The 135,053-nt window shown below is 55.5% G+C and overlaps 8 protein-coding genes across 20 annotated transcripts in view; 5 read left to right on the top strand and 3 right to left on the bottom strand.

The window, feature by feature from the left end:
* Window positions 1-3,838, top strand: part of SDK2 (sidekick cell adhesion molecule 2) — a 43,666-nt gene extending 39,828 nt beyond the window's left edge. Inside the window, exons 41-45 of one of the 2 annotated variants that reach the window (XM_065693543.1) lie at window positions 41-205; window positions 289-429; window positions 1,107-1,245; window positions 1,570-1,681; window positions 2,673-3,838. In XM_065693543.1, the coding sequence (XP_065549615.1) occupies window positions 41-205; window positions 289-429; window positions 1,107-1,245; window positions 1,570-1,681; window positions 2,673-3,026 (911 nt within the window). In that variant the 3' untranslated portion in view covers window positions 3,027-3,838. Of the gene's footprint in view, window positions 1-40; window positions 206-288; window positions 430-1,106; window positions 1,246-1,569; window positions 1,697-2,672 lie in introns of both variants that reach the window. The other variant, XM_065693542.1, reaches the window with a different exon arrangement.
* A 4,481-nt stretch (window positions 3,839-8,319) lies between these two features.
* Window positions 8,320-14,882, top strand: CDC42EP4 (CDC42 effector protein 4). The gene is made up of 2 exons (XM_065693845.1): window positions 8,320-8,388; window positions 13,017-14,882. Exon 2 carries the CDS (start codon window positions 13,124-13,126, stop codon window positions 14,048-14,050), a length of 927 nt encoding a protein of 308 aa, XP_065549917.1. The 5' UTR covers window positions 8,320-8,388; window positions 13,017-13,123; the 3' UTR covers window positions 14,051-14,882.
* A 2,096-nt stretch (window positions 14,883-16,978) lies between these two features.
* Window positions 16,979-20,208, top strand: LOC136021506 (cleavage and polyadenylation specificity factor subunit 4-like). 4 transcript variants are annotated; one of them, XM_065693817.1, is made up of 6 exons: window positions 16,979-17,239; window positions 18,664-18,753; window positions 18,832-18,925; window positions 19,209-19,251; window positions 19,375-19,569; window positions 19,711-20,208. In XM_065693817.1, the coding sequence occupies exons 1-6, from the start codon at window positions 17,140-17,142 to the stop codon at window positions 19,777-19,779; spliced, it is 591 nt and encodes a 196-aa protein (XP_065549889.1). In that variant the 5' UTR covers window positions 16,979-17,139; the 3' UTR covers window positions 19,780-20,208. The 4 variants fall into 4 exon arrangements, with proteins under 4 accessions (XP_065549889.1, XP_065549887.1, XP_065549888.1 ...); XM_065693815.1 differs by having other exon boundaries at window positions 16,979-17,230; window positions 19,209-19,569; XM_065693816.1 differs by having other exon boundaries at window positions 19,209-19,569; window positions 19,716-20,208.
* MTNAP1 (mitochondrial nucleoid associated protein 1) lies at window positions 20,087-23,256 on the bottom strand. 2 transcript variants are annotated; one of them, XM_065693809.1, is made up of 4 exons: window positions 22,152-23,256; window positions 21,759-21,866; window positions 21,451-21,567; window positions 20,087-21,013 (listed from the first exon to the last, which is right to left on the bottom strand). In XM_065693809.1, the coding sequence occupies exons 1-4, from the start codon at window positions 23,236-23,238 to the stop codon at window positions 20,985-20,987; spliced, it is 1,341 nt and encodes a 446-aa protein (XP_065549881.1). In that variant the 5' UTR covers window positions 23,239-23,256; the 3' UTR covers window positions 20,087-20,984. The 2 variants fall into 2 exon arrangements, with proteins under 2 accessions (XP_065549881.1, XP_065549882.1); XM_065693810.1 differs by having other exon boundaries at window positions 22,308-23,256.
* Window positions 23,257-23,398: 142 nt separating this feature from the next.
* On the top strand, window positions 23,399-31,430 carry VCF1 (VCP nuclear cofactor family member 1). 4 transcript variants are annotated; one of them, XM_065693821.1, is made up of 5 exons: window positions 23,399-23,601; window positions 25,037-25,133; window positions 28,785-28,826; window positions 29,099-29,161; window positions 30,775-31,430. In XM_065693821.1, exons 1-5 carry the CDS (start codon window positions 23,561-23,563, stop codon window positions 31,015-31,017), a joined length of 486 nt encoding a protein of 161 aa, XP_065549893.1. In that variant the 5' UTR covers window positions 23,399-23,560; the 3' UTR covers window positions 31,018-31,430. The 4 variants fall into 4 exon arrangements, with proteins under 4 accessions (XP_065549893.1, XP_065549890.1, XP_065549891.1 ...); XM_065693818.1 differs by lacking the exon at window positions 28,785-28,826; XM_065693819.1 differs by lacking the exon at window positions 29,099-29,161.
* Window positions 31,431-32,005: 575 nt separating this feature from the next.
* COG1 (component of oligomeric golgi complex 1) lies at window positions 32,006-39,586 on the bottom strand. 4 transcript variants are annotated; one of them, XM_065693807.1, is made up of 15 exons: window positions 39,236-39,586; window positions 38,918-39,162; window positions 38,457-38,638; window positions 37,976-38,146; window positions 37,744-37,897; window positions 36,799-37,009; window positions 35,888-36,673; window positions 35,461-35,607; window positions 34,963-35,124; window positions 34,603-34,730; window positions 34,073-34,181; window positions 33,575-33,684; window positions 33,406-33,481; window positions 32,991-33,044; window positions 32,006-32,167 (listed from the first exon to the last, which is right to left on the bottom strand). In XM_065693807.1, the coding sequence occupies exons 1-14, from the start codon at window positions 39,569-39,571 to the stop codon at window positions 33,027-33,029; spliced, it is 2,835 nt and encodes a 944-aa protein (XP_065549879.1). In that variant the 5' UTR covers window positions 39,572-39,586; the 3' UTR covers window positions 32,006-32,167; window positions 32,991-33,026. The 4 variants fall into 4 exon arrangements, with proteins under 4 accessions (XP_065549879.1, XP_065549880.1, XP_065549878.1 ...); XM_065693808.1 differs by having other exon boundaries at window positions 33,005-33,044; XM_065693806.1 differs by having other exon boundaries at window positions 32,006-33,044.
* Window positions 39,587-45,672: 6,086 nt separating this feature from the next.
* Window positions 45,673-46,869, bottom strand: SSTR2 (somatostatin receptor 2). Its single transcript, XM_065693811.1, has one exon. It carries the CDS (start codon window positions 46,867-46,869, stop codon window positions 45,754-45,756), a length of 1,116 nt encoding a protein of 371 aa, XP_065549883.1. The 3' UTR covers window positions 45,673-45,753.
* Window positions 46,870-52,434: 5,565 nt separating this feature from the next.
* Window positions 52,435-129,570, top strand: SLC39A11 (solute carrier family 39 member 11). Of its 2 annotated transcripts, none has more exons than XM_065693813.1 (10): window positions 52,435-52,512; window positions 53,896-54,009; window positions 54,895-54,933; window positions 59,342-59,500; window positions 75,040-75,163; window positions 96,587-96,757; window positions 112,327-112,396; window positions 126,351-126,449; window positions 127,499-127,657; window positions 127,942-129,570. In XM_065693813.1, exons 2-10 carry the CDS (start codon window positions 53,902-53,904, stop codon window positions 128,018-128,020), a joined length of 1,008 nt encoding a protein of 335 aa, XP_065549885.1. In that variant the 5' UTR covers window positions 52,435-52,512; window positions 53,896-53,901; the 3' UTR covers window positions 128,021-129,570. The 2 variants fall into 2 exon arrangements, with proteins under 2 accessions (XP_065549885.1, XP_065549884.1); XM_065693812.1 differs by having other exon boundaries at window positions 75,040-75,184.
* The last annotated feature ends 5,483 nt before the right edge of the window (window positions 129,571-135,053 follow it).

Here is a 135,053-nt window from a genome sequence, read left to right as displayed (position 1 = left end):
CCCCCAGCCCCACCTCTCCGAAGGTCCCTCTCTCTTCCAGACGAGGGGCTCTGGGACATCCTCATCAAAGACATCCCCAAGGAGGTGACCTCCTACACCTTCAGCATGGACATCCTCAAGCAGGGGGTCAGCTACGACTTCCGTGTCATCGCTGTGAACGACTATGGCTACGGGACCCCCAGCACGCCTTCCCCCTCCGTGTCAGGTAGCCAGTGGCCAGCATGAGGGTGTCCTCATCCATTGCCCTCCCATGCTCATCCCCCTCTGATCCTCCCTGCTGTGCCCCAGCCCAGAAAGCCAACCCGTTCTACGAGGAGTGGTGGTTCCTGGTGGTCATCGCCCTCGTGGGGCTCATCTTCATCCTCCTGCTTGTCTTTGTGCTCATCATCCGCGGGCAAAGCAAGAAGTACTCCAAGAAGTCAGACTCAGGTGAGCACTGGTGGGTGGTGAATGGGACCCTCCGGGATGCAGAGCCCTGACCCAAGGCCAGGTTGGACACAGGGGCTTGGAGCAAGCTGCTCCAGTGGAAGGGGTCCCTGCCCGTGGCAGGGGTTGGAGCTGGAGGAGCTTTAAGATCCCTTCCAACCCAAACCAGGCTGGGATTCTGTGACCCCATCGAAGCCTCCCTGCCTGCCTTTGGGGCGAGTGGGATGGTGGGATCCTGCCTCAGGGCTCAGCTCCTCCTGTGACATCTGATAAAGATACTTCAGGCTTCCTGGAGGGCGCTGGGAGCTCAGGATGAAATAGTGGCTTGTCCTGCTGCGGCTCCGGAGGCAGGGCAGCCTCCAGTGAGGGCTCGGCAGAGGTCACTGGGATTACTCAAACACGGCTCTGTTTTCTTAGCTGTGTCAAGGCTCAAATTGTGGGGAAAATCCAGACCTCCCATTAAGCAAACAGAGCCGGGAGCTGGAGGCAATGGGGCCGGTCGGGTGAGAGCCAAAGCAGGCTCAGCACGGCCGCAGCGCTGGCACGAGGCTGATGCTTGGCTGTGGTCTGTGCACACCGGAGCTGGCACAACCCTACCAGGGCCATTCCAGGTCCCCCCCCGTCCCCCCCCACTTTGGGGAGGGTTCTGGGGGGGGGAGCCTGAGCATCCCTTTCCCCAGGGAACAGCTCCAAGGCGACGGCCCTGAACCACGGCGAGATGGTGAGCCTGGATGAGGGCAGCTTCCCAGCCCTGGAGCTCAACAACCGGCGCCTCTCCATCAAGAATTCCTTCTGCCGCAAGAACGGCATCTACACCCGGTAGGAACCCGCTGGGCAGGGGGGACCTTTCATCCCTGGTCCATTGTGCGATGGGAATGGGGCTGGGGAGGCTGGCATCCCACAGGAGTGACCCCATTCTGCCCAATGCCATGCGCTGAAGCCGCTGCACCAGCCTGCTGTGCAAGGATGCGGAGCAGCCTGAAAAGCTGGGAATCCCTAAGAGCCCATGGACAGGCTCTTTGGGAGGGCCTGGATGTGGCTTAGGGATGCTCCCTGAGCCTGTCCCATGGATTGGCTGGGCTCATCCCTGTGTGGCAGAGCCCCAGTGGGGGGACTTGCACTGAGCATCCCTCTGTTCCCAAGGTCCCCACCACGGCCCAGCCCCGGCAGCCTCCACTACTCGGATGAGGATGTGACCAAGTACAATGACCTGATCCCTGCCGAGAGCAGCAGCCTGACCGAGAAACCCTCTGAGGTCTCCGACTCTCAGGTGTCCACCCAGGAGATGGGGATGTGGGACACAGGGACACAAGGAAAGGATGGACAATGCTGGGAGCCCTCCCCGAGCACCAAGACCGCTCTCCGCCCACCACCGCACACATCCTGCTGTGCACTTGGGAAAGGCAATGCCGGTCCTGCTCTCCTGCTTTTTAGGGAGCAGCATCCCCCGTGGCATCGTGACACGGAGCCAAAGCAAAGCTGGCACAGCCCCTGGCCTGTGTGCTGGGGATGTGGCACCGTGGGGTGCACCCAGGGCTGCTGGGGACAGGGGATGGGAGGGCAGTGGGGTTGGGGCCTGTCCTGCTGCCCGGTTACTGGTGGCAACCCTGGAAAATGGCACTTTTGTCTCATGCTGGGGCAAGGGGCATCTGTGGCCATGGGCAGCTTCCATGGGCACCACGGGAGCATCACCTGGCATGGATGCTGGGTGCTGAGTGAAAAGACAAGGCTGAACCCAAGGACCAATCCTTGGGGTCCCCAGCGCTGTCCCCAAGCATGGGGGTGCCCAGCCCCAGGGGTCCCCCCTCGCTGCCTGCCCTGGCTGTGGCTTTGCAGATGCCGGCCCCGCTGCCGGCTCCGGGGCTCGAGTGGCTCTTTGAGGAGCTGTGAAGAGCGGCGGGAGCTGGCGCTGGCGCGGGGCAGCTTCCCCATGGCCCTCAATGGGCCCTTTGTGCGCATGGAGGAGGCTGAATCCAATTACAGCCAGCGGGAAGGCAGCGCCTCCCAAAAACACCCCCTGCCTGCCGGGGGGGGGGGGGAGCGCGGCCCCAGGGACCCCCCGAGGGGCCCCATTGCCCTTTTGTGTGCGTTCTGTTCAGCTTTGGAAAGCAGCACAAACCCCAGCGGTGCCGCAGCCCCGCGAGGCTTTTGGGATGCGCTCCCCAGCATCCCTCAACGAGCCGGTTTGGGGCCGGGGGGGGTGATGCCCCTCACTCTGTGCTCATTCTCTTCTCCCCTTCTTTTAGGGCAGTGACAGCGAGTACGAGGTGGACCCCGGCCACCAGAAAGCGCATTCCTTTGTGAACCACTACATCAGCGACCCCACGTACTACAACTCGTGGCGGCGGCAGCAGAAGGGCATCTCCCGGGCGCAGGCTTACAGCTACACCGAGAGCGACTCCGGCGAGCCCGACCCCGCCGCCCTGCCCAACAGCACCTCCACGCAGCAGGGCAGCCTCTTCCGGCCCAAAGCCAGCAGGACTCCCACCCCCCAGACCCCCGGCAACCCCCCCAGCCAGCCCGGGACCCTGTACCGCCCGCCCAGCAGCCTGGCCCCCGGCTCCAGAGCTCCCATCGCCGGGTTTTCTTCTTTCGTTTGATGTTTAAACAGAAGCAGAACACGGGAGAGAGGAAAATATATCTAAAAAAGGGAAAAAATAAAGGAAAAAAACCCAAAATTAAGGAATAAAGCAGCGAGGAGGAGGAAGAGGCCGAAGGGCCCCAGGGCTCGGTGCCATGGGGGGTGTTTGCCTCCCTGCGGAGCAAAACCCAGCTCTTTGCCTGTGTTATGGATTGCTCAGCCGAGGAAGGTTGGGAATGGTTCGCCATGCTGGCAGGATTGCACCGGACTCTGCCCTCGGGACCTGCAGTGCTGGGGTCCCTATGGGGTGCTGGGGATCTCACCGTGCCAAACCCCAGCCCTTCTGCTTGTGGTCCCCCCAGGACGTGGGGACAAGTGGTGGTGACACAGAGACCCCAACTGAAAGCCTCTGGATATGGAACCCCACCCCAGGACCCCCAAGCCTTTGGGAAAAGGGGCACCCACATGCGAGGAACCCAGGGGACAACTGATTCCTCCTTCCCTTGGTGCCCAGGACTTGAACCCCAGGAGCGCCCTGCCGGGGTGCACATGGTGCTGATGACCCCCCCTGATTTTGCACCCCAGATGAGGCTCAGATGGGGTGATGCAGCAGCCAGACACACAACCCCACACACCCCCCCTGCATTGCTGGTGATTTGGGGTCTCTTTTAATGGGGTTTTGTTCGATGGAGCACAAGGGACATGTGATGGGTGGTGATGCCCAGGGGGGTCAGGGCTGTTTTGGTGGTCTCTGCATAGCAAAACCCCCGCAGTGCCTACTGCTGAGCCAGGCTGAGCCGAGGGAGATGCCAATAAACAGCCTGAGGATCAGCGGCTCTCACTTCTCTGTCACCCTGCTGGGATGTGTCAGTCTGTCCTGCTCTCCTACCTGGGCTCGCGGCAGCCCTACGGCACCATGGAAGGAGCCAGGCAGAGGTGCGGGGCCAGGATGTGGCTCAGGATGGCACGGGGAGCAGTGATGGATGTAGCCCTGCAGGTTTCCATCCCACTGGGGTCTGTAGCTGGAGGGGCAAGGGTGACCCAGTGGTGGGACGGGGAAGGAGGGAGGTGGATGGATGCACCGTGCGCTTTTGGCATCACCAGCGCTGGAGGCTTCTCCTGGGGTGGTTTCCACTCTCGCTGCCTGCTTCTGCCCTTCAGGTCTGGCAGGAAAATCCAGGTGATGTGGTTGGGTTCCATCACCCATCACCCCTCCGGCAGCAAACAGTGTGGGGATGGAGGTGAGGGGGATGTGGAGCTAAGGGGGGTGGCTCAGCCTGGTGCCAGCTCTGGCTTCTTTGGCTGGGCACTACGAGTACCAGGGGCTTGAGCCCCTTGTAGGCACATGCCTGGACCCTCGCCCCGGTGTGAGCAAGGGTCTGGGCAGAAATGGGGGATGCTGGTGCCATCACTGCCAACAATCTACTGTCCCCATGGCACATGGTGGTGGCCCTGGAGCCACATCTGGTGGGTGAAGCATCTGACCCACTTGGAAGCTGGTGCTAAAGGGTGCACAGCACCCAGGGGTGCCCGTCCACAATCTGGGCAGCAAAAGGAGCCCCAGCACCCCAGTTGGGTGGAGGCATTTGCATGGGAGCAGAGCATGGACAAATCCTGCCCCTTGTTTGCAGTCTGGCTCCAGCCCCAGGCATCCTGGTCTGTGCAATAGAGACCTTCCTCCTGCTGGGGCTGGGGCATGGAGCTGCCAGAGACATGGGGCAGAGCAGGTCTGGGGAGCTGAGTGGCGCAGGCGAGTTCCCCATGTGAGGGATGCTCCCTGTGCATGGGATAATCCCCATGCAAGGGATGCTCCCTGTGTAAGGGATGCTTGAGGTGCCTGCGTGGGGTCTGCATGTGGTCCCCAGCACAGTGAGATGCTGCAGAGCCCAAGCCCTGCTGCCTGCCCCAGTCCAGTTCATCTCCAGCTATGAGTAGGAGAAGCCGGAGGGTGCAGCAGCATCCGTGGCAGGTTTGGAGCTGGCGCTGGGCCGGGCGGTGAAGCCACCAGTGTGGCTGTGGCCGGAGCACCGGGGCCCTGTGGCAGCGGTGGTGGCAAACCCAGAACGAGCACTTTCTATTGTGGTTTCCCACAGTGCATGGATGCAGCACCCAAGGAAGTGGCAGATCCCACATCCCACCGTGGCTCTGCTCCGCGAGGAACCTCCCTGGCTTGGTCCAGGAGCCACCCAGGGCACAAAGCCCAGTGTGGGCACAGCAGAGATGGGCTGAGTGCCACTGGCACCACTGGGAGCTCTTGCTCACTTGCGCTGCCTCAGTTTCCCCGCGGCACAGATACAACCGGCCTGGCTGGGCTCGCGGGGGAGGATGCTGTGCTCCCTGCCAAGCACAGCCACCTCTTTCCCCACGCTGCTGCCACAACCAGCTCTTCCCTGAAGTCCCTCCAGGCAGAGCTGTGCTGCCTGCACCCTGCCTGCACTGCCAGCTCTCTGTGCAGGGCAAGCTGTCGCCAGCAATCAGCCCCTGGGGACCGAATTGGCCTTGACACATCCCCTGACTGCTGCTCGGTGGAGCCTTGTAGTTCAGCCAAGGGCAGAGCCCCCCTTGCTTATCAGGACTGGGCGAGCCAAGCGGGACAGAAGCTGCATCCCCAACCTTGCCCTGTGGATGGGCAGCTCTGGAGCGGTACCCGCTCGCTGTGATGGGGAGATGCTTGTGTGCCCAGAATGAGGGTGGTGACCAGGCTGAATCCTGTGAGTTATCGTTATTTGTGTATCTGAGCTGCAGCCTGCTGGCGTTGGAGGAGCCAGGTACTAACAGTTTGTTCGCCAGGTTGAGACTGGATCAAGCGAGGAGTGATGAGGGCGAAGAGAAACGCTTGGTGTGGGCAGTGGAGGAGCAGCAGCCCTGCAGCCTGGGCTCTCCTTTTCCTCCAGTTCCCCTCGGGCACAGCCGAGTGTCCCCACCTTTCCCTTGCCATGGGGACAGGAACAGCCCCTCCTGCCATCACTGGGACTCAGTGCATCCTCAGAGCCCCACATGCCCCAGGCCTTTCCACCTCCCACGCCATGCCTGGCTGCAGGGCTCCTGGAGGCAGGATGAGTCCTCCCAGGACAGCAGGAAGAGGAGAGCGATGGAGAAGGTGGATCCAGGTCTCTGCACCCTTTCCTGCACACGTGGGTGCCTGCTATGGCCAAAGGGGTCCCTGTGCCAAAGCTGTGCCAGGGCAGGTGCTTTCCATGGGTGCTGCTGATCCCCCAGCACAAGCCAGGGTGGCTGCAGCACGGCCAGGTGATGGGTCCCCAGGCAGATAATGGGTTGTGTGAGCCTGTTCCTGGCCAGGGGAGCATCCCTGCTGGAAATTGCAGCCATCTGCGCCACAAGCCTGCCCACAGCGGGCCCCAACCTGCACACAGCTTGTCCTGGCACCCGTGGGCGCTGAGCGGGTGATGCCCCTCAGTAAGCCGGACAACTGCTCATCCCTGGGAGAACAGCGTGGAAAGGGGGCTCCGGGAAAGCATCAAGCTCCCTCTGCAGCATCTCCTGCGTGGCCAAGGCGGTGTTGGCAGACAAAGCTGGCAGCGCTGAGGCAGGAGGAGGGGATGGGGCTGCCGGGAAACTCGGGCGCTTCTCCCTGCTCTGCCTTTCAAAGCGCTTTTCAAGCCTGTTCTTTCTTCTCTGCTTTCAAAAGCCGCTGAGAAGCAGTAAAAGGAACCGGTGACTGGTTCAGGGAGGGGGGGGGGGGAACGATGCAAACCCCCGCTCCCGAGCCCCCCAGCACCCAAACCCCGCTGCTGGATCCAGCCCTGGGGCTCTGCACGGCCTGAGGTGCTGCAGAGGAGAGGAGAGGGAAGGGGCCTGTCCCTCTGAGGCGGTTTCTGAAGCTGAGTGGGTGCCTGCTCTTCCCAGCCGGAGTCAGGGCAGCCCATGGGAGCCTTCCCCCACCTCCCGCTGATGCTAATCCCTCCTGACCGCGCTGTCTCAGCCAGCGCCGTGCTCCCATGACAGCATCAGGTGAGGCGAGCAATGCTGTGATTCACATGGGTGAGCAGAGCTGCTCCTGGGGGCTCAGGCAAACCCTCCTCCTCCTCACCTACCAACAAACCCCTATTGCATCCAGTGGTGGCTCCCAGGGGACCCTGCTCAACTGTGAGCGCGGGGCTCTGCCTCTTGCCTCGGTTTCCCCATATGGAAAACAAGGAAGCTCAAATTTGCCAAACAAACCAGCTATGGAAATGGTGTGAGACAAGGAAGCAGCAGGGCCTGCAAAGGAGACTGCAGGCACTGGTGTGGTGGTGCTGGACACGGGGCTGTGGGCAGAGGTTGTGCCCTGGGTGGTTTGGCCACGGTGCCAACAACAGCTCCTCCACGGTGCCAGGAGCAGCAGCTCCATGGTTATGCCGTGAGCAGCCTCCTGCCCTTCCCCTGCAGGGAAGCGTCTGCTCTGGACGAGCCATCAGAGCACCCGGCTGCTGCTAAAACCACAGCCCCTGAGCTGGTGCTGGGGAATGGAGCTCCTTGCGCCACTGACATGGGACATCTTTGGTCCCTGCAGCATCGTGTCCCAGCCTCCGAACCCGCAGGGTGGCACGGCCGGGGGACCCCAGGACCCCACTCGCCACCCCCCTGCCCCAGCCTGGCTCTCTCGAAGAGCCGCCAGACGCTCCGGAATACGCAAGAAACGCCGCATTAGGCAGATTCGGGATAATCTGGTCTCTCCCGCCCCTTTTCTCCCACAAAGGTCTCCATTTAATCCCCGAGAGCTGCTCCGAAGCCCTGCACTCTCCCTTTCAGCACATCGCAGGGGACGGGGGGAGCACAGGGCACCCCACCATCACCTCCCGGTCACCCATCACCCAACGGAGCCTCGGCCTGGGGGAGATCTCCCGGCTCCCCGACGGGGTTGGAGCAGCAGGGCTGGGTGGGGACAGAGCTGGGGGGCTGAGGAGTGTGCGGTCACGGTCACGACTGGAACAGGGACATCGGTGCTGCCCTGGGGCTGCACCCGCCACCTCCCGCAGCTCAGGTCGGCTCTTAATTCCCCTTAATTAAACAGAACCGCTCACCCCCCGCTTCTGCCCATCCTCCCTCCTCCCGGGGTGCTGCCAGCCCCTTGCTCTGCCCCCGGGGACCCCACTCCGGACCCTCCCAAAGGGGATGCACCAGGGACCCCCCATCCCTGGCCCAGGAGGGGCTGCAGACCCCACTCGGGGGCTCCATTCATGACACGGGCTGGGACAAGAAACACCCCCCCACCACCCCACTCGGGTTTGAATGGAGGGTATGGGACTGCCTAGTGACGTAGCGCCGCGCCATTGGCCCGGGCGGGGCGATGACATCATGCCCGCCGCCGCGGTTTGGGGGGGGCAGTTTCGTTCCGGCTCGGCTCGGCCATGGACCGGCGGCGGGCCCCGGGCGCGCAGGTACGGGGGGGGGCGCGGGTCAGCCCGGTGCGGCTCGGCTCGGTACGGTACCGTACGATGCGGTACAATGCGGTCCGGTCCGGCTCGGTACGGGAGGAGGCAGCCGGGCCCCGTCTCGGCTATTGTCCAGCGGCGGGCGGGGTCCCCGGGGCTGCCCCAAGCCCCGCTCCGGTACCGTCCTGAGGGCGGCGGTGCTCCCCTTACCCCCTTCCCCGGCCGTCCGTGGGGCCGGTCCGTCGGGCGAAGGAGTTAACCGGATGCGGCTCCGTGTTTGCCCAGCGTGGGGCACGGGGCGGCTCACCCCGCCCCGGCGGCAGCGATCGCCCCGTGCTCCGTCCGGTCCCACCGGCGGTGGTTGCGGTACCCGGAGCCGGCGGTGGTCGCGGCCGGGGCGGTGGCTGCCCGCGGCCCTTCTCGGAAGGGCTGATCCGCCCCGCGCTGGAGCGGGTCCAGCGGCACCCCGGGGCTGGGCACCGCGGGTGCTGAGTCAGGGCCGCCCGAAATCCCCTCCCCGGTTCATCATCCCGCTGGCCGGGAGCGGGGCTGCCGGCCCTGCGCTCCATCCCTGCTGTTCCTGTGGCTGCTCCCGCAGTAGGCGCTGGCTCCCAAACCCGCCCCGGTGCTGGGGGAGCTGATGGGGAGCGGGACTCGCCCTGGGTTGACCCCGGCCGTGGCTGCGGTCAGTATGGATGTTTCCGAGTGCCGAATCTATGGATCGGGAAGGGAGCTGGGATCGTTAATGGTGTGGGAGAGGAAACTGAGGCATGGAGCGATGGGAACACGAGACTCCGCGCCTCGGGACAGGGCTCGCTGCCTAGCTGGGCACCCAGTAAACAAGTCTGTTTAGCACACAGCTCCCCCAGATACCATGGAGCGAATCCAGCTGAGACTTAACACCGGGGAGCTTCAGTGGCTTCGGGTCCAGGGAGCTGGGAGAGCAACGCTGGCCTCAATCCCCATCACCCAACGCCATCCCATGGGCTAACCCAGCCGTGGGGCTCCATCCCCACCGGGCAGCCCCGCGCCAAGGCCGGCCCCGTTGTGCTGACCGCGGCGGACTCTGCCTTTGTTCCTGGGTTTTGTGGTGAGTGCAGCAGAGCCGCCGCGGTTGTGGCCCCCCCCGAGCTGGATGCTGCGGGGTGCCGGGCCCTGCCCGCAGGCCGGGTGCGTGGCCGGGCTGTGGGACATGTGCCTGTTTACTTCCCGTCCAGCCCAGCAAAAACCGCAGGAATCTGGAGCCCGCGGAGGTCGGGAGGTTCTGTTTAGCCCCGGTATCCTGCCGGAGCCCGGCCAGCCCCTGTTGTTGTGAGAGACGGAGCCAGGGCCAGCGAGGAGATAACCTTTCCCCCCGGGAAGGGTCCCCTCCTCGTCCTGCAGAGCCGCCGGCTGGTTCGTGGCCCCGTAGCAGGAGGATTTATGGTCCTGTGCGTGTTCTGGCGTGTCCTGCCAAGAGTTCTGTGCTGAACTCTGGCTAGCTCCTCGTTGTTGGCAGCTCCTTGGGGAGCGCTGCTCTCCTTTTGGCACCGGTGCTGGGGTGCTGAGTTCCCAGCTTGGCGGTGAGCGGTGTGCCGGCAGCTCTGGCCAGAGCCGAGCTTCTCCTCCCACCCTGGTGAGCCGTCTGCTGGCCCTGGCTTTGAGGCTTGCTGCCGGCTCACTTTCCACTTCCAGAGGTGCTGCCGGGGCTGTTCCGTGCATCCCAGGGCTGAACTTCAGCAGCGTCCCAATGAAAGGGACAGGACCAGGCCTGTCACCGCGCCGGGAGGAGGCTGTCACCGGGGCGCCTGGGCTGCCCGCACCACCAGCACCGCCTGCCCCCGGGTCCCGGGAAGAGTCGCTGGGGAGCTCCATGTGAGGGTGTGACAAAGGGCTGGTCCCCTCCCGGGGCCGGCGGTGGCGGGGTGTGATCCGTGCCCTGTCTGCCAGGCAGCAACATCAAAGGGCCACATGAGCCGGATCCGGATCCTCGACCGGTCCAGCGCAGCCCCTGCCCCAGCGCCCAGCAGGGTGGGGAGAGCATCCTCTGATCTCTGGGCTGGAGGGTGCTGCCTGGGGTGCTGTGCACGGCAGAGCTCGTTTGGAGCCGGCCGGGCTGGCTGGGATGCTTTCCCTCTCCCAGCCTGTGAGCGGGATGAGCCGGGGGCAGGATGTGTGGGAGCGCAGCTGGACCCAGCATCCCCCCTGTGTGCACCCATTCATGGGGGTCTCTCTTTAAGCCACTTGTGCCTCTGTGGGTGCCTGGTGCTGAGCAGGGGGAGAGGGGGAGGATGAAGGGGTCTTGTGGGAAGCCTGAACCATCAGGGCCCACAGTCCCAGGGCTGTCCCAGCCTCCACACTGGCTGCAGGATCCACTGTCCTGCAAGCAGGATGAAATCATGTCCATGGGGACCTGAAGCTCTCGCTCCTTGGAGCCTGTGGTTCCAAAGGGCTGAAATGTGGGAAGAAGCGCATGTTCTGTCAGTACGCTTCATCCCTCTTGTCCTCAAGCCAGACTTGCAGGTCTCATTCCTCCCCTTTCCCGAAGTCCTGCAGGGACTTGGCTGTGCTCTGGGCTCACTCCAGGATGGCAGCGCTGCCAGCCTGCCTGCCTGCACAGTCTCTCGGGTTACAGAGCTGCTTTCCCTGGTAGGTAGCTTGAGAGGCAGCAGCAGCGAGGCTGCCCTGGCCTGGTTTCCTTTGTGAAAGCACCACAGTGGGAATGTCACAGGATCTGCTCTCCCTGAGGAAGAGGAGGAGAACAGAGCTCTGTGTCCCGCTCCCCTGGGCAGGACGGGGCTGGCAGCCAGGCAGCAGCATCCCATTGCTCTGCCATCCCCTCCTGGGGAGCAGAGCGTTGAGGGACGGGGGAGACTTTGCCCACTACAAAAAGGCTTCGTGGGCAGGAGCATCAAGGGGGGACGTGGTGGCTGGTTCGGAGCTGTGAGGGTCATGGAGAGCTCCTGGCCGGGGAGGCTGCTGCAGCGCGCTGGGGGATGCTCCAACCTCCCGCTGGCCCCCAAGCCAAGGCTTGCGAAGTATCTCGCAAATGCTGGAGTTGGCCTCGAAATCTAAATAGGAGGGCAGGACAGTCCCCAGATGGCCTAAATCAGCAGCACGGTTGCCTGGCCCAGCCGGGGAGCTCGCCGGGAGTGTTTGTTTTATGTAAAACCAAAGGCTGCAGGAATGCCGGCCTGGAAGCAGATCGGCAAGGGGAGAGCGGCGGGGCTGTGCACACGGATGCGATCCTGGCTCCTGCTTTGAGGGAGTGGAGAAGGCAGAGTGGTTGTGTTTGGTCCCACAACTGCTAAGGATGAACTGGATGCTCCCCACGTTCCGCAGGCCCACGCTGGCCGGCTCCGTGCGGAAGCGCTGCATGGAAGGGCTGGGCACTGGGACTTTGCCCCCACATATGGGGTTAGAGTCCCTCCTTCTGCAGCCTGCATGAGGTCCTGCTGCCTTAGCGGGGGACAGATGGGTGTCCCAGGGTGGGTTTGGGGTGGGATGTGGGGCAGAAACCCTCCCATAGCTGTGCCAGGAGCTCGGGGCTGATGCTGTGGTCCCCTGCAGTGTCCAGTGAGCGGGTGGTGCTGGGGTTGTGCTGTGAGCGCTGCCCTGCAAAGCCACTCAGCTGCACCGTGGGGCTGGGGGGGGGCAATGCTGGGGCTGGGGTCCCCACCGCAAGGCTCACACCGAGCACTGCCATCAGCCCCTTCCCCGTGCGTGTCACGGGGCCGCGGTGTCGCCGGCTGTGCCCGAAGGGAGGAAGCGTGTGGCTGAGCCCTTCCTCCCCCTCAGCCTCCCCCGGCACCACCTGGGGCTGCCCGGCGCCAGGGATGCGGTGCCGTGGTCTCTGTCCCTGTCCCCTCCTGCGTGGGCAGGACCATTGGTGGCACTGAGGTGGCCGTGGGAAGGAGGAACAGGGCTCTTCCCCCATCCCGCTCCGCCGCAGTCATCCCTGCTGCCGCCCCTGAGTCACAGCGCGGACGACAGTGAGGTGGCCGCGGCATGGAGGGGTTTGGGGTGCTCAGAGGCAGCAGCAAGGCTGTGTCCCCGTGTCCCCATCCTGCCCGGTGTGAATGGTACCCGTGGGGTGCCTGCCCGTCCCCATCCCGGCTCCCCCCAGCACGCTGCTTGCCTGGCGGTGCCTCCCAGGGGCTCTACGCCCTCCTCACACACTTCCTGCCGTCTGTTTCCAATTCCTCCTGGCGTCTGCTCCTCCCTGCTTGCTTCCAATTAAAAAAGGGGGAAAAAATATCCCAGGCATCTTCTTGGCGCGCGGCTCTCGGAGGCTCCGGTGAGCTGGGGCTGTGCGGGAGGGGATGGTGGGTGCCTGCGGTGCCCCACATCCCTTTTGGTGCCCATTTATGTGGGGCACGGGGTTGGGGATCATCCTGCAACATCCCTGCTCCCAGGCCTTTCTCTTGTGACCCTTTCTGTCTGCTCCACTGGTAGGGTTTGGGACCCACTCGATCAGAGGGTGTGGGGAGCTCGGGGTGTCTGAGGACACGTCCCCATGAATGATTCCGCATATGGATGCTATTCCCAGGGGAGCAGAGCGGATGTCGTGCACGGGGTCATGGGACCGGTGCCGGCAGGGCTGTGCCCATTCATGTCCTCAAAGCCTGACCTTGTCCCTCTCTGCTGTCCCTTAGGAGTGACCCCTTGTGACGCCGGCGGGATCCCAAGCGCAGCGCATCGGTGTGAGCACCGCCCGGCTCCGTCTCGGCCGCCCCGGCGCAGCCCCCGTCCCCCCGCCGCCATGCCGATCCTCAAGCAGCTCGTGTCCAACTCTGCCCACTCCAAGCGGCGCTCCCGGGCGGACCTGACGGCCGAGATGATCAGCGCGCCGCTGGGCGACTTCCGCCACACCATGCACGTGGGGAGGGCAGGGGATGCCTTTGGGGACACCTCCTTCCTCACCAGCAAGGCCGGGGAGCCGGGGATGGAGATGGGCGAGGAGCCGGGAGCCTCCAAGCCCAGCCTCCTGTCCCGTCGCTTCCGCAGCAGCAAGCGCTCGCAGTCGGTGACGCGCGGTGACCGCCGGGACATGCTGGGCTCGCTGCGGGACTCGGCGCTCTTCGTGAAGAACGCGGTGTCCCTGCCCCAGCTCAACGAGAAGGACGTGGACCGGAGCGCGGGGCAGCTGCCCAAGAGCCTCTCCTCCAGCCCCGTCAAGAACCTGCCCGAGGAGGGGAGTCCTGAAGAGCAGCAGCGCCCAAACGGGGCGGCCGCGGGGCCGCTGAGCCCCGGCTTGGACGAGCGCGACTTCGGGGACATCACGGAGCTGCCCGTGGTGGTGGCCAGGAGCGGGGCGGGCATGAAGCACGCCGAGTCCATCATGTCCTTCCACATCGACCTGGGGCCCTCCATGCTCGGCGACGTCCTGAGCATCATGGATAAGGAGCAGTGGGAGCAGGATGAAGACCCTGAGGTGGAGGAGAGCCGCGAGGAGGAGGAGGAGGAGGAGGAGGAGGAGGATGCCGCCACCCTGCCTGGCTCCCCGGCAGCACTCCCAATGAGCCAGAGCCCGTCCCGCGGCGTTCGCTGCCCCCCCAGGGACAGCAGTTCGGGGCCAGAGGAGCGCAGCCCCGTCCCTGTGCCCCTGAGCCAGCGGGGGGGCCCCCCAAAACACCCCGACAAGGAGTTCTCGTTCGCTGATGAAGATGATGATGAGATCAGAGTATAAGAGGCGGGCGCTGAAGGCTCTGGTTCTCATCTGCGGTGGTTGGACATGGGGCTGAATGTCCCGGTGCTGCACCAGGTGGCACCGGGGGGACTGGACTCATGCCTCCTTCCCTCTCGCCATCCCAGCAGGACAGTGCTCAGCTCCTGGGAATGGGGGCACTGACACCCCCGGAGGGCTCCGGCACATCCCGGGGGCAGAAAGCAGACTCTGTTTCAGTTCCTTCTGTTGGACTTTGGATATTAGCTTTTCTTCTGCCCCCTCTTGCCCATGTAAAGCAATATAGGGCTGGCAAAGACGAGGCTTCTGAGTTTTAGCCCCTTTAGTAATATATCTATTTTTTTCCACCGTACCGTTTTTACTGCTCTCTGATTTGTACTTAACTTTCCTTACTCTCGCTTTTGGTTTTAACGGAGGGGAGGTTTCCCATGAGGAAGGACTTGGCTCGGGAGCTCAGACAAGGCTCTGACTCCCTGGGCTTCCTGGGGACTTTTGACAGACCAAGAGCCTCCAGCCCTGTGCTGTGATGGGGGCTCGCTCCCCATCCCTCCGATGGATGGATGGATGGATCCATTCCGGATACTCGACACTACAAATGGGGGGATGCCCCTGGCCATCCCTGCCGCAGGCTGCTCCCAGGGATGCTGATGGGAGCGTGGGTCTGGCCCCCCCCTCACCGTGAGCCAGGCTGAGCCCTGGTGTGTCCGTGCTGGGCAGCCACTGTTGTGGCATTGCTCTGCCCGGGCAGTGCTGACACTGGCCTGGCGCAGGCGGTTCAAGAGCAGGTTTTATACCGTGTATGTACAAATGAAAGAATAAAAGGAACCGGTAGTGACCGCAGTGCCCTGAGTTCCTGGGGCTGGGGGGGATGTGTAGGACCCTGCTGCATGCGGGCACCCGGCTTTGTGCTGTCACCATCCCCATACCCTGTCCTGCTGCTCCCACCATCCCTGGCTGGATCCTGCCTGGCAGATTGCCCCTGGCCGGTGCCGTGGCCCCTGCGGAGGCCATGCTTTATCTGCCCTGTGGTGGGAGGAAGCGGGCGAGCTCCCACTGACCGGATCTGGCTCCGGGCTGGGACCCTCCGGCCAGGCTGGATCCTGCCCAGGGATGGCTCTGCCAAGATGCTGCTCTGCTCCTGCAGCCCCATTCCCTGCCAGCCACGGAGCGATGGCTGAGCAGGACTGCCTGTCCCGGCTGCTCCCATCCCATGGCTCTGCCCCTGCGGCAAGCAGGGTTCCCTGGATGGGAGGATGGATCTTGCCCTGGATGCCCCAGTGCTCCCGGTGGGCTCTCCCCTGGTGAGGCCGGTGGGAGCGGGTGAGCGCTGTGCCGCAGTGGGGACACAATGGGGTCCTGTGCGTGTGCCAGGGCCGATGCAATGCCCCGTGGCGTGGGACATTGGGCTATTGTCCGGGATGGGAGAACAACAGCAGCTGCTCTGAGCTCACCGGGCTGCCTCTGCCCCGGTCACTGCAGCACAGCCCCAGTGTCCGGTGCCAGCATCGCCTGCCCTGAGCTGATGGTGCTGGTCCCTGCATCTGCGAGGCCACCAGGCTGCTGGTGGGGGGGGGGGGGTGGACCTGGCTCTGGTCCTGTATGGATGCTCTCATGCAAAGCAATGGGGCAGGGTAGGTCACTGGGGTTTGAACCCCGTGCTCCCTGGTGGTGTAGGGAGGGGAGAGGCCCTTGGGTGACCCAGCACTGGCTGCCTGTGACTGTCACTTGGCAATGGTGATCTCTGTGACGCCTGTCAGCTCCAGCCTCCCGCTCGGCAGCACCGCGCTGCCGCGAGCTGACGGGGCAGAAAGAGCCCTCTGTGAGATTGAGGTTACACCAGGAATGGGTTCCTCCCTGTGAGGGTGCTGAGGCGCTAGCACAGGGTGCCCAGAGAAGCTGTGGCTGCCCCATCCCTGGCAGTGCTCAAGGCCAGGTTGGACACAGGGGCTTGGAGCAAGCTGCTCCAGCGGAAGGGGTCCCTGTCTGTGACAGGGGCTGGAGCTGGAGGAGCTTTAAGGTCCCTTCCAACCCAAACCACTCTGATTCTATGCCATAGCCCCGCTCAATGGGGCCAGTGCCATGGGTCCTGGTTACAGTGCCAGCAGTACCTGCTGCAGGGGAGCACTGAGCCGCACCCGCAGCCTCCCCAACCCCTCCATCCGCACAGCACAGGGTGGACATCTCAGTGTGGGACCCGGGGCATGCGTGAGCCGTGGCTGCTCGGTGCGGGTCGGTGCACAGCCCCCCTGGCAGCCCTGCTCCAGTGCATTTATAGCTACTGACAGAATGGGAGCAGGTCTCCATCCCCGCTGTGTCAGGTCATGGCACTCCCGGCGTGTGTCGGGATGCTCATGGCTGCGGGATGGAGAAGGGACGGAGCATTAGGTTAAACCCGGGGGCTGCGGGGTCCTTTCTGGATGGCACCACGAAGCGGTGCAGCACCACGGTCATGCCCAGCACGTGCTTCTGCGGCCTGGTGTGGGGCAGCCTGGCAGTGGGGACCGAAGGTGACCTGTTTGTCCCCATGGTACAGATGGTGATGTGGGGCTGCCCTGCAGGCACCAGGCACTGGAGGGTGGCCCTGGGGACGGTGCTGCTGTGCACCCAGCGATGCTCAGACACAGGATCCAGCTCGCATTGTCTCACAGCACTCGGGCCGTGTCTGGCTCTGCTGGATGCCGAGCAGCATTCCCGGTGGGAGGGGGTTAACCCAGCCCCTGGTGCTCCTGGGGCGATGCGGAGCAGCTGCTCTGCCCCGGCGCTGGGGCTGGAGGAGAAGCAGATGTCGGTGCAGAGGCAATTACAGGGATGCGCTGGGGCCGGGGCTGAGCTCCCTGCACCACCAATCCCGGTGCAAATTGACATCAGATGTGGGCAGCTTCTCCCTCTAAAGCAGTGCCCGGAGCTGCTGCAGGGGTTGGGTTTGCTCTGGCTTGGGGTGGAGGAGGGGGTCTCGGTGCTGCTGGGGCCCAGGCTGGCTGCAGTGACCTGCGGAGTGCGGTGATAGCCCTGCGATATCGATCCTTTCCTTGGGTACCTCCACTCCCAGCTCCTCTGCAGGCCTGGAGGTGCCCCTTGCCAGAGCAGGGGTGATGCAGGAGCTGGTGGCTGGTGTGGAGATCGGGCTTGACTTGGAGGCTGGTGTGGAGCAGCAGCGAGGAGCTCAGCCCCTGCCCTTCCTGGGTATGCACGGTAAGTCTGGGACAGGGTCCTGCAGCATCCTTGGAGGGTGTTGGGGTTCTCCTCCTTGCTGCTTGGGCTCCTGCCGAGGCCAGGCTGGCTCTGGGCATTGCTTCCTTAGGGATGCATCCAGCACAGCGCTCTGGGGGGCTGTTGAGGAGGGGTCTGAGATGCTCCTGCCCTCGATGGCACTGACACTGGGGCTGGTGGGTGAAGCTCTCCCTGCTCTGCTTTCCCTACAGAGCTGGGTGCAGTCGTCTGCACCTTCTCCCACCAAGGGCTGTGCACCAAGGGTGAGTGCTGAGAAGGGATGGAATGGGACCAGCATCACCCTGCAAGACCCTGGGGACACCAGGATGGGCCCCTTTTCCATCCAGCCCATGCCCATGGCAGGTTCCTCCATGGCCTTACACACAGTGCATTGGCAGGTTTGTCCCAAATGCTAACGTTGCTCGGAGCCCATCGTTCTCCCAGCCCTTGGGATGGGTGCTCCCACCCCTTTGGCACTGAGGAGGCCTCGAGCCCCTCCAGGGCAACCAGACCTTGTCAGCTCCTTGTGGAGCAAGCCCTGTGCACCCACTGGGTGCTGCACATCCTCTCCCCATGGGAAAGCCCCTCCTGGGATCCTTTGAAGGCTGCGTGGAGGCCTCAGAGCAGCCTTCCAGTACCTGAAGGGGGCCCATAGGGATGCTGGGGAGGGACTCTTCGTCAGGGACTGTAGTGACAGGACAAGGGGTAACGGGTTAAAACTTAAACAGGGGAAGTTTAGATTGGATCTAAGGAGGAAATTCTTTCCTGTTAGGGTGGTGAGGCACTGGAATGGGTTGCCCAGGGAGGTTGTGAGTGCTCCATCCCTGGCAGTGTTCAAGGCCAGGTTGGATGAAGCCTTGGGCGGGATGGTTTAGTGTGAGGTGTCCCTGCCCATGGCAGGGGGGTTGGAACTGGATGATCTTGAGGTCCTTTCCAACCCGAACTATTCTATGATGCAATGCCCCAAGCCTGGAGGCTCAGGATGGGTGATCCTGGATACAGGCAGGGCTGCAGCAATGGGTGCTGTGGGGCACAGGGACGTGTGACAGCGGGTGTATGGGGTGGCCTGGTGTGTGCTGCCCCTTCCAGCCCCTCCGGCAGGGTGAGGACCCTGGTGTGAGGGCTCTGCACCAAGGGCAGCGGCTTCCTGCCCGAGTGCAACCAGAGCAGGATGCCCCAGTGCTGTTTCTGCTCCACGTTCAGTAGGTGCAGGAGCCTCTCCCTCCCCAGCACCCGAGTCCCGCAGGCCTGGCCTCCAGCAAGCGCTTGATGCCACCTCCTGTCTGTGGGGAGAAATGCCCCAGAGCCTGGGTGCTCCCGGGGCATCCCGGTTCCTCCACCCAGCCCATCCCGGAGTGACTTCCATTGCGTTTGACTGAGCGTTGTCCCACTCTTTGCTCCTGCAGGTGAGTGCAGCAACAAGGACTGCTCCTTCCTGCACGTTGATGCCAGCACCGTGGGCTGCCCCTGGTATGACCGCGGCTTCTGCAGGCAGGGTGAGCTGCTGGGATGGGTGCTGGGGGCTGCCTATGTCCCCTAGCCACCTAAATCGGAACCTCTGCTTTGCGTGGCAGGTCCCCTGTGCAAGTACAAGCACAGGCGGAGGGTGATGTGTGCCAACTACCTCGTGGGCTTCTGCCCAGAAGGACCCAACTGCACATTCATGCAGTAAGTACTGGGCAGGCTGGGGGGAAAACCCCACCCCTGTGGGGCTGGAGAGGTGTGGCCATGGCCCCCGCAGTGTCTGGGTCAAGGACAATGGTGTTTTGGGTCTTTATTTGAACTAACAGAGCCCCTATGGTCTCTCCCCGTGTCCATCCTGAGCTGGTGACTGCACGGTTTGCAGCGGGTGGGCAGAGGATGCTCCAGTCCCTAAGGGAAGCCACAGAGGAATCTGGAGGTAGCACTTACTATGTCCCAAGGAGTAACCGCCTGCTCTATCCCTCCGCAGTCTCAAGGCCGGGTTGAGGATGAACAGCACAGACCCATCCAAGGTGATGCAGAGATGCCTTTTCTCCTGTATCTCTACCCATCAGGGTGATGCAGAGCTGCCTCTGCCCCACACCTCTTGGCAGCTGCTGTCCCCCAAGCTCCTACAACTGCCCCATTCCCTCCAGGGAGCTGGCTGTCCTTGGGGGCTGGTACAGCTGGACCTGGCTGCCAGCAAGGAGACTGGATGCAAGGATGTGCTGCCCATGGAGCCCCCTCTACCAGTCACTGGTGCTACCCAGCACCCGGCAGTGCAGCCATGGGACACCAATAGCTGCTCCCCGGGCACACAGACCCTGCCTGAACAAGGCACTGGCTTAAAGGTGAGCGGTGTTGGGACTGGGAGCAATGGTTACCACCCTGGAGGGAGGGTGAAGGGAAACGATGTGAGAATGAACACGTGGTAACGGGGCACTGGGCTGACCCAGCACAAACCCGGCATCTGCGTCTCCCTGTCATCCCAGCGCAGGCAGAAAGGCCACGGCTCCAGTAACTGTGGTAAGACTCAGCTGGAAATCCTGCTGGGGAAGTGACTCGAGTGCTTCAGCACAGACATGGAAGGAGGACACAGCAGAGCGGGATGGAGCCAGCGAGGCAGCTGCTGGACTAGAAAAGCCAGTTGGGCTTGGTTTTGCCCAGCACCAGCTCCCACAAGCAGCAGAGAAATCACAGCTTCCTTAATGCAACTAAACCTGGGCTCTTCACAGCTGCCCTGTGCCCTCCTGCACAGGCAGCCACAGGTTTGATGGCTGTGGGGCCCTGGCAGATGGGGGTGTGGGGATGCCAACCCCTGGGAAGGGGGCAAAAGCACCATGTTTGAGAACACACAGGACCGAGGAGGAAAGGCAAAGCCACAGAAACTTTTATTGCTGCTGAGAGGGAGGGAGTTAGTGGTGACCCCCCTGACACAGCTGACACAATACAACTGCCCCACTCTGAATAAAGAGGTTGGCTCTTTCTAACTTGGCTTTTGTTTTATGCCCTTCATGCCTGTAGCATGAGCAACCCTTTCCCAGACATGTCTGGCAACGGTAGGCTACAACCAGCACTCTGCTAACTGTCCTCAGCGGTCTGATGCAGACACGGGTTTGCCCTTTGGGCACAACAGCTCACCCAATGGATTTTTAACTTCCCTTCCTCCAGAAATAGGGCGCTGTGGTCCGAGTGCTGCTGCTCTCATGGCTTCACCTCAAGAGCCTGGCAGTCGCACCAGTGCTGTGCTGACAGTGAAGCAAGGCTGGGGGGGGTCTTTGTGGAAGGAAAGAACCCCCTTTCTCCTGTTAAACCCCATCAGGGTAAGTAAAAGACGGGCTCTGACTTGCGGGGAACAGTTACTCTGGCCACAGCCCATCGCAAACCTTACATCACTCAGACTACAACATACAGGTCCATTAATCTATAGCAACAGCCCAGGTCCAGGGGTTGTCTTGTGCCTGGTGTCCCAAAGCAAGATTTAGGCTTCTGCAGACTGCAGGAGCTCTGCTGCACCCTGCCCACCCAGGGTGGCTCTGATGCTTTCTTCTTTCAGTCCTAAAGGCTGCCTGAGCCGTGACTGCAGGCACTGTCAGCGTCCTCCCTCTGCCTACAAGGACGTAACTGAAAAGCAGCCCCTCTGCAATGAAAGAACCCAACTCTGACCTCTGCTGATTTGAGTCCCTGCTGGGACATTGGTTCTGAGCTCTTCTGCTGGCTCCCAGCAGAGATTCCTGACTGTTCCTTAGGTGCTGTTCCAGCTGCTTCAGTGGTATTTACGCCAGCGATAACGCTCTGGAAACACAAGAAAGGGGGAACACAAGAGGACAGTGTTAGCACAGTGCTCTGGGACTGCACGAGTGCAAGTCCCACAGAGGAAACTACGAACAAAGCCCAGTGAATCCCTCCTCAGTTACGAGTAAAAGCCAGGGAATGGGTGTTTAAGTGCTGGAGCATCCCTTCTGCTACGCGCAGGGTTTAAAAGTGCTCCTGATGGTTCCTGGAACTGTCCAGGGAGAAGCTGTGAATCAGGAACTGGTTTCACCACCTTTATTAGCTAATTCCTCTGCCCACCTAAGCCAGCTCAGGATATGCTCTCTGAGCTCTGATATTAATCTTAACTGTGAAGTAATTATTTCAGAGCCTGAATTAACACGAACAGCAAATACTTTTCTGCTGCTGCAAAAGTGAGAAGTCCTGAAACAAGACTGGTACCAAGAAAGGAATCTTACTGATGTGCTGATAGTTCCAGGCATAGCTGAGGAGGCAGTACCCAGCCAGCAGCATGGAGACCCCGGCTGGTCCACCCTTCTTCACGTTGATGTATTTGTTGTAGTAGCTGTTCCAGGCTGTTGGAACAGAAATGTGAGGGTCAGATCACATGCAGGTCTTATGAGTTCACTGGTTTCCACGTCACTTCCCAAAGCCAAATGGTTGGGTCTGGTTATTTACTTCTATAAGGATCTAGGCTGGCCATTTGGACCAGGCTGTTGTGGGTAAATGGGATACCTCTGCCCCAGGGGCAGGAATTCAGCCTCACCTCTCTGTGCTCCTCCAAGCAGCGCCTGTGGGGAGAAGTCTCTGGTGGTCACCCACAGGGGCAGCTCCCCCAGCCTCACGTCCATCAGCTGCCTGTCCAGGAGAGGACCTGTGCAAGGAGAGTGGTCGGAGGCAGGGAATGAGGGATCATCTCTCCCACAAAGGGAGTCAGCTTCACCAGCCCAAACACACTAAAGCCTGACTCAAACCTGAATAACAGTGGAACCCTTTGGGTTTGCAGGCTGCAGGGTTGGACACCTGAACCTCCATGGACCATTCCTGGATCCCTTTCCAGATAAGCCCAGAGTTTCCCCCCCCTCCTCTCCCAATCACGAGAAAGTTGAGCCTGGCAGTGCAGGGAATCAGCAGCAGGCACTTGTGTTTCCCGCATTACCTTGCTGCCCCTTGGAGAAATTGCCCATTGGTGTCCTCATTGTGATTCCCACATCCTCATGGAAAGGCTTCCCTGGAAAAATCCTCAGCCTATCATAATTAGGATACAAGTCTGGAAACCACTCCAAGCCCAGAGTCCCTGCCTGCGTGCTCCTACCAGGAGCCTGGGGCAAGCAGATGGGATGGCTCTGGGAAGCGTGGAGCACGGGCTGGTGCAGCGCCAGCTCAGCATCCCTCCTTGCGCTCAGGATGGGCTCCGACACCATCTGCTGCTTGCTCTCGCTAAGCTCGTGTGTGCTGGTTAGGTAAGTTTTGGATGTCCCTTCGCTGTGCTCTCCGGGAGCCTCCGTCGCGGGCAGATGGAGGTTCTCGCTGTGCGGAGCAGGGGCTTTCTGCCCCACACCGGCCTCTGGGTGCCCCCGCTTCTCTTCCACCGCGGTTTTGCCCGTTCCCCCCTGCAGCACGAGGTCACCGGCGCCGCTGCTGCCGCTGGCCCCGGGGGCAGCCCCACGTACGGGCGGTTTCGTTGCCTTTAAGCTGCCTTTCCCCCGCTCTGAGCCCGCAGGCGCCTTCCCCGCAGCTCCAGGGCCGCGCGTCTCCGCCTGCGTCCTCCTGGCCCCGGTCACTGCCTCCTGCGGGCCGGGCCCCGGCGCCGCTGCCCCGGCCGAGGCTCCCCCGGCGCCGGCGCCGCTCTTGGCCCGCACCACGCGGGCGCGGTGCTTCTCGATCACGATTTCCGCGCCGCTCCCCAGCGTTCCGGGCACGTCCTTCACCTCCGCGGGGGGCAAACCCAGCGACCTGGCCCCCTCCCGCACCGCGGCCTCCGCCGCCCGCTCCGCGCCGGGGACGGGGCCTCCGCCCTGCCCTGCCGCCGCCTTCCCTCCGCCGGGCAGCCCCTTCCCCTCGCTGGGGCTCGGCGGGCTCCCGCCGCTCTTAGCGGCCGCCCCGGGGCCGGCCCGGTCCGTGCTCCCCGCGGGGCCGGGGGCCCTGCTCGGCGCGGCCTTGCAGTGCGGGAGGTGTGAGCGGAGCCGCTTGAAGGGCCTGCGGCAGTGCGGGCACTGCTCCTGCCCCGGCGGCGCCGCGGGCATGGCGCCGGTGCCCCCCCCCTCAGCCCCGTTACCGAGGTCCCCTTCCCCGTTCAGGCGCCGCCACCGCCACCCCCGCCGGGGGCCTGGTCCGCGCTCCGCGCGCAAGCTGTGACGCCACAGTGGGGCGTGCCCGCGCCTCAGGGAGGGGGCTGCGCATGCGCAACGGGCGGAGGACGCCGGAAGCGGCGGTTGGAGCCGGGCGGGGGACGCCTCGCCTCAACGGTGGGCGGCGGGCAGGGGCCGGGCCGTACCGAGCCGGGACCGAGCCGCGCTCCGACCTCTCCGTCCCATCCCAGCGCAGCCCAGCGCAGCCTGGCCCGCCATGAGCTGCCGGCAGCCGAGCGAGCGGGGAGCCCGACAGAGGTGAGGCGGGGGAGCGCGGCCTGCGGGGGGATGTGGCCTGTGCTGCCCCTGCGGGGCGTTGAGCAAGGGGGGAGCTGCGAAGGGGATGGGGGGAGAGGAGGGGAGCGGCGTCCTGAGCTGCAGAAGGGGTTAAACGGGAGCTGGGATGTGGTGGTGAACGGTAAACGGGGAGCCCCGGGTCGGGGTTGGCTGCGCCTGGGAGAGCAGAGAGAATGCGGAGGGTGTGGGGGGCCTCGAGGTGTGCGCTTGGTGGGGAACGGGAGGAGGTCGGCCCTGTCTGGGTAGGGGACAAGCAGGGATTGTGGAGCGCGTAGGAGCTGGGCCCCCTGTGGCACTGCTGGCTGAGGGGGCTGGAGGTGTGAAGAGAAGGAAGGACCTGGAGGCGATGCAAGGGGGGAAGGTCCCTTCCTAGGAGAGGGAGAGGCCGATGGGTGGGCAGCGGCTGAGGGGGCTGTGGGCACCCAGGGCTGGGGAGTGAGGAGGCAGCTACTGCTCTGTAGGCGTGGAGCAAACACTGGCAGCTGAGTCTGCTGCGGGAGCTTGTCTGTAAGGGAAGATGCGGTTATAAATACCTCACTTGAGGCTGGTTTGACTCATTTGAGTGTGTATTCAATTTTAGGCACTGAAACTGCTCTATCTTATATTTTGGATAATGCCCAGCGTGCCGAGGTCCTGGTTGACTTGTGATGCTTGTAGAGTGGGAAGCATCATCTGATATTAGTATTGAAATACTGTAGGCACTGAGGGACGTTGCTCTGCAGGATTCTGGGTCGCTGTTTTCAATCGGCTGCCGTGAAGCAGCAATGATGTTATGGGAGGATGGCAAATCTATGGGATGCGGGCAAGGATTTGTCTTCTGTGAGGTGTTTTCTGACAAAGCTTCCTTTCCACATGGAAAATACTGTCGCAACTTGACTTCAGATGCTATTAGAACAGGGAGACTAAACTCACCCCAGGCACTAACTGCAGGCTCACGCAAGCAAGGTGAACGTAACTGGGTGTTCATTGGCAGCGTGGTCACTGCTGCTCTTCCAGGTGCTGTTCTCAGCCTGTCGGATGTCATTCAGAGTCTCAGGCTTATTTTTAGACATGACTGAGTATTGAGAGCAGTTGCAAGGCTGAGAATTGTTAAATGGGTTTATTTAGGAAGCTGCTCAGCACTGGGTTTAGTGGCAGGTGTGAGTCCTTGTCCCTTGAACTGAGAGAAACATCAGCTTGGCTGCTTTGAGAGAAGCATGATCATTTCCTCTCTGTTCTGTAGACAGCAGCTAAGAAGAGACTGTGAAAGTCCACAGCACGTCAGAGGTTTAGATACAGCATTAATTTGTCAAGTTTTACCCTTAGTTTTGAGTTGCCTTTAGAGAACAAAGCAGAAGGTTTATAAATAAGCTGCTAATGCTTTTTCTTTTCTCCTTTCCCCCTGCACGTTCTTCAGGAAGAGGAGGCGGAATGGCAGTGAAGATGATGGTCACATTCCTCAGACAAAGCGTAGTACCAGGAATACTGTCCTTCAGGACTCTTGGGACACTGAGGTGAGAGCCTTCTCGGGAAAAGTCAGTTCCCTTTGATGCTGAAGTTAAATAACAGGTAGTATAGTCTGTGAAATTGTATTAATGGAGAACGAAAACACTTTGTGTATGTGAGCTCAAGAGGCTCAACTCTGTTACTGACTTCAGAGGCTGAAATCTGTGAAGCGTGGTTTGGAAATCAGCGTTTTCCAGGCAACCTGGTTACCCAGGGCCTGAATATCACTGTTACTGTGTTTCAAACACTGATTCATAGCACCCAAGTGAAGATACAGGAGAAGCGTTTGCTGCCACTTCTGGTTTTGCTCTGTGAACTTGAGGTGTGATGTATCCAGCACCGAGGAGGTGGCTGGGGTGGATGACTGTGTGTGGTCACTTGGCCTGGCCTTCTACTCTTACAACTATGCAGTTACGCACAGTAACGTGATTATTTGTGGTACAAGGTCAAAAAGCATCCAAGTTGTGCTGGTTGCAGTAGTTCTTATCTGGTGGTTAAAAAATGCTCTGCTGGAGCTCAGCAGTTCAAGCAGGACTTGACTGTTCACAGCTATACCATTCAAACTATTGGGTTTCTGCTTGTGTTTGCTGTGATCCTTTGCAGGAGGGGGGATAAATTGTCTCTTTTTCTCCTGCTGCTCTCATGTCAGGTGTTCTGGGATGGTGCATTTGCTATTTATGAGATTTCTTTTTATATAAAATGTTGATTTCCAAACTGCTGCCAGATTTCCTGAGTTGGTGTGTGTATTAATCATCTGAAACTTCACTGTGTACATGTCTCATTAGCAATGTGGTTCTGTTGCAGAATGCTTATGAAGGAGAGTGTGGGGCAGAGGCTGCCTCCTGCTTTGTGTTAACAAAATTGATTTCTTGCAAGGTTTTTAAACATCCTTGTAGATTTTTGTACAGCCTTTTCACTGCAGGTTGCCTGTAACGAGTCATTATGAACTGTTGCACTTACATTGAGCTATTAACCATACTATGCACAAAGTAGTGTATGTATAATGGAAATAGCTATATGCCTTTGAGCAACATATCTTTTATCATAGAAAAATGGTTTCAAATGTATATTCACGTTTAAAATGACAAGAGCTCTGTAGCCCACCATTCCTTTTTTTTTGAGGGAGACTTTTAACCCATACACCTTTACAAGTAGCTGATGGGACAGTCACTGGCACTGTATGGAAAACGCTCCAAGAGCTGAGATATTCATCAGGAAGGAATTTGTTGTGCTGAAAACTGTTCCTGGTTCCTGTGTTGCTGTTTAGGCAGCGGTAGAACTTGCTGGGATGAGGTTGTTTTTGCTTCTCGGGTATAACGGGTAGAACCATCCGTAGCTGCTTTGCCATCTGACACTGACTCACTTGTCCAACAGGTTAAACACCTCTCCGTGTGTAGAGTAGTTAATGGCTTTGTGGCGGGAGGAGGAAGAATTTAGTGTGGAACAAGGGATTGGAGTAGGAGTAATGAAATTAAGACTATCAGGAAAAGCCTTTCATGGTGAGTGGCAGAAGCACCTTTCCTTGTCATATAAACACTTGGCGTTTGACTGGGCAAAGCCATTGAAATGCAGAACTGTCAATAAATAGCCTTGTAGTAGCCCCGCAGGAATGGGTGACCTTAACTGTGTCCTGAACGGCTGTTTTGTTTGGGTGTCTGCAGCAAACAGCATGGGCATGGCCCGCCTGCCCCACTACCCCAAGGTCAGTGCCCAGGCTAACACCAGGCTCTTGCTTCCTGCATGTACTTGCCTTGTGGAAGTCTGTTTTTAACACATTAAACCCCCATGCGCAGGCAAAGAGAAGCTCTAACTATTGACACTGAACACAGGTTTCAGTGTGCCCTTTCTCCAGGGAGCAAAACTCACAATGTTGCTGCTGATGAATAGAGCTTGTTTTATTTTGGCTTGTTTTCTGGTGCTGTAGGATCAGCACATTGAGCATGCCCAGACATTCAAGCCAGGAGATTAAATCAGGTTTAGTTGAATGTCTCTTAAAGGACTTCCTGTGCCAAATGGAGGCATTCATGTGCTTACAGCGCACAAGTGCTTCCGATTGATGGCACTTTGGAATTCTAGGCCATTTGTAATACTTTTATTCAGTTGCCTGATGCTTTGCCATTAGGAAAGACAGCTCTTTGTGATTAAAAATCATCACAGGCTTTGGGATATTGAGCTAGGAGGGAAAGTGTGTGTGCAGGAGCAGTTTGTAACTTCAAAGGGAAGAGCAGATAAGTGCTTTTCATCTGAGGGCATACCCACACCTGCTATTGAGAAACATGAGCTGAAGTACTGATTCCTTTTGCCTCCTTTTGGTTGGAAGTCCACTGGTTTACAGTGTGGTTTACTGAGAACATAAAGCTCAGTATAAAATGAGGCAATGTGATACTGGAACCACACTTGGATTTTGTCAGGATCTCTTCCCATTTTATTTTTACTGACAGCAGTATGTATAGGATTGAAGGGAGGTATTTTTCTTCATGGCAGTTCAAATGGGCTGTTGTGTGGTGTTATCCCTCGGTCCCTCTCGTTGAGCCCTGGGTCTCACATGAGCTGGATTCAATGCAAAAGGACATGGCTGGTTTCTCCCACTAGGCTGTCACCCAGGGGAGATGGGATCCTTCACTCTGCCTTTTACAGGAGGGAAATTGAGGTTCTCTTCCATCTCGATCAATATTGCTCTTGGCACATTGCTGTAATGAAGTGCATCTCCTGGAACAAACCACCCCTGAGGGACAGCCACCCTGAGGATGATAGCAAACCTCTGCTCTGCAGCTCAGTCTGTGAGCTGGCACACGATGAAACACTGCACTAGAACTAGAGCAGATGTTAAACATTAGCGAGGCAGAGCCTTTGCCACCGCAGTTTGCTTCCTGCTCAGCCTGTCCCTTTTACCAGGAGGTCAGCTCTGCTGTGGTCCCTGCTGCTTCGGTATACATTCAACAAAAGCCCTTCCTTGCTGGGTGTAAGTCAGGTCAGGCAGTCGTAGTGGATCCTCTGAGGGGCTGCCACGGGAGAATCCACAAGCCAGGGAATCACCACTGCAAAGCCCTTTGCTCTGATTTTCCCTAGGAAGGAAGGGAGTCTGCAGTGTTCTGGGTAACTCCCTTCCTGCGTAACTTCTGTAAAACCTGGTTTCTTGTGGTTCCTCTTTGTTGTGCTGCCCCATGATGGGATTCCCCAGTGCTCAGCACCACCGCTGTGTTACGGGTGGAGATCGCTGACGTACAGCAGCACCGCTGCTCCCACGTCACAGGATTTGTCTCCGCCACTTCACAGTGTGACACGATTGAGGTCTTGAATTCAAACTGAAGCCAGATAACGCCTCTGTTAAACTCATCTTGAAAGATCTGGAGAGCAGTAAGGTCTGAATGACTGTTACTTAAGTTCCTGTCACAGTGAGATGCTGCGTCACACATCACGTTAATAGATTTAACAGGACTTTTGTTTGGAAGTGATTTAAAACTTCTGTTAGCTCCTCAGTGTGATGTTAAGAGGGGCTCATGAGTCAGGTAAACCTCAAAGATGCCCTTTTGATACTTAAAGTACTTATAAACCTTCCCTGGGCTCCTTTCCTTTGCCCTTTTGCTTTGTTTCATTGTGTAGATGCCTGTCATTGCTGACATGATGACTATAAGGATTCTTTTTTTGTCTAATTGTAGTCCAAATGCGTTACAGAATGTGCACCACAGCCTGGGGAAATGGTAGGTCCCTGACATGGTTTGGGCAATAAATGGGCTTCACTGTGCTAGTGAACTTTTGCATTAGAGAAATGGAAATAAAGAGGGTCTGACAAAGCAGATCTGTCAACAGCCTTAGGTGCAGGAAGCACGTCCCAGGACACAATTTCGGCTTTAAAAAGATGAAAGATGCATAAAATAATCATCGCTAACTGCTCTAAAATGTTTGTTGAGATGTGAAACTTCAGCAGTCAGTAATACCAGGTTCTCATTTCGATTTTTACCTTGATTTGCAGAAGGTGGCTGTAACGAAAAACAGTAAGGAACAGAGGCTAAAAGGCAACAAAGTGTCCTGTGCGGTGGGTTTCTCTCCAAGGCTGCTGTGACTTGTCCAGCGTAACAGCATTGCATTCAGTACCTGTGCTTCTATGCAGAATGGGATGGTCTAGCAAGCACCATGTCCTGCCTCCTCTCTGTCCTTCTGGGGTTCTCTCCCTCTCTAGTGTTAGCAGCGTTAGGAAGAGGAGCTGCTGCTTCCTCAAGGATGTGACTTCACCCGTGTGTTGCTGTCATCTCCTTGCTGGAGCAAGCCTGGGTGCCGTTGTCTTGCTTGCTGCACTGCCACAGAACTGAAGCATTTTTGGTGCTTAACAAAACAAGGACACTTAGAAGGTTGGATTGTCATGATGTGGAATCAGTGCCCTGGGGTTTCCAGTGGCACTGTGATGCGGTCCATCCCAAATCCTCATTCAATGCCTTCCTAGGCCGTTATCACTGCTCATTGACAGACACGGTGGGTGCTGTTTGCACCATCCTTCACATACATCCGCAGTGAGGCCTCCTGGATGTGGTGCTGACTCTTAAATGACTGTAGACTTCTTCAGATTGGTCTTCCTCTGCTGTGGCCACCGAGCTTTGACTTCTGTGGTTTTAGTTTGATAATTAAAATATGGGGGGGGGGGGGGGGGCATTATTTAGCTGCTATCTCTTCTGCTGCCTGCTTTTATTTACTTCTCCTGGGATGGTGGTGTAGCCATTCTCTCCTTCTTAAGCACCTAAATATTTCCAGTGTTGTCTTGAACAGCCTATCGCACAGTAATGAAACATTTCAGCTGTAACTAATGGAACCTTTCATTAGCAGCCCTTAAAAACAGCGTAAGCCAAAGAGTTTTATGTCTTTGAAACGCTGAAAGTGATGGTTAGGGCTCTTCCAGTCATTACCATGAAGTATAATGCTGGCAAATGAGCCCTGTCCTCTCTGTGAGCTAAATCATGACTTCTCTTTTCTGCATGTGGAAGTTTTTGATGCTCTTCTGCTGTCCTGTCAAGTAAATCATTATGGAAGACTACTGGGACTACACTGCTGTCCCAGTGCTTAACTGGGAAAAGTTACATACAATGTCAAGGTGTTCAAAGACTTAAAATGGGAATTGCGCTGCTTTTAACAACCTCTTGCTTTGGATGCTTCAGATCTCATTTTAGAAAGATTGACTTGTAGGAAACTGCTTTGCATGGTGCTTACCTAAAGTGTCTGCTAGAAGAGAAGAGCACAGCTCTCCCTTGCCCTGTCTGCCTTCACTGCCACCTGCAGCTCAGCAGGAATGTGCTTTATTTCCCAGTTCTCGGATGAACTCGGCAAACTTCACTAGTGCTAACGTGGGTTGTGGGGGCAGAGCTGGTGGGTCTAACACTGAAAGATGAAATCCAATGCGCCAGAGGTCAGTGAACCTCCAGGTGAAAGTTTGCTCATCCCTTCAGCTCTGCAGAGCTTTCCGTGGCTTGGCAGTATCGGAAGCGATGAATGCCAAGAAAGCACTTGGTGGATTTATGTCACTCCATCAGGCTGAATGTGAGCCTGAAATATGAAAGGGAGGGACTTACTGTAAAGATGATTTGCTTATCCAAGGTGTCTCCTGTTATGGACGGGAGAGAAAACAGTGTGATTTTGCCATTAACCTTCTCTTTGTCTCAGTCTTCCAGCAGCGATAGCGGCAGCAGCAGCAGCAGCTGTAGTAGCAGTAGCATCAACAGCCCTGACAGAGCGTGCGGTGCAGAAACCAGCCTAAACCCCGTCATTGCGGGATCCAGCCCTGTCTCCTCTCAGTCCTTCCATGAGCAGTCTGCACTAAGCCAAGGTCCTTACTTCCACATCAACCAGATCCTGAAGGAGGCACACTTTCACAGCCTACAGAGCCGGGGACGCCTTCCCACATGATGAACCAGCAGCTCCCTGCCTTCTGTGAAGGGACAGCACTGTGTGGATTTGATATTTCAACTCAAAAAGTTTGTTAAAAATGGAATTGCACAAAATGCCTGTTGCCTTTTCAGTCTATATTTGAAATAACAGGTTAACAGGGAATTGTTTACTTGTGGTTTGCTGCACTATTGCAATGCAAAAGGGGCTTTTAAGCAATTTTTATAGGATTCATTTTTGGGGTGGTTTTAAAGTACTTGTCAAGAGGAGACTGGAGGAATCCACATTTGTGTTATAGGATTGCAACATGTCCAATTCCAATCGACTGCCTAATCTGTTTGTTAGCAGTTTATTGCTTTCTGTAAAGTTCTTTCCAGCGTTCATCTTCAGTTTTATAAGTCTTTTTTAATTTCAATAAACTAGTAAAAAATTTATTTGGCAACATAATTCCTTTGAGCATTGAGAGTCACCGAGACAGAAAGAATAGGTGCTACCACTGGAATTCCTTAGGACTGCTCCAGTGGCAAACCTCCCACCTAGCTCAGTGCAGGGTGAGCTTTATCTGGATAGAGCTTTCCTGCTGCAGTACTGAGATGTGAAACTAGAAGCAGGGTTTAGAAGCAGGAAGGTTCAGGCAGCTGGAGCTGAAGTGCCAGGCGCCTGCTGGGTTCATACTGGAGCAGACTGGTGGTCCCTGATGGCAAGAGGAGTCTGATGTTGCTCCAGTGCCCGTTTCTAGCTGTGAAATGTTTTTTCTGTTAGTGTGTAGGTTGTTTGGGGTTTTTCTTTCTTTAATTTGAGTTTAAGGCTAGCAACTTCTAAGGAATAGGAGGTGAAAGAGTAGCTGCAGCCAGAGGGCACAGACATCCCTGACCCGCGCCTGGTTCACGTGGCGCACTGTGACCTGGTTAAGGACAGACAATACTCCTCTTCTGACAGCACCGGCAGAGGCGGCCCCGGTCCCTGCCAAGGGGGAAGAACGACCTCAGTGAAGACAGACACACAGCCAGATGTTTCAGTTTTTACTGGGTCACTTGGTCATGCCAGAAAGCCAGCCCAGCTTGAAGAGAGAAGGTGCCGCTGTGTCTTCCTCCTCGGTTACAAGCTGCCTGAACAAAGAGCCAGGGCGCGACGCCTCGTCTTCTGCTCTTGTGAGTACAGGAGGTGGAACCTGTTAGTTCATATAACAAAAGCATCTGTAACTATTAGAGCATACCTCTGAATTCTCCCTACCCTCAACTACAGCCACTGCAAGGAGGTGTAGGCTACAGAACAGCTCTTCCCAGGCAACGGGAGCTTGAACCGCAACCGAAGCGGTGCCACTCCAGGCGGTGAGTGACAGACTGTTCTGAGCAGCAGAAGCACAGCATCTGGCTGTTGTTAGCAACAGGTGACTCTTTTGATGTCATTCAAAGCAGACTTTAACCTCTCCAGAACCATTTGAGCATAAAAGAAGGAGCAAGCATCTGTCAGGTGTCGACAGAAGTGTGGCTAGCACTGAATACACATGTGCCACCACAGCAGGTGAGAGGAGTGGTAGGAGGGAGCCACACACCACTGCACACTTCTACTCCAGCTGAGGTGTAAGAGGTAAAGAATACCTTTGGTGTGAAGCTCTGGGCTTTCAAACAACCCTTGTACTATGTCTGATCTGGTCTCCGTTATTCATGGTCTGAATAATGGAGAACAAGAGTTGCAGAGTAAACTGCATCGGCATCTCAGGTAACACTCAGCTCTGATAAAACCAGACCTTTTCTGTCCCCATTGAAGGGACACAACCACAGATGGATTATTGTGTTAATAATAGCTAAAGGAAAGAGATTACTAATTACTGCTTCCTGTAGCAGTGAGGCATTCCTTGGCTCTCAAGCCTCAGCACAGAGAACTCCATCTAAGTGGATGTTTTAAATGTAGCAACGTAAGTTGTCTACTTCTAAAACTCAGAAACAGGACAACACAAAGCCTTTGCAAGAGAAGCACACCACTCTGCTCACACAGGCTTCGATACCCAAGCCAGGCTTCGTCAGGAGTTAGAGGTCCACATCCCACTGGAAAGGAGTTCAGATAATTAGCTTGTATCCTTCAAGAGTTCTTGCAGCCATCTTTAAATGAATTGTCTTCTATGCAATAACCTCAAAATGCCTCATCCCTGCATTTTTATGGTGGTTGTTGCTTATGTTTTACCACAGAGCAGAGGGCCCCCAAAATACAGGGGCCATCAGTTGGTTTGTTGAGGGTCAAGGGGAAACCCATCTTGTGCTGTGTTGCTGCAATGGTTCTCTGGTTTTACCGAAAATAAAGATGAGGTTAAACATAAACTGCTTGGCTACTTTGTTCTTTCCCTGCAAGCCCTAGTGTTGGTGGCAGAATGAGTACTGCCAGAAAGTTAGTCCAGCCCCATTCACTGACCTGAACTGTGTCTGTGCTCCTAGAAGCAGACTTGGTCTTCCGTGAGCTCGACATACTCAGCGGCAGAAGTCCAAATCTTGTAAGAGATGGAAGAAAGAAATGTGGCCAGTCTGAGGGAGGCAGCAATTCCAGACATTCTGCTTCCCCAAAGGACACAGGAATGCCTTACCTGATCTGGCTGGATGCTAATGGCAAGATGTTGTGTTGCTCCTGGGAGCTGAGCGTGCCGCTCCTGCTCGTGTACTGGTTCTCCGTCCCGGTCAGCAAGCCGAAGAGAACCTAGGAGGCACGAAGGGGCTGTCTGCATTTGGGAGCAGCTGAGTGCACCGTACACTGGTGAGCACGCTGCTTGGATTGGGTTTAAGTTTGAACACAGCGTCTCCCTTCCCCCTCTAACTCTTGCTTTTAATTGGCACTGCTTTTTATCACGGTCGGTTAGTTCTAGGCCTGTTTCAGCACTACTTAACCCGATTAGAGCTGCACAGGCTCCAGTGAATCCCATTAGACAAAGTTCAGCCAACTCCTCTTATCTTCAGCTGGCATTAAATACTCTTCCCATTTCTGCCTAAGTGCCTGCGGTTATCTTTAGGCATTAAGCAGGTTATGAAGCTGCCCTTCAGAACATGTTTTGCTTCCTGCTCCCTCCCTCCCTGTGCCTTGAACTCACGGAGGTTCGCTGAACCAGGCGATTCAGGTTGCTGTTCAAGTGTGGAGTGAAAACGTCCAAGTCAAACGGATCTATGTGTCCCTCCAGGAAGTCTATCACCTTCTCCATCCTACGAGCAGAGCAGAGGAGCCCTATCAGGGGTTACATCCCAGCACCAGTTGCCAAGGCCAACAGAGCGGTTTCACAATGAGGTGACAGAGCAAAACCGGGAATTACTCAGCAGAACAGCTGAAGTTTCCAGCTATTCCACAACCTACAATGTCTGCTGTTGCAGAGGAACCTCCTCCCTGTGGTATGTCCTGGAGAGAGATGCCTCAGTTCTCAAGACTGGAGCATACACAAGATTTTAACTCTATAGACACGCTGTGTATGGGAGGCCACCATATCCGAGCGCTTGGCTGCAGAATTCCACCCCACCTCCTATATTTTGAGGATGAGCATCCTCCTGGGACTGATAAAGCTGCTGGTTTAAACCATTTTAGGGCCCCAGAAGCTCCTGCTGGTATCTGAACCCCAGAACGGCATCGCACCTGGAGTCGTGCTTGATCCTGCTGGGTTTTGTTTCCTCACTCTTCGCTGTCAAGATGATGCTCAGGTACCGCAGGTCATAGAGTAGCTGCAGAGCTCTGTTCTGGGTCATGGGGAAGGTGCCTGCTTTCTGCAAACAGGACAGTCAGGAACAAGGTTCTTCACTCACACAGAAGGTGTCAAAGGAAACGCTTAGAAACACCAGCATCAAGCACCATCCAACCTAACAACCGTTCTGAGCAGTCTGGTGTCTGATCCCTTTCTGCCTCATTTCTGGGGCAGGCAGGGGAAGACTGTTCTCACCCTTTCCAACGCTCGCAGGCAGACACTTTCCATCCTGAGGGACCATCCTACTCACGTACCTTCTCTTGCTTCTCCTCCATAAGCTTTTCATAGGCAGCAAGCACTTGTGCCATGCAGCTCCTCAGCAACTCCTGCAAGGTGACTTTGGGAAGAGTGTGGCCACCAACCCGGTTCACCTCTTGGCACAGGCTGAAGAGGAAGCACTGCACGCACCAGGAGGGCTGTGGAAGAAAACGCTGTTAGTTTAACATGGTCTGTAAGCTCCGTTCACTTTACTTTAGCAGCTTCCTACTTCTGTGTATAAACCAGGCCTAAGTCCTTCAGCTCAGTTTTACAGGATCTGGGCCAACGTTCTTCATTTGAACCTACAGCAGTGACTCTAATTTCCTTCCTCTGTCCCTAGGAAGTATCTCAAAGAGCAAGTAAAAGCACTGGGGAGCATTTTGCTGTGCTCCTAATACCAAGCAAACTCCACAGCAGGCCAAAGCGTTGGCTCTGGAGACTTCTCCTCCCAGCAGGCTGTTTCTGTGTGTTTACCACGAGGATGCACCTTGTACCTGCATGGGCAGCCGGATCTTGGATGTTACGGTGGTTCCAGACTCGGTCTCCTCCTGAATTTCAATTTCATCCCAGCTGGTGGCTGTGGCCAGGACAGAGCCAGCTGTGTCCAGCAGCAACGTGCGGGTAAAGCACTCGACCAGCCCCTAACAGCACAAAACACAAAGCACACAGTCAGGGGACAGGCAGCCTGTTCCTGCCTGCAGCGAGGCTGATCTCCCACAGCCCCCCCTGCCTCCCAAAGTCAGTCTTACAGAGACCATCCCACTAGATGCCACCTCCTCTCCCCATGAGTTGACTGAGCAGCATGGAAGCAGCACAGCGAGCTCTCAGCAGCCAGCTGAGGAGCAGCAGCGCCGACCACAGGGAGCTGAGCGAGCACAACCCATGCAGGAAGCAGCGGTGAGGGGAGAAACAGCTCCTTACTTTGGTGACAGCCGAGCTCCAGATCTGGTAAGCAAAGAGGCTCTGCTGCAGGAGCTCTGCCTTCACCCCCTGCCACTTGGCCTGCACGGGGCTCACTTCCTGGGCTTTCCCCTTCCCCAGCTTCTTGGTGGAGCGGGTTTCCTTCAGCACCACCTCCGAGCCGCCCGACCGGCCCAGGACACACTGCTTCAGGTGAGGGCAGAGCTCGGTCAGGGACTGGCAGAGTCTGGCCATGAAGAGGACAGCGTTGAGTCTGGCATCACTGGGAGCATCCACCTGCCCCTCCAGCAGGCTCTGCGTGCTCTGGAGCTCTTCACGCACACAGCCCAGTACATGGTGGATGCAGGCGACGCAGCGGTCACGGAGCAGCCCCTCCACTGTGCCGGCATCAGCGTAGCGGTCAAAGGCAGAGCGCGGCTGCACGGCGGGAGCAGCCTCCTTGGCCGCGGGGTCCACGGGGAGGTAGGAGAGGAGATCATCCAGCCTGGCCTTCAGCTTGGAGTCCAGAGCCGAGCAGAAGCTCTGCACGCACGGCGTCAGCGCCTGCGCCTTCATGGCCAGGCCGCTCTTGGCGAAGGGGCCGCGGTTTGCCACGCTGACCCAAGCGGCGTCGCAGGGCAGGTCGCTGGAGCTCTCTGACCACAGGAACAGGGCCACGTTGTGTTCAAACTGGATGTGCTTGTTTGGGGCAGAGGTGCTGGGGTGGACTTCAAGTTCCTGCAAGGCGGCGGTGAGAAGCTGTCCAGAGCTGCCTGAGATGGAGTCAAACGCTTCTGTGGTCAGTGTCTGGAACAGAAACCCAAAAGCACTTTTACAAGTGCCTCCTGCCGCTTAGCACTTAAACCACACTAACACCAGCAGCGGGCAACAAGGGGGAGCGCAGAGCAAGGCTCCCCTGAACGGCCACCCACCTCCAGCCTGTCCAGGAAGAGCTGCTGCAGCAGATCCTCCCAGAGGGAAGCAGGCTTGTCCAGGAGGCGATGGCACAGCGCATCCCAGTTGTGGCTCACGGACTCGCTCGTGAGCAGCTCCCACACGGCATCGCGAATCCCTGCGAGGCCTTTCATGCTCTTCACATACACCAGCAGGTTGCTGACCCCCGCCCTGATGTCCTCACTGCACCTGAAGGACACGTTTGGCTTCACTGACTTGCTCTGGCACAGCCCCGGGGAAGGCAGGAGAGAACGTGGGCTCCTTAACCTGAAGAGGCTTTGCCTGTGGAATCACTTATGGGGCTGAGGGTGCCTCCGGGGGAGGCAGCTGCACCCCAGATCCCAGGAACACACTGAAACTGGGAGCAGGGAGGGCTGGTCGGGCTCTGGGAAGGGTTGCAGGGACCACATCCCATGGCCAGCAAACACACGGGGTGAGGGGCTGCAGCTGGGGCAGGGACCAGCTGGCTCCATCAGATAATGACACAGGACTAATGAGGCTGTTAATGAGGCTGTAAGGGGCAGGCAGGGCTGTAGGTGGAGGGCAAGGCATGCTGGGGTGGAGCTGGCAGCCCTATAAAGGGTGGCTGGTTCCCTCCTCCGGTCTAGGGAAGGGCAGTGAGAAGAAAGGAGGTGTTGGATCAGGAGCCAAGTGAGCCAGGTAAGAGATTTCCTTCTCATTTACTCTGTGCTTGTTTGCTGATGGCTATAGCAGAATAAAGCAGCTCTGTTATGTCACTGCTACAGCCTGGCTGTCAGGATGGGGCTGTGCTGCCTTTGGCTGTTGAACTGCAGGGAAAAAAAGGAATGGTGGGCAAGGAGCCTGCCTGGAATGAAGGAGGATGTGAATGAGCTTGGGTTTGCTTTGTGCTGTGCTGTGTGGTGCCGGGGACAGCCCTGCAAGGCAGGTGCTGCCGCACTCACATGGTGATCCACTTCTGCAGCGTCTCTCTGAGGTGCTCCTGGCTGATGGGATGTGCCAGGGTCCGCAGGGCCGGCTGGAATTCCACCACGGACTCCGGGAGGTACCGGAACCAGCTGCTCAGCTTCAGGTCCTCCTCCAGAACGCCCCCTTTCCCTGCAAGCAGACAGGGAGGGCATCAGCCCAGCATGGGGGTAAGCTCCTGCCTGCAAACAGAGCCGCCTGTGCCCTCACCTGCTGGGTGCTGGCCTGTGGCGTTCTCCAGGGTGGAGAAGAGCAAACCACAGGGCAGGGCTGGATCCGGCAGCATCCCTTCGGGCACGGTGTAGAAGAGAGCATGGGCCTGGTACAGGGTCGTGGTTAACAGCTCCATCAGCGAGCACACCTGAGCTTTTATACCTGCACCTGCAGAGCAATGCCTTTCAGTTGAGGCAGTCCCTCCAACTGAGCCCTGTGCTTACAGCGAGCCCTTCGGGGTAGGGCTGGAGGGCAAAAGACTCATCCCTTTACAGATGAGCTTCGCTTGAGGCCCTCAGCACTGTTAATTTTCATAGCATGTAGGTGCTGGGCCAAGTGCTGTCAGCCCCATCCCCACGGTGCCACGGCTGCGGCCCCACCGCAGTGAGCTTCACAGGACCAACCCACCCGCTCCTGTTGGGGCAAGGGGGAGAGGAGGTGAAGGGGTTTAGGAAGGAGGCAGCGCAGGGGTACTGACCGTGGTGGGGCTGGTTGAGGAGCTGCTGGATGGCCAGCTTCCTGGCCAGGAGGAAGTCGGCGAGGGCCTGGCGCGGCGAGCTGTCCTCCAGCAGCATGATGGCACACAGGGCCTCCGCCACCGCCTGGTCCGACACCGTCCGGCTCTTCAGCAGGGCCTTGCTCTCCTGCAGGATGGTGGACCTGGACGGGAATGAGGCGCGCAGTGAGAGCCCGGGTGCTGGAGCGAGAGGTTCAGGGGTGGTTACGGGGCTGGGAGAGGTCTGAGAGCCCCAGCTTCTGGGGTCATGGACTGGTTTGGGTTGGGAGGGACCTTGAAGCGCACCCAGCTCCAACCCCTTCCCCTGGAGCAGCTTGCTCCAAGCCCCTGTGTCCAACCCGGCCCTGAGCACGGCCAGGGATGGGGCAGCCCTCGGGTGATCCCTCCCGCATCCCCCCGCCCTCCTCCGCCCCGCAGCCCACCTGAGGTGGCTGGCGGCAGCCACCTGCCGCAGCAGGATGGGGAAGCGGGCAAGGACCGGGCTGCTGCGGGCCCGGGGCGCATCGAGCTGCAGCTGGCGGCGGAGGTGGGCCCCGAGCAGATGGAGCCGGGCCGCGGGCAGGTACCGGCCGCCCTCCACCGCCCCCCACACCCTCTCGGGCACGTCCAGCAGCAGCTTCAGCTGCGCCGCCGCCCGGTAGAAGCCGTCCTGAGCCGGCGGCCGAGCCTGCGGGAGGAGGAAGAGGAGGTCAAGGGGGAGCTCCGCGCTCGCCCCCCTCCCCTCGCCCCCATCCCCTCACCGGGGCCGCGGGGCCGGGCCGGGCCGCGCCGCCGCGCTGCAGGCCCCGCACGGCGCCCAGGAGGCGCTCGGCGCTGAGGCGCATCTCGGCGATGGTGTCGGCCGCCTCGATGAGGTCGCGGTACCGCTCGCCCACCATCTGCCGCAGCTCCTCCCGCTTCTGCTCGATGTCGGCGCGGAGCCGCCGCTCCACCGCCCGCAGCTCGGCCGCAGAGTGCGCCTCGAACAGCGCCTCGGCCTCCGCGCCCCGCGCCGCCATGGCCGGCGCCGCCGCTGACGTGGGCGCCGCCATCTTGGGGCCGGGCAAGGGGAGGGCGGTGGGGCGGGGCGCCGCCATCTTGGGGCCGGGCAGGGCCGCGCCGTTGCCGGGGCGACGCGGGGATGGCGGAGGCGAGGGTCCCGCCGCGGCCCCGCAGCGCTAGGGGCGGACAGCGGCGCTGGAGCCGGGGCCCGGTCGGTGTCGGTGCCCGCAGAGCGGGTGGGGGTGAAGGGAGCTCGGAGCGCACCCAGCCCCTGCCCGGGCAGGGACCCCTTCCACTGGAGCAGCTTGCTCCAAGCCCGTGTCCAACCTGGCCTTGAGCACTGCCAGGGATGGGGCAGCCACAGCTTCTCTGGGCACCCTGTGCCAGCGCCTCAGCACCCTCACAGGGAAGAGCTTCTGCCCAAGAGCTCAGCTCAGTCTCCCCTCGGGCAGGTTCAAGCCATTCCCCTTGGCCTGTCCCTACAGGCCCTTGTCCCAAGCCCCTCTTCAGGTTCCCTGCAGCCCCTTTAGGCACTGGAGCTGCTCTCAGGTCTCTCAGAGCCGCCCCCCCCGCATCACCTCGTGTGTTTCAGCCCGTGGAGGCAGAGGGAACCCCAGCGCTCCGCGTTTTCTCTGCTAACTCTCCCCTGGGCGGTTGCTGCCTTCCTCGCATCCACGTTGCTGTTTCCTGACAGAAACCCAGACCCCCCCCCCCCCCTCCATGTGCAGGTCCCGGAGGGATCCCGTACAGAGACCCAGACGCAGCGCAGGCACCGGCTCAGCACCTCCGGCTGCCCCAGCCGCAGCGCAGGGATGCTTTCCCTACCTCGGTCCTGCGGGAAGCCCTGGCCCCGTTATCTCTGCTGCCCTGGCGAGGCGGATGTGATGCCGGGCAGCATCCTGCGGGCTGCGGTGTGAGCAGGTTGGGAGGGGTTGTATTCACATCCCATAACCCCCTGTTGACTGTGGTGTAAATTTTGGGGGGGGGGGGAACAGGAAAATGATGGCTTGGAATGAGGGGTTTATGGCGTGGAAGCTGTTGATGGCAAAGCCTGTCAGAGCCAAGCTTCAGTTCCCAGCAGAGCTGGTTTCTTCCCATCAGTGTTCCCCTCCTGTAAGCATCCCCGTACGTGCACATCCCTCCCGCTGCTGATTTCACCAGCAGGTTAAACCTGCAGCACTTTACGTGCCCTTGGTCTATTCACAACCAGCCCCAAGAGGAGGAGAAGCTTCTCCCATCCGGTTGTTCAGCGCTGCTGCAACCCTTTGCCTCAAAGAGCTGTTTGTGGTCATGCTTCAGCTGGGCCAGTCTGGGTTAGGGCGGATGCTGGCACAGTTGTGCCTGTAGCTCAATGCCCTGAGTTTATGCTGCCCAGAGAATGATCCTGTGGGGGTTTGGCGGTAATCACAGCTCTTCTGCTGCAGGGACCCCGCAAAGCAGAGCCCACCCCATGGGTGCTGCTCACCAGCAGTGCATGGAGAGATGGATGTGGGGAAGAACTGGTCCTTCCCTTGTTGTCCCTTAGTGGGGCTCCAGGTTTGGTGCCTCTTCCTCCCCCAGGGCAGTGCCCAAGCCTGGGTTCTACCCCACTGCTCCCACCGGCCCTCGCACACACACACAGAGCAGAAGCTGGAGGAAAACCGGTTTATTTCCCTCCCAGCCCATCGCCAGCTCCTTCCCTGTGGCACAAACCGTGGCTTGGTTCCACACCGGGACACAGCCGCTGCGGAGGGAAGCAAGACGGGAAGCAGAGACCGCTCGGTGCGTACAGCAGACCCACACACACACCACGGAGCACGGCGACAGGCACGGCGGGGGGGGGCCATGTACAGGGGTTGGCAGCACAGAGCTGCGGCTGAGCTGGCTCGGCAGGGTAGGGCTCCTGTGCTTAGGACAGGGTAAACCTCACTTCCCTTGCCCTGCACAAGTCGCCTGTTGAGGCGAAAGGACCGGGGAACAGGGGCAGCCGAGTGTCTGTACAACGTGAGGGTAACAAACCCCTGCGCTGGCACGGCCGGTATATACAGATATGTACAAGAGCCATCCCCTCCTCTCCTCCTGGCCGTGCAGTGTGGGGTGGGGTGGCTGCAGTGCCCACGCTTCGCATCCCTCCTTGTCTCCTCCTGGTCGGGATGTGACTTGAAGCAGGTTCCCCCAAATCGCAGCCCTCCTGTCCCGGCTTTTTGCATGGAGCAAGCAGGGAGAGGGCTGAACTCCAGCAGGATACATGGGAATGAGGCTGGGCGGGGGCAGAAGCTGGCAGGGAAAGGCAGAGGTATCCTTGCGTTGGGAAGCAGCAGCTCCGGTTTCAGACTTGGAAGCAGGAAGGTTGATCTGTGGATCTGTGCCCTTTGTTTGTGCCTTGTTGGTGACTGATTCCCTCTTTGAGCAGCCCTGGGCAGGGCGTGCAGCCCCAGCGCAGAGGATGGAGGCTCCCTGAGCAGCTTGGGGTTAGCTTGTTCACAGCAAGGGCTGAAAGAACCCCTCGAGATGGGGGAGTCAATCCCTGCTCTAAAGCAGCGTCACGGATCCAGAGCTCTCGTTGCAGGGGATGGAGCTGGCAGGGGCTGCACCGCTGCCTGTTCAGTGCAGTCAGTGCAGGTCTGGGAGGGAAGAAACCTCCCCATGGAGTCTCCATCAAAGAGAAAGCTCTTCCCGTCAGGACAAAGGCTTGGGACCCCCTCCAGAGACACGGCAGCGCGGTTCATTAGGAGGTCATTCGCGTAAAGAAGTCCGGGGTGGCTTTAGTGCTGATGTGAGGAGCTGAGAGATGCAACAGGGAGGCTCCGGGTCCAAACCCTGCCCAGCAGAGCGGGGTTTGGCTATTGAGCACCGGCAGGGCGGGCACGGCTGGAAGCTTTGCCTGGGGTGATGCTCAGCCCAGCCACAGCACCAGGCTTCACATCTCTGAGGGCTGAGGAAGAGGAGACAGCGAGGATGGCTCCATGCAGGGTAATCCAGGGGGGCTTGTAGAGCCCCTTGGCTTTGCTGGGGCTCTTTGCCTGTCCAGTACTGGGGCTAGGAAGGGGAATTGGCTCCTCATGAGCTATGGGGGGACCACGCAGGTGCCGGGTCTGGCAGACCCACAGCAAACCCCCCCCGGTGACAGCCCCATCGCACCCCCAGCCCCGCGGCAAAGCGGCGGCCTCGGGTCCGTGCTCCCTGCGCGCAGCGGTGCTGCGCTGCCCAGCGCCTCCGGGCCGTGCTCAGTCCGCTCCCGTGGCCCCAGCGGGGTGGGCGGGCGCTGGAACGAGCCTGCCCTGCCCGGGGCCGGTGCGTGCGTGTGTGCGGGGCGGCAGCGGAGCCGCTCCGGCCGCCGCCGGCTCAGCGCGGTCACCGCAATCACCCCGCCGAGCAGATCCCATTCGAGGTCAAGTTCGCTCTGAAATCAAGCGGCTGGGGAGGCAAACTCCGTTACCCGCAGCGGGGCTGCTCTTTATTAGTCAGCAAGGAACCAGCAGCGCGGTTGATTCGCCTGGGTTCACTGCGAGCGCTGCGCTCCCGCTGCTCGCTCCTTCTCCTGTCCTTCCCCTGCGGTGAGCTGGGGCAGGGTGGCCGTGGGGGGCTCCGGCAGCCCCCCAAAGCCACATCAGGCTCCTTCCCTGCAGCATCCCACCTCGGCGGCCTTTGGGATGTCGGTGGCAGCCCCTGTGCTCCTTGCTCCTCACCTGCACCCCTTTATCCCCAGCACAAGACATCCCCTGGGTGCAAAGTGGGGGAATGGGGTATTTCCAATCTCAGGCCCCTTGCAGAGCTCTGAGCTGCCAGAAATGTCATTGTCTGCGGGTTCTGCCAGGACAGAGCTGATCCAGGCACACGCTGTGCTGGGAAGCCAGGCTTTCCGTATTCTCCTCGTTAAAGCAGCACAGAGAGGAGATGCTCCTGCTGGAGACTCTGCCATCAGTTGGGACAGTGGTGACGGAGCTCGCAGAGGGCAAAGCTGGCCATTGCAGGTGAGTGCTGGGGGTGGGAGCATCAGCTCCCATGAGGGGCACGGGGCTCAGTGACCCCTTCCCATCACCTCCCTGTTTTCCACGCAGATCCCTCCTTCCCCACCCACCAAACATGAAATACCCACAGCCCGGCTGACGCATTGCTGCAGCTCCAACACGAAAACCTCATCCTAGCAGAGGGCTCTGGCTGCACCAGGCCTGTCCGTCACCACCCAGTACCTCGCTGTAGTGCAATGTGCTGCTCGTGGTTTAATCCTGCAGCACCAGCAGGGCAGCTCCTGCTGCCTCAGAGCCCGGCTTTGGCTTTCGCTCCCTTAGCACAGGCAGCGAGCAACAGTGGGTGCCCGCTCAATGCTGAGCCCAAGCGGTGCCTCTGGGTGCTCAGATGCAGACACCCTGTTCCTCAGAGGAGCAGTAAAGAGTTAAAAGCTAATCAATGCTGACAACGCTCTGCTTTGCCCTGCAGAAAGTCCCTGAGCCGTATCCCTGGTGTCCCTTTTGCCGGGGAGCAGGCACCGAGCCTAGCACTGAGCTCTTTTAGGGGGCACAGCAGGATGAGCGATGCCCTGGGCAGGGACTCACTGCAGGAGCCAGGTAGAGCCATGGAAAATCATCTCCCAGAGCTGATGCTCTCAGAGCATCGCCAGGGGGTGGTGCAAGGTGGCACCCCAAAGTGGGCAGCACCTCGTGGGCAATGCTCATCCTTGTAGTGTGCGGTGAAGGCTCCTTGCCTGCTGGCCATGGGGCTGCTGTGGGGGCTCCAGGGTGGGATAGGAAGCGATGGGGGTGAGTGAGAGCCGGCTGCTTCCTCCACCGAAACCCTGCATTCCCACGGCTCGGCTCTGGAGCCTGTGAACAGAGCCTGGCCTCTGGCACGGGACCTGCTCCGGGTGCTCCGGCAGGAAGACGGCTCTTGTCCTGCTCCCCTGGGCTTTCCCTCTGCTCCCGCTGCGCTGGACAAGGAGGGTGGCTTTGTCAGAGCAGGAGCCCTGGGTTTGCACTGAGCTGCGTGGGAGGGCAGGGACAGAGCCGAGTGCTCCAGGATGGTCCCGAGAAGCTGAATGCAGTGGGAGCTCAGCCAGACCCCTTACCCCTCATGCTGTGCCCTGCACCCTGTGTCCCCCCTTTCCCACACTGTGATACAGGAGAGGGATGGGGGTCTGGACACATGCTGCTCTGCTCGTGTCATGCCTCAGTGCTGGAAGCCTTGTCCCCTTCTCCGCCCAGTCTCTTCTGCTCAGACAAGGGTCAGGACCAAGTCCCCAGCACCCCCCACCTCCTGTCCCCATCCTCTCCATCTCCCCTTCCTCCAGCGTGACTTGCCTGGCAGGAGCTGGGCAGCCGCTCACCACATTCCAAGTGTCCGGCAGCCCCAGGGATCCTCAGAGCCGTGGCCGGGGCAGGACAAGCCCAGATCTCACCCACAGCCCGTGCCAGGGTGCTCCAAACCCCTGGTGTGTCGCTCCCAAGGATTCCCCAGCAGGGACCGGTGCAGGTGATGGTGCCATTGTGCTCATCCAGTGGGAAGAGCAGATCTTGGCTGCCGGTGTGGGGCTGATGCTGCTGCGGAGGGAGAAGGGGGAATTCCTCCATCCGAGGAGAAAACCTGCGGGCAGGTGACGTCAGGGCAGGAGAGGGAAGGGACTCTCCCGCAGCAGGGATGGAGGATGCAGGGTAGGAGCGTGGTGGGACCAGAGGTGCTCCTGGGGTGGCAGAGCTGCTTCTCACAGGGCAGCCCCCTCCGTCCTGGTCTGTCACCGCTGGGCAGGGCGGCTCTTGCGGACGATGCAGTCAAACAGCAGCAGGGACCTGCAGGGGAGGCCACGGAGGAACTTAGAAGCCGGGTAAAACACAACCGCAAATATCCTTGTCTGCCGGAGGAGGGTGGCTCCCCGGGGAGCTCCCATCAGGTCTTTGCTATAAGATGCTGTCTGCACGCATCCGTGGCCTCGGCTGCTCCTGAGGTCACCCCGCTGCGTGCGTGTGTGTCCACACGGGAGCACCCGGTCTGGGGCAGAGCACCCAGAGCCAGCCAGCCCCGAGGGTACCACCGGGGGAGCCAGCGGAGCCCCCATGGTGGCACTTTGGTGTTGAAACGCCGCAGCGCTACAAGGGGTCTTTGTTTCCCTGGTGAGGCAGCTCCTCTCCAACCGTTTCCTTCCCCAACCAGCAGCAGCCCAGGAGGAGCCCCGGTGGGGAGCCCCGATGGCCATCGGTGCGTGCTGCCATCCCTAAGCCGGCGCTGCTGCCCTGACTCCGTACGTGCCACCACCCTGCTGCAGCGGGCGAGAGCAGAGCAAAGGAAGGACCACGCCGCTGTCCCCTCAGATGCTCGTCTGCAGGTCACCGTTGAGCAGGGTCCTCTGGGTTTCCGTGGTCTCGTTGAGCCTGGATTTGTCCTGCTTGCTGTCGCTCCGGTCCGCCTCGTCCATGCCGCTGACCTTCACCAGGCAGAGGACGTTCTGGAAGCTCTTCTTGAAGTTGTCGGACAAGAAAGCGTAAAGGATGGGGTTGGCGCAGCTGTTGGCATAACTGAGGACCACCACGAAGTCAAACATGCCCTTGAGGACAGGCGTGGGCACGATCAGCACGGAGACGGAGGAGACGTTGAAGATATAGAATGGGAGCCAGCAGAAGATGAAGACAGCGACCACGATGGACACCATCCTGGTCACCTTCTTCTCAGACTTTTTCCTCTTGGAGGAGCCCACTCTGATGCCCGAGGACTTGACTTTGATAATGATGAACAAGTAGCAAAGGCAGATAATGGTGAGAGGCACCAGGAAGCCCAGGATGAAGGCGTAGATGATGAAGCCTGTGTACCAGGCCCCCGACTCCCCTGGCCAGATGATGGTGCAGCTACTCCTGCCGTGGTTATGCTGCACCCCAGCATAAATCATGATGGGCATGATCACCAAGAGGGAGATGCCCCAAACGGCCATATTGATCATTTTGGCTGTCCTGGGCCGCCTCCACTTGGCAGATTTAATGGGATGGACGACAGCCAGGTACCGGTCAATGCTCATAACCGTCAAGCAGAAGATACTGGTGAACTGGTTGATCCCATCCACTGTCATGACAATTCTGCAGAGGGCTTTGCCAAAGGGCCAGTGCACCAGGGCCACCTGCATGGCCAGGAAGGGCAGCCCGAGCATGAAGAGCTCATCTGCGATGGCCAGGTTGAGGATGTAGATGTTGGTGATGGTCTTCATCTTGGCATAACGAAGGATGACGTATATCACCAGCGTGTTGCCGCACAGCCCGACGATGCAGACCACGAAGTAGATGAAGGTGAGGATGGCGTTGCTGGTCAGGTCGAAGTGGTGGCCTGTGGCGTTCTGCGACGCGTTGGTGGGTGCCTCCACCGAGAAGTTGTCAAAGGGGGAAGATGGGGAGAACCAGAACGCGGTGGCATTGGGCATCTCGTACTCCAGCTCCATGGCTCTGCTGCTCCCTGGGTGCTGCCCGTTCAGAGGAGCCGGGGTGTCAGAGGAGCCGGGATGTCATCGTCCCTCGCTCTGGGGACAGATGAGAAGATTCTAGAAATGGGAGAATAAAGCGAAATGAAGGGATTCCTGGGGGGGATTTGCCCGTCCTGCTGCGAGCTCCGTGGTGGCAGAGCTGCTCCCTGCAGGGGCTCCCCCGCACCGCCTCCCCCGAGCCCGGGACCGCCGCGCTCTGCCCCGGACACACCGCAGCTCCTCCTGGCTCCGGTGATAGCGGAGTCCCCGGCACTCCCCACATCCAACCGGTGAGTCCCTGCCGGGTGCTACCGACGCCCGCAGCGCCGGGTGCTGGGGGAAACCTCGCCCCGTGCCTCGCCCTTCAGCGGGGCGCCGGCCCCGACGGGGTTCCCCGGGCGGCTCCGCGCCCCCCGCCCCATCCCGCTGCTCCCCGAGGGGCACCGGCGGTGCTGCCCCCGCCGCTCACCTGCGCCCGCCGCCGCGCCCCGGCACAGCCCGGCGGGGACCGGCACCGGCACCGGGACCGGCACCGGGACCGGCACCGGCAGCGCCCGCAGCTCCGCTCCGAACCGCTCCGCTCCGCTCGGCTCCGCCGCTGGACCCAGCACCGGCTGCTGCGCTCCGCCCCGCACGGGGCGGCTCTGCGGGGCCGGGGCGGGGACAGCCCTGCCCGCACTGCCTGCACTGCCCGCACTGCCAGCACTGCCAGCCCGGCTTGCCCTGCCTGTGCTGCCCACCCTCCTCTGCCCGCCTTGCTCTGCCCTCCATGCACCGCCCGCCCTGCTCTGCCCTTTTCTGCCCACTCTGGCTGTAGGGATCCTGATGCCCCCAAAGCGTGGCAGGACCTGCCTGGTTCCGTGGGGCTTCCAGCAGAAAACGCATCCCTCAGCTCTCTCCTCCTCCTCGCACGACCTTGCCTTTGTCACCTGGCTCCTGCTGCAGAAGCAACATCTTGGTCCCAGTGATGGTGCAAAGGGCTCGCATCAGGCTTCTCCTGATGTCCCCAGGGCCACCCCAAGGGAGGGACGGGGCAGGGTGATGGCAGCGTGATGGCCACGCTGTGACCGTGGAGCCGGAGAACCCCAAGAGGTGTCTGAGAGTCCCAAAGCCTCGCAGGAAGCTGGGAGCTCCTTGGCCCCAGGATTTTGCGCCCTGCCACCAAATCAAGGCAGAGCAGGTCCTTGCTGGCTTGGCCCAGCCCTGGAGAGGTGGGAAAGTGATGCTGTGCCTGCTACAGCTTTGGGGTCTCTGGGGACTTGCACAATAAGGGTGGCTTCTGCCCCAGCCTCTGCAGTTAGCCAGTGACGATGACTGGAGGAGGAAGACCAAACCCCAGAGGTTCGGGGGAGATAACCCCTGCTCTGGTTTGTTTGAGAGCTTGAAAGCAATTAAATAATAGCTGTTCCTCCCCTCCCTTTTCCATCACTTATCAAAGAGACAATAGAAAGCAGGAAATTAAGTGACTTGGAACAAAGAGCCCAGAGCGAAGCGACCGATTGCGGTGAGAGGGGCTGAGAGGTTCTCACTTGCGCTTGGCCATCCACTTCCTAAGGTGGACCTGAAGACACCAGCTCCTGGAGCGCGCGGATGGGTCATTGCGAGCCTCATAAATAGGCAGGAGGCTGCAGAAAGCAGCTTCTGGTAATCAATATCCCGGTAAAGGTGTGTGAGGAGGGAGGATGGGGAGGGAGGTGGTTTGGGAGGAGGAGGTGCAGCGCGCTCACAGCCCCTCTGAGCTTTTCACTGTTGTTTTATCCTCTCCCCGTGCTTCCTGTGCCCAGCGGGGATGTCCTGACTGTGCCCTGCCCTCAAAGCCACACTGGCAGTGGGAAGGGGAGTGCGAATCCTCCTTGTGCCATTTCCAGTGCTGCCTCCTTGATTTTCTCCCCTGAACAGATGATGCTGCCACATCCCTGTGGGTCGGGATGCTGCGGTCCTCCTCATCCCTGCACCTTGAGCAGCCCCAGTTCATACTGGTTTCTCCCAGTGTGGTGCTGAGCACCACATCTTCAGTCACCCTCTGCCCTTCACCTCCATGGGAAGCCGGTGTTGGATGCAGGAGCTGGGACCTGTGTGAGCTTTAGCTCCTTGGTTAAACCCAGACCTAAGCTTCGCTATAAACCCGCACACCTGGTGAACCGATGTGCTGAGGGCTGATCCTCGCTGATATCCACCCAGCGAGGAGCGCAGCCGTGCTGCGGAATGGGGGAGCCTGAGCCTTCCATTCTGCTTCGATTTGGGGTTGAATTCAAGCCTGATCCCTATCTCTGGGTGGTCCCTGCTTCGCAGAGACGTTGAACCCCAGCAGCTGGTTTGGTGCTGGCAGATAAACTCCTCTTTGTCCTTTAGCCTGGGAAGCATCCACTGCTGAAAAGCCATTTACTGGCAGGGCTGGATAGAGGAGAAGTGCACAGCCTCTTCCCACACGGCTTCGGCGGCCGACAGAGCCCATGGGAGAGGGGCATGGGGATTACGTGACCACAGAGCCCTTTTTAAAGCCCTTCCAAGTTTGCTGCCATCCATTCCCAGCTGTTCTGCAAGATTCCCTATGGAAAAGAGTGCTTTCGACCCCTGTCCTGGAAATGAGTGTTGGAAGGAGCCGGGGCTTCGGTTGCCAACAGAGGGGTAGGGTGAGCCGGCCTTTCTCCCCGATACATGGATGGGAGGCAGCGAGAGCTCTGGAATAGTGCAGGAATAAGGCTCTGTTGGATTGATGGGGCTCCCCTGTCTGCTGAAGGGGAGCTGTGAAGCACTTACAGGTTCCAAGTGGATGCCAGTACAGGCAGAGATGACCACGGTGTTTCCTGGGTGTGTTTTAGGTGGCATTGCCCTTTCCCTGTCCTTTCCTTTGTCCTTTCCCTGCCCTTTCCCTGCCCATCTCCATCCCAGCAGCCAGGAGCAGGGCTGGTGGCTCTGCTGACGCCCTGGCTCCGTGTCAGGGCTGCCTGGGATTCGGGAGGCTTTGCTTTGCTTTCTGCTGATTATCCAGACAAACAGGCTTGGACCAGCTCCCCGCGCCCCCAGGCAGGGCACAACCAAGCTGGTTGCTGCCAGATCTAATCTGGCAGCGTCTGCAGCAGTGATGGATGAGGAGGGAGAGGAGGATGGATGGGGAGGGAGAGGTGAGGGTGACCGGTGGCATCCTGCATGCCCCGCAGCATCCAGACCCCACGGGGTGCAGCGCAGCAGTGGGTTGGAGGCATTCCCAGAGGAGCATCGCACCATCCACATACAGCTCCTTGCTGAGGGCTGCCTCCTGCTCCCACCAGACCTCCCTGCAGATGCTTCTTGCTCCTATTCCCGTCTCTCCCATCCATTCCCTGCACTGTTTCCCTCTGTAATCAGTTACTGATCTCCCTGAGGGCACCAGGACCAGGCTGTGGTGGGAGCCGCATGTTCCCCATGGATCACATCACTGAAGCCCTGGTGCTAATGAGCCTTTGGCAACCATGGGCTGAAATCTCCGCTCCTGCCGGTCCTTTCCCTGCTGTGTCCAGCTTGTTGGAGGGTCATGAGCAGTCAATGGGGACTCAGCAGCACCCTGCTCTTGGCAGCCGGGCTCTGCACCAGCTTGGGCTGTCAGGGTCAGTTACAACGCACGCCAATCGCCCGTGCTCGTGTCCCTGTGCCCTCCTGTTGGAAGCAGCCCGGTGCTGGCAGGACTCTGCACTCCCCCAGCCCTGTGCCGGGTCCATCCTGTCCCTCTTGGGGAGCCCGAAGCCAGTGGAGGAGCACAAAGCTGTCACTGGGCTCTAAGAAGTGACATTAGCCTGGCATGGAGCTGCTCCCGCGCGCTGTCCTCTGGCACGTCTCTGGATGTCCGCGTTCCCTCTGCACTGCAGCCGCCTTGGTGCACAGCCAGGCTGGTTCCATCCACTGCTTCGGCCTGGCACGGATGGGTTTGGGTTGGGATAGAGCCTGGCTGTGAGCCCAACCTGTGCAAAGGGGATGCAGAGATACCCCATTTGCAATGCCTGGTGAGAAGCAAGTCTGGGGCATCTCCAAACCGGCCTCAGCCTGTGGTGCCCTCGTGCTGGGTTGTGCCTCTCTGCCACAGCTTCCCCAGACATCGCTAAGGAGTTTTTACTGCAAAAATCCAAAGGGATTTGGGTCCTGGCTGCCTGTGACTATGGTGCTGCCCCTTGCAGCATCTCACACACATCAGTGAGAGAGATTGCACGAGAACTTGTGCCCCTTTTGTGGTTTAAAATGCAGTTTAGGACTCCAGGTAATGCATGGCTGCTACCGTGGGTCTCATCCTTCCTGGTGCTGCTCCGGGCAGGGGTCCCACAGGAGCTGCCAGCCCTCCCTGGTCCTGCCTTTGCCTGTATGCACTGGGGTGCAGTGGGATGGGAAGCTGCACAGCGTGGGGCTGGGGCTGGACTGACCCTGTCCTTGTTGGGTCTGAGCTGCAGAGGCCAGGCAGGACCGTGCAGCCCTGTTGTCCTGAGGAAGGCGATCCAGGGCTGTCCCTGCGCACAGGGATGATGCTGGGAAAGGGGAACATGAGTTCATTCTGCTGATGCTGCTGCACAGAGCCATGTGCTGCCACACTGGCCCCATTGCCTGGAGCTGCCCACACATCCCTAGGCAGGAACATCCCCATCAGCCTCCCCCAGACCATGGCAGGCTCCTGTTTCAGCAGTGTCCCCATGCTCCATCACAGCTACCCAGGGAACCCCGGAGCTCTGTTTGCTCTGTCCCTGCATCCCTCCCAGCTGGTACCTCACGCTGCATCTGCTCCTTGTGGGAGCTAATGAAGGATGAGGCAATTACAGGGGGAGATTGATTAAATCCTAAATCAAGGAGGTTTCAAATGGCCTTGACCTTTCCCAGCTGTGGCAGGGGAGCCTGATCAAAGGCTCTTAGAAGATAAACACCCTAATAAAGACGGGTTATGTTGCAGAAGAGCTGGATGTGTCCTTCTGCCACCCCCTGTGCCTTCTGCTGTCGCACAAGCTGGAGGCACCAGTGAGCCCGGCCTGGCTCCTGCTGTTCAGGCTGAGCTAATGGGGAGGAATCAGTGCTGGAGCTTCCCCAGCTCCATGTGGTGCCGGGGCTCGGCCACCGTGTCCCTTGTGATGATGCTTTGGGGGACCTCAATGGGTGGGAGAGGACGGGGGTGCTGCATGCACCCTCCAAAGGCCGTGACGGGGCTGGCTGCCAGCGCTGATGGGTATGGGAGGTGTTTGCTCCTGCTGGGTGTTGCAGGCTGCTCATTAAGGTGCAGCCGCCGGGCGCTAATGAGCGCTGCTGATTGCGCTGCACGGGTACAGCCCCCCGCGGGACCGTGCTAACAAACTGCCCGGAGATGCCAGCCTACCCCAACCCGGAGACCGGGATTTGAGCTGCCCAGCCCGGGGGTCACTGGGCAGCGGGGGGGGCTGAGCCGTGACCAGCGGGGACAGCGACAACAGCGACAACGACAACTCCGTGCCGCGCCCGCCCGCGCCGCCGCCCGCCCGCCCGCCTCACTTTCCCGGGGCCTCGCCCTCCCGAAACATAAGAACCGCGGGCGGCCCGCCCTCGCCGCGCTCCCATTGGCCGAGGCCGCGGTGGTGGGCGGGGCGGCGGCGGCGACACGTGTGCGGCACCAGGAAGCGGTGGCGGCGGCGGCCGGTGAGCGGGGCCGGGGGCTCCGGGGGGGGTCCTGGGCCCGGCTTTGGTAACCGGAGGGTCCTTGGGGCGCTGGGTGCTGGCACCGGGAGCCCCGCGGCGGGGCCCGGTCGGGTGCTGCGGTCCCGGCTCCGGGAGCCCGGGGGTGCGGGGGCTCGGGGTCTGACCGGGGTTGCTGGGGGGGTCCTGACCCAGGCGCCCACCACAAAGGGCTTAGCAGCAGCTCTGGGGTAAGGCCGGGGCCTGGGAGGGCCTTAGGAGGGGGAAGGAAGCACCTCTATAGGGGTATGAACCTCTATAGGGGTATGAACCTCTATAGGGGTATGAGCCTCTATAGGGGTATGAGCCTCTATAGGTGTATGAACCTCTATAGGGGTATGAACCTCTATAGGTGTATGAGCCTCTATAGGTGTATGAACCTCTATAGGTGTATGAACCTCTATAGGTGTATGTGCCTCTATAGGTGTATGTGCCTCTATAGGTGTATGTGCCTCTATAGGTGTATGTGCCTCTATAGGTGTATGTGCCTCTATAGGTGTATGTGCCTCTATAGGTGTATGTGCCTCTATAGGTGTATGTGCCTCTATAGGTGTATGTGCCTCTATAGGTGTATGTGCCTCTATAGGTGTATGTGCCTCTATAGGTGTATGTGCCTCTATAGGTGTATGTGCCTCTATAGGTGTATGTGCCTCTATAGGTGTATGTGCCTCTATAGGTGTGTATGTGCCTCTATAGGTGTATGAATGCGGGTGTGTTTTGGTTTGCTGGCGTGTAAATACGTGTGGCTCTAGGTATTGATGTGCCTGTTTCTGCACATGTGTGTGGTTCCGCAGCAGCGCAGCTCCCGGAGCACGATGTGCCCAATGGCCCCCCTGAGCTGGGATTCTGAGGGCTCATTCCCATTTTTCCTTGGTCCTGGGGCTCAGCAGTGTTGGGAGCGGGGTCCCGCAGGGGTATTTGCCTTCAGTGCCAGCAAAACTGGTTTTGGGCACAAATAAGTGCTACCCTGCGGTGGGGTGAATGGCCTGGGGATATGGGATGCAGCATCCCCTTGCTCTGTGAGGTTTGAGCACTGTTTCTTTGTGCTTTTCTTTGTGCTCTGATGCTGCTCAGGGAGCTGAGCCCAAAGTCAGCCTGGGGTTCTGCACTAGATGGGATGTGGCGCATCCCAGCCATCCCTCCTTGGGCCCTCCTGCTCCTCTGAGCTCAGATTAAGCCTTACTTAAGGGGAAAAGAGAAGCTCAGAGGGGCATTGGGGATGGTTACGCACACTCTGTCCCCTTTGCTGAGGAGGGGTTTGGGGCTCCCACATTAACCAGGGGTGGATATGGGGGTTATTCTCTCTTTACGCGCCAAGTGCTTCTCCTGACCGTGTTGTCCCCCCAGGTCAGCATGATCCCGGGGCACGGGCCGGTGCTGCAGGCGGTGCTGGGCACGTTCCTCACGTGGGGGCTGACGGCGGCCGGGTCCGCGCTGGTGTTCGTGTTCTCCAGCGGGCAGGTGGGTGCTGGGCGCATCCGTGGGGTCCAGGCGAGGGCCGCACCGTGGCCATGGGTGGCTTTGGCTGCCCGGTCCCAAGTGCGAGGTGCTCAGCATTGGTGCTGGGGGCAGGAGCGGAAGAATCCAGCTCATTTCCATCCTGTTTATCCACACAGAAGAGAAGGCAATCAAATTCCTGACCCCGGGCAGTGGTGTGTGCTGTACCACAGCTCCCAGCGCCGGGCAGAGCCGCAGGCAGGGCTCCGTGTTTGGAATAGCAGGTTTTCCTTCTGTAACCTGCTTTTTCCTGCCGCATCCCCAGCCCGGGATTCGGGTCAGAGCAAGCAAAGCGCTGATCTTTAACTCGTGCTGTGTTCCAAAATTAGAGGCCCCTCTTGCTCCTGTGTTCAAAGTTGCCCGCATGGATTTATTATTTATGCCATTCTCTTGTGATGATTTATTCAGGAGCCTGTGCACAGTGAGGCTCCCTTTGCAGGCACACGTTGGTTTCCTTTCTAGGGGAGGTGATGGGCTAAAGAGGGAAAGCTGCCCTGGGAGGGGAGCGGAGCGGGCAGGATAGGTGCTGGGTTACTGGGAGAGTAATGGCTTTGTTTGTAGCAGCCTCTTGTCAGAGGCCTTAAAGTCTTCAAGAAGGGGGAAATGCAGTGGGAGAGTTCCTGGTTTACCTTTAGAACGGTTACGGGATGAGCCGAGGGAGCTGGGATGCGCTGTGGGCTCTTGGTGCTAGTGGGGTTCCGTCACCCCAGCACAGTGGGCTCCTTTGCATGGGGAGCGTGTTTTTTGCCTCAAAGCACGGGAATCACTTGGGCTGCAGGACTGGGGAGAAGGACGTTATCCCACTGCTTCTGCTGGGAGTCAATGGTGTGTTTTGTGCTTGGTTTCCAGAGGCGGATCCTCGATGGGAGCTTAGGCTTCGCTGCGGGGGTAAGTACAGCATCCTTCTGCTGCTTGTCTCTGTTCTCCTGAGGACACCTCCACAGCCCAGCCATGCTCCATTTGGTTGCCTGCTCATGTTAGTGTCTCATGGATAATGGCCTGAGGTGCAGGTGGGGCAGGAGGAGCGCGGTGCAGCTCTGGTTGCCTCGTGTCTCAGGGCCTCCTTTGTGAGCACGGAGGTGGCACGAGGAGGGGCATGAGGATGCTGAGCTGCCCACCCTGCATTTGGTGCTCTGGAGTCAAACTCTTCTCATTGCCTTGGGGGTCTGAAGTGCCATGGGGGGTGACAGGAAACACCACAAAGCTCAGTCTGCTCCCTGCCGAGCTTCCCTGGAATGTGCCTGCGACTGCTGCTGGTGTGAATAATTGAACTCATCTGTTGTAACGCTGGGGCCATCATTTATAAATGAATCTCTGGCGCTGGAGCTTTCCTCTGTGGTCGCTTCCGGAGCTGTTTTGCTGTGGAAGGCGCAACCTTGTCCCTGCCAAGCCAACTCGGAGCCACTTCTGTGGGGACAGCGTGGGGCTGGCTCGGTGCTGGCAGGGCACAGCGCGATGCTGGCCTTGCCGTGGCTGCTGGGTTGCCCTGCCAGGAGCTCTGTCAGTGCTGCGTGGCAGAGGTGTGGCTCAGCCGGGGAAGCGGAGCTCCTGCAAACATCGGCTTCTCCCTCAGCTCCTTCCAACGTGCTGGGCTCGGAGCAGGAAAGGGGAATTGTTGTCCAGGGATGCTGCGGGGGCTGGAGGGGACCCTCGGCGCTGGCAGGTCCTGTTCAAGAAGGTGCTGCCACCCACGAGCTGCCGTTTGTGAGGGTTTCTGTGTGGTGGTTATGGGCCGGAGCTGCGGCAGCTGGTGCTGGATGGGGCGAGGTGTTTGTGCCACACAGGGTCACTGCAGCCCGGCCAGGACCAGCTTTTCTGGAGGAAGGTATCGGAGATCCACGGTGTCCAAGGCCAGGTTGGACGCAGGGGCTTGGAGCAAGCTGCTCCAGTGGAAGGGGTCCCTGCCCGGGGCAGGGGTTGGAGCTGGAGGAGCTTTAAGGTCCCTTCCAACCCAAACCATTCCATGTGTGTGTTTGCAGTTGTACAGAGTCCATGGAGAAGCTGGAGGAGGACCCACCTCCTGACCCAGCCCTTTGGCAGGAAGGACTGTGGCTGACTCTTCGGTTTAGGTGGGATGTGATGCTGGAATCAAGCTGGTTGCGTGTCTGAGGCTGGCTGTGCCTGGAGAGGGCACCCAGGCAGGCTGTGGAGTCCTGCCTGGCTGCGATAAGGGGCTTTTCCGGCCTCATCCAGGCTCGTGCTGCAGACCCAGTGTTGGGAGCTCTCTGCTGGCTCCGTGAAGGACAAAAAGCAGGATGTGGGGCAGCCAGCTTTGAAACCTGTTTGTGGGGTTTTCTTTCTCCTCTTTAAGAGCATCTCTTCAGGCAGCAGCGCCGCTCTGCTCATGGGCTGCTGCCCTTGCTGTAAGGGATTTGTGTTTAAGACACGGCGGCTTTGATGCAGATCTCTTGCAGATACAGATGGGCGGTTTCTCAGGGCGCTGGGGCAGAGACAGGAAGCGCTGAGCTTCCTCTTTATCTCTGCTCTCCAACCTGGGCTGCTGGGTTTAATTCAGCTTCCCTTGCTCTCTGTCAGAGCAGCGAACCTGCAGGTCTGTGCGTTCAGAGGCAGGTATTGCTGCTGCCTTCGCTGTTTGGTGCTTAGCTCGGGATCCCTGATGCTCATCTGGGCTCCAGGGGGCATGTACGGTGCTCTCCGGGCCCAGGAGCACTGCTGAAACACAGTCCTCCTGTTGATGTCTGACGTGTCATATGTTGTGTCTGATGTGTCAAAGGGGACCTGTGTGGTTGGACCCCGTGCTACGGAGGAGCTCAGCTTCCTCCAGCCCAGTACCAGTGCTTGGGTCTCTGAGCATTTAGCTCCTCTCTGCCTCAGTTCCCCCTCTGGAAATCAGGGATAATAGAGGCCTTTGTATGTGAAAGCCTCCGAGGTGATGTGTTTCCATAGAGACAAGGCTTTGCTTGCTTGGGCATCTGATGTGGAATCCTGGCTTTTCTCTTAAATCTTGATATTCTTAACTAAGACCTTTATGTTGTAGATGCTCTTTGTTATCTCGGTGTTATCCCGGCCGTGCTGTGCTCTCAGACATCATAAATGCTTGCAGTGCTCCCTCCCTGCAGCCTCTCCAGCCTGTTCCTGTTTGTCTCTTAGCTTCATGTCTCCTGTCCCACGTGAAGCAGCGAATGGTGAGGACGTGCTCTTTAAACCGCACCGGGCACGTCTCCTATTGAATATTCCCTTTCAGGGCTGCTTTAAACAGCATCAGTAATTTACACGGCTCTGCTGAGGCTGCTCCCTGTTGTCGGGGCCTTACAATCATTTAGGTTAGAGCAGACCTTTAAGATCATTGAATCCAACCGTAATGAAGTCAGGCTAAAAAGCTTGGCAGGGAAAACGTCCTGCCAGGCTCTCACCTTCCTATTTTCCTCCCCCCCTCCCAAGGGAATCCCTTTCCCTTGTAAGCACCTGGGGTTGTCTGACTTGCACGCTGTTAATGTGGCTGCTCCCCTTGGAGCCGCTGTTCTCATCTGGGTGGCCACGCAGGAGTGTGATGAGATGTGGCTGCCTGCAGCTTTAACTCGGTGGTGTGATGCCAGGCTTGGATCAGTGCAGGGACCCCCCCCCATTTGCCCTTGGGTCCAGCAGGACCCGTGGTGGTTGCAGATGAGGATCATTGCCCTCTTCCTCCTGTGTTTGCAGAGAGAAAGCTCCTGTGCAGCTCTGAAGCTGTGGGGCTCGAGGCAGTTGGGGTTTGAGCCTCTGCTTGTGCTGATGTATCCCAGGGAAGGACTTGGGCTCTGCACAGCCCGGGGATGCTGTAGATCCGTGCCTGCCTTCTGCGTGCTTCCTCCTCCCCCGTCAGCCACAGCTTCGTCAGGAGCGGGTGGGTTTATGGCATTGTCGCTTCTTGGCTCGGGAGCGTGAAGTCTCCTTCTAGAGATGCCTAAATCCAGGCTGGCAGGAGCTGTGTGTCCCGGAGCTGGTGGGATGTGGGTCCCCCGCTCCCTGCCTTACAGGGGCTGCTGTGAGGGGAAGGCTTTGTGCAGAAAGTGGCTGCGTGTTTCATTGATCTGAGGCATCCCAGGCAGGATTTTCCCCTGCCGTTGTCACCACTTTGCTCAGGGACCTCGGTGGGGTTTGGGTTCCTCTCCCTGGCTGGGGACTTCATACAGGTTTCAAATAGATGGTGATTTCTCTGTTACTTAAATCAGATCGCTGGCAGAAATCCTCACCCTGTTGTTAGTTCAGGAGCATCTCCCACTATAAGGGATGCTGCTGAACCAGAGGGGCAAGCACCAGCTCCAGTGGTGGGCAGGAGCACCCTTGGGCAGGACTTTGGCTGCTCCCGGGCAGGTTCATGTCCCTAAACCCACACGGGGACGTCATCACTTCTGCCTGCTTCCAGCTCCCCCACTGAGTGGGGACAGGGGGTTTCTCTGCATGAAAGGCTGTAGGAATCATTGTCTTCCCCCACCACCAAGCAATTGAAGGTGGTTGTGAAGCCCCTCTGGTTCATTCCCTCAGCTGCTGAGGTTGGGGTGACTTCAAGCTCTGTCATCACCTTCCCCCAGGGCCTGTGCACAGCAGAGCTGGTGGGAGCTCTGCTGCTGCCTTCGGGGGTGATGGGATCTGGGGGCTGAGCCGTGTCATGCCTCTGTTTTCCGTAGGGAATTGATATCTTCAGGAAGATGACAACATAATTCTGCAAAGCCTTTCCCTGTTGCTTGTGTTTCCATGTTGGGGTGTGTGGTTGTTTTTTAAAGGAGGTGGCATTTGAAATATGAAGTTTGACAGCCGTGGTTAGGGCTGACGTGACAGCCTGCTTTCTTCTTACTCACTGAGAGCTGAGATTTACACAGTCCCTCAGGGACTGGTGTCTCCAGCAATAGGCATCTCGCTCCTTCATTAGAGGCGAGTTAAAGTGTAATGGTTTATTACGTACTTCTGTGGGTGAGCACTCGTGCTGTGGGAGCAGGTGGAGCAGCATCTCTCCTGAGCATCCTGCAAGCGGGGCTTTGGGGTCGCTGCTTGGAGAGGTGGGGTCATGATGAAGGGCTGCTGTGGTTGTGCCACTTCCATACAAAAGCACCCTAGAGAGCTCGTGTCAGTTGTTTGCTGCCTTGCACTCCTGAGCCAAGGAAAACACTCATGGTGAAAATGGGAAACACTCCCTTCTCCATCCTGCGGCGATTTGTTCCGTCGGGAAGCAGGTGCCGATGGCTCTGCAGTGGGTGGGTAGGTGCGAAGTGCAGGGGTTTCCCTGCCTGGAGGGTGGGCATCTGGGGTCAGACCCTTGTGGCACTCCATGGTTCTCAATGGTCCCCTTGTCTCCCAGGTCATGCTGGCCGCTTCCTACTGGTCCCTCCTGGCCCCAGCTATCGACATGGCCGAGGAGTCCGGCAGCTTCGGAGCCTTCGCCTTCTTCCCGGTGGCCCTGGGCTTTGCTCTGGGAGCAGCTTTTGTGTACTTGGCCGACCTGCTCATCCCGGCGCTGGTAAGTGGAGTCATGGAATCCCAGCCTGGTTTGGGATGGAGGGACCTCAAAGCTCCTCCAGCTCCAACCCCTGCCACGGGCAGGGACCCCTTCCACTGGAGCAGCTTGCTCCAAGCCCCTGTGTCCAACCTGGCCTTGAGCACTGCCAGGGATGGGGCAGCCACAGCTTCTCTGGGCACCCTGTGCCAGCGCCTCAGCACCCTCATAGCAAGGATGCTCCTGGGCTCTTCCTTCAGCTCTGCCGCGGCAGAAGCAGGATACACCCTGGTTTCTATCACAGCTTTAATAAACCCGTGTGTTCCGGGTGGCTCTGCCGGTGCTGCTGCAGCTTCAGGCTCTCTGCACTCTTTTTTTTCTCCCCTTCATGCTGCTGCTTTTGTTCTCTTCACTGGCAGCCCTTTGCAAACAGCTCAGGTGTGACCTTCTGTTTCAGCCCAGGGGTTTAATTTGCGGAGCTGCCAGCCCTTTAAGCACTTCAGAATGGAATGAACCATCCTGGTGCTGGAGAGTGTTATTGCAAAAACAAATAAATCAGGAGCTCTTGGGCTTTTACAGCTGGAAACACAAGCGTGGCTTCGTCAGGGTGTTTCCAACAACTTCCAAAGAGCTTTTTAAACTGTATTTATTTGAGTGGAAGGGGAGATTACTTGTGGCTGTGAGTAAGGAATGCGAGGCTTCCCGCTTACCCAGTATCCAGAGGAGCCTGTGGCATCAGCTTTCCCTGCTCCTTTGCTTTTTGAGCCTCTTGGAACAGGTCCTGAATCCTTTGCAGGATGCGGTGAGGGGCCAGGAGCTGCTCTCTGGCTGCCAGAGCCCTTGGAAGCTGTTTGCCATCAAATCCTGCTTTTCCTATTGCTCTCGGTTGCCTGTCTCTTGCCTGCATTGGCCATCGCAGTGATTGCCCGTGTTAGAAGGAGCTGGACGGGGCTCAAGATGTATTTGATCAGCTGCCTGAAGCTGCTGTTTCCCAACAGGGTAAACAGTTGTACCACAAAACCCACTTCTTCCTGATGGCTGCTGTTCTCTGCTGTGTTTTGAAATGGGAGCTTGTGGAGGGGAATTCTTGCACTGCACAGAGCAGGACGGGGTGGTGACAAGGGTGGAATGGAAAAGGGGGTGTCCCCGTGCTGGGCTATGGGCAGGACCCACCGTGTCAGAGCTTGTGCAAATGCAAAATGCCACTTGGGTAACTCAGGCTTCCTGCACTCCCTGCCCAGAGGCAGCGGTGACAGCTCCTGGGCTGGTCAGATGCTCTGCAGTGGGCAGGGGATGGGACTTCTGGGATGCTTTTGGGTACCCAGAGACTTGGTGAAGTTATGAAGGATGTTGTGGGAGGAGCGTGGGTAGAGGTTAAAGCGGAATGTGTTGAAATGAAGAATCAGCGTCTGGTCAGTCTGGAGCCATCCTTGGGGCTGTGCTGGCAGGGAAATTTGGCTCAAGATGCATCTCCCTTCTCTTGGAGCCCAGACATCTCCCTCGGGAGCTGTTCAGACAAAGGTTAAACCATTGCACTTCACTTCCAACAAGTGTCACTTCCTTCTAAATCAGTTAAAATCTCAGAGTTGGCTGGTTTGGGTATTTTTTTCCCTGCACTTTGTCAGGCAGAGAAGGGATGCTGGTGAGAGCATGGAGCTCGCTGTCCCTGCAGGGCAGGATGAGGGATCCCTTTTTAGCCTGTTGCTCTTTATGCAGAGGGCTCTCTCTGTACCTGGCGCTCCTCCGTAATCGCTTTGCTGGATAACCGCAGGTAGTAAAAGCTTTTAATGAGTCCTTATCACTCCAGCCCTGCTCCCTGGGGAGGGAGAAGATTTTGCTCCTGCTGCAGCCCCAACAGGAGCTGGGCAGCTCCGGTGGTACCCAAGTGTTTGCTCAATGGCAGAGCTGGGGCCAGCAGGAGGGTTAAACCTCCGAGAGAAACTGGTTTAATGATGCCCAACAGCCGTAGTCACGGAATTCCTTGGGAAAGTCAAATCCAGTCTATTACATCTTTATCTTTTGCCGTTTCCATGCGCGAAGCCTTGGGTGTGTTATCCTTTACCTGAGCTTATGGAGGAGGAGATGCTGGTGGTGGAGGACAACAGACTACAGTGGGAGGGCTTGGAGGGTGAGACCATTGCAGGAACAGACCTCAGGGGCTCTAAATAAGAGGCTCACCCTTATTTTGGCAACAGTCTCTTTGTATGTGTTGAGCCAAAGTGTGTGTTCACCAGCAGGACCGGGTTCGGAGCTGGGGAGGTGTCAGCAGAGCTGGTTCTGCAGCAGGATGTTGGAGTTTCTGGCATATCTTAAACCACTGAAGAACAGCCCATTTGCCTCTTCCCAGCCTGGCCCTGGTGATGCCACAGCAGGTTTCTCTCTTGCTTTGCTCTCATTTAACCTTACTGCTATACTTTAAACAAGAGCCTGGCTTTCAACTGGTATTGAGGCAGTTGCTGCATGGAGAGGGGCAGGTGATGGGGCAGGTGAAGGAGATGCCTTTACTAAAGAGAGTTAGGGCTGGGGGTCTCTGATGCCAAGACCCAAAGCCTCGGAGGGAGAATTTACTTGACAGTACTGCTCAGCACAGTAGGTCCCTGCTCACTGAGTAGCTATTTTGGGTCTACTGGAACGCATAAGAATGCTGAGATTAAGTATTATTATTCTCATCCTTCAAATCTGTCTTGCAGCTCTGCTGACTTGGCTGGGGTTTGCTCAGTCTCAGTTTTTAGTGGGTTTCCAGGATGGGTTTTCTGCTCTCATCTCCTTCTTCCCAGAGGAATCCCACCGGAGTCCAGAGGATGCATCCAGCCCTGACTCTGGCTTTCAGGCAGTCCCTGGCTGCTTTTGCTCCTCAATTTCCACATGGGTCAGGGTTGCTTTTGCCTTTGAACCGCTGGATCCCAGCAGTGCTGCTGCTGGAGCTCCCATGAGTGTTCCAGTGGAGCCTGGGGTGGGATGCTGGGTCTGGGCACTGGGCCTTGCTTGTGTTGAAGCTGTGCTTCCAGGAGCTCCCCCCTCCTGCCTTTTCCACATCAGTGCCCTTAAGTTCTCCTCTGGGCAAGCAGGAACTCACAGACGTGATGCGGGTGGATTGGAGATGAGGCATAGGCAAGGGAGAGGGGAAAACAAGCTGGCCATGGCACGAGATGATAAACCCCTTGTGGGCTGCACATCAGCTCGGCTGTACCTGCCATAACATAGGCGGTTATTAACCATGTTATTCCTTCCACTGCCAGCTGCATGATGTCCCCTCAGCTCTGATCATTACACTAAATAGGATAATGAGGTTTAATCAGCTCCATCTCCTCTACCTCCAGGCTCCATTTTGCTCAGAAACATCTGTCCATGTACAGACAGCAGCTCTGTCGCTCCCAGTGTGATGGGTGCAGGTCTGCACCCAGAGCCAAGCTCAGTCCAGGACCTGGATGGATGCTGTGGGGCATGGAGCAGCCTCGGGGTCTCCCCTGAAGAGCTGATGGGTGGTCAAGGGGAAGGGAGAGGAGGGAGGGTGCTGCAGGAGCACCAGGAGTTAATGTATAATCCAGGGAGAGAGGCGATGGGCCATTACTCAGCTCTAACGAGGAGCCTGCCAATACTTCTCGTGTAAAAGATGGTCAGGGATGTGTAAAAGATGGTTGGGGATGGAAGGATGGGGAGGCAGGGCTGTAATTCCGCCCTGGGAATACCATCTCAATTGGATGTGGTTTTTCCCCTTGTCACTTAGACACAGGATCTGTTGGGTTTTTTTCCCCTGAGTACAGGGTAAATCAATAAAGCTGCATGTGCTGGGTGAGCCATTCCTTAGATTTAAAACAAACAGCAACTAAAGTGCCCTTTAAAAGCCTTTTGCCTGGGTTGCTGTGTGCTCCGTGGGGCCCCTTGTGCTGCAGGAAGGACCAGCATGGCCAAACCCCCTGCCTGGGCTCTGGGGCTTGCGTTTCACACCCGTTTTGAGACACTTTGGGGCTGTTTGTAGCTGTTTGATGGTTTTCAGGAGCAGGCTGTGGATCTTCACGTGGGATGGAGGAGTGGGGTGGGTGTGGATGCTCGTAGTAGGAGGCTGGATCCCATTAACCCTCTCTAAACGTGACCGTCTTGTGCTCCTGCCCTTTCCTCTTTTTGCTATTTGAGGTTTTTGGAATATCCTCTGGGACAGGGCGCTTCGTCCAGCGAATTTGAGGCTATTTTTGGTGGGTCCCCTTGGGAAGACTTTGAGAACTTGGTAAACAGACATCCGAGGGTTCCTCTCAGCTCATAATGCTGGTGTTCAGTTCACCATGTGCCTCGAGGATGTCTAGTTTGCCTTCTAAATCCATGCAAGTCACTTACTGGGGGAAAGCTGAGGCTGGTGCTGGGGTGAGGGGATGCTGCATGAGGGGCAGCAGGGACCATCGCAAAGCTGCAGGCGTGGATGCAGATTTAAAACTGCAGTTTCATTCTTGGGACTAAACCACAGCTGTGTTTAGACCACAGGAAGCATCCTTTATGTCGTGGGTTCGCTAGGCAGTGATTCCTGGCGTGTTCTGGGTGCACTGGTGTGATGAGGCAGCGCAGCCACCAGTGCCGTGGGTGCAGTTTGAGGATGCTGGTGATGCTCCCGCTGCGTGCTTCCACTCGGGGAAGATGGAAAGCTTTTAATACTTCCCTCCCTCCTGATTTGCATGGAGCTGGATGTGACGGGTTAATTATTTCACGAGGCAGTAAGAATGTGCAGGGTCTTGTCGCTGGTGTTAATTTATAATCGGAATAAAGGTTCCTCTTATGCAATTTGCTAATCCCTCCGGGACGCGCCCATCACGAGTTCCCATTCTTAATGTGCTTTTTCCTGTTCATCTGTGACTCCTAGGAAGTTAATTAGCTGCACATCCTCCTTGCCGTCCTACATAGAGGCTTTGTGGGTTCCAGTGTTAACCAAGGGACTTGCCTGTGTGTGGGGCTGGTGCCGTTCCTGGTGTAATGCATTTGTGTGTGGGACTGAAGCAGTGTCCAGAGCAGCCCAGGGACCAGCTGTGTCTTGAGCTACATCATCTTGGTGAAAGGACCAAATAAAGGAGTTCCGCTGGGGTGGGTTTGGTGGTTTGGGGCATGCGAAGTGACTCTGCCCTTTTATGTGCCTTTGCCTCGTGGGGAGGGATGAGGATGGACGGACCCTCTGCATGGACCAGAGGGATTTGGCTGATCCGGGCTTGCGTGAGCTGCAGCTCGACTCGTGCATTCCTGGTTTGCTCGGATTTCCTTTCCTTAGGGGGAAAATAGCCCTTCTGTTTGTTTTCTTTCGTGGCATTCTGGCCTGTTCCCACTGGCTCTGGAAGGAAGCAAGGATCCGGCTTGACTTGGGAAGGGAAACGTTTGTGGGAGCCTCATAAGGCAACGTAGCAAAGGCTGCTATTGGGAAAGGCCCTTCCCTTCCAGCTCTACAGAAATAGGAGTACCTGGGCATGGGTTTGTTCATTTATCAGATGGATCCAACCCAGCTCTGGATCCACGCAGGACTGATGCCTGGGACCAGCTCCCCTCTGTCCTGTCCCAGGGCAGGTTTCCCAACATGATCCCTGGTGCTGGCCCCAAAACCCACCCATGGGATCCTCTGGAAGTCTCTTGTTAGGGTCCTAGTTCTTCAGGTCAGCACCCAGCAACCCCTAAAGGTTGCGTTATGATCTGTTTGCCCAAACCCCTTCCCTTCCCTGCCCCATGCAGTGGTTCCAGTGACTGAAATCCAGTTGTTGCTACACAGGGTGAAATGATTTGCAAAAACCAAGGCACAAAGTTGTAATTATACTAATTTGGAGAGCAGCATTTTGTTGTATTAATGGAGGTAAAGGATTATTTACTTCCAGAGTGTAATTTGTCAGCTGCTCTTCATTATCATTTGCTCTCATTATGCATTAAGCGTTTCAAAAAGCATTTGAAGCCCCAAAGCCAGAGCTGAAGAGCAGAGATGCCCTGAATCCAGGTAGGGGTTAAACTCCCTTCCCACCCTCGTTAGGTGTATGGGGACAGTCACCAACAGCAGATGAGATCCGGGGTGTTTGTGGCTCTGCAGGGTTGTGCTGGGAACAAGGAGGTGGAAAGCTCCCTTTGTGAAGCAGCAGGGACAGATAAAACGTGGCCATATTCCTCATTCAGGGAGCTCCTGCGCTGGATAAGTGTTTCTCCACGGTTCCATTCTCTGTTACATACCCGTGTCCACCGTAAAGCACCTTGCTCCTTCCTGCTCACCTCGAGTGGGTATTACGGCTGATGAGGCTGGTAATGTAACATGGGGCTGCTCTTGCCTCCGTGGCTCAGCCTTTGCTGATGGAATTTCAATTACTCTGAGGCCTGGCTCAGAATTGTTAAAGAGGGCGAATTTCCCAAAAGGAAGAACCTGCTGGAATGCCAAAGCTCCCTGTACCTGCTCAAAGAGTCTGGCTGGCACCATGGGGAGGGATGCAGCGTGTTTGGGGTTCTGCTGCGTCCTGGACAGTGTCTGACCCTTTTGCTGAGCACCCTTTCTGTTAGGTTAAGCTTTAGTCCTGGAATAAGCAGGACTCTAAAGAGCAAGCCCCAGGGGAGAGCAGGGTGTGGGTGCTGCTGACCCACTGCCCATAGCTGAGCATCAGTGAGTACCAGGGCTGGTTCGGTGCCTGTGCTTGGATCTCAAAAGCTGCCTTTGAATTCTCTCACAGCATAACCCCAAATTAATGCCTCCGCTGTGGAAAGTAAACCTGCCATTAAAGTGACAGAGAAGCAGCGAGTGAAGTGGCAGTTGGAAGAGGAAGGCTGCTTTCATGGAGATCATGGGAAGATGCATATGCAGAGCTCTATAACTGCCGCACAAAGCCAGCTTGCTCTCAGGGTAAACTCTGACTCACCCAGACTGACTTGACACTGCTGTCTGCTGAGAGGATGTGCTGTAAAGAGTCGGGTCTGTGCCTCTTGTGTGTGTCTGTCCCCAGAGAGGACACCAGTGGTTGCAGGAGGATGCGTAGGTCGCTCCTTGTGATGCTCGGTGGTCGCCTTTCCATGCAAACAGCTCTCGGAGGTGCTGTGGATGGTGTCAAACAGACCATTGCTCTTAATCCAATGGGACATTGTGCCTCTGACAACCTACAGGAGAGGAGCATGGGACTGGGGGAAAACCAGGCTCGTTCGGTCCTTGCTGAGGATGGATGTTCGATCCTTCCTTGATGAGGCTCCTCTGCTGCGGTTTGGACCCAGTGGGTGTCTCTGTTGGCACTCAGTGCTATGGGGTGGTTTGTCTGTGTCCTCCAGCCGGTTAAAGCCATTCCCCTTGGCCTGTCCCTACAAGCCCTTGTCCCAAGCCCCTCTCCAGCTTTCCTGCAGCCCCTTCAGGCACTGGAGCTGCTCTCAGGTCTCCCCTTCAGGAGCCTTCTCTTGTCCAGGCTGCCCCAGCCCAGCTCTCTCAGCCTGGCTCCAGAGCAGAGCTGCTCCAGCCCTCGCAGCATCTCCATGGCCTCCCCTGGCCTCGCTCCAAACCCGTGGTGCTTTCCTGTCTCCCCCCATCATGCTCCAGTTATCAGCGAGGTGCTGAAAGTGATGTGTCTGTAATCCGCTGTCTGCAGGCTTTGCAGCTAATGCAAACTGAGCAAGTGGCTGGGTGAGTTTCCTCTCTCTGTGTTTTGGGGTGTTTGCAGGCTTGGGAAGGCAGCTTGCTCTTGGCTTACGCCTTGCACGTATTGGTTTTAGGGCTCTCAAGGCCTTAAAAACAAAGTACACATAGAAATGAATGCTATGAGGGCCGATTTTTGGAGCTTGTTTTCTGGGTTTTAGGTTGTCTCGGTTGGAGTTCAGTGCCCAAAGGAGCTGCCTGTGAAAGCCAAGGACGAGCCCTGCCTTAGGGCCGCTTGGAGCAGAACCAGCCCAAAATACAGCAGTGCCCATGGGGCAGCCCCGAGCTTCTTGTTAGCGGTGATCAGGAAGTGCCTTGTCCCTTCTTGCTCCCCTCTTCAGTAAGGAATTAACAAATTAATTGCGGTAGCTCAAGAGAATCAATGGCTCCTCCTGTGCATTTATTGGGCTGAGCTTTGGGAAGGTGGTTGGTGCTCTGCCACGGCTCCTGCAGACAAGCAGAGGAGTCAGTGCTTTTCTTGGTGCTACTTTGGTCATTATGGGTTGGGCAAGATGTGAGGAAAAGGAGCAGAAAGCAAGGAAGCATCCTTGGGAATGAGTTGGCTGTGGCTGCGTCCCTGGCTGTGATGCTTCGGGGATGCAGGGAGAAGGGGCTGCACCCCAGCACTGCTGCTTCTCCATCCCTTTACCTGGGGCTTGTGCACGTCCGCGTTGCTAATTGTGGGTCTGAAGGAAGTTGTGTGTTACCATAATGCCATTAGGCAGCGCTGGCGTGGTGGGGCTCTTCATTTGAGGGGTGATGGATCACTAGCTGGGCCTTCTGCATCCCACCAGGGCTCCCAACATCCCACCCGGCCGCAGCAGCCACCCGCTTTGCTCTCCCTTTTGCCGTTAATTCAATCTGCACTGATAGCAGATCATTACTGAGGGGTATATTGTGTAAAAATGAGCTGTTAATTGAGGTTTTGTTTGCTTTTTCTCTTACCCTTGCAAAAAGCCTTGCATAATAAAAGGGCTGTAAAAATACATGTTGCCACGCTACAAATATACAAGGTGGGAAGGGGGCAGGGAGAGAGAAAAGAAGCAAAGCTGGTCTCCATTAGACTTTAATAAGCATGTGGAGAAAAAGCTCTTGTTAATCCCATCTGAGGTTTAGAGGTTTATTGCTCACAATTAAAATCTCATATTGTAGTGCTGACTTGATGCCACAAACCTCTCTGCCGTGTCCTGCTGAGCAAGCTGCTGGCATCTGGGTGGTGGTGATAGGTGTCCTGAGGGAAATATCCCTTGGGAAAATAATGGAGTCACGGAATGGTTTAGGTTGGAAGGGACTGTAAAGCTTACTGAGATTCAACCCTCTGCAGGGACACCTTCCACTGGAGCAGCTTGCTCCAAGCCCCATCCAGCCTGGCCTTGAGCACTGCCAGGGATGGGGCAACCACAGCTTCTATGGGCACCCTGTGCCAGTGCCTCAGCACCCTTACACCCTTAGGGTACCTCTTATATATCCTATAGGATCTGGCTGTGGCTGTAACAGCCAAGTTTCCTCCCAGCAGAGAGCTGGAAGTGGATGCACATCCTGACTGCTTAGGGTGGTCCATTCACAAAGAGATTTAGTGGCTGTGTTTTGAGGTCTGTCTGAGCTTCCCGATGACAGGAACCTGGAGGCAGGAGGCTGGTGCCATGAAGCCCGTGTCCTGCTGCTGCAGAGGTGGGTTCTGCTTGTTTAACAGCTTGTTTGTCATCTTGCTGTGTCCTGCGGCGAAAGCAGCAAGCGCATTCCTGTGCTCTTGTTTTTGCCGTGGCAAAGGTTACGGCAGCGGCCTCCTCTCTGCCGTGGAAACCGGCGCGCTTGCAAAACATCCCGTTTGGTAACCAACCCTCTGCTCCCCTGGGAATCGCTTGCGTGTTCCCTCCTCCGGGGCAGTGCTCACCCAGCCCCGCGCTGTCGGAGCTGCCTCCTTCCCAGACCGGGTGCCAGCGACATTCCTGCCTTGTTTTTCCTCCCTCCTGGAAAGGCCGAAGCCCCAAACGTGCCAAGGAGAGAAATCCGTATGTTTATTTTTAATAGGAATGATGCTTTGGCCAAAGAGCCAAAAGGCTGGATTGGCCTTTGCCCATCTCCCCTTGGAGCTCCTCTTGGTGGGGTATGTGGTAGTGGGTGTCAGCTCCCTGGCGCTGATGCTCTTGGGGTCTGGCCGTGCTGTCTTCCAGCTTTGAGTGGGTACCGCAGCATCCCTGGGTCAGGAGGGCTGCGGGATGCTTCCCTCTTATTCCCGTTGGTGGGCAAATCTGGTTTATGTGAAGATTTGGGGTGGGGGTTGATAAATTTCCCTGCCTTGGGTGGTGTTTCCGGATGTGCTTTGGTGCTGCTGGTTGTGGCACTACCAAGTGCCTCCCATCCGCTGCTGTCAGCTGAGGCAGCTCCCATGGGAGCCTCTGGTGCTGAGATTGCTCCAGGGTCACCCTGCAGGACACCCATTCTGTCCCCATGCCCCTGGTGATATGAATGGGGGTGACTTATTCCTCCTGCCCTCGCAGCCTGTCTGCAGAGGCTGGTGATTAAAGCTGCTGTTTGCAATTGTCAGGAATTATGAGTTATCAAAGTGGCTGATAATTAGCAGTGAATAAAATGTACTCGCAATAATATTACATTAGTTACAGATAAAGCCATACCAGCCTGCCTTAATATTCACTTAAGCTTCCCTGGTGCAGTTAGCGGGGCAGGCTCTGGTGTCGTGGGATGAGAAGGGCCTCCCGGTCTGATGTGCTCTGCGCACAGGATGCTGCCGGAGCAGGTTTGCCATGAAAACGTTGCAGTTTGGGGTCTCTGGATGAACCTTTCCTTCCCCATTCCAGCAGCAGCGCTGCCATAGCTACAAGCATCCTGCCTGCTGCAGGCAGGGCTGCGTGTGGGGCTGGGGGAGGATGCGGGGCTGGAGCAGCCGGATGGAAGATGCTCAATGGGGGAAGCAGGAAGATGCTCAATGAGGGAAGCAGGAAGCCCTCGGGCTTCCCCCTGTAGCTCTGGGAAGATGTTGGTGTTCCCAGTGCGGGCGGGGAGGGCTGTGGTGCTGGTGTGATGCAGGATCAAGCCTTTGGAGTGTGTTCCTCCTTAGGAAACTGAGTTCCATGAGGATGCTGTTGCATTAAGTGTCTGCTGCATTGATCATCTGGCTCTTGTGGCTCTGCTTAAGGTTGCTCTGCTCCTGCCTGGTGCTGAGCAAGCTGGTGCTGGGGGAATTCCAATTGAGGAGTAATTCCCATCCAGCCCCCTCACTTCAATCCCAACCTGATGCCTCTGGAGCTGTTGATGTGGTGGGACAAGGATGTATTTGGGATCTGGCTGTTGGGATGAGGGCTTGGTTTAGGTTCACAGACCCCAGGAGCTGCTGATGTCCACCAGCAGCACGAGTGCTCGTGTTGACGCTTCTCATGTGCTCATCTTTCCCATTTGTGGGGTTGGGGTTACTCTGACAGCTGGAGCTGTTGTGGTTGGGGCTGTGCTGGGTGTCCCCAGCTTTATTCCCAATTTATAGGGGTGCCTTTTGTTAGATCAAAGGGGTCTGGGTGCTGCTGGTGGGACCCAGTTGTGGACTGGGCCTGGGGCTAAAACAAGGGAGATTTGCTGAGTCCCAGAGCTGTGCGTCAGATGCTGCTCATCATAAATATGACTGCGCCCACTTCAGCGGTGAGAAGAGCTCATTTTTATTGTGTGGAGTATTTAAGGTTGCACTTGAGTTGTTGATCTTATTTTTTTTGAGGGGGGGATGTCTGTGATCCTGGCTTTGAGAGGAGCTGCCATTCAAGTCCTGCTGAATCCTTCCCTTAACCCATCAATTTGTGCCAGGTTAATATTGACCAAAATCATGCTGGTTTTATCCCAGAAGAGCTTGGGAGATGCATTGGTTTAGAATCCCAACCTGGTTTGTGTTCGAAGGGACCTTAAAGCTCATCCAGTTCCAACCCCTGCCACAGGCAGGGACCCCTTCCATTAAAACAGCTTGCTCCAAGCCCCATCCAGCCTGGCCTTGACACTACCAGGGATGGGGCAGTTCTCAGGGATGCTGTGCTGGGAGCGTGGTGGGATGCTCTGTGGCATCCTGGATTCTGGCAGCACCACTCACTGTGGCCTTTAAACCCCATCCCGGGCACATCCTCACCTGCCCAGCTCTGTGCTCCAGGGACTTTGGGAGCTGAGGTCTCAAGAGATGCCACCAAGGGGTACTGAGGGAGCATGGGGTGCCCCACCATCACTTGCTCGTTCCTCAGCTCTCAGTGGGTTACAAACAAGTGCTGCTGGCACAGGGATATGGAACCAGCATGGAGCTTCACTTGGGAGCATCCAGCCTTTGATTTATTGTTTCACAAAACAAAATACCAGCCTGCTGCCTTACATGCAAACGGGCTCTCTGATAACTCGGTGCTTTCCAAGGGAGCTCCCTTCCTATGTCACATTTTGAACATAAACCTGGTTTTCTGCTTCAGAAGAGCCGGGGATTCGCTGCTTTGTTGCTTCCCAGCCTTTGTCTCCATCCCCAGAGACCCGGGGCTCTGCGTAGATGTGCAGAAGCAGTGGAGCTGAGCGAGTGGCTGATGCATAGAGCTCACCCCAAGCTCACCGGGGTATAGGGGGGCTGCAGAGATGCGCTGGGTCCATCCCTGTGGGCTGTGGACCTGTAGCATCTCCCCTTCCCCTCCCTGCCCTCCCCACCCTGCTCTTTCTCTTACTGCTTTCTGGTGTCTGATCTGTTATCACTGTGTCTCCTTCAGTAAGTGTGAAATGGGAGCCGCTGGGCACCATCCGAGCACGACTTGTTATTGCCTCTTATTGTCTCTGTGTTAGCTCCTGGACAAGTTAGGAACATTTGCCATTTCTTTTTAATAAGGTAGTTGGATTTATTCCATTTCTCTTCCCTGTCGAGGTGCTTTCTGCCGTTAATTGATGCATTATGGTCTTTGTTTCCTTTGGCTATGTGGAGCCTGTTCCAGGGCGTTTGCTGGGTTAGAGCCAGTAAGATATTGCATGGGAAGAGCAGCATCACCAACCATCCCAGACAGGCAGCACCTCCACATTTGGTACCAAGTGATCTACCCAAAGCCAGACCATCAGCTTTTGTCACCTCTATTAATTAACTTATTCCCCTTCCCCGGTCAGGTGGGGAAGAACAGATGGTTTCTCAAAGGCCTCACTCACTCCACGTTTCGTTCTTAGCAACTTGTGCAAGGGGCAGGATGCAATCCCAAATCCTTGCTTCATCCAAAACCAAGCAGCTGCCTCACCCCTTTGCCCTGCAATACCAGGGTGATACTGTTGATACCAGGGTGATGGCCGCATTGCTTGGGGAGGGACATGTTTCCATCCGGATTAACTCGGGATTGCTGCAGCTTTTGGGTAACAAAAGCAGGATCAGGCTCTCTGCAGAGATTTCTTCTATTTCCTTGTCTGTTTTCACACATGGGGCTGTGACAATCTAATGACCTTTCCCTTGCAGCTCCGCGAGCGGAGGCGAGTGCAGTGGGGACTCCTGCATCCCAGAATAGGTTTCCTCCAAGATCTTGCTGTCCAAGCCTCTCATTGCAGCTCGCTTTTTGAAGCCCCTGTGGTTATTTCAGTTAACGCTAATTACTGGCATGAACTAATTAACGTGGGTTGACTTTCCTCTTCTCTTCCTAATGCTTTTTTAACCCACTGCCACATTCCAATTAGGGGCCTCATGCAGTGGCTGGGCTGGAATGAGTCAGAGCAATCACAGTTGGATTAAAGTGTGTTCTTTACTGAAGGTCACCAATATTTCCCCATATTCCTGGTGTTGTATATTCCTGCCTGCAACAGGAGGTGACCTGACCTTACATTAAGCATCTGAAATGTCTTCAAGTTTGCCTCCATTTCACTGCAAGCAGGTTTATGGGTACCATATCCATAAGTACGGGATGTGCTGGGAGCGGTGGCCCAGCAAACAGCCACGGGAGGCTCCTCATCAGGGCTGCAGACCTTGAGGGAAGTGGTCTTGACCTCTTCAGGGACCTTGCTTGTTTGCATCTATGGAGATGGTAATGGAGAGTGGATGCTGAATGGGATGTTACCTGCCTGCTCCTGCTTGTACAAGGGATTTCTTTCCCCTTTGGTTGAGTTATTGTAACTTGCGGAGTCCTGTGGGCTCTGGCTGTGCTCTGCCCTGCCTGACAAGACCCATTTGAGTCTTTGGGCTGGGGAAAAGCTGTAGACCTGGTGGTGATAAAGCCTGCAAAGCTGCTGTTGCAGTGATTGTAGCTCATTTAACAAGGGCCATGGGGAAGGAGCCTTCTGCTCCATGAAACCTGGTGTTTCCCATCTCCGAGGTGAGAGCGATGGCAAGCAGGAGGCAACCAGCCATGAGAGCAGGGCTGGAGAGCCCCATGCAATGCCTGCAAATCAGTTTCCATCCTCAGTCTCTTCCTGCTTTATTAAAGTCAGGTCATGATGCTGAAGTTCCCCTCTTTCCTCTCTGTGTCATCCAGGTTTTGCTGGAAAACACTGGTATTTCTGCCTGCTCCTCCAGCTGCTGCTGGGGATGGAAGGTGCGGAGCTGCTGGTGTCTCCTATGAGCTGGCACAGTGGGGCTGTGAGGGTCTCCCCCCTCCCAGAGGGGCTTGAACCGAGCACCTCACCCGTGCACCTTGTAATTGCTGGGTGAAGGGAGGTGAAAGCACCTGATTAAACTGCAATAGAGAGCAGATAGCAAATATGTGATGAGTATTAATAGTACCGGTCAGCCTATATTATGCAAATGAGGGGAGAGTAGGAGATTTAGTTATTCATCTTTAACCTTTACTTTTGTTTAATGTGACCTTACCCATCAAGTCTCTCGTTACTGTCTCTGCCTGTTCCGTGTATGTTCATTTATTCCGCTGCCATCAATCCACCAGCTAAGCCTGTGTTCCTGTGCAGTCTGGACATCACTCCCTGGGGATGCTCACAAGGGATGGGTCCCAGTCCTATGAGGACACAGGGACTTGAGGCCTTGCTCCCCATGTTTTGGGCTTGGTTACACCAGGTTGTACAGCCACTTCTATGGACACACTCCCTTAGCTGTGTGGTTATGCCTCTGTTTCCTACCAGTTTTATAGCTCTCTCCGGGTGGGATGGAGCAGCCTGGGGGTGTCCAGAAGGACATCCGACCTTCCTCTGTGTGTCCAGCACCATGGGGAAAAGGCCATGGTGTCTGCCAGGTTTTCTTTGGCTGATGCAGATAAAGTCTCTGGCACATCCTTGTGTTGTGCCTGGTTTTCATGAGCCATATCCAGGTTGGCAGGAATCACTCATGGGTACAGCGTGGTCTGTTTGCCACAGGGTGTGTGCTTGAATTCCCTGCAGACTTCATGCAGAGCTGGACACTGTTGGTTTTGGCCATCCTTCTTTGCTTTCTGGAGGTTATAAATGGTGTAGAAATAGGTTCCAAGTGAGCCTGAAGTTTCATCAGGCCGTCTGGATGAGTCCCACTGCGCTGACACTGGGTGGTTATGAACGTGGTGTCTCATCTGTTGCTCAAACGGGTTCAGTTTTGAGCAAGCCTTTTCCCTGGCAAGCTCCATCCAAGCTGAAGAAACAGGTACCCTGCTGCAAACTCAACTTTGGCAGAGGTCAACCCTCTGAGCTGCTCCTGAATGTGTTTCCTTGTCTGCTGGTCTCCTTCGTGTTGACTTTGGAGCTGCACTGATGGAATTGCATTTTTTGTTGTTAATACATGTGAATTTTGGCTTTCTCTCTTTAGCCCCGTACTTCTTGGCTCCTCCTAACCCTGTTCTTGATGCTTCTGCTGGAAATGAACGTTTAGATAATTTGGATAGAAAGAGGGGACCCCAAAGCCACCTCTCCATACAGCTGTGACACGTGCCCTGATTGACTTCCCAATACGTGGATGCCAGAGCAGTTCCTGAGAATGGTGCTGGGAGAAGGTTGATGGGGATATGTGGGGAAACCCTTGACCTTCTCTCTTGCCTTGCAGGGTTTCAGCGGGCCTCCGCACGCAGCGTTTGCCTTGAGCTTCGACCAGCGAGTGATGAAGGAAAAGTATGAGCATGAACCTGCCCATCAGCCGGCCTACGAGAGCGAGTTGTCCATCCGGATAGGTAGAGCTGGGCTCCATCCAGGCAAGCATCCTGTCATATACCACCTGCAGAGTGTACGGGGGAAACACCCCGGTTACGCTGGCACCTAGGCTGTCACGTATGTGATTGAAATTAGATTGGGTCTGACATGTGCGTGCGGAGTGCATCTTCTCTTCCCTCTCTGCATCTGTCTCCCTGCTGGCTCCAGTTCCAAGAATCATTAGTTCTGTTTCTCCTTCAGTTCTCAAAACCACTTGCACGTCTGTCTGTGCCCATGAATTATTGATAATTGGATATCTCATCCACTGGGGAAATGAAATCATCAGCTTAGCTTGAGAGAAGTTGATTTCCATGGTGGGTGCAGCCAGTGCTAGCCCTGCCCTTGCCAAATTACACCACGCTGAAGGTGCCCCATGACAGTGACCCTTGGCAGCCCTCCCTAATTACAGGCTCGGGCTGGCATTCGGGCTGTCACTCCTTGTTTTGGAGGTTAATGGAATTGTAGCTGCTGAAGTGTGGAAGAAATTGTCTCGTTGGCAGCCGTTCCCTCCTGAAACAGGTCTTTAAAGAGGGAACTTCTTAGTCAAAGTGATGGAGCCTCATCAGGCTCCCCCGGCTCCTGGGTGTGTATGTGGGGCGGTGGTGGCCATCCTGACTGCGTGAGGATACATCCTCTGAGGCACCACAACTTTCTTTTCCTCTTGTTTAGCAGTAGCTTTTCAGCAGACAAATGTAATTGAGTGAATTAATCCTGGTGCTTTATCTTGGTTGGAAAGTGAAATAGTGGTTTACAGTATCTTGAGTACAGCTGGGAGCAGATCAAGATGAAGAACTGATCCTTCTTTTTGCTACGCTCTTAAATCAGGCTGTAATTTAACCACGTTGCTTAATTGCACGTTTCATAAAGTGTTCCAAATCCATGGGTTTTAAATTGTTTAAATTAAAGGAGTTTAAATACCAGCTTGGATTTTTCCAGTGGGATGGAAGGAAGTTTTGTGCTTTACTCAGTGGGCTCTGCATCCTTGGAGTCTTTTAGCTCCTGGGGCAAGTGCAAGCTCGAAGGCTGCTCCAGCCCTGCAGGCCCTAAGGCTGGTGTAAGGTTTGTGGTGGTTTTGTAAGGCGGAAACTTTCCATCCCAGGTACAGTTCAATTTTGTTCTTCCAGACCAACCTCAGCAGCAGGCAGCCCTGCCCTTGTCAGGGCCGTCAGCTGCTGCGCTTTGTTTTCATCTGCTCTTAGCTGCAAACAGCAGCAGTGCAAATGGTTTTGAGAATAGGGAATCTCCATCACACTTGGTTGTTTTCCCTCTCTCTGGGGCAGCGCTATTAAGGATCCACAATACCGAGATTCTTTTATTGCTTCTTGCTATTGTTTTGTTGCTTACTGCAATGAACTGGGTGTTTTCACAAGACACCTCAAAGCCTTCCAAGAAAGCAGCTTGCCCCAGCGCTGGTGCTGCTTGGCTGTGCTCTGGGGAACGCTCTGGGAACAAAGCGGTGTTTGCAAAGTCTAATGGGTAGTAAGTGGAATGTTTCAGACTTAATCACAGCTGAATCATTGACCCTTCCCTCGCATCTCTATGTTTTAAACCCACTAAAGCTGTGAAAAAGAAAGAAACCTCCCGGAGCGCGCTGCATTGTCTGGGGATGGTGGTGAGGAGCTGGGATGGAGACGGCTGGGAGTGTGAAAACGTGCATCTCCCCAGGGCCCTGCGTGTCTGGGGTGTCAGCGCTGATTTAACGTGGCTATAGGAGAGGCTGGGGGCAGAAATGATGAGGTGGTCACATGTGTGGTGGGATCCATGTAGCCGCACTAAGCAAGGGAGGAGATTCCTTTTAGACCTGTGGAAAAGGAGATGGAGGACATGGCAATAGTAGCTGGCTGCCTCGTGTAAGGCACGTGTATCCACGTGAAATGGAGCATGGGTGGATTTGGTATGAATTGCAGTGAAAAGGCTGTGTCTAGACTTGGTATTTGACAAGTGGGATAATCACTAGGCTTTAATTACTACAAACGAAAGAGAATCCAGCCTTGTCTCTAATATGTCTGAGTAGGCAAGGGATGTAATCTGTGTTTCTCTGCCTCCCTTGGAGCAGGTTGGGATAAAGCTAAGGAGGGTTTGTTCATTCCTCTGCGTGCAGATGAAGCCCTCTCTCATGCTATGGAGGGACCTGGTGGCTTCTCCTGCTCCCTAAACCTCCCACTGTGGCCCGTGGCTTGGAGCAGCTCATCCTCCTGGAGCCTGAGGCGCTAAACCCAGTGGAAATGGCTTTGTCAGGGTCACCGCAGGCTGTGGGACTGGGAGGCCAGGTTTGACCCCTTAGATCATAGCTACGTGCGTGGTGTTCTTGGGTAGTTCTCAGAAAGGATTTACATTCAACATCCCACCTTGAAACCTGAGCTGTGACTCACGCTCCCAGGAGCTGTGTATTGAACAGCGAGGCATGTTGATTCTTTATCGTGTCCCGGTGCCAAGTGATTCACGTCGCTCCAAATCAGATTATGGAGCGGAGTGGGAGGGCAGTGATGTTCCCCAGCAGCCTCCTCCACTCTCTTTAACATCCTCACCCCTCTACTGCAGGTGGGAGATCTTGTATTCAAGGAGATGCTTTCTAGGTGTGCCAGGGCAGAGGGGCGCACAGCAACGTGGCTGTAAAGTACCAAGCATCATTTTGGTACCCAACTGGGAGCATCCACAGTGATCAGCACAGTTCTGGTCTTGGGGAGTTAAAAGCAGTAGAATCTGAGCTGGCTGCTGACCCAAAGAGCAAATAAATGTCTATTGAAGTACCTGGTTAACCAGCAGCATCTCTGCTCGCTCGTTGTCCATCCCAGACACACGGATGTCTGTGCCGAGGGGATGTGATTAGCTTCTGACATTGTGCTGCCGATGCTCTTAACTCCCTAACTTTGTTAGAGGGAATCAGGGCTTGCTTTAATGACTTGATTGACTTTTGGTGGGCCGTGATTTAGGAAGTGGTACCCTGGCATTCCTGCATGGATGTTCTGTAAGTAAATCCAGATGGATTTACTAATTGGAAAAAGATACTGGCGTTTGAAGTAGTGTCCTTAAGAAAGGAAATTTCATTTCTTTTGTTACTTAAGCGAGCCCTGGGGTTTGGGGGCACTGTAGAGGAAGCTCATTGTATTCAATTAGTATTTTTTCCCTTCAATTTGAGCTGCTTCATCAAATCAGCTGCTGAGGTTTAGGGAGTGTTTTGGCTGGGTAAGCCCTGGAGCAGGAGGTGGTGGGTTGGGGACTCCTGCTGCACTCCCCAGGACCTGCTGGGCCCATCTCAGCAGCACCACCCAGGCTCTGCTCTAATTTTCTACCTCCTTCCAGAGGCTGTCATAATTTTTCCCCCATTTTTGCTTTATGTTCCCCTTCCAAGGCAGTTACCGTGCACCAGGGCTGCTGGAGCAGACTGCACGCAGGGAGAAGCAGACCCTGCTCACGTAGCATCTCTTTCATCAGTGCCCAGGCAGTTCGAGTCCTGTAGTAAACCCCTGATGAAAGGGAGAAAGGGAGCTGGCGAGATAAGAAGAAACCAAACCCCTTAGGGACGGGTACAAAGAGAGGGTGTGAGCTGGGCTGTAGGATTGGTACTGATGCTGCATATGGTTTGCTTCTGTCTCTGGTTGTGTTCCTGCAGCCAGGAAATTCACTTTTTGCCCTGTTATTGCTGGTATATTGGCTGCTTCCAGAAAGTCCAGCTTTGTCCCAGCTTTTCAGGCTGCCCTGATCCGTTTCTGACCCACTGTGCCAAAGGAAAAGTTCCATAGGAATGGCCAGCTCCCATCGTAAGAGCATGAGTGGTTTGCTGATGCTTGCCCTATGAATTTTCTCCTTGTTCCCTCCTTCCCTGGGCAGAAGCAGATGCTGTGAAGGAGGGATGATGTATAAAACCTCTCCAGCCATGAAACCCATCATGATTCATGAGGGAAGTTCAGCTGGAGCCTTGCGTGTGCATCCAAAAGGTTCATTAAGTCGTTGCACCTCCTGTAACAAGAGGCTGCTTCTGCAAAATGGGGTGTTCACCAGGTTTAGATGGTTCCAACTGTATTTGTTGTAACATTGACACGTTCACAACATGCTTGGTCCAGAAAACTGCTGCTTTCAAAAGACACCAATTCATTTTGAGTTTTAATAGCCAGCCTCAATGATGAACACCTCTGGCAATGGCTGTATTGATTGAAAACATTCTAGTGCCCCTTTCTGGAGTGTTTCAAATGGTTATTGACCATCTTGTCAGGCTGGGTTCTATGCTTGGGTTTTATAGTCATGACTAAATGGGGATTTATATACACAGAGCTTCGGGAATAAATAAAACTGGAGCACGTCAGCTGATGTGTGTGATGTTCATCAGCTCATCAGCTGATGAAATCCCTTGTTCGCAGGTAGGGCTGTACCCCCCTTATTCTGATCACAGCTTTACTCCTTGGAGGAGCCGTTTTGACTTTACAGGGCTCAGTGGAGCCTGGTGGTTTCTTCTCCTTTCCTCTTGGTGGTGTTGTCACTGGGAGTAGATGTTTCTTTCTTCTGCTTTCCAAGAATTATCCTGGTTGTCTTTGCAGGACTCTGCTGCCCTCCTACACTTACTTACACAGCCTGCAGTAAATAACCCACCCAGTTCAGCAGGTTCCAATGGGTGTAAGTCATGAAGATTTCATACTCTGAACAGTGTGATCCCTCAGGAAACGTCAGCCTGACCCACCAGGAGAGAGCCCTGCCTTAGTGTGACCCATGCTGTGGCAGTGCTGACCTTCTCCATCTCCCAGGGCTCTTGAGATGGGGATCTGTGTGTTGTGTATCCCATCTGTTTTCCATTGCTCATTTCCACCTTGCTGGGGGAGCAGAGCCTGTTTTCACACGTCGTGGTGCTTACATGATTGCTAATAGGGAGGAGGAGGAGGAGAACCAGGCTGCAGCAGCACCAGCAAAACAACTTCCAAGTGCCTTGGCTGGGTCTGATTTCAAGGTACTCGAGTTAGCAGTGGGTCTACAAAGAGTGCAGCTGCCCTTTGAAGAGGAGGAGAGCTCCTGAGTTCGAGTTGGGAGTGACTTTCAAAGCAGGGCTGTCAGACCCTTCAAAGAGAAGCTTTGGGCTGGAAGGCTGACAATGGTCGAGGGCGCTTGAGGAATGCCCCCTTGGAATAAGCCTGGCACATTTGGTTCCTTTGTCCTTCGCTTTGTTCTTGGTTGAACAGTGCTGTGACGAGCGTGAGAGCTGCTGGCAAAGGGAACTGCTGCTTTATCTGCCTGCAGAGGCAGGAGCTGCCTCCACACTTGCTGCTTTCACGACCACTTGGACAGGGAGCAGCGCTGTGCCCAGAGGAGACAATGTCCCCTCTGCAGATGACATCTGAAATGTGCTCTTGGCATCGCGGTCTGCTTCCTGCGAGTGTTCTCTTTCATGGCTTCTCATTAACATGTCTGTCTTTCCTGGGCTTCATCCAGTGTGTCCTCCTGAAAGAAACACCAGAAGGGCTTAGCCACAGGCTTCTCTCTTTAATTCAACTGTTAGAGCTCCAGAGGAGTTACAGCTTCATTTCCATTCCTGTCGTTTCAAGATGTCCCTTCAGGGGGACCTGTGGGTGGCATTTCAGCTTTCCAAGGGAGCTGCTGTGGGTGGAAGAGGCCAACAGCTTGCAGTGGGTTTGGTGTACACCAGTGGTGGTGGTGGTGTTGGAGGATCAGGTTGTGCCCTGCAGGCGCTGCGGTGGAGGATGCGCTGTGCAGCAATGCCTCGTGCTGGAAGAGCTTTGGTCTTTGAGGTGGCTTTTCCTGTAAGCCTCTTAATCCTGCTTGAATCAAGACAGGCACAGATTTAACCGCACGAGGATGTGGTTTTCCTGCTCTGCTGTTTGCTGTAGGGTCTGGTCGGGTCTCTTGCCTGTGAAGTTAGCAAGCAAAGAGGGCTGGGTGGCTGTAAGGTTCCTCATCTGAAGTGCTTGGTGGCAGATGAGCAGTGTCTTCATGCCTGCTGGTGCAGGAGGACCAGCTCTTTGGGGGGACTTCTCAGCCATCACCCATGGATGCTGGGGAACAGGGATGCAGGTAGCATCAAGGTACATGCACTGGCTGCTCCGCTCTGAGCTCCTTTTATTTCAGGGTATTTTGTTAATCTATGATGAGGCTTATTAAAGTCTGTTGAGTGACGTGCTGGTTGGGACCCACGCTCTGAAATCAGGTCTATCAGTAAGCGGGGAAGCTGCCGGGAGGCTTTCGGTGCTGCTTGGGCCATTAATCAGGGGAGTCATTTCCCCAATTGAGCTTCGTTAACTCGCTGCAATATTATCAAGGAGCTTTAATTTCCTGGCTACACCTGACAATCTGTTAAGTCTTTTTAATTCTGCAGCTGTATAAAATGGGTTCCTCAGGGGCTCATTTCCATCCTCAGCCTGTGGATGCGCTCCTGTGCTCGGAGCCATGGGGCAGGGGTCACGCGAGTGTGTGCACACGTGTGTGCAAGGGTAGTTAGTCCTCTAGAAGTAACGTTCCTGACGTAGCGAGGTAATAGGGCATTAAAACATCTGCTTTAATGGAGCATCTCCGGTGACCTGCGTTGCATCAAACCCATGTCTCGGTGTGCTTGTCCTGTGGCTTGGAGCTGGCTGGAGGCTTGAAATCCTGTCCGAGCCCAGCTCCAGGCTGGAAGGGGGTTAGCACAAGTGAAACTTGGGAGAAACACCAGCCCGGTGCAGCTGCGTTCAGCAAAGCCTTAAATTTCAAGGTTTATTAAACTGAACTAACAATCAGTATCATTGCCTCCAGAGTGGAGGTTGTTCTGGCTTCATTCAATAAGCACAGTAATTCATTTATTTCCTAGCTATGGTTCTTTAGTTGAATGGGGATGGGAATCAGTTTTAGTCACCCTGAGGATGTTTTGGAGGAGTGAAATGAAAATCTGGAGCTCTAGCAGTCACTCTGCATTATGACAGCAGTATTAGCTGAGGAGCAATGCCAGGGCATGTACCATGAAGCAGAGGAAGGCCGTTGTCACTGCTTTGAAGGAAAGGGAATAAACTCCATTAAAAAATAAAACCAGGGCTATTCCCCACATTCAAACTGAAACAAGTGTTTGAAGGATAATGAAGTGTGTAAAAAGCTGTAGCCCAGCTGTGGCTTTGGGCATTGACCGTGGCTTCAAGAGAGGAAAGGTGTTTGTGATGGATGGGCCAGGGCTTGGAGAGTCCCCAGATGGAGCTGGGGAGGGGGTAATGAAGTGGTCCTCAGCTCTAGTGTGTCTGTTCAGAGCAGCTTGACCACGTTATGGAGACAGATGGGGATCTATTTGGGTAACAGCCTGGCCGCTTTGGGGTTTTAAACTGGTGCCTGGTGGTGCTTGGGGCGTGCTGGGAGCATCCCAACTCTGCTTCTGCTTTGAGCCACCTCTGAGCAAGCACAGACCTCCTCAGCAAAGCTGCAGCTATGAGGGGCACGGGGGAGCACCATAAACTGTATTTTATCACCTAAAACCATGAAACTCTTGTGCAGAGTTTTCTGTCTTACACCAATGGTTCCGCAGCTGCTCAGAGGTGGTAGAAGTTTGGCAGTGCCCACTCTTCAGGTGCTCAAAGGCATCTGTGATGCTCAGCCTGGGCTCTGGAGAGCTGGGTAAATGAAGGCTTTGGTCATGTGTGTGATTCGGAGGTGGTGGGTTGGGGCTGGAGCTCTTGGTGAGGTTTCCTGCACCGCTGCTGCTGGAGGAGGCTTTTTTCCTTCTGAAGGCAGCAGGTTCTCTCCCTAATCACGGTTCGGATGTGATTTGTGCTTTTGATTTCTTTCCCATCTGATTTCAATTGCAACACATTTTGTATTCCAGTTCACTGTGTCCTGAGACACGTTCATGTCCGGGCCTCTCTTTTATCCTTTTCCACATGGTATATGGCACAGGATGATGGAATATGCCTTTTCACTAAAAATCGATGGTTTATATTCTACCTCCCACCAGGAAGCTTTCCCAGATACGAGTATTGATTGTGCGGATAAAAGCCCTCTTTACACTCTAATTGCTCTTTAAATCGGTGGGGCTGGTGGGTTTACACTCTAATTACTCTTTAAACCAGTGTGGTGGTGGGTGCTGGGTGGATGCCATGGGATGGAGCTGGTCCCTGAGCAGAGATGATGAGAGACGCACCAAGAAGTGGTCATCTGAAGGGCATGGGTAATGCTTTGAATGAATCTCTGCTGTTGGCTGGGTTACCTGGAACCGGGAGCTGCTGTGGTGCAGCATCACCTCCTGCGTGGCTCCAACACTAATGGTACTTTCCATGGTGTTTTCAGTGCATCCAACAGGCTCCTGAGAGGACAGCTTGGCAGCAGGGATACAGTGTGATGTGAAATGGCAAATAGCTGGTGATGCTCCACAGCACCTTCCCGGGGTCCCTGTACCTGGCGGTGGTACTGAGCCAGTGGGTACCTGCTCTGCCCCAATCCCTGGGGATACAGGAGGATGGATCCTGCCCACAGCCATGTGGGATGGTGATGTTGAGCCATGGAGTGTCTGATGCAGGAAGGAATTAGGGCCTCCCCATCCATGACCCAGGGGCACCAGGATCTGCTCCATCGCTCCCAACGCTGGTGACTGTGGGTTCAAGCTGCTGGGGCCCCCCAGGCCAGCCTGTCAGGAGAGGTGGTACCCAGGGTTGGAGCAGGAGATGCTGTGTGGTAACAGAGGGATTTTACATACTGGAAGGAGGAAGCTCTGCAAGAGGCAGAGGTAATGAGGGCTGCGCTCCTGCAGCTCCTGCCTCGCTCTGCGTCCCTGCTGCCTAATAAGGCAGAAGCTGTGATTGAAGCTTTGTCAGTGCCTGGAGTTTTCCAATGGCTCTATTTAATAGGAACTTTTCAGGATTTAAAGAGAGGGAGCTCCTGCTGGTGCTGTTCCTGAGAAGGGAACACGAACTGCAGAACATCCCCCCCTTCATCTGCCTGCTTCCTTGAAAGGGAGAATAGCTTGGAAGCAGCTGCGTCCCCTGCCTCCAATCTGCCTGCTGCTGCCTGCTGCATCCCAAATCCACCCAGCGATGCCCAGGGGACTTGGTTGAAATGTGCTTTGTGACTGGGAGGCAGGGAGGGGGATGTGGGGCTGGGATGCTGGGGGATGTGGGGAGGGGGATGCAAGCATGGGAGATGTGGGAGACCCTCACACAGGCCAGGGCTTGTCTACACACCAGTGATCCCGGTCTGTGCGGCTGCTGGGAGAGCTGCTGGATAAATAACCCCAATTAGGGCATAGCTTTCTGCCTTTCACACAGGCACCACTGAACTGAAATGACTTTTGGTTTCAAGCTGTGCCCATGTAATGGGTTAGCTGCTTAGACATCCTGTCCATCACATAACGTCCCTCTCGGTGGGCTGTTGTAAATGAGGCTTTATTTTATCCCAATACAGAGGCAAACAGCGTTCAGCCTGGCTGGGTGGGTTATTGTTGGGCTCGTGGTTGTTTTTGCCTTGCCTTGCTACTCAGCACAGAAATAGGCTGCTCCTGGCTCTGGAGTGGGATCCAGGGAAGCAGTGAAGCGGTGCTGTCCTCCCATTTGGAGGCTGCATAGGGAGTTACTTCATCTGGGTTTGGATGCAGAATAACTGCAGCGTATGAGCAGAGAGCTCAGATTGTGCTTTTCCTCCCTTATTCTCCTCGTAGGCGGTGGAAGCAGGAGGGTTGGTGGGACTGGAACAGCCCCAGCACCTGGAGCAGGAGCCAAGCCTGGCAGCTGCCTGCGAAGGAGGTGTGATGGGGAACGTGCTCCCCCAGCATCCCCATTGCCTGGGATGGGCTGGGGGGGGACCAAAGGCAGCGGGGCAGGACCCACTGCTGGTTGTGAACCATTGCAGCCGAGGCAGCAGCTGGGTTTGGCCCTTGGCTTCTTGGGAGCTCCACAAACAAGGCCTTTGTTTTTCCTTTATAAAGACCTGGCGCTGTCTCATCTGTATTTGTTATAAGCTTAAACTAAGTCTCTATTTTCTAAACTGGGTTATCTGCAAGTCCTAAAGCTCAAGCATATTCGCTGCCATCTGTGTGTCTCTACCTAGCAGCAGAGTACTTGCCCCAGGCCCTAGTTTTGCCCTCCCGGTGCGAGCTGAGCGGGTGATGCCCCCCGTGGTACATGCTGCTCAATGAGAACTCTGGCCTCAGGGGCATCTGGAGAGAGGAAGCAAAGCTGAGATTGATTCTCTTCAAAGCCCCGAGATGTATCTGTGGCAGCAGATGGTGCGAACCGCCTTAAAGTCAGTATGAAATAGCACTGAATTCCCAATTGCATCAAGTAGTGCTTGCTTATTTATTTGTTTTCCTACCAGTCGTGGCTGTCCTCTTTGTACAAGGGGCTCTGGCCATGGCGTGGTGCTTCCTTGCAAGCAGGTGATGGGATTTCACAGCATCCATAAGCAATGTTCAGCCTCAAAATAAGCAGGAAAGTATTTGTTAGGCTTTTTCCACCCAGGAGTCTTTCTCCAGTGTGCAGATGGGGCTGTGCCCTGGTATCCCATCCCAGGGAATGCAGTTAGTAGGGGCTTTGGAGTTGCGCACTGTTTTCCAAGGGGAGCTCAGCAGCATTCCCGAAGCCTGGAGAAGTGGCTGATTGAGATGAGCTCTTAGGCAGAAGCTCTTCCCTGTGAGGGTGCTGAGGCGCTGGCACAGGGTGCCCAGAGAAGCTGTGGCTGCCCCATCCCTGGCAGTGCTCAAGGCCAGGTTGGACGCAGGGGCTTGGAGCAAGCTGCTCCAGTGGAAGGGGTCCCTGCCCGTGGAAGGAGCCTCATTGCTGGGTACCAGAGCCCTGTGAAGCATCCATCGCTTCCTGCATTTGGTCAGGGTTTTGCTGGTTTGGTTCGGGGGTTGGTCCTTGGGGAAAGCAGGAGTGGCCCCAGGACAGTGTCTCTGTGTCGTAGACATCAGAGTCTCGCTGTGTACGGGTTGGAAATGCCTTCAACTGAAAGCAGGAGTGTCTGGGAGGCTCAGTGCTGTGGCTTTCCATTGAAAAGGCAGATAAAGGATGTGTGAAATAATCCTTTCTTGGAATACTAGCAGAAAATGTAAGAAATGGGTATTTTTTCCGTGTATGTGTGTGCTTCCCAGCTGAATTCCCGAGGGAGGAGAGCTTAGCGCCGTTCTGCGGCTGAGTCATCCCACCCTGGGCTGAGAGAGATCGATTGGCTTCGGATTCAAAGGAGAAAAAAGGAACCCAGCTCCTTGACGTTGATTCTTGAGAGGTATTTGCTGCCTTCCCCCAGATCCAGGTCTCTGCCCAGCCAAAGGCAGCCCCCAGGCCACGGGGTCCTGTGGATCTCCTAAATGTTGAGGGCCAGGAGCATCCTCTCTGCTGCATCCCCACCGGCTGCAGTGAGGAGCAGCGTGTTTCTGCTCAAGACAGGAGTTTTCATTCCTGAGACAATCATCCCGGATCCATATATCGCAATTTATGGAAGGAAAAAAGCCCAGACCCTGAGCAAAGGCTCTTGTTGCTGCTGAGGCTGAGGCTGAATCCTCCCTTTCACAAAGTAATGCTGCAGGTTGAGCCCTGGATTTGCTTTGCTGATTTTACCCCCAAGACTACCCAAAACAGGAGAATTGAAGCGTTTAGTAGTAGGCTACAAAGTGCTGTCAGACAGAAGGAAAAGCCTGGGATCCTTTCCTTAACGTGGGAAGGCATCTCCTGCTCTTCTGTCCGTTTCCTTCCCTTGCTGCAACAGACGGGTTTGAAACCTGCTTTGTTTGCACAAGCACTGCTGTAGGGGTGGAATTAGTTTCTGTGGATCAAGGGGGTAGTTTGCGTGTGCGATACCATCGGGATATCACACGCCGGAACGGCGAGTGTGGGATGATGGATTGTGCCCCTGGAAGCAGCCTGATGGTGAGGCTTTGCCAGGAGAGCAGGCAGGAATCCAATCTGCTTGTCCCTTTGGGGGGGAGCTGGGATTGATTTTGTACGTTGGAGGGTTGAGAACAAAAGAGCACTTTTATTTTCCGCAGAAAGCAATTATTGATTCATTTTACTTTTCAGACTCTGAGAATAGCCCCTTTTCCCTTGCGTTGGGTCTCCCCGTCAGGGGCAGTGACTCATCCAGTGGGATCGGTGCCTTCCCCTCCCTCCAGGCTGTGCTTTGTGGGGGATAAGGATGGGAATCCCAGATGAGTCCCTGTTCCAGAGCAGATGTGAAGCTGCTGAACAGCAGATTCAACCTGGATTGGGAAACTCTCTCTAGGAACCGGCTTGTGAGGAGCTGGTGTGTGCTGGGGAAGCATCACCGGCTGTGGGTCACTGGTGGGAAGGGCATGGCCCATTCCAGAGGCTGCAGCTGGTCTCTGCACCCCCAGGTTTAGGTGCTGCTTGGGAATCTCTCCTTACTGTGCCTGTGGGAGGGGGTTGGAACTGGATGAGCTTTAAGGTCCCTTTCCACCCAAACCATCCCATGACCCTATGATACGCAGGTGTGTGCGAAGTGAGGATGATGCCAGAGCACCCCTGGCCTGGAGGCAGGGTTGGTTGGTTGCAGATGTGCTCCTGATGTGCTGGGATGTTGGTGGGACCGTGCAGTGACAGCGCTGAGCCCGTGCTCACGACCACTGCACTGGGGCTGCCTTGGGGCTGTGGGCCCCATCCTTCCAGTGCAGGAGAGCTGCCTGGTCCCTTAATAGCTCCCCATCAAAATCCCTGTTTTCTTTCTAAGGTTGTAATGAGATTGTGGTCTGGTCTTGTTCTTCCTGCCGAGATTCGCTGCCTCTGATCTCCCTCGGATCAGAAGCTGTCGCCTGCCAAGGATCCGAGAGCCGAACATAGCTCAGCCCTCTGAAACGAAATGATTAAATTAACTCGGATGTGTAAGATTCCAGCAGAAAATGATTCAGCAACGCACTTCATCTACTGGGAGCTCTGTAACGAGATCTTGGAAGTTGGTGTGAATTAGTGTGCTTAAGAGGACCTGGTGCATGTAATTACGTTGAGCATCGCGCTGTCGCTCTTGCCCAAGAAATTAATCTTTAAACATGGCAGACGTGAAGCAGGGGGGGGTTGGCATTCCTGCTGCCAGGAAGCAATCTGTGCCGCTCGAGGAGCACCACCGTGGCCTTGTGGTTACTGTGGCTTCCCACCGTGTGCTTGGCTTGTGTCCCGTCACCTCTGTCGCGGTTGTCATCCTCCTCATCCCCATGGAAGAGGCTGCCCTGGCATTGATGTTGCTGTGATCAGGGAGCTGCGTGTTTGAGAATGAATCCTTGTGGATCCGGAGGAATAGGGTTCTGGTTTAATGGATCCAGATGAGATTTCCAGAGGGCTGGTTTGTCTGGGCCAACTCTGGACAACGCGTGCTGTTCCTTTCTTTCATCTCATTCCTCCAGCGCTTTTCCCTTTGAGCTGCGTTAAGGATTCATTTTCCTATACAAAAGTGCACCCAAACGCACGCTGGCAGCTCTTTGTAATGATGTGAGCTTTCCCAGGGAAATGTCCTGCTACATTCCTGGTAAATCCCAGGAATTACCCGGTTTCTTGGGCTGCTGGGATTAGATGATGGCACACAGAGGGCTGGAGCAGTGATTTCGTGTGGTACTCGATGGATCACTGGAGCAGCAGGGGAGAAGTTCATGAATTAGGATCAAGGTTTAGGGGGACAAAGGTGGTGCTTGAAAGTGGGGGGAGGCTGAGAAGGGAGACAAGTGATGCAGGACCAGCAAGGATGCTCTGGAGCAATTGCTGGGGCCATCGCAAGGAGGTGCCCTGGGTCCCAAGGGAGCAGTGGGGGAGTGCTGAAGATGTGCTGGGTCTCTTTTCAGGCCAGGTTGTTATTGGTGTGCTGTTTGAGCTGGGCTTTGGGCATCAGGCTCCCCTCGCTTGGTAGCTGATGCTCTCTTTGGGGCAGAAGGGGGACCCACGGGTCAGGCTGGCGCGCTCCCGCGTCCTCCTGGCTCCAAACTTCAGACAGATCCCAGCAATAATCGTGTGTCTGAGAGCAAGTGGTAGTCAGTCATGCTGAATTAAACACCCTTTTATGAAAGCTCCTGTGCACACTCGGATAAATGAAGGCGCCTAATAGACAGTGAGTCATGACACTCTATTTATCTTCCTTGCTGAAAGCCTGAGCAGATGCAGGGACCTCTTGTATCTGCCAGAAACGTTGGAAAATGAATTTGTTACGTACGGGGGGCTGTGGGGTGAGCTCGTGCCAGCAGGCTGGGGCTGCAGTCACCATAGCGTGCAAATGGGTGGCACGGGTGTCCTGCTTCCCTCCCTGCCACCAGCACCCCGGGGTGGGATCAATGGCACTGGGCTGTGCTCGGACACCCGGGGCCTGGCCACTTACGTGCTCTTCTAGCAGTAAATAAATCGCTATTTTTAAAAGTAAATCCTTATTTTGCCCATAGTTGGGCAAGTCCAAGGAGCTCCTTTCCCGGCAGCTTTGTTCTCTGTGTGTGCACACATTCCAGCAGCTGGATTCCCCCCGCTTTGGGGACTCATTCCTTAAAAAAAAGAACCTTTTCCCTTGGTGGTTTTATTTCCAGCTCCGACGTGATCTGTGCTGTCAGAGCTGATCAGAGCTGATGAGTGCAACCCGGGATTCCTGCCTGCTTCCCTTTGCCCAGCTCCGAGCCTGTGGCACTCGCTGCCTCTCCCCGTACCTGTCTGTGGAGGGGATAGCAGTTATCCCACCAGAGGTGCTGTGCTTAATTACCTGCAGTAATTAAACCTCTTATGGAGGTGCTGGGTAAGAGCAGCGTGCCTGCACGGCAGCGGGGAGCAGATGCTCGCTAACACCCATCTGCTTTTTAGCATCGAGGCCCTTTTGTGCTCCCTGGAATTCCTGCCACAGTGGCAAAAGGAGGGATGTGGAGGAGTTTAGGACCAGGCCAGGCTGGATGGGGCTTGGAGCAAGCTGCTCTAGTGAAAGGTGGCCCTGCCTGTGGCAGGGATTGGAGCTGGATGAGCTTTAAGGTCCCTTCCAAACCAAACCATTCTATGATGAGCTCCCATCTCTCTCTATGTGTGCAAGGAATAACTTCGGTTGCTTGTCTGCACTATGGGTTGGGCACTCAGGGGATTGATGGTTTCAGACTCAAGTGGTGCCATTAATCCTTGAAATGAGCCTTTAAAGAATGGAGATTATGAAGAGAGATAACGGTGATGTTCTCAGAAGGCAGAGCTGTTGCTGTGCTGCATTGCAATGCATGGTTCCTGCTGGGAGCGTGCATGTGTCTGGCTCCACTTCCTGAAGGCTGTTTGTTTTGATGCAGTTTTTCTTCTGGGGTTTCCTTATAGTCAAAAAATGATGGAAAACGAGAGGTTGGGGAGAAGGGAATGGTCTGTAAAGCGGTGAGCTGGGGAATGGGGCTGCCTGCCCTACTGCAGCCTTCAGGTGAAGGAGGGATGCTCATTAGTGGGGTGGTCCTGGCTCTGGCTGGTGGCACTGAATGAGCAGCGATGCCTGTGGTGTTCCAGCAAGAGATGGGGTCCAGGGTGGAATTTGCAGACCAGGAGTGCTGCTGGGACCTGTGTGCTGACAGGGATGAAACCCAACTGCCACGGAGCGTTTGTTACATCTGCTTAGAGTTAATGGAGCATTGAGGGCTTATGGAGACGAGCGGAGCAGGGCATGGGTTTGTAGAGTGAAGATGTTAATAGCATCACACCTGCAGTGGAGGAGAGCCTTTCTGTCAGAGGCTGGGATTGACTATCGAGCCTTTGGGAATCTTAGACGTATTCTGAGTAGCTTTATCTCAGCCACGAGGGGGGACGATTTAACGTGCAATTATGTTCTGTACCTCGGGACAGGATGGCAGTGACTCGAGTTATTGTTTTCTGTAGCAAATCCTTCCTTCTTCCCTACCCCATCCGCAGATAAAGGCTCACACCGGCTTGCTCAGCTTTTACTCGAGCAGCAATAATGCGTAAAGCACATTTCCAGCTGCACGCAAGCAGGTGCTGGCAGTGAGGAGTGTGCTGAGTGGTGTGGGGCTCCGAGGAGCGAAGGGAACTTGGCAGCAGCTTTGCTGGAGCCGGGCCGGCCGCTGGCTCTGCGTGTGGTTGCTGCTTCCCTGCTCCATCCCGATGCTTTGCTGTTCCCTGTGGGTGCAGTTATAATGGATATCATAGGAACAGGTGAGAGATAGAGACGTTGCTGAGTGGGGCCTTTAGAAATAAGAGTATTTGATGCTTTTCTTCCTTTGCCTTGTTCCCGTGTGCATCAACACCAAACAATATTACAAATAGCCGGCGAGCAGCAGTTCATCATGGATTTTAACACGTGTTTTGCGCATCCATCTCTGCCTCCCTTCTCCCACACTTTAGAGACGGGAGCTGACAAAGGTTTACAGATGAGGGTGCTAATTCATCCCTTGTCAGTTTAAGCTGAAGGAAAGATTTATGGAGCCCATAGTAAGGGATTTGTGTTGCTCTGAGAGCCCGGAGGTCCCTCCCTCAGCTGCTTTCAGCTCCAGGTCCCTCCTCAGTGAGGCAAAGTCCTATTGCAAGAATTTGATGGGGAAATCAATGGGGAAAAGATGAAGGAGGATTTTTGGAGCTTGCTTTTTCCAGCATCTTAAGGGCGGATCCAGATTGCCATGAGTGTGTATGCTCTGGAACGGGGAAAGGAGATGCTGGGACGCTGCCCAGGAGAAAGTGTGCTCGCCACAGGGTACCAGCTCCTACAGCATGCTGGAGCTCCCCAGTGCCATGGGACTGGGCTGGAGGGGGAGGTTTGGAGCCAAGTCGAGCCTAAAGTGGCTCTTAGGCCACCTAAAAGGGGTTGCATGGGCTCCTCACGCACTTCTCCAACAGGGATTTGAAGAGCCCCAGCCCTGATCAGCAGCCTGGTTGAGCACATTCAATTTCAAGCATTTGAGAGCTGTAGGAGGAGAGGCAGGGCTAAAGCCAGGCCTAACTGGAGAGAAGGAGAAGGGCTCTAAAGCAGATGTGAAAAGCTAGAGAGCTCCATAGGCTTTGGTTTGAATTTGGGAGCTGAAGCCGTGCAGTAATGAGGGTTTCTTTGAGCCCAGGGTAAATAGCGTGTTCGTCTGTTTGTGTACCGCTTGCGAGCGCAGTAAAGCTGAGCTCACGGCTAATGCAAACAGTTTTCATTAAGAAATAATCAGAAATAAAAAGCCATTTCACATGCTGATAAGGAGCCAGTTGGTTTTTATGTTTCACCAGCAGTTTGAGCCATACTCAAAGCCATTTATCTTCTTCCAGTGCTGGCTGCAGAGGATATGAAAAATGCAGCAGGCTGCACATATGTAATTAAACTTTTGGCAGAATCTTTGCCCTGCAGCTTTGCGAAGAAATCCAATAATGATAAATGGAGTAGAATGTATGGAGCACTTTCTGTGAACAAGACTTAAAATAATGTATGTGGTGCAGATAATTATTTGCCACATAATTGTCTTGGCAGCGTTCTCGCGAGCACCCTCGTCTGATTGTGTCAGCTATTCTTTAAAAGCCCCCTCCCTTGTTCTCCTCTTATCACTACTCCAATTTGCTATTGAGGCTTTCCTGACTTCCAGCCAAATCCGTGTTTTGCTGTAATTATTGTTTTGTTCCCCTTAGCCTGGGTGAGATGCAGCGTTTCGGGCTGGGAGCACTCTGGGTGCTGTGCTTTGTGTGACAGCCGCACGCATCCCCTCCCATGCCGTGTCCGGTGCTGTGCCGGGACCACCCCTCCACTGTCATTATCCCTTTTTTAACTCGATTTTCAATCGTTTCCAGCGCCAGTCGGCAGTAAACCCCATTGCTTGACCCGTGTGCGCTTTGTAGTCTCGCTGTTAGGTGTGACACTACTGGGAAAATGATGCTGGGGTTGTCTCCCTCGGTTTGGTCTTGCTGCCTTTATCCTCTTGCTAATGCACTGATGATCTGTAGGAGAGGCAATTTGGTGTTCAGATTGCCCAGGCACACCACCCGTGGCACTTCCCTGGGGAAAGCTGCGTGTATCCTCTTTATTTCCCACATTTGCAGAGCGCTGTGGCATCATCCCCCCATCCTTTGTCACCGCTGTCCTTGAAGGTGCTTCAGATCTGCTTGTAAAATGTCTAATGTGCATCAGCAGTTTTGTCAGGAGTAGGAAGCAGACTACTTGTAGGTAAAATATAGTAATAATTAACAAAAAAGGGATCTAAGAGAAGTGGTAGGAGTGTGGTGGGGCTGGGTGATACCTTTGTGGGTGGCAGGCTCGTGTTAAGCAGGGGAACTGGTCTGAGCATTGCCTTTTGTTCATGAGAGCCATGGGATGGATCTTTTCTGGTAATCTGATAATGGGGAGAGGGGGGTAATTTTCATCAGAATGGGGTAAACTGAAGCTTCCCCTGTTACAGACATGAGATGAACGTCGGCCATTGCATCCCTTGCTGTACTCCTTCGTGGAGGATGCTTATGAGCATGTGGGGAGTGTGGATGCTCCTGTCTGATGCTCTCAGGTATCTGGTATCTGCAGGCATGGGTGGCCCCAAAGTGCAGCTGGGCCCCTCTGTGGTGCTTGGAGCTCCTTTCTGGGGCTTTCTCCCATGCTGGTGGCTGCGCATTCAGTAGGGCAGGCTTTTTCTCAGCCAAAATTCACCTACAGACAGGAGTTGGGGGAGCTGAGATCGAAACCTGGAGCAGGGAGCTGGGAAGGCTTTGCTTTGGTTAAACACCAGCAAAAGCCTTGCTGTGCCTTGCTGCAGGAGTCCTGGGGTACGGTGCAGACCCAGAGCGAACCTATCAAACCCAGGGAGAAGGGAAATGAGGAGGAAGTACAATTGGGATGAGGCAATGAAAAGCCCAGTAAACCATCAGCTCAGAGCACTAGGGGTTAACGTGCATGAGTGCATCGTGAGTGGTTTGGACGGCTGGGTTGAGCTGGAGCTGGAGCAGCTCTCCCCTTCCTGAAGGCTCCATGTGTGTCCTGAAGGGACGGTGAGCATTATGCCTGCCACAATCCCTGTGATCCCCTGGGAATAGGGCATAAGAAATAGTGGAAAGGGAGATGGGAGCATCACAGGGGTGGGACAAACGCGCGGCTCTGCGAGCAGAGCAGATGTCGAGGCAGAGTTGTTTTGTTCAGAGCCAGAAAGTCAGGTTTTTGGAAACGCTGCTGCCATTTGGTTGATCAGTTCTGTCAGTGCCAAGCGAAAAGCAGCTTGGGAGGGGTTGGGTTCTTTGGCTCGTTCTGCCTAAACCGTGGGGATACAACCGAGACATCCGGGTTTCCTTTTTACAAGGGCACGTAGTGGCAGGACAAGGGGGAATGGCTTCAAATTGGCAGAGTGAATTTGGATTAGGTACGAGGAAGGACTTCACTGTGAGGCTGGTGAGAATTAAACAGTGATGGAGCACCCTGCCTGGTGTCAGTGCCACTGTTCTCAGCTGGTGCTGCGAGCGATGAGAGCGCGGTGGAGGTGCTGCTGCGCTGTCAGCAGCAGCTTTTCTGGCCTGATTGAAGGAAAACCAAACCCCTGATCTCACGTTCTGCGTTCCCCCGAAGTCTGCAAGCTGCAGAGCTTCCCCAGAGCCCCCAAACCTGCACTTCCAGCACCCGCCCTGCATTTGTGCCTCGCAAAGAAACCATTTCAAGAGTTTGCGCTTGCGTTGAGGTCACTCCGCTTCTATTGAACACTCGTTGCTCTCTATAAAGGGAGAAGCGCTGGTGTTTCGTCACTTGAATGTAAGTGCTCTTCTCAAAATGGTTTTCATGGTATTTTTCCTCCTCCCTGGGAAGCCCTCAATGGCAGAGGGGGATTCCTGCACCTTTCTGCATCCTCACATCACCCTGCGGTGATGGGGCTGCGGCAGCATTGGGTGCAGCCCTGTGGGTCAGCGTCAGCTGAGGATGACTCTGTCTGTGGGACCAGGGGGATGTGTGCCAAGCAGTTAAAGTAACGCGGTGGTCTGGATGTCATCTCTAAGTGGCTTTAGCCTTTGCTGCCCCTTTGCCAGCCAAGGCACGCCAATGTTCCTGCAGTGAATTGGACAAGCTGCTCCGCTGCATCTAATTGGCCTTGCTGTTGCTTAAAACCATATTTATCTTTGGCCCCATGAGCTGGAAGGGAGCTCTGCCATCAAATGTGACTGTGTGTTATTGACTGGGCTGGGATTCGGGGACAAAGTGGCTGGCTCCATATGGCTAATGACACTATTTAGCAGAGCAGCATCTTGCTGTGCGGTAGCCTTGTCGGGGGAAGCATGAGCGCTGTGGTTTGCAGCCCTGGTGACACCATCCAGGGATGCTCCTGTGCATGGGAAGTGGCAGGAGGTGCCTGCTCCCACTGCTGTCGAATGGGGTTTTAGTCTTTGAGCTGTTTTTTTGCTACCAAGCGATATTAAATTGGTGTGTGTGCTTTCTGCATTGCTGAGGACCGTTTTGGGATGCCTTTGGGTGCCCGTGTTTGTGTTGCAGATGGCCAGGTGCAGTGTTGCTTTCCCAAGGTGACCTCTTGTGTCAATCTGCATGAGCCCTCTTATCCCAAGGTTCTTAATTGGTGCTGAAACACATGCTGTGTGGTGCGTGATGTGGTGGCCGGGTACCATCCTGCCTCCAAATAGCAGGGGAAGCAATTGGAATTCCATCAAAGCAGCTTCACATAGCTCCTTGCGCTGTGTCTGTGAACAAAAACAGGGAGAGCGTGGGTCAAAGGACAGCAGAGAGAATTCTGTAAATCCAAGGGGAGAGAATTAGATTGTCTAAATGTCAAGTCTTTAATACTGAGCCATAGCTGTGCGGGGTGGAGGAATTTGTGCTCCTCCTGTCTTGGCATCCCTTCACCTTTTCATGCTGAAGGTCTCAGTGTGCGTGGGCTTTATTATGGTGCTGCCTGGTGCTTGTTCGCAGCCCTAATTGGGTCTGAGGTTGTAGTGGCATGGTTTTAGATAACTGATTGAAGTAAAGCTGATGGTAATGGTCCTGCTGGGAGCAGAGGTCTGGGAGAGCCTGGAGTTATCTGGTGATGTCTTAGCAAATGGCAGTGGCAAATCTTTCGGTGGCGGAACAGTCACTAAATACAGCTCAATGCACTCGTTTTGTGCCTGGGGTGAGGTCAAAATGCAGTGTTATGGGGCTTTCCTGTACTGGTGATGGCGGTGGAACTGCAGACCTGCAAAGTTTGGGGCTGGGGCGGGGGGCAATGGACTTACCATGGGTCCTGCTGCTCATCATCCTCATCAGCCACCATCCCCAGCGCTTGTCCCCACCACACTAGGACTTTGCAAGGATGGGTGATGCTGGGGAGCCGTGTGGGTCCCCACAGGAGGAAGAGGAGGCAGAAGATGAGCTTGTGCTTTGACTCAGGGACTCCCTAGCCCATGGGCTCTGCAGTTTGCCTGGGGGGGAAACCTCTACCCTGGAATGAAGGGGACAACACAAGCACTTTCAGCCCTGCTTTGGTCAGTGTTAGTCCTTCTCCCTGCTCTTTCCCTGTGGGAGGGGAGGCGGGAGGTGCCCTGCTCTGTCCCCCTCTCTTCTGACCTGTCTTTCTATCCCTGCAGACAAAGGTGAGAACGGGGAACCCTACCAGAGGAGGAAGGGTGCAGGGGCCACCCTGCCGGACACCCCCCCAGCGTTCCCTGTGGCCAGGGATGGGGCCCCCTCAGCCAGCAGCAGCAGCTGGAGGCGGATTATGCTCATGATCCTCGCTATCACCATCCACAACATCCCAGGTAGGTCCTGTCTGTCCATCCCAGTTCCAGTTCTGGGCCCCTCTGTTCAAGAAGGATAGGGAATTGCTTGAAGGAGTCCAGCGCAGAGCCACAAAGATGATTAAGGGAGTGGAACATCTCCCTTATGAGGAGAGGCTGAGGGAGCTGGGTCTCTTTAGCTTGCAAAAGAGGAGACTGAGGGGTGACCTCATCAATGTTTACAAATATGTAAAGGGTAGGTGTCAGGGTGATGGAGCTAGGCTTTTTTCAGTGATATCCAGTGATAGGACAAGGGGCAATGGGTGTAAACTGGAGCATAGGAAGTTCCACGTTAACATCAGGAAGAACTTCTTTACTGTAAGAGTGACAGAGCACTGGAACAGGTTGCCCAGGGGGGTTGTGGAGTCTCCTACACTGGAGATATTCAAGGCCCGCCTGGACAAGTTCCTGTGTGATGTACTGTAGGTTACCCTGCTCTTGCAGGGGGGTTGGACTAGATGATCTTTTGAGGTCCCTTCCAACCCTTGGGATTTTGTGATTCTGTGATCCCTGCTCACGGGCAGCCCCTTCCCGAGGCCATCCCAGGAGGATCACACACGGCTGCCGCCACCTTCTCTCCCTTCTTCTGTTTCTTGCTGCTGCGGATGGCGCTCCCCAGATGGGTGCCTGGGTGCCTTGTGACGAGATCTCTCACGTCAGGTCTTGCTCTCTTGGTACGGCCGAACCGTGTCAGGTCTTGGCAGCCAAACCCCTCATAGAGAGAGGGATTGGGAGGGACCTTGAACATCCGCAGCCTCGCTCGCTGTTGCCAGCCTGTCGTGGGGACACACTAAAAGGGGAAGGTTTTGCACTAAGTGAGCAGTAATTGGGTTTCATCCTTCTAACGCAGTGTCAGGGAGCGGGGTGAGGAGCCAGGCGCTGTGTGCACCTCGGTGCCTTGGGCTCTTGTCTGAGGATGCCTGTCATTCCGCAGGCAAACAGGGGAAGTTCTGTAGAGGAGTGAACCAAGTGTCACCTGTAGCAATAGGTTAATGGGAACACGGCCCTGGCTGCTGCAGAGATGCTGCTCTAACCTTTCATTGCTTGTCCAAGAGCACAAAGCCTCCCTTGGACAGTTACAGAGGCTCAGGAATTCTCTCTTGCATCGTAAAGGTCGCAATATTAAAGCTTAATACCCAGAGAGGAGCATGACCGTGGCCTGCCGAAGGTCTGTGCTCAGCCCCTGTCCTGAGGCTTGGCTCAGCTCAGTGGGATCTCTGGGTCACCATGGGGGTGTCCGACCCTACCAAGCCCTGTCCCACATTCCTCCTCCTGCTCTTTTCTACCTGGTGTGTGCCCTTCCAGCAGCCCTTAGTGATGCTGTGGGTGACAGCTGCTGTTTGTGCTCTGTGGGGCCACTCACCGATGGCAAAACCCTGTGCCAACATCCTCCTTACAGTGGGGCTTTGCCCCACGTCATCCAGTTGTTTTCACATCAGAGAGGTTGGGACTTGAGCCTGCATCTGCCCTTGTGTTCCCCAGAGCCCTGCCTGCAGGTCATAGGATGCCAACACTGATTTCACCCTAATAAATAATTCAGATCGTGATTAAAACAGGAGCTCGTAGCCTGCCCTGCTCATTAAGGGGCTCTGGTCTGTCCTGTATAAAGCAGATGCTGGGCCAGCTCTCAGTGAGCAGCAGGACAGGCTTTCCCTGAAGTCCTTCTGCTTTCCCAACAGCGCCAGCGGCGCTGCTCGGATCTGCTGCGGCCCCTGCCTGCAGCTCTGGGTTTGGAAACACTGTAATGCTCTACCTCAATTAGCAGCCCTGCAGCACGAGGCTGACACTGTAATTAGTGCAGGCTCCTGCAGAGTAATGACACCTCAGGGAGCGCTTGGGGCGGCAGAGCCTGCGCTGGGGAGATGCCCAGGGATGCTCCGTGCCTCTGTGCGATGCTCTGGTTGCCGCAGCAAGGAGGATGCAGCCTGTGGGTGGCTGCTCCTGTCTGTGCTCACCTAGCTGGATCCTGGGTCTGCCCGGGGGCTGTGATGGGCAGGAGGTGGTTTTGCTCCTCTGAAACCTGTGATGAGTCACAGCTGAGCCCAAACTCTGCCTGAAGTCCCTTTGTCTGGTGGTTAAAACTTTGGACAAGGGCCTGTAGGGACAGGCCAAGGGGAATGGCTTGAACCTGCCCGAGGGGAGACTGAGCTGAGCTCTTAGGCACAAGCTCTTCCCTGTGAGGGTGCTGAGGCGCTGGCACAGGGTGCCCAGAGAAGCTGTGGCTGCCCCATCCCTGGCAGTGCTCAAGGCCAGGTTGGACACAGGAGCTTGGAGCAAGCTGCTCCAGTGGAAGGGGTCCCTGCCCGGGGCAGGGGTTGGGGCTGGAGGAGCTTTAAGGTCCCTTCCAGCACAAACCAGAGTGGGATTCTATGACTCTAAAACTTTCACCAGGACCAGGTCCATCCCTGTTCTCCTTTCCCACTGGTGGGGATTGCTCTTCTTCTTCTTTTGCCAGCAGACAACGGTTTTCTTTACATTGAATCCCATTTTGGGATGAGCACCCTTCAGCCTTGGCAGTGCATCTCTCTTCAGGCAAACATGCTGGAAAGCGGTTAATGTGCGGGTGACATAGTGGCATGTAAAGACAAGCCTCTTGCATTCAGTTGTATTTAGTGGGCTCTGTTGGCAAGCCAGAGGTTGGTTCATTTGTTCCAGGGCCGGGAATGGCAATGTAAGGAATAAATTGATGATGACAGGAGATGCCAAACCACAGACTATTGCTGGTAATTAATATTCATATATGCTGGGTTTAGCGAAACATTAATTATGCATTTAATCAAGCCCTGTTGATTCTGGTTTATCTTTGTACCTCGGGTGGTTGTTATGCTGAAGACTTCAGATTAATTAAAATGTTACTGGTGTATCACAAATAACAATTAGCGAGGTGCGAGTAGAACCGCCTTTCTCTTTGTGCTTGTTGAGAAGGGAGGAGGAGAGCCCGGTGGGATGGAGCTCCTGGGGCCACTGCTGGCTCCATGGGGAGCTTCTGGTGGGGTCTGCTTTGCTGTGAGCCCAGTTGCGGTGGTCTCCAGGCTGCGTGAGTTTGGGGGTTCCTCCAGTGGGGAGATGCTGCAGGAGCCCTGAGTGCTTGTGCTGCTCTAGGTGAGATGGAGAACAGGACCAAGGCCATGTTCTGTGTGCCTTGGGGCTCTTGCTGGCATTGTGGTGCTCACAGGAGTGTTGTGGGGTCCGTGCTTCCCTGAGGAGCACGATGCTCCATCCCCTGGTCACCCTGAGGAGCATCCCCACTGATGTACCCCTTCTGCTCTTGCTCCTGGGGAAGCAACGGAGCTGATCGCAGTTGTCACAAGCACAAGGTGATGCTTCCAGCCCCACTGATGCTTCCAGCCCCGCTGATGTTGCCCAGGAAACCTGGATTCTCCTGTTCTTTGCAATACGGGCAGAGCAGGGTAGTCCCAGACCCTGGCACATGCCATAAACATCCCCAGGAGCTGTACACAGAGCTGGAGCCATCCCCTCTGCTCCAGCCCTTTCCTTCCTGCAGGAACAAACCTCGCTTTTCTGTTTCAGTTCTATCACCCCGTGTTTGTCCCTGCTTCAGTTTCTGCAGTGTTTCTGCCTCAAGTGTCACCATTCAGCGGAGGTGTCTGGGAGGGAGTAAATGGGACGTGTCAGTGGTGCTGCAGCATGCACAGAACACCGGCATCCCCTGCTCACCCCCAAACCTCACGTGGCTTCACCTGAGGCTTTATCTTCAGTTCCCATTGCCAGAAACAAGCTGGAGTCTATTTTCTTTTAATAGGAAAGAACAAAGCAAGGAGCAGAACAGTGTGTGTGAGCTAAATACAGAACAAATTCAGCCTTGGTGGCAAAGGTGCTGGAGAGGAGGGAGGGATGGTGGGATATTGCTGTGGGCAGGAGGGAAAAATGTAAATGGAGAAACTTGCAGCTGGTGACAACTATGGGAAGGCTGAATGGGAAGCTGTGCTGGATCGGGGGGAAAGTCCCTGCATCCTTAGATGATGGCATCTAAATTCATCCCCTTTGGGACCATGCTTGGAGATGGCAGCAGGAGGCAGGTGGCTGCACTGAGGTTTGACACTGGCACTGTGCTTTGGCATGTTAGTGTTTTGGGGACCCTCCTTCTTCTTAGAAGAGATGTAGCCCCAAATCTTGTAGGTCACATTCTGGCCAATGCTGTGGGGGAAGATATAGCCCAGTTCAGAGGAGAGGGTGCAGGGTTTACAGCGCTGGCACCCAGCTTGTGTCCCCCATCATCGAGGCGCTACCAAGTCCTTTACTTACAGTGACAGTTCCTCGTGTTGGAGATTGACTTCAGCACGTCCTGCGCGTCCCTGCAGCAGCTCTGCGGCACTTCTCCATCCCTAAGGAAGGAGCAGAGTCTGGCAGCCAGTGCTGCTGCTCCTTTGTTCTATCCCGAGGAAGCGGGGGTAGAAGGGGAGTCTGCACCAAAGGATGGTAAATGTCACATTGATTTGAAACACGCTTGTTTGCAGCTTTGCCTGCGAAGGAGGATGGTTCAGTTGAGTGCCCTTAGCCTGGATAGCGTGAGACCTGCCTGCTGCCCTCTGCACCCTGGGGTTGGGGATGGCCCCAGGAGGGGGCTCTGCCTGCCTGGGGAGGGGGCTGCCTGGATGCTGCTCTTCTTTATGGCTTCTTACAGCTCTGCCCAGTTTTAATGTCCATCTGTGTCTCCAGCTTTATGACTGACTGGGGGAGAGGGACAGACGGTGAGGTTTGGTTCTGGTTGTTGGCTGATGGGTGTTTTTGTGCAGGCACCTAGTGCTGGAAATAGGAGCTGCATCCCTGAGCTCCATCACTGCACACCATTGATGGGGATCCAGCCAGCTGCAGGTGGATGAAGCTTGTAGGGATCCCAGCATTGTCACTGCTTGGCCATGTACCCTGCTGTGGACATCTCCAGTGGTGGACAGTGATTTAGTCCCATCCATCACTCCTTGGCTGGCCTGTCAAAACCAGCTCCATGCAATTGAGGGCTGTGGGTGCATGATGTAGGTGTGCAATGTGCTGCTTGGTTGTCAGTTGGTGGAGATGTGTCCAAAGCAAAAGGATATCTTCCCACCAGTGAGAAGGGAGCTTCGCAGTAAGGTCTGTACCTAAACTGTGGGGTGGTTTGACATCTCCCAACCCAGGTCCGGGTTCGATGTGATCCACCAGTGGGTGTGAGACGGGATGCTGCAGGCTGCAGCTCTTTAAACCTTAAACAAAGTTCAGGCAGAGCTTGTCCATCAGACCCAAACCTAAGCTGGTGTCTTCTGTGGTGGAGCTGGTCCTAGGATGATGGTGAGTTTGAGGATGTTGAGGAGGAGGGGATGCAGAGAGAGGTTTGTGGATGGCTGGAGCAGCACAGCAGTTGCACGTTGTGCTGCCAGATTGGTGTTCCTTGGGAGGGGGTGATTTCCAGGCTGGTTCCTTTGTCATTAGCAGAAACTGATTGAATTAATTCTCCTGGGCCAGGCTCTCCCATGCACTCAGCCTCCCGAGAGATAGCTGGGGCTGCGAGTGTGATATTGCATCTCAATTATAAAGCAAAGTGATTATTTCTATGAATATTCTCAGAGCCCCATTAAAGGCTGGTAACATTCACTTTGAACGATGGGCTTTTTTTATTGATCTGCTGAAACTGAGACTATTTTACCACTGTTGACTTTAATAAGCACTTGGCACCCACTGGGGCTCAGCAGAGCGTGAGAACAGGAGCTGTTTAGCTGCGCTGATTAATCTGTGTGATGCCTCCCTCTGAAATTACAGCAGACCTCCTTCCAGCATCCCTTCTGCGGGTTGCTTTGCTTGTGATGGCTGCTCTTGGGTGCTCTTGGAGCACCTTTGGTTTCTAGGAGGTGTTATTTTGAGTAAGAGAAAGGAGAAGATGATTTTTCTGCACCTTGTGTTCGAGACAAGAGGGTGAAACGGAAGGTGTGGATGAGGGAAGGTTGAGCAGGTTGTGCAGTGCTTTGATGGAGCTGAAATGCTGCAGAGGGTCGAGGGGAGCAGAGGGACCGGTTCAGCCTGCGCTCGCAGCTCGGGAGGATGCGGAGATGCGTGTTTGAGCAGTCATGAGTTTCTCACAGCGCTTTCTGCTCCGGGGAGAAGAACCAGCCTGGGCCGTGGCTTTGTGAGGCTGCTGCCCAGCGCATCTCCGGTTTGATTTCCAGAGGGACCCTTGGGCATGGATGCGTCAGGGATCGAGTGGCTGTTGTTTGCGATGGTGCCGTGCTGTGATAGCCCTGTGAAGCGGCAGAGGAGAAAGGTCAGCTCAGATGCAGCCCGTGGAGGCAGAGCTGGGGGCTCATCAGGGGGTTTCACACAGCGGTGACTCATGTGGCATCAGGAGCAGCGCAGCCGCACGCGCTTGGGGAAAGGTGGCTTTAACCTTTCATTAAACCTCCCATTAACTGTCACCTCGTCAGCATGTGTTTTGACATTTTCATCTATTAAGCACCTCAATGGGTTGAAATCACTTGCTCAAAGTTGTTAAGCTTCTGCGCTGAGGGGTGGAAAGTGTGGGGAGGCAGCCGAGTGATACTGCCAGGAGGAGGATGCAGGCAGCAGCCTCAGCCGCAGGTGATGCTCTCAGCCACCCAAGGAAAGATGTCACCAGCAAAACCCTCATCCTGTGAATGTAGAAAGTGAAGAGAAATCCTCCCATGGGCACAACCGGGCTCTCCTGGGTGCCTGCGCGGGCTGTGCATCACCGTTTCCCTGTCCTCTTTGCATCCAAGGGCTGGAAAGCAGGATCATTACCTGGTGTGCAAGATGCCAGTACACGTAGGTGTACAGCAATGGGAAGTGCCCTGGCTCTGGGCTGCTTATGGCTCCATGGCCACCAGCTCGGCTCCCTTGGATCTTCCCTTTGCTCCTCCTGGGCAGACATCTTTGGGGTGCCCTGTGTGTGAATAACAGCCTGATGTAAGTGTAATTCCACGCATTATGTGGGCACGGTGGGAAGTTTCCCTCTGCAGCCCATCATGCTGGCACTGTTAAAGGAGGGGGGGAACATGGGCAGGGGGATGAGAGCTGCGGGGTCTGCGATACCCCACTGACAGCAGCTCGTATTTCAAAAACTAATATGTGCCCAGACACCTGCGAAGCCAGCGGGGAGCTGATAATGTTCATTTATCTCTGAGGCATCGTTTCGAGTTGGGGATCGGTTGTTTTATAAGTGGTAACAGCGGCAGAGGTGACAAAAGCCAATTAAAGACAGTATTTTCACCAGCTGGAATGAAAGCCTGCTGAAGTATGCATGTGGAGCCTGCTCGTCCTTCTTATCCCCACCAGATCTCGCAGGTCTGTTGTGAGCAGTGGCCTGAGAAGTCATCTTGTGCTGGAAATGAAACATTAAATACTTGGGATGGATTCGGGTTGTGCGGGGTCCGGAGGAGCCTGTTCCCAGCATGGGTCGGTCCCTGCTTTTAGGGACATTCTGGTTTGTTAATTCGGGAGTTTTCTTCTTCCAGAGAAGCTGTTCCTGTGATGGAGCAGCTTTGGGATGCTGGGCGGTTACTCTGATTCTCTAAACCGGGTACCTCTGGTGTAAGCAGTGGCCCTGTGCTGCCCCATCAGCTCCTCTTTGGCCGCTGCAGCTTGATGGACTGAAATGATTCATTCCATGTTGTGCTTTGGAGGAAAGTGGAACAGGACGGGATGGAGATGATTTGGCTCCTGCAGGTTAAACCAGGAGGTGGCGTTAGGGGAATTGCCTTGTGCTACCCAAACTCCACTTTGTTTAATGGACACAAATCCTTGAGCGAGGCTTCTCTTGGGCTGGTTTCTCCCTGTATCTGTTGCCCTGAGTTGCCCAGAGTCACCTTGTGACATATCCTAAAGGGTTTGCTCTGAGCCATGTGGGCTTTTTGGTACCCTCATTTCAATCCCAAGCAAACCCCTTCAGCTCTCTGGTTGCATCAGTGGGAGCACCCAGTTCTGGAGGCTGTTTTCAGACAAAGCTCCTATGAAATTCTTCGGAGAACCCCCCCACCCCCCCCCCTGCCCAGAGTAAGGCATTTGGGAGCTTAAAATCCCCTTTTAATGGCATTTTAAGTCTGTGGCATCACACACAGCAACATGATTTGCCTTGCTTTGTGTCCCTCCTGCTGTTAAGCATGGGTGAGCTGGGCATTTGGGCTGTTTGCTTTTCCAGGGGATGGCCACATGGACCCTGTCATCATCTCTGTTTGTCATCACCTCTTGCACAACCTTGATGGGACCCATCTGTGAATCCCTGGGTAACTCGGCGGCTGCACCGTTAGTTTTCTATCCCTGGAAATCAAAGCGGTGCGGTTGAGCTGTGTGGGCACGTTGGAGGCTTTTGAGAGGTTTCACCTCTGTCAGCTCTGTGTGTGCACGTCACGGGCCTCAGCCACTGCTGAGTCGGTGCTTTAGTAATTAATGCCTCTAACGGGTAGGTTCCTGAGGGGTTTCGAGAGCTCTGCCTGGAGCAGGAGAGAGGAGCTGAGCTGATGCGCGATGCTGAAGCAGGTCTGGGGTGGCTTCACTGTAATTCCCTACCCAAAAAGGCAATTTCTCACTGTTTTCCAGCTGCCTGGCTTTGCTGTCCTTCCCTGCTGCTGCCATCCACACAAACCTTGATTGGATTTTGCCCAACACACCTTTATTTCCCCCATAAATATGGGATTATCCAAGTTAGTCACCACAGGGCATCCCTCAGGACCGGCTGTGCCGGAGCAGGCAGCTCTGCGTGATGTGTCCAGCCATGCTCACACCTTTGCTTGCTCCTTCCAGGATGTTACAGTGTAGGAAAGCACCAAAACGGGTTCATTGCTCCCATTCCTTATTCCACAGCAGCATTTTGGAGGGTTGGGATCAATGGGGCTTCACAGCTCTGCCTGTTCACCGCCTGCATCTGCCTGTGGCTGCAAGTAGTGCGGAGAATAATGATTGCTCAGGACTGCTTTGTCTGAGCGGATCAATCCAGCTGGTGCCTTGGGTTTTGTTCTCTCTGCCCTGTCACTGTCTGTTGGCAGGGTTAGGATGTGAGCGCTGTGGATCCACAGGGAGAAGGGACCCGGCCACTTCCCCATCCCATCAATACGCTCCTCAAACAAAAGCTCTTGTTCATCGGGAACCCAGGGGAGGAGAGGGAATGAGTGAATAATTCATACCACAAATAATAAGACATGCTGCTGTACAATGGAAATTAATAATTTAGATTCTCTCTTTGTGTTCTGGTGAAAGGATTTGGGGTTGGAGCAATGATTAGGAGTGCTCTGGCCTCCTTAGCTGCTGCTTCTGCATCAAACAAGTGGAAATCCTGCTTTGGCCAGTGTGGCTTTGTCACAGCTCCTCTTGCCTATGGACTCTCTGGACAGCTCATACAGGTGGTGAAGGGCTCCCATGAGGTCAAGCACTGCCACTGCTTAATGGTAATTCATCACAATCTAATGCTCGAGGGCCCCCTGCTTTGCTCACAGCACAATCACTGCTGCTCCCTGGATCCCCTTCAGAGGACAAGGATTGCTCCCCGCAGGTGAGACCCCTCTGCGGTGCTGGGTCCAGCTCTGGGGCACCAGCACAAGCCTGCATCCCACCCGCGTGAGCTGAAGTCAAGCTCCAGCGAGCAGCTCTCTGCTACCATCAGCTATGGCATGCTTTGATTCCATGAAGTCAGGTAGCATCCATGGTGGGTGCCATCAGTGCGGAACCAGAAGGTGCATGGGCAGAGCAGCTTCTAGCATAGGAATGGAAAACCTTTACACGTGCTGATGGGTCTGTAAAAGGCACCTTTGCTCTTACTGCTTTGAGGGAACTGGGGAGCCGGGGATGTGGGGCTTTGGGGGGGTTGGCATCACCGTGCCCTTGCGCTAATGCTTTTTGCTGGAAGTCTTGGGAAGCGGGCACGGTGCTGCTGGCATTCAGAGGAGCTTCCTGGGCTGAAGCAGGAGGTAAATGGTGTCCTGGCACTCCTGCACTGCACAGGGAGGTGGAAATCTGGCCAAGGAGCTTCTTATGGGGAAGTCGTGCCAGGATCTGGAAGAGCTTTTCGCTTGGAAGAGCTGTGGTTATGGATGTGGAAGAGAAACACGATGTGGAGAATGGTAGGTCAAGAGTAAAAGCACTCACGCTGCCATGCCAGGACCTCTGGTCTTGTGCCAGGGCTGCCTGGGGGCCTTTGGGGGGAAAAGCTGCTTCCCAGAACCAGAGCCGGTAGGATGTACTGCTGTGTGTGTGTATGGATGATGGCCAAGCAGGGCTGCCTCTGGAGCCATGGTGGGGTTTGTGTTTCCACTGCTTTAAGGCTTGTTTTAGTTAAAATACCCCCAAAAAACCCTTTCTAAAATGACTTTAACCTCCAGAAACATGGGAATTGCTGAAATCTGATAATCTCTGCGCTTCCTGGTGCAGTAATGGCAAAATGATGTTACCTGGAGGGAGCTGGAATTCAGTCTTGGGGGAAAACGAGTTTGAATAGTGGCGACAGGGACATGCTTAAGCTCTCCTAGAAATACAAACCTCATTATAGCAAGATTAATTTCCCACTAGGAGCTTAACAGTTCTTCAAAGAGCAGGATGAATAATTGATGACACGTCGGCATCCGTAGTACCTTCCTAAAGGAAGCGTGTTCATTTGCTGACCCAGGAGAATTAGCTTCAGAACTCCTCGCTGGAGGAGACCATGTCACTCCTGGCTCTGTGGATGCTGCCGCCAGGCTTGATGTGCTGGTGAGGGACGCGGGGTCCCAGCCTTGCTGCTGAACATGGGTCAGGGGGTGTTAAACACTGAGGTACATCCAGCTTTTGGGATTACAGAGGAGAAGGACTTGGGCAGCCGTTGATGAGCCTGGCAGCGTTTGCTTTGGTTAATCAGGGGATGCTTTTGCCATGAGCCCTGTGAGCATGGCTCTGGTCCATGTCCGTGTTGGCACCCCCAGTCCTGTGTTGTGTCAGGGATGCGTTAGCTCATGCAAAAGGAATTCTCAGCACTTGCACGTGAGACAAGGCTCTCTCCTTCGCTCACAAAGGCATTTACTGCTGTTCAATCCGTAATTCTTTCTATTTCTCTCGAAGCCCTGCAGGCACAAACCTCTGCTGAGCCGCGCTGCCCTCGTCTGCCCCACAGATCCCATGTCCTGGCAGGCAGAGCTGTGGGATTTCTGCTCTAGGTAGAGCCTATTTACAAACCTGCTTTTCCCCTGCTCTTTGCCCTCCCTCCAAGCCCAAGATTTTGCCCTCGCTCAGACTGTGCCATTTGTGCATTGCTCTTGTTTCACTGTCCCGGTGGATTCTCCTCCTGCCCGGCAGGGCTGTGCTGCATCCCCAGAGCAGTTGCCTGCAGGGGTATTCTGTAGGCAAAGACCCCCATGGGTGGGCTGTGCTGCCGCATCCTGGCGGAGAGCAGGAAGCATGGGATAAACTAAAGGATAATGAACAGATCTGTGCCTGATGCTGCTCCAGAGGAGCATCCTGGTGCATGAGATGAGACTCGGAGGGCATTACTGCCTGGAAAAGCCCCTGTTACAGTGGTGATGCCAGACAAAGCACAAGCTCTGGGATGCTGCAGCATCTGTGCTTTATCTCTGAAATCCTGCCTGCGTGCTGACAAACTGATCCGGGGGGAAAAGGGGGTTTTGGTCAGTGGATTCTTCTTTTTTAACATTCCTGTAGGCTGTTACTCAAGGCCAGGTTGGACACAGGGGCTTGGAGCAAGCTGCTCCAGTGGAAGGGGTCCCTGCCCATGGCAGGGGTTGGAGCTGGAGGAGCCTTAAGCTCCCTTCCAACCCAAACCAGGCTGGGATTCTGTGATACTGCTCTCTACCCACTGCCTATGTTCTTGCTTTTTGTGCTGTGTAACAGTAACTTCATAACTGGGGTTAATTTGCGTGCCTCTAATTTATCAGGGCCCTGTGAGCGATGCTTCCAATTTACTGCTTTGGCTCTCTGGGGAGTTGCAAGGGCTTTTATTTTCAGTTGCTGTTGTGAACATGCCTCCTGAGGATCCCGAGTGGCTTCCCGTGGTGGCTGGGAAGCTCATTTCATGCTCAGAAATAGAGCTGGCAATGGCAGGATCTTGAGGAGCCCCACAAACCCACACCCTGGGTTTTTCCTGGCTGCTTAGAGCTGGGATCCCTGCCTGGCTGCTTACACTGCCTTCAGTGGGGTTTAAAATCACAGCTTGCTTAATTTGCTTTCATTGCTTTAGATCACGTCTGTGTTTCAGGTGTAGTATGTAAGGGCACGTGTGGATATCATGCTTTTTACCCTCGCCGCCACGATCAGTAGGCAGCATAACCTATCCCTAGCTATTGAGCATTAACAGGAGTCTCTGTAGAGATGCTCCAGCGTGGTTACTGCTTTTCAGTTGGAGGTTTTGAAGCTTTTTCTTTCTCTCCCTCAGAAAGCAAAAAGAGGAAACACATCTTTGCAGTGAGCACTGCTGACAGAGCTGATCCTCAAGTTAGCACAGGCTTACTGTGATCCCTGGGTAATGCCTTATCAGGATAAAGTGTCTTGCATGGTAAAGCCAAGGAAGCCCAGGAGAGGCAGAATCCCTCTGTTTAGGCTAAATAGACTCATTTCCTTGGCAGTGGCTGAGGTTGGTCATGTTCTTCCTTTGTTCTGCTACTCTGCACAAGGATGCTGAATGAGCACCTCATCCTGGTGCTGTCACCATGTGGGCCCTCCAGCCAACCAGGGTGCATGGGGCCTCTGGCTCTTCCCGCTCCATCACTGCTTGCAGGAGGGGCTGACAACTGAAATCCTGGGAAAACCCCTGTCTGACATGGAGAGGTTTCCTATGGGACATGCATGGCTTCTTTCCACCCTCTGTCCCACACCAAGCTATGGGTTTTTTGCCTTGCCCTCTGCAGAGGGGTGGCCCATGGTAGATCCTTCAGTTGATGAGGGTTGCCCAGGACTGTGCTCCTCTGCTCACGGCGATGCTGAGAACCAGAAATCACGCTGGGCTCTTTATTTCAAGCTGATGCCTTGAGCCTTCAGCAGGTAAGATCTGCTCTCCCATTCCCATTGTCAGTGACCTGATGTCTTAGTCATCCATTTGCAGAGCCTTCGGCACAGCGTATCCGTAAGTGGTTGACATAGAAACATTAACCTTTCTCTTTCTGTGTCTTTTCCTACCTGAAGAAGCCACTCAAGCTATTTATAATTTGAGGGTGATGTGCGCAATACATGGGAGAGGAGCTGCAACCAGAGGGCTGAGCAGGCAGCGAGCTTTGAGCGTGGGGAAACTGTTTTCCATGTAAAGCTTTGTGTATCTGCTTCCTTACCTGCAAAACGGAGTCACTTGGAGGTCTGACATCTTTGCAAGAGGCTGAACCTGTGTTGCTGAAGCAGTGGGGTGGTTCTGTGATCTTGGTGCGCTTGTCTGAAAGAAATACTTGAAACAAAGCACAGCGGGGGCCTGAGTGCATCACACGGTGTCTGATACAGAGAGTTAGAGGCTTCCTGAGCATTGGTAGTGACCGTGGGGTGTGCTGGGATGGTCCCTGCTTTCTGGACCCTGTGTAACACCAGATACTTGATGGTGGGCTCCCATCGGATGCTCTGGGGGTAGCAGCCCATTGACCAGTTCATGTTCATACTCATCCTGCCCCAGCTCTTGTGTCCTCTGGTGGGATGAGGGGACCTGGACAAGCCAACGGCCAGGGGCTGCTGTGTCCCCTTCCCTCTGCACTGGGGAGCATCTCCACCGTGCTGCAGCTTCCACCCTGGGCTGCTTCTCCCTCTCCAAACAAGCAGTTCTCTACACGCCATCTGTTGATGTTCATTTCCCATGGTTTGTTTCCATGTATCTGTGATTTGCACTCTCATTAATTGTGCTGCTGAGTTTCTTATTCCATGAGGCTTGTTTTGCAGCAGGGAAATCGTTGTGGTTTTTCCCCTCTGTCAAAGCTATTTTTGTGATTCACACAAACAAGCACTTTTGTCCTTTGAATGTTGCTTCCATTGAGTCACGGACTGAATTACAAGGACACCTTCCACTCCAAGCCCCATCCAACCTGGCTTCCCTGGGCAAGCTCTTCCCTGTGAGGGTGCTGAGGCGCTGGCACAGGGTGCCCAGAGAAGCTGTGGCTGCCCCATCCCTGGCAGTGCTCAAGGCCAGGTTCCCCCAGATCTGGTATTTTAGGGATAATTGGGAGTCTCCTTACCCCAGCACTCAGGGATTGCTGCTGTTGTTTTCCCTGTCTCCATCCCATGCCTTGGCACAAGCTGTGGATCCAGGCTCTGAGGAGCTGCCGAGTGTTTCAGTTCTCCACGCTCCGCCTGGACTCAAGGATGCAAATGCTGTGATTAGCAGAGTTAGTGCTGCTTTTTATGGTGTGTTTCCAAGGCAACGGGAAATTCAGAAGACCAGAACCACACACATGGTCCTCTTCTTCCCAGACCTCATCCTCCAGGGCGCAGGTAAACACCCTCAGTGACATCTCCGGTTGCTTGAATGCTCATCTCAATGGTCCCCACTGTCCCCTGGTGTGGCTGCCAGCAGCTGGAGCGGGTAATTGCCTCCTTTGAAGGCTGTAAAAGTCAGGCAGCTCCACAAACAGGTTTAGCTTTTGTTCTTTGAATGTTCTTTCCTTCCTTGCTGATCCCCCCCTGAGGCTGCCAAAACAAAACTGGGGATTTTGAAGAGCGGAAAACCGAGCAGCACTGGTTTGATGCCTGCTAAAAGTGAGGTATTTCTGATTCCTGGGAGGGTTGAGGGAGCTGTGCCCGTGGTGGGAAGGGAAGTTTGAGAGAGGGACAGAGGGGAGTGGGCAGGATGAAGCATGACGGAGGAGGCAGTGGTGGATCGTGGGTGTCCCGCACCCGCTGCCCTCCTGGGGATGCTCCTTGGCTGGTTTCTTTGGGGTTTGGGATGAGCTAGAATCTGAAATAATCCACACGGTGGGAGTTTTCTCGTGGAGGTTGGGTTTCCTTCTGCCTTGGAGGCTGTTTGCTGTAGTGCTGGGGTTTGGGCACGGGGAGCTGGCATTGCTGGGAGCCTGGTCCCGGCTTAGCAGTGCTTCTGAGGACATCATAGGAGAAGTTGGTGGTTGGTTCCTCTGCAGCCAGCTGCGGTACCAGTCCCATCTGCGCCTTGCAGAGGCACCACTATGCAGGGGTATTTGATGACCTTGAACATTATTTAACAGGCTTTGGTGGTTTGCACTGCATTGCTCCTTATTAAAACAGCTTTCAGCTGGTGAGGGTTGTCACCTTGTCCCCTCCAGTGCACTCAGAACTGCAGACTGGTTTGGGTTGAAGGGACCTTAAAGCTCCTCCAGCTCCAACCCCTGCCACGGGCAGGGACCCCTTCCACTGGAGCAGCTTGCTCCAAGCCCCTGTGTCCAACCTGGCCTTGAGCACTGCCAGGGATGGGGCAGCCACAGGGGAAGCTGAAGAGGGGAAGTTCCCTGGGCAGGCTCTGCTTTAAGCTCAGGCTAAACACACTTAGATTATGGCAATGACCAGGCCTGGAGTCCTGTGTTCTTGCTCACACCGCTCTGTGCTCCATTGAAGCACAGGAGGAGGAGTGATCTCAGGGCTGTGGTGAGCAGGGTTTGACCTCACTGATTTCTTCCTTCCTGTTTCAGAGGGTCTGGCGGTGGGAGTTGGATTTGGGGCTATTGGAAAATCCGCATCTGCAACCTTCCAAAGTGCCAGGTAAGATTCTGCTTCCCGGCATCCCTGCTCCTCGGCATCCCTGCTCCTTGGCATCCCTGCTCCTTGGCATCCCTGCTCCCTGGCATCCCTGCTCGCCGGCATCCCTGCTCCCGGCATCTCTGCTCCCGGCATCCCTGTCCCGGCCAGCACTGTCCCCATGCTACAAGGGGGCTTCTCTCAGGACTGCCGGCAGCACAAGGGGGTAGTTCAGCTCCTCCAAACTGCCTGGGGTCGGGGTTTGGGCTTTGGGTGTGTTTTCACCCCAACTGGGAGCAAACCCCGGCTGTACGGGCTCAGTGGCTGCCCCCGGCAGAGCTGGGACTGGGCATTGCTAAAGAAATGGGGGAAAGGAGGAATCTGGTGGGAAGTGGGAGCTGGAGGAGCTGCCGGGGCTCCGGGAGAGCTGCCGGCACCTCTTGGTGGCTGGTTCACAAACGGCATCTCCTGGCCAGGCTCCTCCGTGCTCTGTTACCAGACTCCTTCCTTTCTCTGACACCCCAGCCTCGTAGCACACCGTGTTCTCTTCACCCTTCCTTTACCAGCCCCACGCTGTGGTCTGTGTGGCTGGGGACATGCAGTGTGTTTGGTCAGTGAACAACCTGCCCAGCCCTCATGGTTTATGGATGGAAACGCCGTTTTGGCTGCCTTGTTCCTGCCAGGGGATCTGTGGGTCCCTGGGCTGGTTTTGGAGCCCTCCAGGCTCCCCTGGCCAGGCAGAAGCCGTGCCCATGGGCACCCTGCAAGGACACAAGCAAAGCCTTCTCTGTTTGATGCCCTGTTACATCCCTGGCTGATGGGGGACCCAACCTGACAGCACCGGGTGCACTGCCCCAGGCACTTTGATTGCAGCAGGTACCATCCAGCTCTGTGGGGAGGCCAATGGGATGCACTAGCTGCAAACACCGAGTTTCTCTAACCTTTTAGAATAAAAGGCTCTTCATAAAGTCTGCAGAGGCTCTAGAGATGCTTGAACAAAAGGAGTTGTTTTCATCAGCTGCTCGCTCGAAGCTAAAAAGCCAGAAGCAGCTGGTTCTTTCTCTGTATTTACAACAGCATTAATCAAGTTAGATGAAAGGTGGAGTCTGCACCATGAACATACCAATGCAAATGTAGTCAGCTGCAAAAGGAGACAAAATAACTTGGTTGCCATCAATCTGGCTGTCACTGTCAGCTGCGGGCAGCCCCTGAATCACTCAGTGTAGCTGCTTTGCCATGAAGCCATTTGGGAAGTGTCCAAGAGTAAAATATTAGGCGGCTGATTTGTGTTATGGAGGCTTAAAAAACCAGTGGGATTATACTTGCTGTGAGCCAATGTGAGGAATGGAACCGCCTCTTCTGACACAGCTGAAGGGGAAATCGCTCCTTGGCCAGCCTCTGTGGGGCCACGACAGCCATGACCCCCCTTGTGTCCATTCCTTTGACACAGGGTTGTAATGAAGGAGCTGCGTGACTCGGTTTACCTCCTCCCTCCTGCTTCTGCTCCCCCCGGGTGTGAGTAACCGCGTTAGCACCGAGCCGAGCCGCCTCTGGAAGGCTCATTCCTTCCAACCTTGGGTCGTGCAGGAGCGGTGCTGAGCGCTCTGGTGCGTGCGGAGCCCGAGCAGGATGCCTGGGGACGTTTGCAGCGGCTGGGAGATGTTCCCAGGCTTGGCTGGGATGTGCCACGCTCATCACAGGGCCTGACCGCTGACTTGTGGCTTGCCCAGGGAGCCGCTGCCTGATTGCATTGCTCCCAGAGGGGTGAAATCTCGGCAGGAGCCTGAATCCATCCCAGCCCTGGTGAGACGCGACCATGATGTGTCCCGAAGGGCTGTTTGCATCGAATTATAGCATCACAGAATCCCAGCCTGGTTTGGGTTGGAAGGGACCTTAAAGCTCACCCAGCTCCAACCCCTGCCCCGGGCAGGGACCCCTTCCACTGGAGCAGGGTGCTCCAAGCCCCTGTGTCCAACCTGGCCTTGAGCACTGCCAGGGATGGGGCAGCCACAGCTTCTCTGGGCACCCTGTGCCAGCGCCTCAGCACCCTCCCAGGGAAGAGCTTCTGCCTAATGTCAAATCCAGATCTCTCCTCTTTCATGGAAGTGCTTTGGGGTTTGGTTAAAAACCAAAACCAGCGTGATGAGGAAGCGGGGTGGGATCCTCACCTTTTAAACACCCGGTGCTTTGCATGTGCTGACATCGCCTCCGCCATCCCCTGACTCTCTGGCCTTTGGGAAGGTCCTGCCCCTTACCTCTGGCTTTCAGGATCCGTCCCTCTGGGCTCCCCGGTCCATTCATCTCCCCGGATGCTCCCGGTGCTGCCTGCCAGGCTCCTGCCCGTGCTCGTCCGTGTTTCTTTGCTGCCACCGGGTGTGCAGGCTCCGTTCCTGCGATCTGGCTCCTCTGTTCTCCTCCCCACCAGTGCCAGCGCTCACCCTGGGACTCAGCCCCTCGCCTTGTGAGTTGGTTCATGTCTGGGCTTGCAGTGTGGGGGGAGCCCACTTCATTTGGCTGGTCAGGGGATGCGAGTGAAGCCTGGTCCTGTGCCTGAGCAAGCTGAGATCTCAGCTCTTGGCTTTTGTGTGCAGCTGGTGTCAGTGCTCCTTTGGCTGGCTGGCACAGTCCAGCCTTCGTTGGGAAGGCGATGTGGGGTTTATGGTGGTTTAGGTGGGGTTTAGGGTGACCTAATGTCTGCTTTTGGGGTGTTTCCCACGAGGGCTGAGCCGCTGCTCATCCTCAGGCAGGAGCATCCCTCCTTGCTCCGGAGCATCCCTGCCTGCTGCAAACCTGATTCATCTGCTTGGTTCCTTGCAAGGATAAAAGCATTGGAAACCCCCCAGGCTGGAAGCAGTGGCTCAGGACAATGCTGTTGTGGTGACAGGAGTGAGACCCAGGGTGAGTGTGTGCCCGGGGTGCAGGAGCAATGCCCGTACAGAGCAGCAGTGCCTGGTGCAGCGAGCCCGGCGAGGGGAAGGTTCCCTCCAGATGTGAGCAGGGAGGCAGGAGCTGCTCCTGGCTGCCTTCCAGGCAGGAAGGTAAAGAGAAGGGCAGCCATGCCTTAAAAAAGCTGTTTTGCCTCCCCCTCTTTGCACGCTGTAACGCGGGGGGAGGAAACCCTCTCCACCTTGTGTGGCTGATTTAACAGGAACCAGATGGGCTGCTGAGACCAGGACAGGCTGAATTTGTGCTGCTCTGGGCATGCAGGCAGGGCTGGCCAATGCTGGTGTGCGTTGTCCATGGCTTCCCCAGGGCTGGGTGTAGGAACAGACCCTTCCATGTGCCCTTTCCTCTCCCCTCTCCAGCTCCTCTGCTCTCCCCATCCATCTCATGGCCCATTGCAGTTCAGTTCAGGCTTCTTCCCTGCCATGGGGCACAGTATTTCAACAGTGGTCGTGTTTCCAGGTCCTGGGTAAGCAAAGAGGTTCCAGTTTCACAGATGGAGCATTTAATTTATAAATGGAATTCTAAATGTGTGATGGCAGGAAAGGAAGATCTGCGAGTCTTGGGCTGGAGACAGAACAAAGCACAGAGGGACTCTTTCTGCTCTCCTCCTCCCCAAAAGTGTATTGTGCATTGTTATTTTTAAACCCATCCCAATTAGAGGGGTAGAAAACTCATGCTCCTGCTGCTGGCCAGGTAAGTGGAGGTGTCCGGGATGATCCACAGGCTCTGGACTTGCAGTCCAACACTTACAAAGCAAGAGTCATCCTCGTGCAGGTGCTCATCCCCATCCCCTTCATTCCCGGTTGCTGCTCCTCTCCTCTCTGACACTAGGTGGTAACATCCTTGTTCCTATCAGCCTGTTCTCGGTGGATATGGGGCTGGCGCATGGTCTTGCACTGCTGTAGGACAAACCCTGGAGCTGATGGGACTCCCAAATGTGGCTTTTTCCCTGGCAAAGTGACTGGCAAAGGGCTGCTCATTCCGATGGGAGAGAATGTTAATGAGTGAAGCCAATATCGAGTTAAATGCCATGAAGTACTTTGAGCAGATGACATACATACATACATACATATATATATATATATATATATATATAAGGCCAAGCTGGACAGAGCCCTGGGTGAGATGGTTTAGTGTGAGGTGTCCCTGCCTGTGGCAGGGGGGTTGGAACTGAATGATCTCAAGGTCCTTTCCAACCCGAACTATTCTATGATTCTATGGTTATATATATATATATATACATATATGAAATAGTAAAAGTCATGGGTGGTCTGGGCACTCGGTTCTCATAGGTTACCATGGCTGCAAATAATTTAGAGAGGTTAAAAATGATGTAGGCAAGTTAGGATGAAGCTGAGCTCATGTAGGAGTGAGAGCCTGCAGGGAGGGTGTCAGTTGCTGCCTCTGGTTTAAAGCAGGGGCATCTGGGGAGGTTTGTTCATGGCAGCTTTCCCTGTTCTTGGGGTTCCTGTGGATCCCCTTCAGCAGTCCCTTCTGCAAGCTGCAGGTCAGGCCCTGTCCAGGGTCTGATCCCTGGTCACCATGGGTATCCGGAAGGGGAAGAGTGCATGGTTTTGGGGGTATGGTGTCTGACTGAGGCTTGCCCTTCCCCATCACAGACTCTGGACTGATGGACCATTGCATCTCCTACCACATCCCACCTGCCTGGTTATCTCCTGAATGAAAGCTCCTATTTAGGGCAGCTGGGGAGTGGGTTGTGCGTGTGGAAGTGATGTAAACAGATATATTTTACCCCCCCCCCCTCCAGCACCGATGATGGTGGTGATGTTTCCTCCACTGCAGCACAATGCTTCCCATTCATCGGCCCTGTTGCTGGGAATGCTGGCCTTGTTTTGATCTGTTGTGCCCACAGATTGTTTCCTGTCCAGCTTTGGTAAAACAGACAGAAAAGAGGCTTCGAGTTGACAGGCAGACTTTGACTATGGCTTGGAAAATATTATTTCATGGGACAGCCTGTGCCTCCCACGCTGTGTCTCTCCGGCTGGGAAAGAGAAAATAGGCTTGATTAATGTAGGGAGATTGAAACCAGGCAAAAACTTTATACTGTGTTCCCTCCGAATGAATGGGGATCATTGTGGTCTGAGAGACAGCAGAAGACACGCTGGGTGTTTCTCGCGTCCGCAATCTCTGCCTCTTGCTTATGAATGCATCCACAGTGGAGCCGAGGAAGATCAAAACGTGGGGTTGAATCCCAAGTTCTTTATCGGATCAAGGCTGTGCACAGAAACACCTAATGGAAAAAGCACCTCTGGATGGGAGGCAAGGTGGGGCAGCTCGGGGATTTCCATGTTTCCCGGGATCCCAGGAGAACGCTGCTTCTGGCTGGGGTGCGGAACAAAGCCCAGTGTGCCGCTGGCTCCACAACCACACGGTTGGGAGGTGCTTATTAAGCACCTTTTAATTAGCTCTCCTGGAGGGAGATGTATATCAACAAGTGAGACCTGATGAGCGGAGTAGGTTTCTGGAGGGCTTTTCTTTTGTGAATGGTGGGGTTCTTCTTGGCCGTTAGGAGAAGGAAGCTGGGAAGCAAGGTGAGCTTGAATTGCTTCCCCTATGGAGATGTTTGCAGGGCTGTGCAACATCAGGCAGTGAATCCCCCTCCCGAGGCCTTTCCAGCATCTCTGTCACCTTGGATGGAGTTCCCTGGTTCCTGTTGGAGGCCTCAGCTGATGCTGCAGGTCTGGTTTGTTGAGCTTGGTTTGTGGCATAGGTGAGATCTCACCCCGCAGACGCGGTGCAAGGCTGAAGGGATGATGCAGAGCGGTGTAACCTCCTTATCCTTGATGAACAAACCTACACCACCGACAGACAGAAGCCAGGCTGACCACGGTGTCTCTGCTTCCTCCTGCTCCAACAAAACTCATTACTGCTCCAATAACGAACTCAGCATGACACCAAACACAGCAGCGAGTGCATCCTCACCCAGAGCAGCTCCACAGCTACCAATGGCTCCATCATCCTGCATGGCCGTCTCTGCAGGACGGGCAAAGCGTGGTGAGGAAGCTGTGTGGCCTGCAGTGTTTGTATTGAGCTGCCTTCAAAGCTGCCACGTTTTCCTCACTAGGAAAACATTTGTGCTCCTGCAGTGCCTGGATAGTCTGTTGTCCTGCAGCCAGCCCCGCTTCCCATCCTGGTGCGGTGCTGGGGAGTTAATGTGGGGTTTTATGGTGCTTTGCTGCTCGGTACCTGATGCAGGGAGATGCAGGCAGAGAGCAGAGACCTTGTTTTCCAGGAGCAGAGCACAAAAGTTTTCCTGGTCCTTAAGAACTGTGGTAGCTCGGTTTGGGCACAGCAATCTGGGTTGCTGAGACTGGGTTCAGGGTGAATTTAAATCAATGGGGGAGACTTCCCTGATGTAAATCAGGTCTCAAGCAAAGGACCCCTTGCTTGCCTGTAGCACCGCAGGTCCCCTGTTTGATGGATGGGTGGTGGGATGCTTGTGTCCCACCATCGAGCAGATGCAGGGGGAGCTGTGCCAAGCCCCCTGGCAAAGGGAACCCGTTTCAGATCAGGCAAGGTTCCAGCCGTAGTTCTTGGCAGCAAACCACGTCTTGAATTGGTTTACCTTGGCCTCGTGATGCTGGTCCTGCCTCCTGCCAGGCTCGGGAGGTCGGGGTGGTCCTTCCCCCCCGTCCCTGTGCTCTGGTGAGGGGAAAATGCTTTTTGGACGATGCTTTGCTTGCTCTTTGAGTCTCGCAAATGGGTGCTTGGCTGGTTGGGGCTGGATTTCCATTGCAGGGCTGTGTTTTTTGGGGCAGCTGCTCTTTCTGAGGCTGTCAAGAGGTCACTTTTGGCTGGTGATGCTGTGGAGCACGTTGTTGCTGGCAGTTTGGTGGCAACGCTTCTTCACTTGCCCATCCCTTGTCCAAAATAGATGGGTTGAAAGCCCACGTCAGCCTGGCCTCTGCTGCACCCCAGCTCCAGGGGATGGATGGGTGCTGCAGCCTGGGTTTATTGCCCCAGGCTGGAGGAGGAGAAGACCTCCCATGTCAGCAGGGAGGTCCCCAAAGCCTGGCTGGGAGCCGGGCTGCTGGCTGTGAATCCCTCGCTGGCTGTTTGCAGTGATTTACATCACTGTATAAATAGCTTCCCCTCCTCTTCTCTCCTGCTTCTTCCTTATCCCTTGCTCAAGTGCCTGGACCGAGGAGGGTTTTGGGTTGATTTATAACACTTAGGAGAGAGAGCCGGCCTCCCGAACAACATCTGGCTCTGTGGAAAGTCTGTGTAGTGGTTGCTTCCTTCTCTTTTTATGGTGGTCACTGCATCTGCTGATACAACCTGAAGGACAGGGAATGCCAAGAGCAGCTCCCACATGGAGCCCTTCGGCTTCTCACCAGCCTGAGAGGGAGACCCAGTTCCTTCCCTGGGTGTGCTGTTGGCCAACTGGATGGTTTCTGGCTGAGCTATGGCTGGGTGCTGCAGTGGTCCAGCACCCTGTGGTGGCCCTATGTTGGCAAGCTTTGATCTGCAAAATGCACCCGTTCAGTTCCTGTTCACCTTAAAATAGGAGATAGAGGGCAAAGAAAAAAGAGCAGAGACAGAAAAAGCCATTATCCCTGTTTATCTTATCAAGATAGTGCCAAACAAAGCTCACTTTGAACACCAGCTTGGTCTTTGTGGCCCTGGTGGCCTGTTCCTCTCTTTAGCAGGTTTAAAAATAAACCCTCTGAGGAGGGGAAGCAATTTGAATGAAGACATTGTTAGTGTACACGGAGCAATAATAGGGCCTTTTATAGCTACAGCTGTTAGTAAATTGTTTAGTTCCAGGTTTTCAGGCTGCATAAAGGAGCCGCTCCGGTGCTTTCACGCTCTCCCCCAGCGTGTTTTAACAGCGATGCTGCAGGAGAGGGAAGAGGAGAAACTGTTTTGGGGCTTTTAATTTTGCTCTTGGCTAATGATCCCCATCAGGACACAAACGTGGATAGGAGGGAATTACTTGTGAGCCCTTCGATGGGCACAAGCGGGGTGCTGAGCTCTATCAGGGTGTCATTGCAGGAAGCTGGGGGAGGACGAGTGGAATACAGACATCTATTTATCTATAGCTATAGCTGGGCTTTGATTCCCTTCAAGTTCTTTTCAACCCCTAGCAGGGAGGAAGAATAGTGTCTTTATTAACTACACTCATCCTTGCTCCATTAAAAGCTCAAGGCTTTTGTTTCCTATAAGTAATGGGGTGGTGTGTGCTGAAGGACAAGGCAAAAAAGTCCCTAAGAAATACCCCCCTAATCTGTTCCCCTGCCCCAGGACTGGGATTTCCATGGCGTGTAAAATAGTCTATGTGAAACGTGCTTGTGATTTGAAGGTTCATAGAGAAAAGGAGAGGGTTTGTGTGAGGCTATAAACATTCATTGGCAGGTATTATTGGGAATTCTTATAGGTGGGCCATAATCACAGCCCTGCTTTTAGACCACCCACTTTCTGTTGTGCTTATATTTAAATATATACATCTACTTTAATAACCTTTATAAGGTTCTGTATCTCCCTCCAGCTCCAGCTCTACCCGAGATCAATGCAGCCACGTCGTTAAATCCCGCTTCATTAAAGGGTGTGCCTATAGGAATATGCACAAGCTTAAATGCTCTGCAGCCCGATGGGGTTTACAATCGAGTTAATGAGGTCTCACATGAGGGTTGTCTTCAGGTGTTTAAAAATAGGTGCTTCTGATTTGGGGGGTTTTAAGCAAAACCTGCTGGTGATGGTTGGAGTTGGATGGTAACTGTGGGTGATGGTTGGACGGGGCTCGGAGCAAGCTGCTCTAGTGGAAGGTGGTTGGAACTCAGTGAGCTTTGAGGTCTCTTCCAACCCAAACCAGTCTCTGACTCTTAGGAGTCTATGATCCTGCTTTATATTAGGTGCTGTGAGAGCAAGCAGCAGGACAAGCGCAGTTCCTCTTGGATTGCATCTCCTGCAAAGGGGGTTTTGCTGGCAGCTGGATCGTATCTCGTTGTTTTGCAGATACCAACCTGAGCGGGGCAAGGCTTGGCCAGCACTGGCCAGATCCTGTGCTCACAGGTCCCGTTGGCACTCTTATTGTGGGAGCAGGAGCCAGCACCAAGGCTCCCTGAGCCTTTCCTGCTGCACCGTGGGGTCGAAGCATGGCGAAAGGAAGAGAGCAGGAGCGTGTGGAGCTCATGAAACGTGTCTTTGTGCTTCCCTGATCGGGGGAGATGTGAACTTTTACCCTGTGCGTGAGGCTGACTCATAAATCAAACCCTTACATAAATAACCAAGAAGATAAGAATAAAGATTTTAAACTCCCGGAGGAATAAATAGTCCCTGGATGATGGGACCCTCCAGGCGATTGGGTGCTGGATACGTGCCTGCCCTCATGGAACAACCACCCCTGGCTCCCATCATGTATTGGTGTTGAGGGGTTGAACTTGCTCTTGCAGCCGCCACTGGCATCAGGGCATGGCTCAAGGGGGTGTCCGAGCTCGTGTCCTTTTGGCTGAGCCCCCCCTGGCTTTGCTGCGATGGGGAGGAGATGTCCCAGCCCTATGGGACATGCAAGCCTGGTACTCAGTGTGGCAAGCCTTGCTTGCACTGCGGCTCTTGTGGGGTGCTCTGCAGCCCCTCTCCTATGGATTTGTGTTGGGAATGCCGGAGAATTCCTTGCTGCTCAGCTAAAGTTCACGTCCCGGTCGCTGCAGTCAGAGGGGAGAGCAGGTTTTATGACTTTGAACTTGGTTTGTGTGCCTTTGGGATAAATTAAGGGTAAAAATTCCTGAGATTGTAAGTGTTCCCTGTGTGCGGATGCAGAGCAGTGTGTGCTTGAGGCTGGCAAGGGGCCAGGCCAGCAGATGTGACACAGAGCAGGCAGCATAGCGCTTAGAGCCCAGTGATTGAGTGGGAAGAGGGAGAGAAGAGGCTGGAAGAGGTATGGAAGTGGCTACTGAGGAGCAGAGCTGCAGGGCAGACATTTACATTAGGATGTGACTAGCACATGTGGCTCAAGCAGGGACCCAACAGAAGCTTCCCCACTCCCAGGAGCTGGCTGGGGCACACGCTGCATCCCCTGACTGATGGGGACACGCATTGTTCCATGCGTTTCTGTGTCCCCATGGGCAATGGGGCTGGTGGCTGCACCCCAGAGCAAGAGGCATAGTAGGATTATATCAATTTCTTTTTCCTTACTGGATTTGAATGGTTGAGATGAAAGATACTGCGTTATCCAAGGGCAGATCTGCTTGAGTAGCATCCTCCACCTGCTTTTGCAGGAGCAATCTGCTCTAGTGGAAGGTGTCCTTGCCTATGGCAGGGGGTTGGAACTGAATGAGCTTTAAGACCTCTTCCAACTCAAACCGTGGTTTAGGCTTTAAAATACCAAACACCTAAAGCAACGACTCACCAGGAGCCAGGGATGGACGAGGCTGCTGCTCGGGGCAAGGCCGTGGTCCATTGGCATCAGGGCTGGCGGAGGGGATGCTGCCACCCATCTTGTCCCTGCAGCTCCCATCGCATGAGAGCCTCGGGAGTCTCCGGGGCCGAGGAGCGGTGCTGAACAGGTCGGGCAGGTACGGGGCAAGGCTGCGGGCCCCGTGCTCGCTGCTTCCCACCTGCGAGCCCTGATCAAACACCTCGGCGGGCGCCCGAGTGGGAGCCGTGATGTAATCTTGGGAACCCCAAACAATCGGCCCTTTCATGGCAAGGCGATAACAATCAAAACAGTATGTAAGGGCCTGCCATGCAAGAATACACATGCACATTATACACTGGAGGGAATTGAAAGCCGTCGTGAAAAGGGGCTTGTTAAGAATATGTAGCCTGCTTTCATAATCAGTTTGTAAAAGAATAGGCCCTTGAAAACAAGGGTTTAGGCTTATAGAAGGCTTTCTGTGCCTTGACCTTGCAAATATGCAGAGATGCCAACTTGGGTTTGAAAGTGAACTTGGAGTCTCGCAGCGTGGTGCCATAGCGGTTGGCAGGAGAGCCGGGGGTAGGAGGTCCGGCCCCAGTATGTTCCTGGGAGACGGAGGAGTTTGTCCCTGGTGGGGTTCCACCAGGATGCCAAGGTTTTACCTGCTCCTCTTTAAAACTGCAGCACTGGGCCCTGCTGCAGAAGGGGATCAGTCAATGCGAGGGCAGCCCCATCCCAGCATTGCTGGTGTGCTGCAGAGCATACATGAAGGTGGTGGGTGTGCTAGTGGCCTTTCTGTTCCCAGGTTATGGAGGATACAGCTGTTATCACTGCTGGTTTACAGATGGGGAAGCTGAGGCAGAGAGGTGGGGAAGGTAACGTGTCTAATGCATGTTCACTGCTTGTTCCTTGATGCTTCCAAGGACACTTGAGCCCTTGTGCCCAAATGGAGGAGATGCCCAATGACATTCCTGTGTTGGCCAGGGTGGCAGAGCTGCTCAAGTGCTACGTGCATCCCCAGGCAAAGTCTGGCGTGGTTTTCCCTGGGCTGCCCTTTCTTTAGCCCAGTTCATGTTTATCGATTGCGGATGAGCCATAGGGTATCATCCTTGCCTACAAAGTGTCTTGTAGCTGGGGTGGCCCATCAGACAGTGTAGGATCTGCTTCTAAAGCCTCCCTATCAGTTATTCCCCACCTTCCTCCTCTAGAGACCCTGATGCCTCTATACATTCATCCTGAGGACTGTCCCTCTGGCTCCCTCCCTGTTGTCACCTCCTTGGTACCCCGCATCTCGCCGTGGTCCCCCGAAGGTTCGGCTCCCCTGGGCCGGGCTGTTCCAGTCTGTCCCTGTGCATCTGTTTTACAATGTGTTTCTTTGCAGTCGGGGGAAGCCTTCCAAGAATCCCCACCTATTTCCGTAATAAGGCCGCCTTTGTTTCCCTCGTACACAATGCAGCTTTGATTCAGTCGCTTTCTCACCAGCCGCGTTGCCGTCGGCTCCACACGGGAGCTGCGGACAAGGTGTGAGGTGAAGGGGGAGACGAATGGCCCTTGGGATGGTTTTATTCCACGCTTGGGGCATCACAGGTAAATTTCCCCTGCCATCAGCGCCTGGATGTCTCCCAAGATGCTGCTCTAGGCAGTAGAAGTGGAGGTACCCTTTGTGCAGTGAACCGAGGCAAAGCAAATAGGAAGGCTTATGTGTTCCTGGCCTGCATGTTGTCATGGAGTTATCCTCATCCTGATGGGATTAGTGTCCTGGGAAAGGCTCAAAAGGCCCCAAAGTCCAAGAAATGTTCAGGCAGAGCTGCAGTGGGAGGAAGGGTTGAGTGGTCCTAGGGATGGGGGAGCATGGGCTGGGTGAGCAGAAGACCTTTGTTGGGGACATGGAGGGGACTGGAGGCCAGGAGGTGACATGGGGACCTTCTCAGCGTGATGCTGAGCCCAGAAGGGTCTTTCTGCCCATGGATACCCCAAGGTAGGAGTGAAAAAACACATGTGCAGGGATGCGCTGCGTGGGGCAGGCACTCAGTCTCTAGTGGCCCTTGCTTCTTCCCGTGCTTCATGTGAAGCTTTGTGTGCCTGTGCCTGACTCCAGCACCCACCCAGCATGATGCCAACACCTTTTCCTTGGGGAAACAGGTTAAAATCCTGACGTGGAGGGGGCACACATCGCTGCCTCCCTGCTGAGAGCTGGGGGAAGTGGGTGACCTGGCCCCATGAGTCCTGCTTGATGCTGAGCATCCCCACTGCGTGCTCTTGTTCCCCTTCCTCCTGTCCCTTGGGGCTTGCTTCAGGGCAAGGGGTCAGAGTGGGATTCCCTCCTCCCGGTGGGACCGGGGCAAGGAGGGGCTCCCACCCTCCCCGTACAGACCCTCCATTGACACCTCCCTCTCCCACCCCGTTAATTTGTTGTGGTCGGGGCCAGTAATAGCTGCTTTGTGCGGAGGCGAGGGAAGGAGGAACGGAGCCCCGCGCGCAGACAGCGGCTCCAGTGTTTTCTCAAAGGGATGGTTTTCCCCCTCCGTCCTCTCTCCCGCTCTGCCTTGAATAATGTTTTTGATTGTAATGGCCTGTCCTGGTTAGGGAAAGCCGCAGCCTCTCCCCCTGCCCCTCCCCTCCTCTGTAAACCCTGGTAGAAGTTTAAACAACCCAAGAGAGGTTTTTCTCACCAGTCTTATTTTACTAATAGGAAACAAGTGTTTGAAGCAGCAAAGGCGGCTTTGAGCTGCTGGCAAAGGAGTGACTGACCTTGCAGAGAGGTGTGGGGGTCCCAGTCGGAGCGGTGGGCTGGGGCAGGTCATAGCCCAGCACCTCACTGCCGCAGCTTTGGCACCCGCAGTGTCCCAGACACACCAACCTAGGATGGGAGAAATGCTTCAACTACGGAACAAGTTCTCATTCGCTCTCATGACGCTGCTCAGCCTCAGGAGCACGTGGCATAAAACCTGACCCTGTTTGGTTGGTGACTGCGACAGTTTTGTTCCTTTGGTGAAGGAGAAAATTCCATATCCCAATTTCCTGGTTTTCAGCAAAAATCCGAAACTCCAGCTGAGCTGGAAGGGACCTGGAGCTGAGGGGAAGGAGACCTTAGAGCAGTCTTCCCGTAGCTAAAGAGGGTGTGTAGGAATTCTGGAGAAGGGCTTTTGACAAGGGCCTGTGGGGACACAACGAGGGGGAATGGCTTTAACCTGGCTCAGGCTCCCCATGGCTGTAAGGCTATGGCTAAGGATGGTGCTGGTGAGAGCTGGGCAGGTGATGGGAGAGGGACCGGCCACCTCTGGGACTGAAGAACCCCAAACCGACGAGCCTGGGGCTGCTCCACACGCCCAGGTCCAGGGATGCTGCTGCTCCCGGGCAGCCTCAGGCTGGAAATGCCTCATGGAGCCTCCCAGGACAAGTCTCTTCTCCTCCATCCGGTCTCTGTTGCTCCCAGGGCTGGTGCTGAAGCTGATTAAATGCTGTGGAGCTAGTTGAAGATGAAGTTTGCTGTGTTCATGTTAAATATTAGCATGGCTACCCCAGGGCTAGGTGTGCTTCCATTCAAAACCAGATCTCTAATCATGTCTTTTTTAATCCAGCTCCCTGCAGCTTACCCCAGGCTGTGCTTTTCACCTAATGTATATGTGTATTTGTGCTTTTGTGTGTGGGTAGGAACTTAGCGATCGGGATTGGGATTCAGAACTTCCCGGAGGGCCTGGCTGTCAGCCTGCCTTTGCGTGGTGCTGGATTTTCCACATGGAAAGCATTCTGGTAAGCTGAGCTCCTCTTCACCCATGAAGAGCCCTCCACCAGCAGCTCCTGATGAGCCTATAGATTTCCTTCTGTATCCATTTGCATTGCTCCATCATTAAGCTGCCCTTGAGATGGGCTTGCTGCAGACCTGCCAGGTCCCCCTTTGGCATCACAAGAGCTACTACTGGGAATGCTGATGGTTTCTAGCTTTGAGGGGCATGGCGAGTGCTACCCTGCTTCCTCTGCAGTGCCTAAGCTCAGCTCTGAGCCCCCAGCTCCTGCGGGATGCTTTGGTGATCACCCCAACCCGCTTCATCTACCCATAGGGTGCCTGTGGTGAGCTCCCAGATCCTGCACGAAAGAGTTTTTGGGGGTTTCTGGTATGATTTTGTTTCATTTTTCTCCCACTTCACTCCGGGCTGGATTTCAAACCCACTCTTTGGCTTTCTTTTTCCCGAGGTGGAAAAGCCAAGGGCATGAACCCTGCGAGCGCTCAGCCCATGCACGTGTGCTCGGCCTGGTGATGGATGAGGAGGGCTTGGAAACGGCTCCCACCAAAGCTTTGTTTTCTTTTCCTTCCACCCACCTCCAGCGCAGCCGGTGCTGGGGCTTGCGCCGGGATTGCTGCTGCTGGGAAGGGAGTTCCTGTGGTCCGGATTGTTAAAACACTCCTAGGGGGAAAGAAAACTGAGGGGGAAGAGCACAGCTTCATCCTGCTTGAGGCTGTGGGTAGATGGCCAGTTTGGGATTGAGTGATGCTGGTTGGAAGTGTTTCCTCTCTGACCCATCTCTGCCAGTGAGCTGGATCCCCACATCTCTCAGAGCTTTTCAATGGAAGGAATTGGATTATACCTTAATTCCCTTCCTGGAAAAATCAGCTAGATTAGGTCAAATCACCTTTATTGCCCATTTAAAACAGTCCATGTGGCTTGGCATGGCATGGCTGGGTGGTGACTTCCTCCTGGACATGGTAGCATTAGGGAAGACCATGGGGATAGGGAGCTGCAGAGCCCATGGAGAGCTGCACCCTCTTGTCCCTGGTGCTTTTTAGTCCCTGTCTTTTGCAGGTACGGGCAGCTGAGCGGGATGGTGGAGCCCTTGGCTGGCATCTTCGGTGCCTTTGCCGTGGTGGTGGCAGAGCCTCTCCTCCCCTACGCCTTGGGCTTTGCCGCCGGAGCAATGGTCTATGTGGTGATGGATGATATCATTCCCGAGGCACAGACCAGGTGAGACCCCCCTGGTGACTGGGACTAAACCCCCGTTGCAAGGGTTGGAACTGGATGAGCTTTAAGGTCCCTTCCAACACAAACCATTCCATGATTCCATGATTATCCCTGGCAGTGTTCAAGGCCAGGTTGGACAAGGTGTCCCTGCCCATGGCAGGGGGGTTGGAACTGGGTGATCTTAAAGTCCTTTCCAACCTGAACTATTCTATGATCCTATGATTCCTTCATCCAAAAAGTCATTCCCGGCTCCTAGGAGCTCACACCTTCCTCTTTTCTCTCTTCAGTGGCAACGGGAAGCTGGCATCCTGGACCTCGATACTGGGATTTGTGGTGATGATGTCCCTGGACGTCGGGCTTGGATAGGGCAGCGCTCCAATCCCCAGGAGAAGACTTCAGAGCCATTTGTGCAGCGGCGTTTGGAACTGGACACACGATTCCCTCTGGACTTCTTTTGTATATATTTTTTTTTGGATCTGGCTTGGTGTTGATTTCCTATAATTTTATATCTCTTCCTCCCCTCCAATGTCATGTCAATGGTTTTCAAAGCACAAATACGGCTGGTTCCTCGCAGGTCCTGGTTTCCTTTCGCCACCAGATGTTCTTGTCCTCTTGGGAAGGTTGTTGGATGACGCGTTGGCTGGGCTGCAGGTCACCTTGTCCTTCCCTTCCACACTGGGCTGGTTGCTCCGAGTCAGGTTGCTCTGAGTTCCCATCATCTGTGTTCTGTAGAAGAGAAGAGATTCACTGTCGTGTGTTTAAGCTGGTCTGTGGGTCCAAATAAGGCATTTGTGTGGAGCAAACTCCTTAGAATCCCTTTAATTTGAAAGGCAGGTGAAGGCATTAGGGCACATAGAGCACTCTGCGGGATCGAGGTCTCCTGTATCCTGCAGGTGCTTGGGAATGTTTTAGGGTATTTGTTTTGATGGATGTGAATAGTCCAGGCAAATAAATCAGGATTTTCTTGGGATGTCTCTGAAAGGGAAATGCCATTTTTTGCTTAAATTTATTTCCTGCATGGGGCATTGATCCAATGAATTGTGTCTCTGGGAAAAAAAAACAAATGGGAAAGGGGATTTGTTGTGTTTTCTAGCATGTTCTCTTTGAAAGGCAAGGTGTGGTCATCCGTGTTGTCAAAGTGCTGCCTGCCCAGTGCACAGCAGGGTATGTTTCCACATGGGCCTGTGACTGTGTTTGGCCTTATCAAGCGATGGCTGGTTTGTGGTTCTTGGTTCCAATGGTCCATAACTTCCCCAAAGCCAATGCAGGGTTTTCCTGGCGTGTTACTCCGCAGAAGAGCTTGGAGCTGAAGCAGGAGTGTGCCAGGAGCTCTTGTCTTCCTGCGCAACACCAGGATGAAATAATGAATCAGGGGGAATTAATGATCCTACCTGAAGAGCCAGGAACGCGCACTGTGTGTGGTGCCTCTTCACCCTCTGCTTTCCAAGCATCTTCTGTTGAATGGTCATTCCAGGCAGGATCAGTCCCTTCCAGGCTCAGTGCCTGGTGCACGCTTGAGGGATGGGCATGAGTTAGAAGGATGCTGGAAACCAAACCTCCCTCTTTGCAAAGGACACTTCCATCTCCAGTCAAAGCGGGTGCGTTCAGCCCTGAAGCAGGAATAACTGGATCCCCTGGCTGCTGCCGGCATCTCAGTCCCCCCACAGCCATGGGGCTCTCGGAGGGGTCACAGATCACCCTTTGGTCCTGCTGGAGAAGCTGCAGGAAGGGCAGCCAAAGGGCACAGGCTTGAATAAACTAAGCTCGAGCCATGCAATCTTTGGTTCTCCTTTGTGTTTTGGGTTGGATTTCATTTGTACTTCATTTGTGTGTCACTCTGGATGATACGAAACTACTGTTTGCCAATGGATTTGACCTTTTAACTGTGATTGGTTTCAATAAATGGGAAATTCAGAGTTGGCACTGATTTATTTTAAGGCCATAAACCCCTTCCTTTGCTTCTCCTCCCACTGCTCTGCTACATTTAATTTCTCCAGCTTAATTCCTGCCTTGTCAAAGGTCCTGCCTCTCAACCAGGAAAGCAGCATCTTTGTACAGCTTTTAGCCTTCTGTTTTCAGCCAAAAGCCTTCGCCTGAGACTTAGAAACCTCAGGGGTGCCCATGGGTCAGAATGGCTCACAGGCTGTTGGTGCAATTTTCTCATTGGATTTTTGGCATGTGGTAGTCAGTTGGTACCAAAACCCCCACATTATACATTTAAAGGCAGCCTTCTAATGAGATTGCTGCGAGATAATACCATGTAAAGCATTTAATCCTGCTTGGATGTAGCCAGCCGAGGTAATGATGTACATTGGCCCCTTAGGAAGCGAGTGGGAAGGGCGATGCAGAAAGCACATATGAAAATCCACCGTTGCTGTTTGTACCCTGGAGGTGGATGAAATTATAGATGTGTGCTCCTTGGTATGATTGAAAAGCTGGCTGGGGGCCAGGCCTGAAATTACCCATGGAAACACCCGCTGTCAATGGGAAGGGGGAGTTTCTGTTGCCTTTGATCCAAGCTCCACCTTCGCATCCATGTTAAGTGAAATGGGGAGAACCCCCCCAGCCCGCAGCACCCAAGGGCTTACCCTCATGGTGAGCACACAGGGAGGGGTTTTCTGTCTTTCCATCCTTCTGATGGGTGGCACTTGGCCTTTGGAGGGGCACTGCAGTGGGTTGAAATGTCCTTTGAGCCCCTGGCGAGTGTAGCATGAAGTTGTTAGCATCAGTGCTGGTGATTTCTCTCCTCTTGCTCATTCTTCAGTCAAATTCAAAAGCTGTCGATTCTTGGGGTTTATCTTAAAGGGAAAAAACCTTACAGTGGTGAAGGACAGCTTAAACTGTGACTGCTCTTCATCTAAAAGCCTCAAACCCCAAAGGGTAAAGAGCAAGATCTGTTTCTAAACAGCACATATATGTGTTCTTGCAATGGGGCTTAAAATTAACCCAAAGCCCCGGCAGGAGCTTGTGGCCCGTGTGCTGGAGCTTCTGTGGCTGGTTTGGAGTTGGAAGGTGGTAACCAAGTGTTTCACTGGGAAAGGGGAAATCCTCCAACTCTTCTCAGCCCTGAGGTGGCTGCTTCTGGCAATGGGTGAAGCTCGGAAGTGGCTCAGTGCTGCGTGTGAGCACGCGTGCCCTGGGCATGGAGCTGGTGCTTGGAGAGCTGCAGCATGGCCCTGTGAGGAAGCCCAGCGCTGCAGCGCTGGGTGTATTTTATCACAGAATCCCAGCCTGGTTTGGGTTGAAGGGACCTTAAAGCTCCTCCAGCCCCAACCCCTGCCCCGGGCAGGGACCCCTGCCACTGGAGCTGCTTGCTCCAAGCCCCTGTGTCCAACCTGGCCTTGAGCACTGCCAGGGATGGGGCAGCCACAGCTTCTCTGGGCACCCTGTGCCAGCGCCTCAGCACCCTCACAGGGAAGAGCTTCTGCCTAAGAGCTCAGCTCAGTCTCCCCTCGGGCAGGTTCAAGCCATTCCCCTTGGCCTGTCCCTTGTCCCAAGCCCCTCTCCAGGTTTCCTGTAGCCCCTTTAGGTATTGGAAGCTGCTTTTCATGTGTTTTGTTTTTCTTCCAGATGCTGAACACCAAGATGCTGTCCTGTGGATGGCCATGGGCTCAGTGCCCAGTTGGCCCATTAACAGCTAATGAGCAGACAGTGGAGGAGTCCATGGGGAAACTCCTCTTCAACCAGGAGAGCTGCCGCGGACCAGCATCAGGTTGTACTTATGACTAAGTGATGGATGGAGAGGCTGTGGTTAGGTTGGGTGAGTGGCACCATACATGTGTTTGCTGGAGGATTAGGGCTTTGGAGAGGAGACTATTTGTGGCTACGAGTATGTAAGATAAAGCATTGAGCCTCTCCCTTTGGGGATGCAGCTGATCCATCCCACCTGGACCTGCAGTTCAAGGAGGAAGCACCATTTCCTTGGCTTCAGGTAAATCCCACCTTACTCCATGCAGTGCCAAGCAGCACGTGGCAGGCACAGAGGCTGGCACCATGGCACAAACGATGCCTCCTTTGTTGCTGCTCTTCCCTCCCTGGCAGCTCCTTCTCTCTGCCCAGCTCAGCTCCTGGCAGCAAGAGCCCAGTGAAGGTCCATGGCTATGGCTGTGCAGCCGGGGCAGGAGAACCTCACCTTTGCCTACACCGCTGTGACCTGGCTCACGTCGTGCCGTGACTCAGGGAGCAGGAATGGACGGGTGGGTCCCCGCGGGTGCCGGGGCGCTCACCGGGGCACAGGGGAAGGCGGCTGCGGTTTGCAAGGGCTGGGCAGGGACAGGCAAAGCCCGAGCGAGGGCTTTGCACGCAACCGAACAATCACCCCATTATCAGGGCCCGCGGCGCCAAACAAAACACGGCACCAAACCTCACTGGGGCTGGCGAGATGCGCGCCCTGGGTAGATCGCGGCACCTGAGTCATTGCTTATAAAGGGATGGATTTCACCTCCCTCCCCTCCCCTTAGGAAAGAAACAATTCAAACCCGAAGACAAAACGACTCCTATTCTTTGTCCGCCGGCTTTGTTGTACTTGGCAACAGGGCTGCAATTAAAACCCAGCCGCTCTCGTGCGCGCACGCAGGCAGCAGGCTCCGGAGCAAGAGTACGGCTCCTCTGCTACCAAGGGCTTGCTCAGGCACCCCAAGCCCATCACGCTGGCCCTGGCCATGCCACGTTTGCCTTCATCAGTCCCAGTGTGGATGCTCCAGCCTCAGGAACAAGCCTGGATATGCGGGGCAGGAGGGAAGAAGGGAATTTTGGGTCAGGGTGCCCTTTTCCTGGGGCAGATATTACAGGGTTGTTTTGCTTCTAGAAGAGATTTAATGCCAGTCTCTTTTTAGGTGTACATTGGACTCCCTAAGTGCCTCTGTTTAGTATTGCATGGTCATAGACCTGAAAAACAGTGTGTGTTGGAAGGGACCTTAAAGCCCATCCAGCTCCAACCCCTGCCACGGGCAGGGACCCCTTCCACTGGAGCAGCTTGCTCCAAGCCCCTGTGTCCAACCTGGCCTTGGGCACTGCCAGGGATGGGGCAGCCACAGCTTCTCTGGGCCTCCTGGTGAGCTCCTGGTTACCTTTCTCCTGGTTGCTTTACTTAAACTTCCTTTCAGCTGACTATGGAAGGGTGGTGACCGCAGAAAGGTTCCTCTGTGCCAGCTCAGAGGGACGTTTTCCATGGAAGTCCGTATGTGTTGTGTGAGTGGGAAAGGTCAGCCCGAGGGCGAGGTGATGTGTCCTTGTTCCAGGAATGACTCCACTGCAAATTCCTCAATCCGGAGTGTTGTTCCTAATGGGAAAAGAGGGAGAACTTCACGCTGCGAGCTCTGCATATTGCACAGCAACAATCTTAGCACCTCTTTTCTTGCTTTAAGGCTTTTACAGTGCGGAGAGCAGCCGCTAGTGCGAGAATAGAGTGAAAATAGCCCATCCTTGATTGAGCTTTCTGGGAAGTGTTCCCGTGCTTTATAATCCTATGAGGGGGTTCTTGAGAGCAGGAAGCGGAGCCTGAAGGTTGATTTTAATGTAATCTGACAAAATGCTGATGACAACCAAAGAGCTTTCGTGTCCAGAGCTGGTTTGCATGGGGAGCTGCCTAAACCTCCCTGTCGCTGGTTCTTACAGGAACAAGGAAAGCAGACCCGGCACACACTTGCTCCCATCTCGCCTCCTACAATCCTTCTGCTGTGCCTGGAGCAGCGAACAGAAACCCCAATGAAAACAGGAGGGAAGAGAACGGCCTGGCTCTGCTTTCCTTTTACTGCAGCATAACTTCCCTGCCATAAAACTACCAGCGAGAGCCAAGGGAAGATTAGGTCATGGGGAAAAACGCTGGTTGGGAAACAATGGAGGGAGGTGCTGGTAACGGATGGGGTGCGGGACTCCCCATCGCCCTGGGCTTCCTCCAGGGAGCCCATCTCCTCTGGGATCCCATCTCCTCTGGGATCCCGTCTCCACTGGGATCCCATCTCCTCTGGGATCCCATCTCCACTGGGATCCCATCTCCTCTGGGAGCCCATCTCCACTGGGAGCCCATCTCCTCTGGGATCCCATCTCCTCTGGGATCCCATCTCTGTCAGCCCCCGGCCCCAGCTCTTGCCCAGGACAGTCAGACACCATCAGCACTCCCAACCCTTTCTATTCCCCTTTATTTCCCAAGGTTACAACAGTGAGGGTGGGAACATCCCGATTTTCCCATCCTGGTGTTTCAACCTGGGTCGGCAGCAGGGGCGGGCGTGAGGGTGGATGTAGAGCACGAAGCAGCATCTCACACCCTGCTTTGGTTTGCCCTTTCCTTTCCAGGCTATATCTTGTCCTGGTGGATGGACAAGTTCCTTGTGGGGGTCGCTGGTCCTTTCCCCTGAATCCAGAGTTGCTGGAAGTCAGAGACCCCAGGAACTGGGTGGAGATGTCTTAAGTGCGTGTTTCACTGAACCCCTCCGCTCCGGGTGGTGGCTGCATGTGGAGAAAAACCTTTTGGAGACCAGAGAGACAAATCCAGACAACAAGGGGGCCCCGGGGCCTCCCAAGTCATTAAATTAAGCTGTTTAGAACTAGGAGGCCCAGGTGACTGGGTGTGAAAGCCCCCAAGGCCTCCATAATTGCTGTGTAAAGGCAGCACTGGTGGGTGGAAAGGAGACAAAGAGATTTGGGGGTTTGTTCCTCCCTCCCGCCCAGTTCGCAGCCGGCAGCAGCTCCAGCCCCATTTGGCTTCATGGGTTGCTGGGGGACTCGGCCACGCTGGCACCAGGAGCACGGGTTGGGATGCTGGATGGGATGCTGGGGTCCAGAGAGGGGCTGTCCTCTCCCTGTCCACTGCACAGGGTGGATGGAGAGGTCCCCGTCCCTCCCCAGTGAGCCTCATCTCTTAAATGCACCTTAGCTGAGGTGTTCCGTTGCCTCTGAGCCCTGTCCTTGCTCTTGCTGCTTCCCCGGGCTCAGAAGAGGCCCAGAAGTAAAAGGAACTTTGCCTTGTGCAGATCTTCTTCCCCTCTGCTTTGCTCAAAGGTGAGCAGAGTCCAGCTCCACACCGAAACACCAGTGCCGTGTACCTGAACCTCTCATAGCTCCCAAAGGGAATCGCGGAGGTGCTGCCTTGCCTTTCAGCCAGGGAAAGATGTGAAATCATCCTCAGCTCAGCTGCCTCTTGGTGTCTTGCTCACGCAAGATGCCAAGGTGATAAAGTGGAGCATTGCAATCTCCCTCAGGATGCTCGGGAGGGAGCGGGAGCCTCCGCCAGGCACAGGGACCCCCAGCCCCAGCTTTCCTAAGCCCTGTGTAGCAAGGGCTGGACATTCACTTCTTAAGGACATCAACCTTTCAGGTCCTTTCCATTATTATTTGATCAGTGCTTCTCAAATCGAGTAATCTGAAAATCGGGAAAATTAATCTGAAAAAGTGGGAAACG

Source organism: Lathamus discolor, chromosome 13 (genome assembly GCF_037157495.1).
Source record: "Lathamus discolor isolate bLatDis1 chromosome 13, bLatDis1.hap1, whole genome shotgun sequence".
NCBI classification, from domain to species: Eukaryota; Metazoa; Chordata; class Aves; order Psittaciformes; family Psittacidae; genus Lathamus; species Lathamus discolor.
This window is presented reverse-complemented; position numbering and strand designations above follow the sequence as displayed.

Coding starts and splice junctions, on each gene's coding strand:
- CDC42EP4 (XM_065693845.1), top strand. CDS start 13,124: ATGCCGATCCTCAAGCAGCTCGTGTCCAACTCTGCCCACTCCAAGCGG.
- LOC136021506 (XM_065693814.1), top strand. CDS start 17,140: ATGCAGGAGCTGGTGGCTGGTGTGGAGATCGGGCTTGACTTGGAGGCT. Junction 17,240..18,663: donor GCCCTTCCTGGGTATGCACG/GTAAGTCTGGGA, acceptor TTGCTCCTGCAG/GTGAGTGCAGCAACAAGGAC. Junction 18,754..18,831: donor CCGCGGCTTCTGCAGGCAGG/GTGAGCTGCTGG, acceptor TTTGCGTGGCAG/GTCCCCTGTGCAAGTACAAG.
- MTNAP1 (XM_065693809.1), bottom strand. CDS start 23,238: ATGCCCGCGGCGCCGCCGGGGCAGGAGCAGTGCCCGCACTGCCGCAGG. Junction 21,568..21,758: donor GCTTGGAGGAGCACAGAGAG/GTGAGGCTGAAT, acceptor CTGTTCCAACAG/CCTGGAACAGCTACTACAAC. Junction 21,014..21,450: donor CTGGAACTATCAGCACATCA/GTAAGATTCCTT, acceptor TTGTGTTTCCAG/AGCGTTATCGCTGGCGTAAA.
- VCF1 (XM_065693821.1), top strand. CDS start 23,561: ATGAGCTGCCGGCAGCCGAGCGAGCGGGGAGCCCGACAGAG. Junction 25,134..28,784: donor AGGACTCTTGGGACACTGAG/GTGAGAGCCTTC, acceptor GTCTAATTGTAG/TCCAAATGCGTTACAGAATG. Junction 28,827..29,098: donor CACCACAGCCTGGGGAAATG/GTAGGTCCCTGA, acceptor CTTGATTTGCAG/AAGGTGGCTGTAACGAAAAA.
- COG1 (XM_065693805.1), bottom strand. CDS start 39,571: ATGGCGGCGCCCCGCCCCACCGCCCTCCCCTTGCCCGGCCCCAAGATG. Junction 36,674..36,798: donor TCTTCCTGGACAGGCTGGAG/GTGGGTGGCCGT, acceptor TTTCTGTTCCAG/ACACTGACCACAGAAGCGTT. Junction 35,608..35,887: donor GGAGCTCGGCTGTCACCAAA/GTAAGGAGCTGT, acceptor TTGTGCTGTTAG/GGGCTGGTCGAGTGCTTTAC.
- SSTR2 (XM_065693811.1), bottom strand. CDS start 46,869: ATGGAGCTGGAGTACGAGATGCCCAATGCCACCGCGTTCTGGTTCTCC.
- SLC39A11 (XM_065693812.1), top strand. CDS start 53,902: ATGATCCCGGGGCACGGGCCGGTGCTGCAGGCGGTGCTGGGCACGTTC. Junction 59,501..75,039: donor ACCTGCTCATCCCGGCGCTG/GTAAGTGGAGTC, acceptor CTTGCCTTGCAG/GGTTTCAGCGGGCCTCCGCA. Junction 127,658..127,941: donor ATTCCCGAGGCACAGACCAG/GTGAGACCCCCC, acceptor TTCTCTCTTCAG/TGGCAACGGGAAGCTGGCAT.